The sequence below is a fragment of the Falco cherrug genome, chromosome 13, assembly GCF_023634085.1.
Source record: "Falco cherrug isolate bFalChe1 chromosome 13, bFalChe1.pri, whole genome shotgun sequence".
Lineage (NCBI taxonomy): Eukaryota > Metazoa > Chordata > Aves > Falconiformes > Falconidae > Falco > Falco cherrug.
In genome coordinates, this window is record NC_073709.1 from 4,951,581 (window position 1) to 5,095,759 (window position 144,179).

General features: G+C 38.0%; 2 protein-coding genes and 1 long non-coding RNA gene across 5 annotated transcripts; 1 reads left to right on the forward strand and 2 right to left on the reverse strand.

Annotated features, from left to right (window-relative positions):
* The first annotated feature begins 26,085 nt into the window (after positions 1–26,085).
* On the forward strand, positions 26,086–72,466 carry VRK2 (VRK serine/threonine kinase 2). Of its 3 annotated transcripts, XM_027814572.2 has the most exons (14): positions 26,086–26,325; positions 26,572–26,712; positions 37,153–37,208; positions 37,707–37,776; positions 38,760–38,847; positions 38,985–39,093; positions 40,569–40,661; positions 49,104–49,236; positions 59,313–59,433; positions 61,974–62,032; positions 63,861–64,042; positions 68,087–68,260; positions 68,570–68,746; positions 71,772–72,466. In XM_027814572.2, exons 2-14 carry the CDS (start codon positions 26,577–26,579, stop codon positions 72,012–72,014), a joined length of 1,641 nt encoding a protein of 546 aa, XP_027670373.1. In that variant the 5' UTR covers positions 26,086–26,325; positions 26,572–26,576; the 3' UTR covers positions 72,015–72,466. The 3 variants fall into 3 exon arrangements, with proteins under 3 accessions (XP_027670373.1, XP_027670375.1, XP_027670374.1); XM_027814574.2 differs by lacking the exon at positions 26,572–26,712 and having other exon boundaries at positions 26,092–26,325; XM_027814573.2 differs by lacking the exon at positions 68,087–68,260 and having other exon boundaries at positions 26,193–26,325.
* Positions 61,917–68,621, reverse strand: LOC114017663 (uncharacterized). The gene is made up of 4 exons (XR_008734862.1): positions 68,504–68,621; positions 67,701–67,793; positions 62,414–62,690; positions 61,917–62,071 (listed from the first exon to the last, which is right to left on the reverse strand). It is a non-coding gene; the product is annotated as an uncharacterized LOC114017663 (long non-coding RNA).
* Positions 71,404–102,377, reverse strand: FANCL (FA complementation group L). Its single transcript, XM_055725375.1, has 14 exons — positions 102,226–102,377; positions 99,060–99,118; positions 98,069–98,129; positions 96,973–97,029; positions 95,196–95,293; positions 89,224–89,320; positions 84,397–84,465; positions 76,530–76,680; positions 74,642–74,725; positions 73,984–74,029; positions 73,819–73,900; positions 72,907–73,023; positions 72,530–72,601; positions 71,404–72,111 (listed from the first exon to the last, which is right to left on the reverse strand). Exons 1-14 carry the CDS (start codon positions 102,316–102,318, stop codon positions 72,076–72,078), a joined length of 1,122 nt encoding a protein of 373 aa, XP_055581350.1. The 5' UTR covers positions 102,319–102,377; the 3' UTR covers positions 71,404–72,075.
* Between the last annotated feature and the right edge of the window lie 41,802 nt (positions 102,378–144,179).

A 144,179-nucleotide genomic window follows, 5' to 3' on the forward strand; every position in this document is an offset into this window, starting at 1 on the left:
AACACATTTTATTATTGGGGGTAAATACAGTTAAAATATTTTTGACAAAGAAAGTAAGTTAGGCATATGAATTCTTGCTTTGGAGGACAGGGTAAGTAACGAACAGTGAAGAGAGCAAGGAAGGAAGAGCATTTTAAGAGCAGTGGAGAGCCAGACAGGAAGGTTACAAGACTATGCAAAGAACTTGAGGATACCAAGAAGGAAGAGGATGAGCAACTCATGCTCCTTTTCTCCCCTTTCATGTGTATTTCAGAGGCTCCTCCACATTTGTGTCAGGTCCTGGGGAAACCCTGTTCCTCTTGGAAGAAAGGATGGGTGTCCAAATGCATGCCCTGTCCACATGCAGGGAACGGCATCTTAAATCTGTAAAAACTGCGACATTCAAAAGAAGATACCTGCCACATCTCTGTAGAGGTGGAACAGTGGAACAGGCCAGCCCTCACAGATGACTTGGACAAAGGCACAGGAAAAAGGACACAGAGGTGAGCTAATAAGAAATCATCAGGTTGAAAAAAAAATAATCTTATGACCTTATTTCTAAGGGACATTGGCTTAATGAGACAGAAGAAAGAGCCCGGAAATGGTGACTAGGGAGGCTCTAAATTTCCAGGGAAATTATATAAGACAGACTTACTCACTACTTTTATACCACATATTTAAAATTCCTGTAGTCATCCCATAATAAAAAAAAAAAAAAGCCCAAATGTTGGGCAATGTGTCATATTTGTGATTTCTCTGTTAGTAAGCAGGAATATCTGATTACATAAAACATCTGCTTGCTGATAGTGTTGTAAGGAAAATATGGCATGAGCTGATGACCATACGCTTAGTTACTTCCCTGCAAAAATTTGTTAAGGGGGCTGTCTCAGCTAAGGGCATGTGGTGTCAGCCTTATCAGGAGAAACTAAAGTTGAGCTCTAATGCTGTTTAAGCTCAAAAAGTCTTTAACTCATGCATGGCCCCATGTATATAAAAATGCATGTGTCATTCACAGTCCATGCAATCTGATCCATTTGTTTTTACTGAGAGCTTTGATATTGGCAGTTTGAAAGAGTCATACACAGTTCTGTACCACCAGCTCTTCCTTTTCTACTTTAAGAAGCCTATAAATTTTTTGAGGGGGAATAATGCTACCACCAACAAACAAATGCAGTTTGTACAACCTTATATATGTGGAACAGGACATCTATGTATGTGCTGCTGTTTTAAATTAATCAATAAATGTTCTGAATAGTAGTTCTCTCACTAATCAATGTGGTTTAAAACATCCCCAAACTGTTATTGTAGTCAGGCTGAATTAAGTGAAGCTCCAGGTGAAAAGAGTATGTGAAGAAAAAGTACCTGGATAGGAAATTTCCAAGAAAGCATAAAAAAATGGGTCATTTGGGGTTGCGTTTGAAAAAAAATTAGTCTAAAAAACTCTTGACAGTGGTATTATTTACTGTAAGTATGACTTTTCCTGTCATTGTTTTAGAGAACAAATTTTTTAAATTAGTATATAACCTTTTGGATTTGTTCTAATTAGATTTTTAATATTTCATTCATATTTCCCCTGACATAACACATAACAATCATGCAAAATTCAAGCTTATCAAGCCATAAATACATTCTTTTTACATTTTGTCTTTTTTAAATTCAGTGACTTAACTTTTTTAACCTTTCTTTCATCACTATCACCCACATAAGGCCAGATGATTTCGAAAATCCAAAAGGCATTATATAAATCTTATAAAAAGTGCTCCATGAAGGATGGATAAAACTACATCAACAAGAGGTAGGAAGAGCCTTTTGTAAGGCTGAAATATAAGAAATTTTTGCTCAGTCTCCTGTAAGAATGCTACAGCAGAGCTGCTTGCCCATCTGTTGCTGAAACACATACACTTCCTGGCACCGTATCTAACAGTGTCAGATTCACAAAGGTGCTGGATTAGGGTTTCCTGGGGGTGCTGAGCCAGGAACCTTTTTAGCCAAGACCTAAGCCTTGAGAAGTAAAAAGAGGAAATGCAGTTACAACATATCAAAGTTGCCTAAAAAGACCCCAAGCTATTGCCACCCTTCAGAATGTGCCCAGTGTGCTCTGAAACATGCATTGTCCCCTTCTGATCACATTACAAGGAAGCTGGTTGCTGGTTTTTTAGAGTCCTCTTTGTTGTTTGACATACATACACCTGCTACAGCATTCAGGCATGTGAGTCTGCAGGTACATCTAATTCAATATACACAAGAAGAATGCTTATAGAAGCTGGAGAAACAGCACTGCAGAAGCCTGTCTTGCTAACACAAGCACAAATCATGCCCCTGTAACAGCAGACAGCTAAAACTGTAGATGTCCAGAGCATATTGCCGAATATGCCAGAGGTCAGAACTGCTGCTCCAGGCTGGTGCAAAGGGAGTGAGAAGGGGAAGCAGGTGGCATAAAGACAGTCAATGCAAACCCAAGTGACAGCCAGAAGTGTACCTGACACTCCTGGGTGAGCAGCATGCTGCCTATCATGAAGAAAGTCTTAGCTTCTCATAATTACACACTCTTAATACAGAGTTGAATTCACTATGTAAACCAATAGCTGTATTTACTCCAAGACCAAAGAGATCATGATAGAATTAGATTGAGCAAGGTGGCCCAAGAACTGGAACATAAGGTTCAGTTTCTTCATCAGAAAAGATCATCAGAGCCATGAAAACTGACAGCCATTGCTCTACCCCAGCACCGGGAGCCATACAGGACTGGTACAGAATCAGGACAGAATCAGGTCAAGAAAAATCATCCTACTGCTCCCTATTGCTGCCAGAAAGATAGAGAAGAGAATCTTGCTATTTTTGACAGAAACAACTGCCTTTTGCAGCAGTTTAAGACACCTGGCCTAAACACTCCAGGAGTACTAATTTGCTTTTCAAATCTAGCCAAGGTATACCAATGTCCAGCCACATTCCCAAGAAGTGTAATCGTTAGTGATTTTACAGATAGCAAAAAGATTTTCCCAAAAGAAATAATGTATTAGAAGACTGATGGATTCAGGGACTTCAAAAATACATACCATTTAAATGCAGAAGCTCAACATGGTGAAACAGATCTTTCCAATTATCCTAGCAACACTGCTCATAAAAGCAAGATCTAAATGGTGGGAACGCAGATGAGGCAAGCTACTGTGTAGCCACACAGGTGATACTCTGCGCATTTCTATCAGCATTGATATGATACATAAATATTACTTAAATAGTAGAAATACTGAAGACTATTGTATCTCTTATTTTACCATAACGTAGTTCTCATCAGGCACAACTTCAGTGCAACTGGGTGGCTCTGGGCAGTCTCTGCCAGAAGGGTGAAGGAAGGAAGAATAATAATGGGACAATCAATGGTCAGCCCCTAATGTGATGGCTAAGGAAGTCAGGATACCGACACATTACTGTATAGACACAACAGCTCACAAAGACAGAAGTGTACTAACCATTGAAATCCGTTGCTTTAGGTAACTACCAACAGGTAAAGTTAGTCCCAGTTTTCTCTTTAGAGGTGTTGTGGCTCCATTCTCTGAGATTTTTAAGGGCCATCCTGGGAAGCAAGCATATATAAGAGGTTTCTTGCCTTGTGAGAAAGAACATAAGGACTATATGGTCAGAAAGGGACATGCTTCAGTTTCTTTGTCAGCATGAGGACTGTGCACACTACAGTACAGAATAAAGCTTCTGAAAACTGTGGGAGAAAATGGTTAGTGTAAGCTATTAAGTCTGTAATTTTCTACATGTGCTGAGCAAGTATCTGGTGAAATAGCAGGACTCTTTCCACGGTTACAAGGACTATAAAGCAACCCTCAACAACTGTTTAGATAGGAACCTGTTTTAAATCCTGAAAGCCTGGAATCACTTTATTTAGTAAGCAGTGGGGCAAAAGATGATTTAGACATAGCTTCCTGGTGTGTCTGGAAATACATCTGTATTTCATCATATAATGGAACAAACATGGTGTAGTTCAAACACAGGAATTGGTTATATAGACGATATGTTCATTATACGTACAAATTAGGAAGCTCCTTTGGGAAGATCAGCCTTTTCTGAAGGTCACTGTCAGGTCAGATTTATTCCAAAGCAGCTTCTTTTTACAGAACCTGAAACTAACACTTCTCTTATATGCTCAGTTTTTATTCAGCTCAGTTTTCATTTGTGTCTTGCTTTTTAATTAACAAAAGAGAAGCCCCAAACTCAGGCATACTCATTGCTGTTTTTACATTTAAAACCTTCACTCTGCATTGTCATACCTGGCAAGAGCTGACACTTGCCACTGCTGTCACTTCCATTTCTGCTGCTGATGCAAGGCTCCTAAGCCTGAGCTGTGTGCACTGATTGTGTTTCCCCCACAGCTCTACTCCAGCAACAGGAGTTGCATTTACATCTAGATCTGCGTTTCTGAACAGAAGAGAAGCAACGTAGCTGTCCCTTATCCTCCGCACCCCAGCTGGATCTCACATTGCAATAAAGCGGCATTACAACTGTACAGAAGAACTAATGCTCAGCATGAGAAGGATTTTCTGTGATGAAGTGAAAGAAAGGAGCATGGAGTCATCTAGAAAGGAAGAACTGAGGGGTAATGTGGGGCTTTTCCAAGAAGAGGGGAGTGCAATGGGAAGGGAAAAACAAGGTAAAAAGCAGAGGAATCAATAGGAAGAACAGGGTGAACATGCTAGCAGAATGACAGACAAGGAGGGAAATGACTTTCAGCTCCACATTTATGTGTATACGTACACATCTATTATCTATTTCAGTCTTTGATACTATTCCCTGTGGGGCCTGAGAAAAGGCATGACTTTTTCATGTGGATATGTAAAGTGAAGATAGAGACATTTCCACCCCAAATGAAAGTGGCAGCTCTTTCACCTACTTGAAAGGAAAGACTGCTGCTTCTATAGGCTATACCTATAGTTCTATACCAGAACAACTACTAAAGTTTTTGTGTTAAAGCCAGGCAGTGAAAGTAATCAATGCAAAATCTTAAAATAGTTTATTGTGGAAAGCCAAGCTGAGGAAAAATACACAAAATCCTATCTTTTCTTCTACAAGTAGTTATCCAAAAACTCCAAAGTCTGAAGAGCTTATTCTAGTTAGAAGGCAGAACTGGCAATGGAGCTGAGTATCCCCCTCCAAACAATTCTGTTTATCTGTCAAGAGCATACGAAGCTCTATTTCCCTGAAGATGGCAGGACTCAACAAGAAGCACTTTTTTGCTCAAATTCCAAGACCCCTTCTCAGTCAGTGCCTAAGTCTGTGAGTCTTCCTCCCAGAGATTATTCTGACCCAAACACTTGGCCTTCTTTTTCTTCTCTCTCCTATGTTCAGAAATGCAGATACACACATTCTGTTAGTTCTGCTTGTTAATGTAGTAGGCGTATCAGTCCCTGGAAATACATCGTGGTACTATTTGTCCTCACTTCTGTTTACTTTTAACAGACTGATATTTGGTGTGTCAGATTTAGATCAAAACTTAAACTTTTGCCCCTTCTGAAGCCTTAGATGGTGGGACAATTCCTAGACTCACCACCTGTAGTTGTTCATGATATTAGCCTCCCTCAAAAATGAGCAAATTCTGTAATATCAAAGTTGTATCGCATCAAGGATCTTTTTTATTCTTTCATTGCTGTATCTCATAAAGGTCTAGGTTTCTTGGGGTCTCCTGAGTAAATACACATTTCAGCTATTATTCTAACAGATTGTAAACCCTGTCATTAAAAAGACAAGTTGGAAAACATGAAATCATAGAAAAGCACAGGAGATGAAAAAAACTGACAAAAATTTTACTTAATTACTTCAAGTCAAAGCTAAAACTTTGCAGAGGTGGATATGTGATTTTGAACACTTAAAACTGACAATTCCACAGGTTTAAAAACCAAATTTTTAAGTTACATAGAATTTATATAATGTATTAGAGACTTACAGCTACTTCCCAGCAAAAACAATTCCACACATGTAGAAGCTCTGTCCATGACTGTCAGAAAGCTACAATAATTTTAAACTCTACCTAGCTGAAATGTAAATTTCACCACTTTACCATAAGTCTACAATATAGGTAATAAGTCTTACAACATGGTTCTTTATAGAAGATCTTATTTAAACTAGAAAATATAATAAGATAATTTAATATAGCAAGAAGATGCAGATACCTTCAGCCTATATTCTGTCAGGATTAAAATTCAAAAATCCTAATTTTCAAACCTTCAATTGTGGGTGACTGCCTATCATGTGAAATATTAAGAAGTACTAAAGGGTAAATTGCTTTCAGAAATTAACTTCTCTTTAAAGAAAAACAAAACAAAACAAAACAATCCCCCCCCCCCAAAAAAAAAAAAAACAACCTAAAAACAACAACCAAACCACCAACACCAAAATCACCACCAAAAATTGCCACAGACATAGCCCTTAAAATAAAAATGAAGAGGTTGCTGTAAGTACTTACAGGAACTTAGAAATTCTGTATATTTCCAAATAGGAGAATATCTTTTTATTAGATCACAGATATCTTGTTAACTTTCTAGGTCAAAAAGTTAAATGGTTAAAAAAAGGCTCTTGTATCTAATCACTAAGTGCAAGGTTCTGCCATGTACCTTCAGTGAAATCAGTCAATGGATTGCTCTACAGATGCATGACATACTGCATGCCCAGTGTCTACACCACCATGTAGGGAAGGACAGCAGGAAACTGGCCTGCAAACACCTGCTAAAGCCAGGTGAAAAATACAGAAATTTGGATTCAATTTTAGCTGCCATTAGACAGCTAAATAGATCTACCATCACCACAGCAGTTTCCAGGAATGAAAATTCTGCAATCCTGCAGAGCCTCAAAGGAAAACTGAAGCAGACTGAAAATATACCTATTCCAGGGAAGATAATCCTGTTAAAGAAAATTGTGTCCAAGACTCAATGAGGTTTGTTCTGAACGCATCTGAAGGGCCAAACACTACAAGGTGAAAACACATATTTTATGATGTTTATATATAATGACAGAGGTCTTACTGACAGATTTGCTTGGAAGAATCTCCTGAAAGACTGGGATAAATGTCAAATCAACAAAAATAATTTTGGGGGCCATATTTACAGGAGATAACTGGAGAATAGAGTAGCAACTGGTAAGTACAAAGCAGTCGGTTGAGTCTGGCAATGCAATCTATTAGGAAAACGTGAGAGAGCATAAGGAGCAAATGTTCCCCATAACGTGCCACAATGCTAAAGACTGCCAAATATACTTTAAGCAACATGGCTTCCAAGAAGACTTCTGAATTTCTGTTTATTATGGGTTTTGCATAAATGCTTACCAAAACTTTTCAAACATTCACATTTATATCTGAAGAATTCTAAACATTTGCAGAAAAAAAAAAAAAAAGATATGAAATACATTGAGTGGCTTCTTATCACCTTGACTTAAGTAGGTTCACAAAGATTTTCGTCCAATTATCAGCAAGAAAAAAATGGTATTTTTGGGAAAGGTATCTTATTCACTCTATTGATGAGTCACCACATAATTAATTTACCCTTTTTTTCCTGTGCTGACCTCCAAACAATACTATATTGAAGTCCAGCTGACTTCAAAAATACTAAGCAATGCACTTTAACAAGCTTGCTAGTTGCTACTTTCCTTAGAAGTCCATGTGTTAAAAAACCTCAACCACCACAAAGCAACAAAACTAGACACAGATACAGATGTTTTCTGGGAAAAAAAAAATATCCAAATTCTTATGAATGCTTGTTATACACCTCGGATGGGCATCTGCAAAACAGATGCAAGTTTCATGGAAATCTAAACACTGATAAAGGTGAGTTTTGTTCCCTTTGATACCTCGCACTTCTGCCAAATATCCTTGAATTATGTCATCAGACTCATTGTTGTACCTCACTGAAGCAGAGACCTGAGATTTGTTTGGATTCCATTTAAATCCTAGGAGCAACTTCAATACTGTGATCACACCAGTAAAAGCATGTGCTTATACTTTCAATTGCTTCCCCTTTCAAAGCAGCTAAAGTTCTTAAACAGACTTTTCCCCCCTCCATTTTATGACAGTCCATAGTCTCAAGCTTGGTGCAGACAAAAGACTCACACTTGTAAGTTAGGAGTTTGATGCATAAACTACAAAGCTTTTGCTTTCTTTGCAAAACTGCAAAATCCTCAAATGACCTCGCATATGAACATCATATGTCTCTTGGGACAGTCCATCACACATACTAGCTCATAGCACATTATAAGATAATGAGGGGTTTTTTTCAATAAAAAACCTTGAAAGCATGTTGAATGCCTTAACAGTAACTAGTAAAATAGAGGAATAACACACTGAATTCTTGGACTTTTCAAAACTTTGTCTATGTTTCTGTTTCATTTACTTGTGTTTCTTGACTCATTCAAATGTCAGCATGAAAATCACACTTATAAACACAGCCCCGTAAGCATTTATGGTTTTTACTGTGCATTTTGAAAAAGCTTTTTGATATTTTCATTTTATGACCAATTAATGAAAAATCACTCTGAGCTATAAAGAGGAAATCATGTCAGGTTCTGGCAGAAGTTTTGCATGCATGCTGCGTTTATTACAATGTTTTCACTGTAAAGCTGGAAAGAGAAGGTGCAAATAATATTTTGTTTATCCACTGCACCTTAGAAATACATCTTTGGGAACCTTCAGGAAAATCAATGAAAAATCATTTCAGACGTTGAAAACAAAACTCCTTGAAGTTACAGAAGCCTCCAACATTCCAGCCCTGTAAAAATCCTCAGTCCCCTAGTTTATTTCCCTATTCTTCAGTTCTCTTTTTATAATCTCTTTAAACCTGGAATGTAAAATATCTATTACCATTTTTCCACTTACTACACTTGGACACTCTTTGCCTTCTTTTCTCTGGATTTCACCACATGAATCAGAAGCTGAATGACTATTACTAGAACCATTCTGCTGAGGCTGAGCCCATGTCTGTCAAAATCGTTGTTTGCAACAGTCTTATAAAACTGTTTTGTCCCCAACTACAGAGCTCAATAGGGAGATGGTTTTTATGCTTCCTCTGTTTAGAAATTACCTCTATCTAATCCATAAACCTCCTACTTCTTTCCTTAAATATTTTTTAGAAGAGCTATATTATGTCAGCAATTTTTCTTTTATCAGAAAAAAAAATATCTCTCCTTGCTATAACAACAAAACTTTAAAAATCAAATTATCTTTGAACTTTACCAAATGGCCTTATGCAAAACATCCCAGACTAGTTGATGAAAATAATATAAATCTTTTAACACTTGAACACTTGCTTAATTTTCAGTTAGAAAAGGCAGAACCTGCCTCACAGTGGCATTACAGCAACATTCGGAATCAGCAACATGGTGTCATGTAGGGCAGCATGGCTCAGAAGGATTGAGCACAACTGGAGAAGTGAATTCCTCCGAGGGCTGCAGTGTAGTCCCATGTGAAGCTCATCAGGAATCACAGGCACAGCTGCATTAAGGCTCTTTGCACTAAGCAGTAGGCTGCTCATGACAGCAACTGCTTTCTAAAGATGAACAAAATCACAAGAGCAGGAGGGTTTCCATAGGGCAAGGTGCCTTTTCTGCCAAGGACTGACACCAAATTTTTGCTCAGTGTTACTAAGACCCTCTAGAGAGGCCATTCTCAAAACAGATCAAAGGTGTTCTTGGCAGTTACCAAACATACACTCTTATTTAATCAGGATGCCTGCATAAGAACTCTGAAGAAAATAAAACCTTGCATTAGACAAATACAAAAACATCACAGTATCAAGGAGTCAAGAAATACAGGGTAGTGCCCAGAGAGTGTGTTTGGAATTATCTTACTCTTCTTTTTGCAAAAAATAAGCCTGTAATAGTACAGAAGAACTGGGGACAAGAAATATCTCCCAAGAACTAAAAATGAACCTCACTCCCTTGCGCATTTAGCTATTAAAAAACAGATTTAACAGTCACAGTGAAACTCTGCTATAGAGTCAAGGAACAAAGCACATAAGACCTAGAGAATGACAAGATCACTGATAGCTTGAGGGAAAACTTTGAGAATTTAGAAACAGAAAGAAAGTGTTGTGAAAATTAAGCAATCCCAATTCATCTAATTGTAGGGAACAAATACCTTCTGCAGGGCAGTAAAACAGACTGAACAGATTTCTATTTGGATTACAAAATTATGTTCAAGTACTGAGCACAATTGCTATGAAACCAGAAATAATGCATATATCTGATTAACCATGTGCTATGGCTACATTGTTCAAGTCACTGGATGATGGCATCTATTTTCAAGTTAGGAGCCACTATACAGAGGTAGGGAACAGAGCTTCCTTTTAAAGAAATGGGAGTGGCAACCAGGGTTACAAATATCCAGTGGTTACAAATCCACCTGACAGTGCATATACAGTTGAAAGGTCTAGAAATTTCAGATACAAAGGCTGTGACAGCCACTGCGATCACATGTTCAAATATCAAAAAATATAAAACATCACCCTGTAATTTCCACACCCAACCTAGTTAATGGGGCCAAATCTGTGGCTTGTCATAACTTCATAGGTTGGAAGAGCTGATAGAGATTTACCCTGAAAGATTACTTTTATGGCCTGTAAGCAAGAAATTAATCTCACGAGACACCTGCAAATCTTTCCTCTCTTCCGTACTTCATATTTTGCAGTCAGTACAAAAGGTAAACCAAAATGCTTTCTATACATTTTAAAGTAACCCCAGTTTTGGAAAGCTGAGGTATGGATTTGCTTCCTCTCTCCCAGTCCTGTGACTTGACCATTAACTTCATCTTACCAGTGTTGGCTGGGAGCTTTTGGCTTTATGTCATCAAACCTCTTTAAAATAATCTGGCTGCATACTGCAGAGAAAAATAATGTAATTGTCAGCATGCATTGTGTGTAGCCATACGTTTGAGAACATTCATACTTGGTGACTGGCCATCTTTCCCTCCCTGGAAAAGGAAGGAGGGCCCATGGCAAGGTATGCATATACAGTTGATGCAATGGGAAAATATTCTCCACAGACTATGTTTTAAAATCTGCAGCTACAGAGTTCGTGAAGAAGGCTTAGCAGCAGAGCAGAGGTTTTGAGGCTTGGATTGATGTTGGACTAAAGCTGATAGCAAGGATTCCCTGGAGGCAATCACCTTTTGGTTGTGGTGCTCATTATGTATATGTTCATACCATACTGTACAGTATGTACAGCCCTTTTATAATGTTAGTACACAGTAGGTTCATTTTCTGTATGGGTTACATTTACCTTGGACACATTATTGCTTTTTTACATGCCTTGTGAACAAATTTATAAAGAGCTTCTTTATAGATTTTTCTGCCACCTATTAGAATAGGGAATGTAATTCCATTTTCTTCATGCATATTGTTTCTCTCATTTGGATTCAAGTGCCCTTCACTCCTTCAGAGTAGGGTCAGCTCTTTAACAGAAATAAAAGTGCAAGATTGTATTCCTCTATCTGAACAGGATGCTATCTATATAGTGATACTGCTGCTGGTTTACACATGGCTCTGGTAGTGTTTATAACTGTTTCATAAGAATGCAAATACAATTCAACTTCATAAAGCTACGCTGAATACAATTGTTGTATAGCTAAAGCTACTACTTCCTCCTTACAGTGTTTCATACCACCTCTTCCAGAAATGTAGTCACACTCACACCAAAAACTCTCACCAAACCTGCTAGGATGTCAGCTAGTTTCTATCACCCTTTCCCCAAGAATTAACTCCATCAGGTGCTGAACTGATCCCCATTGACTTAAAGGATACAACAGAAAAGATTTACACACTTACTGTGTGTGTACACAGGCAGTGGGGTAATACGAGGAGAACAGGTGGTGTGGAGTTTTTTCTCTGCTCCAGCTTCACCAAGACAAGAAGAGTGCCATGTGTATGTGGATCTTTTTTCCCAGGTAAGAAGTGATAGGACAAAAGGAAACAGCCTCAAGTTGCACCAGGGGAGTTTTAGATTGGATGTTAGGAAGAAATTTCTTCACCAAAAGGGCTGTCAAGCACTGGAAGAGGCTGCCCAGGGAAGTGGTTGAGTCACCATCCCTGGAGGTATTTAAATGGAGTGTAGATGTGGTGGTTAGGGATATGGTTTAGTGCTGGACTTGGCAGTGCTAAGTTTACGGTTGGACTCTACCTCAAGGGTCTTTTCCAACCTAAATGAGTCTATAATTCTGTTCTACTATCCTATTCTACGTGAACAAGGGGATGGAATAGGATAGATTATTAGAGCTTAATGACCCCTTGATTAATTTGTTGTTGACATTTAGTCAGAAGGGGCAGCAGAACAGAGGAGAGAGCCATAAGCAAATGGAAAGATGTCTCTGGAGATTGTCTAGCATTTGATATGTATGTAAACAAAGTTAGTACATGCTTTCAATGGTTATGCTAAACAGTCATTTTATTATTTATGTAAAAAGTAGTGGCATATGAAGACTAGGATTCTTGGAAGGAAATCTTTTTTCTTTTCCTAAAGACGTGCCTCTGGATTCCTGCAAGCGATATTTATATCCTTAAGGGATTTCACCACATGCCTTCCCGTGACAATCTACTTTCCATAAATCCTCAATCTGATGAGCCACTCAACTATGGTAGGTCACCGTAGTGATATAATGACAATGTCAGGGACAGACACCTATACAAGGCAGTAAGGCATTTTTATCTTATACAAGCAGAAAAATTGTAGTCATCTCAGCTGAATTTCTAGTGACTTCAGTTATGATGGTTTGTTTTGGAGTTGCTTTTATCCTCTTGGTACAATTTCCAAGTGGGGCTTGACACAGCTTGCAAACGGTACACTCAGCACAACAAAGTCTGTGTACTGCTGGAAAGTTCCCCGCACAACTAAAGAATTAAAAGATGGTCTAAACAACAACTGCTTCGCAAACCTGTCTGCCCCAGATTTCAGTAGCAATCTCCTTCCTACCCAAGCCACTACACCCCCAGGCCATTCCAGAATACTGGCTGCAAGATCGATGAGACAAAACCTTGAACATCTGCTCTCTACCTTATGCCCCCAACAAAGGGAGATTCTTGTAATTTACATACCAGTGAGGATGCCATGTGAGTCTCTTGTGATTTATGCATAATGCTGCAAAAATGAGCTCTCCTTTTCTCCCTTTCTGCCAACTTCTTCTACATTCTTATCTAATCTTTGGGAATGCTCCTGCCACTTGGACTCTAACCGAGCAAAACCCTTTCTTTTGAGTACTCAGTTGCTCAAGTTCCCTTGGACCACTGTAGCCTCACACACGGAACAGCTCTGCTCTGTTTCAGTACTACAGAAGGTACAGAGGATCTCAAAGAATTGTCCAGAGCTTCCAGAATTGTGGCCAGAAAGCACAAGAATGGCCGCTGCACAACTACTTACTGCAAAATGAAACTGACCCTGCAAACATGCAACAGTGTCTAAGGAAACATTCAGCTCAGCTTTCTGCTACTCAGCAATTCCATGACAAGGTGGTTTCAGAGTTAATAACTACTTTGCCTTTCTATGAGAGCAAAATTTATAAGTACAAAAAAAACCCCCAGACAGCCAGATGAACAGACTCTCAACATTTAACTGCCTCTGGCATAAAATTCTGTAATCCCTTCATTAGCTACCTCCAGGTTGTTGTTTCTCCAACAAATTTATAACTTTTAATAACTTGAGTCCATTTTCCCCAATGATGCTGAAGTGCAGACATTACAGAAATAAGTTAAATGGTATTTTTAGAGGCTATAGGTATCTCAATATAAAGAGCTATGGACCACTACTGAAACACACATGATATTCATTAATTAAATCATACAATACTTCAAACTGATGTATACAAGATGTATAATACATGCATTGCTAGGTTACCATATATAGACTTGAAGGAGTACTTACGCATATTTTTCTTAAAGGTAGCCAGTAAAAGCTTGTTGGTTTTGGTTGGATAAAATCCTGAATGTGTTCCACTGTGATAGATTTGTTTGGGAACAGGAAAATTTACCCCACATGTTCTTACTGTTCACATAGCATGCACAGATGAGCCTGAGTCATGAATCCAGACATTTTCTATAAGATTCTGTACAAACAAAGCAACAGAAAGATGGCTTATACTACTACAACACATTTTTACCTTGTGATCATAAGCTACATTACAGAGAGTAACCACTTCCACCTCTATTTCTACCATGTTTTCTATGGGAAAGATGCAGTCCTAACAAAGGCCTGTGGATGCCACTGTAGTATACAGCTGTTATTAGTGCAAATGAAAACAATCAGAAAAAAATGTAAATTGTAATAAAACTGTCATACATTCAATAACAAACTATTACAGCTTTCAAATGACAGGAAAGTTCTGGCCCTGAGCAATTTGATCAAATTTCAGAATTGGTCCTGCCTTGTGTGCTGGCATTGGACCAGATGACATCAAAAGGTCCTTTTTGGCCTAAATTCCATGATTTTGTGAAATTATAGTTACCAAAGCAAAATATGAATAGTCTTGAACTTTTACACAATATTAATTTATACCTTCAAACTGTAACTTGTATGTATGGTACAATTAATTCCATGAGTAACCTAAAAGCCTTCATTAGATGCGATGCATCACAAGAATTTATGTATCATCTAAGGAATCAAATCCCCGATAAATTAATACTGTACATTACACCATAATACACAAAGATAAATCAGATATTTCATACAAAATCTTTCTATAACCACAGTCTTTTTATCATCATGAACAACTTGCAGACTCTCCTGTCTAAACATGGTGCTTTAATAGTAATGCTTGAGACCTGGACATGGTTTTGCTTCACCTTTTCTTCTAAACTAAGGATACATTTCCACCTGTGTTTTAGGGTTATACTTCTGAGGCAAAGCTCCTGATTGTCTTCCCTTGTCATGCTTTGGTTCGTGTTACAGAACAGCTGTGGAGTATGAGAACTGACTCATTTGGAGTGAACGAAGCTATGTGAATATACCTAGAAAGGTATTGCCTAGTGAGTTCGAAGATCCTGATGCTGTTAAACTCAGTTGCCTTTTTCAACTCTGCACATCAAAAATTACTAAAAACTAATCCTGTGATATACCTAAAGGGTGAGTAAATATGATCCATATATTACTGATGGTGGGAAGGGAAGCTGAATGTAATAGCCTAGCCAGCTAACAACACAGTATTGGCAGAGCAACTGATAGAGAGCCAGCAGCATCCCGACTTCCTGCTCTCCTCCTTTCTTAGGCATAGAGATGGAATTGAAATGTCAGTAAATGACAACTATTGCAAGCTACTGCTCAGCGGGCCAAAAGTCCTTTTAATGCCCAAGCATGGAAGGAAGAGTTTATAGCTTTTATACAACCTTTGACGCCCTATTTGCAACTTTGAGAGATGACTGCTGTAATTTGTCCTAATGACCATCCCCTGGCTTGCTCACAAATTCACAGTTTCAGTGCTGTCTCCATATAATACCTTAAATATTGGCAATATAGTCTCCATTCAGCAGTTAAAGCAAGTATGGAGTGTACTGTAGTAAAACAAACAGCTGTACCCTACACAGAACAGTTCAGACCTCCAAATGAAATACTGAAATGAATCTCTACAGTGCATCTAGCTTTATTGCACAGAGAGATGAGTCCATGAAGACTATATACACAGAAGCATTATTTTTTGATGGAAGTATAGTACTTAGCTTTTAGAAAAGCATTGCTGACTGGTTTTCCTGTGCTCCACTTGTAAGTACCATGTACCCAGCTGTCCCTTTTACACAGCTTTATGTATCATTCTATGTATTATTTATACTTGGAAAAGGCAGAGCCACACAGGAGTCAGAACTCATTTACGTATCAGTTATGTACTAAGCTATTGATGCTATTGTGTCAAAGGTATTTTTGTTTATTCAGCAGTCTTATGATCCACAGCCAACAAAAATAAATTAAAAAAAATTAAAAATGAAGTTCCAATTAAAAGAAAGTTGTGGTATTTCCTCCAAAATATATTATCGTTCTATATTGATTTAATGGCCTGTTACTTTTAAAGTGACTGCTTTTAAAACAGTTGCACATAGTTGCCTCTATTATTACAAAAGCACTGTCAAGTGCAGAAGTATGGAATTAGTGTAGTTACATTAAAGAAAATTAAGGCAGAATGCCCATCTTCTTAACTTTATGTTCCCTTAATAGACACTCATTCTTCATCTTTTTCCTTTCAAATGTAAGAAAGCTTGAAAAACTTAAACCAGTTTTAGTTTAATAAGAGAAAATAAGAAGCCTGCCACAAAGAAAATGACTGAATTATGCTTAGTTTAGGGGTTCCACTTTTCTCTTTTGCCTCAGGCTTTTGGGACATTAAGGCCATGTTATAAATCCTGGTCAGTGCTTTTTTCTAAAAAGCAGAAATAAGAGTTTATTAGCATCACAGTGGTTGCCTCAATAATGACAAAACAGTTGCTCATTACTGCTCATTAGATTCATATTAGATTCATTTGCAATAGCAATACATCTTCTATTCATACTCGATTGCAAAACAACAGATACGATTTGACACCTGCTGTAGTACAGAATTCATTAGAAAGTAATAATACAAATAGGAATTCAATGGATGGACTTACTCTTCTGTCTCTGATGGGTCTAAAATTTGTCACTTAATGTAGAATTTATATAGGATAAATACAACACCAGGCAATCAGCTACTTCAAATCATGTGTGCTCCAATAAAATATCACACACAGAAGCAGATAAGCAAAGAGCCGACAGACATACGAATAAGCAAATTAACAGTACCATATGCACTACACTGTGTATTCAGTAATATACATTAACTGTTTCTGTTGAGATCCCTAATGTATAAGTGTAGTCACTGATCTTTAAAATCACAGAAAAATGAAAAAAAATACATTTTCATCACAATATTAAGTCAACCAGTAAACGGGTCTGGTTTTGTCTAGAAAACTTCTGGGACAAAGTAAGCCCAGGACTACCTAGTTACTGTTTTAATTTACTTGACTAGTGCTCAACCATTATTGTATCTCTATACTTTAGAAGTGCCAAACTAATAATGGTGCTTACATGGGCTGAAATCTCTCCTCTTTCTAGAAAACCCCATGGGAAAGAAAAAAATTATCTCAAAAATCAGCAGTTCTTTTTTCCTGTGCAAGGGGTGAAAGTATACCGAAGTAATAGGTCTTCAAATCATGAAGTAGAGAAAGAAAAGGACAGGTTGATTCAAAAATCTAGCCCTGCATATCCTAAAATAATTCACATTGTATTACCCTCAGCCTCCCTATTAGCTTTCATGGTATTTCTGATGTTATTTCTCAAGTTACAAAACAAATATCCCCTTTCTGCCTTCTGCCCAGCTCCTAATCCATCTATCAAGTTAATTAATTCCCTACCACTTACTGTTTATGAAAAAGAGTTTGTGTGTTCCTACCCCTTAACACACCTAACATCTGAAAAACTGTATAATTTTGCTTACTCTATCTCTGGAAAGAAATTTCAAATTTCAACTTCTTTTCAAATCTGTTTCTTAAAGGAAATGCTTTCCAGCGGTAGAGGTCCTCTTACAACTCAATTCACAGTCATAACCTAGCTCTGCTTTCCACAGCAGAACTGAATATAATTGTTGGTGTTTGAGTTAACTTCCATGACAACACTTAAGGAACATACATGACAGTAAAGATGAATTCTCAGTGAAAGACTACCAAATATGTATTCTGAATTTCATAATAAAAGTACTTGATCTGACACAATCTAGAAGAAGTCTGAATAAAAGTCAGGCCTGATTAAATCACATAACCAGCCCACGACCATTCTGTGATTCCCCTCTTTCTCCTCCAAAACAGCAGTCTCAAACAGCGTAGCCTAAAATTTTGTATTATGAAAGTCTCTTCTGTTTCTCTTACACCAATACTCCAGTTACCTCAAAACTGTGTATTCATCAGCAAATGGTATTATGAAATTCCTACTTTGTTTTTGTTGCTCATTAAATTAGTAATACTGAATTAAACATGTTCTGAGGTAAAGCCTTAGGAAACCAGTAACAACTTCATCATTTACTATTTCCCCTTTCAGTTTATTGCTCCTTGACCATTTCCCCTTTCAGTTTATTGCTCCTTGACCATTTCTACACTGTCTCACACTTTTTGCGCTTCACATTCTCCAGCTCAATTAATAATTTTGCAGGTGATTCTGCATCATATGCCATCAAAGTCCAAGTGAATTGCTTCCATCACACCTAACTAGCTAATCAGTCATCTTTGCAAAGATAGTTAAGTTAGTGTGGCATGATGCAAAGCAATACTGCGTTTTATTCCATTTTCCATTTATTGTCATGGACCGTTACTATTTTCTCTTTCAAAATTAGTTCTAAAGCTGCAAACAGTTGAAGTCAGGCTACCAGATTTTTAGTTGCCTAAATCACTTTCTTAATTGTAAGTATTTTCTATACAGCAATATGTCATACTAGACATTTATTTTCCTAGCTGTCTGTAAACTGTGGAAGTTGTCACCTTCCCTCTTGACTTGTATCACCTGACAAAACACTCAAAACCTGTATTAAACAGAAATACTGCTCATAAAACACTGTTTATAAAAGGCATGAAAGTATTGCTCTTCTATCTAAATGGGCATTGTTTTCTCAGGAGCTCCAGAAACTATACAGTATTATTTAAAGGTTATTTCAATGCATGATCTCTTATCCCTGTTCTTTATAGAAAAGTCATGAACAATTACTCTATGAGGAATATTTTTAAAACTACGGATCTGCCTTGGTTCAACCAACTATTAGAACAGCAGTTCTAAGCCTGGATTTTCAAGAGTCACTATAAATAAAAAAAAAGTAGAGATGTGGGGGGGAAGTTACACAAGCAGGGCAAAGCCTCGCTTGAACAAGCATTAGCTTGTTATGCTTTTAGAAATCAGCTGTTAGGAAAATCACTAGCATGATTACTGGAGAAATCAGAGCCCCAGATACTGAATCCAACACCATCAAATTATCCCATCAGTCTCCTTTCACAGCTGTGATTCTGCTCACGGAATTGACTGCACGGCAATGGGTAGCAGAGCACTATCAGGCAAGGGCAGTGCCTTGGTTTCCTGGACATGCTGGAAAACCAACACATCACTATCTTATTAGATGTGTTATACAATCTCTTTGCCACTTCACCACTGTTTTGAATTACTCCCCCCCCCCCCCCAAAAAAAAAAAAATTATAACAAAAAGCCAAAGCACAACAAATTGAAAGCAGCCTGAAGAGTCATAAAAATCAACAGCTTCCCAATTTCTCCAGGAAAAGAAGGCATTGGCACCCTGCCTCTTTCCTTCTCAATGGGGTCTAAGAAATAACAATGCAAATATATTAATATTGCATGGTCAGGGCTACTTTCTATTAATATGCCATTAATATAATGACCTTTGCACTACATTTAAAGATCATGAAGATCAATATTTATTCTGAGGTTGGGGGGGGGGGGGAAATCAATCTTGCACTAAAATGAGTCACATTTAATAGATTCTATCATCATAATTAAGTTTATACATAAAAAGTAGCATTGATATGTGAATAATGAATGCTGTGACAGGTGAGTTTCCCTTCTCAAACACCTTTATGGATAATCTCAAAAATGGAAAGACTTAAATGATTATATGTATCTTCTCCCTGAATGCTTTTGCCAATTTCCTCTTTGTTTCTCTAAACCTTATCACATATACCGTTCTTTAGGGAAAAAAGTCACTGTTGCATGCAAACCAAGAACACTGGTGTGCTCCTGCAATTTCTTCATTTCCATTCCTAGATACCCTTTGTAGAGACCTCATGTCTAAGTAATAACCACCACAAAAGCTTAGCAGCCTTCCTCCTGCTTTTTGGACTAACATTTCTTTACTTTTATGCCTAAGGTAACATGTACAAGAGTACCAGTGGAGGCAAACTACTTATTTTCTTTGCAAGGCCACAATATCTTTAACTTCATGCAAAATTTGTGTGATCCATGTGTGTTTGGTTTTAGAGGAGAGAAGCTTGAAGAAAAAGCTTGAAACAATGACAGAACAAAGAACATACATTTGAGCTGTCTATACTATATGGGAAAACAGTTCTAATATGTCACATGTCCTATGATAAGGTAGTGCTAATGTTCACCATCAGATAATAGCCATGGCAATAATACATACACAGCAACTCTCACCTGAGAATCTCAGTGCCTTAAAACAAGCCACCCAAACTGCTTCACATGGATAAAATGGAAGAAATATGAAATTATTTGTATAAGGTCAGTTAGTAGCAGAGCCAGGACTAGGATTTCAGGAATTACTCCCATAAAGAAAAACATTCCTGATCCCCTTCTCTGCTCTAACCACTACATATACTGCTCTCCCTGTAAATACAATCCATTCCTACAACAACAATAAGCTTACATTATATCTTTGCACATTTCTGAAAGTGAATAAACATGGATAAGAAAACACTTTTTTCTTCAGTGCTCACAAACAATTGCTTTCTAAAGATGTGAGAAATAAAACGACATACAATACGTAAGGAACACATGTGGGATCTGACTGTCTTTTCAGTTGTAGCGATAGGAACTGGGAGTAAGATCTCATCCCAACAGCCATTAAAATGATGTGAGAGTGGGAACAGATTTGGTGAGAGGATTCCTAACCCTTACTGGACAGACAGTTTCTGTAGCTCATTCAAAAACCAGACATCACTTCTTCCTGGTTTCAGGGCTTTTGTTGCCAGACAGTTTGACCTCATTGTATTAATACCCTATTCTGGTTAATTCAGGATGTAGAACTGGTTATGGATTTCCATGGCCTTGGTAGCAAAGTGAATATTAAAGGGAGACTGTGTAGACAAGTTACAGAGGCCGAAGTAGCCCCTTGTAGAAGTATGGGAGTCATTCATTCATTCAGGCTACTTGGCATTATAGCAAATGTCACCTATCACCATTGTCATCTCCTGTACTTTAACAGAGCTTTCCAAATAATTTGTTTGCAGTACTATATTTAAGATGAAAGTTCCAAGATCTCAGATTTTTTTGTATTTTCTTTAAAAAGAGAGCTAATGTCTTGCCTGCCTTTTAAAAGTCTCAGCTGTTTTCTTCTGCTCTGTTTAACACAAAAGCCTTTAATACTTCGAACTTATTGTGAGATGCAAAATACAAGAACTGTCTACATGGAAAACCTTAATCAGTCAGGAAGTTTGTAAATGATGTCTTTGTGCCATCCATATTGAGTGTCCATTACTCCTGGACATAGCACATTAACTGACTCATTAGCTATTTCAAACCATATGGACTTAGGTTTGGGTGGGTTGCTCTGATAATATCCTGAGGTGAGCTTCCTAATTATTGTAATTATGTGATCTCAATCATGGGGCCAGTCACACAAAATAGAGTCAAGAGTCTTTAAAATGGGTGTCAGTGCACCTAGACAATGACTGAGTTGAGCAACATGCCCTCTGGATGTTGGGGATCCCTTGATACTGCAAAAAGTAATTACTTGAAAAGTTCCAAGAAACTGACAGCAAGCACGGTGACAACTGAGTAAGCACAGCAAGCGCATGGGGCTCTGCAAAGATGCATGAATACGAATAGATTTCTCAGCAGAAACCAGGAAGCAGTCTGAAACTTGATGCTTTGTTGTCAATGGTCTTAAATACAGAGATGTTACATCTCTAGGGTAAATTTAGCCATGATATTTTAAGCAAAAAGGAGATCTGGAGTAGGAGGGGGGAGTTAAATGTGGAAGCGCTAAAATGTCAGTGTTAAATACCACAAAGGCATCACAATGCAACCGTAAGAAAAGCTACAAGTTGCTCACCTACTATAGCAAATTTAAGAGGCTTTATGTATGTGATACTGCAAGATTCATATAATTGACTAAAATCTTTAATACTCAAGCTTATGTTTGAGCAAGAAGGATTGAAATAAATAGAAAACAGACCAAGTGTTTAATGTACAGTGCTTTAAAACAAAGACAGAAAAAAATACTACCTCAAGACAGAAATAAAAATGGTTTGCTTTATTATTAAACACTTAAAGAAAATGCTCACTCCCTGAGAATCTCATTACACTTTTAAAATGCAATCCATGACAACACAGCATAGCTTTTTTGTATCATCTAAAATTTGTTCTAGAAAGAGGATTAGGAGTAAGGTACTGCTTCTGATCCACAAATCAGGATAAAACTTCCAAAGCTTGTACTTTACAGGTTCACTTCCAACTTTTGGAGTTCCTCTTGGGCACCTACATGTCCCAAAAGACAGGTATTAAATAGCACTAGACACCTTAACACATAGCTAAATAACAGAACCATACATTCAAAAGTTACTTGGATATGTAAGTTTATACCACTATGTAAAATAGTGGTGTGTATATATATATATATATTTATATATAAAACCCACTCATATCTTCACCCCCAAACCAGATCACTATATTTACCTTCCAGAAGAACCTGCCCAGGATAACCAGAACCAAGGAAACCCTAAAAAAGTATAGCACCGCCATTCTATTTTTCAGTAATACAATAGCAAACATACCTGTACCAACTCTGCAGAGAAACTCTGATTTCCTCACATGCTGTGTGTCAATAAGTATATATGAAGCAAAACAAATGAATAAACCCCTGAAGATAACCAGGAGCACTAAAACAAACATCCAAACAGAGTTTCTTCCATCACTTCCAATATATAATTCTGACTAATGAGAAAATGCCCACCTGAACTGCATGAGGGATAGATTCTTCATGAGAAGGCCCTGTGGCATGGCCTTCAGTTGCTTGCAGCACTGTGCCATTAGGAATTAAAATCAGTGATTTGGTAGCATTTTCAGTTGTATCCTGGCAGGATTTGTATATTTATATATATACACATCTTTCTCCTATAAGAATTCTTGAATTTGGCAGGAATTGTGGCTATATCACCACAAAGGAAAATTGCTTCCATCATAACTAGGATTTCCTGAAAAAAATGAAACAACCCATCAGACAACAAACAAAAACCCCCACCTTATATCTATAATTATTTTGTCCATTCATCCCCCTTACATCTTATCCCCAAAATGTCAATTTGAAGCAAATGTGGAGAGGCAATGGAGGTTTTATCCTGACTAAATGAAGCTCATGTTTCCTGGGAGGGTTGAAAACTGGCTGAGGATAAGCGCGGGGGGGGGGGGGGGGGGGGGGGGAGGGGCGGGGAAGAGGTCAAAAACCACCTTTGTCTCTAGTTCAGCCCACCAGGAAAAGAAGTTTCCCACCCACACAACACAGGCCTGTGCTATTTATAGGGCCAAAGGCCTTAGTATGAAGTCTTAATCTGACGAGAGTTTTTCTCATGTAAAGTCTTTGGTTCTGCTTGATTTTTAAAGACATTTATGTGCTAGTATTTTTTTGTACTGTCTAAAACAGAATTGTATGAAAAAATTGCTAGTGACATTTGCATAAGTTTTTTTGTCGTTTATTAATAAAGTTCTGGATTTAAATGACAAATGAACTCATTTTTCAGGAGTAGCTTAGTATGTACAGGGAAATTCTTTTCTTAGTAAACTTTTTGTTTGAGTTTATTATATTTATAATTTGTATTATATATAATTATATTATATAATTTATATTATTAATCTCTATTACATTGTTCCTGTGCATTTGGGTTTGAGTTTTTTTTTTAATTCATGTAACAAATAATAAAAACTTTAAAATTTTTAACTTTGTCACGAACAAACCCACAACTGTTTCTGGTGACTTGTAGGGTATATATATGTAATGAACTTTTTTACATTGTATGGTGATGTTGAAAGAACTGCATGATATTAAAGATGGCTAAGACTTCAGGTACTTTTCTATTTGGATGGATTCTATAAACTTGCAACTTTTTTTCCTTGAGTAGTATAAGGAATTTTTTTGTTTATTTTGAAATATGAATTTTAATTTGAAAGCTGAAGACCTTAAACCTTGGTTACTTATGTAGGTAAATGTGTTGTATGAGCTCAAAGGGATGTTTTGTATCCTGACATAAGTTTTCAAAACCAGTAACAGATTTGTATTATGCTACTGTATTAATAAACAATTATATAGACCTCTGTGTATATCTTTCTACTTTTAGTTTTACTATTAGCTTATAATGACTTTTTTTTTGAAATAGCCTTTTCTGATGACTTCATTGTCCCTCAGAACTGCATGAACTTATGTTCTTTTTGTGATCTTATACTAGCTGATGAATAAAAACCACTAAGTTCAAAACAACTTATATTTCTAAACTGTAAAGTTTTGCATTGTACCCTGACCTTTCATAAATCAGTGTATTCTGCTAATTGCCTGATGTTACAGAGTTCTCAATGGTTTTGTGGGAACAAAAGGGAAATCAACTCCATTTCTTATGTACTTAAAATAAAAATAGGAATATCTAATCAGTTTTAGGTTTTTTAGGAACATGTATATTTCTACTAACTCATATTTAATGTGTTCTTTTCTCCACATGATTTCTACAAATTTTGAGTCTTAATTTATGGGGGTTCCTCCTGGTTGTAAAAAAAAAAATTAAAAAAAATAAGCAAGCCTTAAACTATGTAACAATGTAGGTTATGTTTAGCAGTCTAGCATATAATGCTATCAGTAATATTTGCTAAATGTTTAGAAGACAGATGCAAATTCCTCTGATTTGCTTCACTCTCTTATCCTAATATACTTTTGTGAGCAGGGAAAGGTAGTTCAGAAGCAGTAAGCCCTCTAATACATGCTTTTGTTTCAGTTTAGTTATGTGAATACCTCTTTGCAACAGCCGAGCAAAAAAGCCTTCTCCTTAAACAGAGGCTGGTTCTCTGATTCCCAGGCAACTATTTGAAGATAACTTTCTTCTGAAATGATCTTTCACCATGTCAGAATAGTGGCTCTCATCCCAAGTAACAAATAATCTCAAGAGCATTGTACAAATGGTCTCTGTGAATAGAGGTGCTAGCTCTTTCCAGTTGAAGCAGTGCTGGGCATCGGCTGTTTTTGAACAAAATCCCCCATTCTCAACACCATGCTTCCACTGCCTATTTTAACAGTTGTTGCAAAGGAGGGAAGCCCTATGAAATGCTTTATGGCAATCTTGAATTTACTTGCTTTATGGCTGATCTTTCTATTGGCAATTCTTTAGCTGGCCCTTTCAGTAAGGATGAAACCATAAAGCCTCCAAGACTGATGAAACAGAAAGGGTTGTTAAGGCCTACTCTACTGATAGCAATATACATTTTGCAGTTATAATTTGTGTTACTATTTCTAAGGTCACTTGCAAATTATTTAGTTGCAGAAGATGGTCTGGATTTTGGTTATTCTCAAACCTCTTTTTTTTTGGTAAAGGATTTATAGTCATTGCTTGGAAGACATGGTAGTCCCCAGTGAGGTCCCTAATAAAGCAGATCTTGCAGAAGATGGTGGCTTGTGATCAGGGGTATGCCCTGTGAATTTGGGGAATTAAAAAAAAAATCTCATTGTGTCCTTCATTACCCACTGACAAGCTCATGGTGGTGATGGGGCTGATCTACCCTTCGGTCAGCTTCATCTGCCCTCTACCTGCAATGGCTGACCAGCCTGTGAGGTGGCTGTTACCTCTTTTCACTCTCCTGTGGGGCTCCTGATGGCTCGCAGCATTCCTGGTAGCATGAGCTTCTGTTGCCTCACCTGCGGTGAACACATGAGGTGTCTCTTGCTGTTCTGGATGAGTAGCTATCCATAGAAGTGATCCTCAACCTATGCCAGGAAGATTCTGAGGTAAAAAAAGGCTTCTGAGTGGTTGCACCATGACAGTTCTGTGACTTCATTACAGCTTCTGTGTTCTCCCTGCACCCCAAAAGTTCTGTAAGGTATTTTTTTTTTTATCCCAGCCGGCAAACAGTCTGATCAACTACTTCTATATGCACCAAAGCGCTTGAAGAGGGGGGAGTAATTCCTCGCTTGCGAAGTGCCACTTTGAAAGAGTGCGAGGCGCGACGGCTCAGGCTCTCACCGAATCTCTCCGCTCCCCCTGAAGCCGAGCGCCGGCGCCTCACGAGGGAGCCATGAGGGAGCGCTGCGCGAGCGGCCGGCGGGCTCGGGGAGGCGGGAAACCGCGCGCGCCACCGCCGCGCGCCGCCTGGCTGAGGGGAGCCGGCCCGCCGAGGGAGTCCCGCCCCGCCGGCGGCCAGGCGGGGCCGGCAGAGCCCGCGTCCCCAGCGGGGCCGGCCCGGCCGTTCCCCTCCCCGGGGTTTCCTGCGGGAGCACGGCAGCCTGCCGGCTGTGCCTGTTGCGGCCGGGCGCTCGCCGCCTGGGCCTGGCCTACGGGAAGTTGCCGGCAGGGAAGTTTGCGGCCGGCGGCGAGGGGAGGCGGCCGTGGCCCTGCGGAGGTGGGTGTCGGGGGAGCGGGCGGCCGTCCCGACCGCGGCCCATTGCTGTCCGGTCCCGTCGGCCGCTGGAAAAGGAGGCCGCTGCGGACGAGCCGCCCCGGCCTTCCACCCGGCCGCTGTCCTGAGGGAGGCCGCGGAGAGCTTGGGCCCTGCTCGGTGCCTGTTAGGCAAAGGACATCGAGGGATATTGCTTTTTTCTGACGAAAGTCAACTTTTGTCTTTAATTTTTTTTTTTCCCTTCTCAAGCCGCGATGCCGCCTAGGGGTCGCGGCAGAGGCAAGCTGCCAGTTCCTCTCCCAAGAGACATGATCCTGAAAGACACCGAAGGAAAAGTCTGGAGGCTGGGCAGTCAAATCGGCCAGGGAGGATTTGGCTTGATCTATTTAGGTAAAATACTGGTGGTAATGAAGAGGGTGACTTGTAATTGTCTTTGTACCGTTTTGACATTAATAAGACAGAATAGGTTTGAGAAGTTACTGTTGTTTACATGCTGGTGGTCATCTGTAAAGTGTGGTTTTCTGATGTTTGCAGCACCCTGGTAGATGGCCTTGTTGTTGAAAGCGTTGCTGGTGGTGCAGCGTGTTCTTTAGAGGGTGTCCAGACCGGTTTGCTGGCTCCGAGTACACTTTTCTATGGAGCTTGGATGGTGTAGGCAAGGTGCTGCTGCTGTCAAAGACCACCAAAGAGCACTGCCAGGCAATGCTCTTAAAAGTAATGGTGATGCTTTCGTTAGCCGCTGCTTTGGACTTATGCCAGTCATGTGCTCTGGAGTGCTCTTTGGATTTCCATTTATTGGAAATGTTATCTTTTGGACAATACTAAATCAGTTTTCATCCAAGAAATGTTAACAGTAACAATAGTTAGCTGGGTGTTGCCTCTGAATTAAAAACTTTCACCAGTGCTGGAAATGCTTTTCGTTGTTTGCTCTAGCCTAGATGTGTTTCTGTGCTTTCTTCTGAAAAAAGCTGCTGCAGTTCACTTATAAGGACTGAATAGTTCTGAAAGACTTGTAAAGCATTCTAGGTCACTGGAGAGGATATAATGTATGTTACTGTTGCTGGTCTTTGTGAAAGAGCAATCCTGTTTTCAAGGCAATACTATTGAGTTTAGGGTTTGGGTTTTTTTGCATGGCAAACATATACAGGCAACTAGTCCACAGCGACTGTTAGGGACTAAATTGAGCTTGTATTAAGACAGCAGTAAAGAATTATCCAGAAGCAGTTTAGTATATCCTCCCAGGACCCAGACATGATTTTTTTAAGTTAGAGGTATGTTAACTCTCTGTTTGGAGAATTAATGTTTAAAACTTGATAAGCAAGTGACTCCTATACATAAATTTACTTCCTTTTATGCATAAATCAGCTGTACCTTCTTTTTTTAAGCTTTTACTATTTGTTTGTGTTTCTGCCATGGAAAACAGTTTTTGTGATTATTTCCCACTCTTGATTTTTTTCAGTTGATCTCTTAATGATGTTTCATTCATATTGAGTGAATTGTTGGAAAATAATCTGTTAATATACTCTTATACAGCATGAGCTTTCCACTTAGTGTGATCTCCAGATTTTTATGAGACAAGTTTTTATTAGAACAGATATCATATGTCATGCACCTTCTTAGTCCTGTCTTTAATAACTCCTTTCAAATACACAGAGCTGTGCTAGATTCAGTGTGGTTTCATGTGACTGAAGGAGTTGTCCATCAGTGTCAAACTGTAGCATCAGGCACCTACTGTATAAAGAAAAGGTGCTTTTTCTATTGAAGGGTTAGTATGTTTGCTCTTTTCGTATTTGCAGACATAAATGTAGCACTTGTGTGCTACTGGTCTCTTGGTGACAGATATACTGTGATTTTTGTTACATCTGTCTGGCTATCTCATGGTGCTTGTCTGCTTTCAGCTGTTCAGGAACATTTTCTATTGCACTGAAGTGTTCTTCCTCTCCCTCTTCTTTTCCTCCTCATGTCCATTATGGTTAATCACAAAGAACTGAATGGCAACTAAAGACTCATATTTTATTTCATGGTGTGATAGTCCCATATGTGGTCAGATGTTGCTTCTCTGAAGTGGTTGCCCAGTTGTACTGTTCTTCCAGCAGTTAATGTGTGGCTGTAAACTACAGGAGGGTGGACAGTCTTGCTTGTGCACCTGGTCTTAATTTGTATGTAAACTTCAGGTTTCAGTGGAGAAATTTGCGGGGTGGGGGATGGTGTAAACTGGCACTTTGTTCCACTGAATGCCTGGGTAAATGAAGCAAAAAGATTTCAGTGACAACCTAAATGCCACTGCTTCTGCTTTTCCGAAAAGTAAACACAAGTCACTGAAAAACCTGGAGAAAACTAAGGCTGTGTATGTTTACAAGTAGTTTGGTGTAATTAGTAAATGGCAACAGTTGGTAGATATGGCCCTACATCTACCCTTTATTTAAATTGAGGGTTTGTTTTACTTTGAGCTAGATTTGGTGTGGTCTGCTGCGCTGAATTTCCTCACCAAGTATGTGGTTTGAGGCTTGGTGAAGGAACTAATTTCAATCCTTATGTTGCTGTTAGTAGTTTGGAGTGCATCTGATAGGTTCCTGTAGTGGAGTTTCTGGTTTGATTTCTTCTGGAATTCACACAGTTCACACATGACGAACTGCTCTGCAGACTGAACCAGTGGGGATGATAGGCGCTTCAACTGCGGTTTATAGAGGAGTCAAATGCTAGCGTACTTTCAGTATATTTACATTCTTTTTAATTTTGATATATCTGATTGCTTATTATGACCTTGTGTAGTGTTGCTGAATCACTCAGAATACAGCTTTATCATTTTCTGTTTTACTCGGATACACCGGACCTTGCGGGTGGTATAGCACCTGGGATTGAGTCAGTTTCATGCAGATTTGATTAGTTTTCTGCCTGATCACGCAGACCACTGAGGTGATTTCATATATTGTGTTTGTTGCAGTTTAGCTCCCATCGAACTGAGGTGGAAAGCAGTCAGCGTATTAGTTGAGATTAAGAATACAGTCTTGGACCCTTGGTATTACTATTCTGTGGTTTTTTGTAAGTGACAGCATGGCTGAAGAAATACACCTGCCACTTTCATAATTGTATTTGTGTTTAATCTTTTTCAAGAGGGGTGGTGAATGTTACACATAGCACTGAACTGAAGGCTTAGTTGCCCTTGTAGCTCATCCTACAAGTAAAAGAGGAAACAGGCAAGATTTAACTCTTAAGTATTGACACTGACTGAAGTTTCCTTGTTTTATCTACCTCTTTATCTCTGATATGTGTTTATATTATGTAAAGTATACCATTTAGTAGCTTTTTTGGGGTTTGGTCCTACAAGAGTTCAGCTGTCTTTGAAAGTCAAGGGGAGTAAATTAAATGAGAAACCTTGAGAGTAAGATATGGATCCGTGGTGCTGAGAGGCATCTTCTTTCTTTGTGCTGTTTAGGCTAGTTTTTAGTGCATATACAGCAAGATGTGAGAGGATCACTAAACTTTCAGTGAGAAACTAACCCAGAAAGAGAGTGGAGACAGGTTTGACTGCCCGCCAGATATGAACAGCACAGCCCTTTTATAAAAGTAAAGGTTAACTTTACCGGCTATATCTTTTAATAAGTATTTTTACAGTAGCAGTGTAAAGATTTTGATGTGCGTTGTTATAGCTTAATTTCCCATTAAGGGTAGTCCATACTCCATTAATCTGTAACAACGTTCTTGAGAAATTTTACAGTATCTCTGCAAAATATATTTACAAGGGATGCATTCTGTGGAAAGTTCTGTTCACTAAATCAAACTGCTGAGAGCCATTTACTGATCCTGAGTCCTGGGATGCAAATAGTCTCTAAAGGTGCAGGGCCTCTAAACTTCTCATTATGTACATGAAAGTTACCACTACCTATAAGTTCTGTTCTGCCTCACAAACATTTTCCGTGGTTTTGTGATTAGTCTGTCTTCTTCCCATCTGTGACATCTTGTCTATTTCTTTGTTGATTTGTTCCTTCCCTTGGATTCCCTTTGCATTTTAATCTTGACCAGAGCAAATCCAGCAGCAGGCAGCTTACAAATACTGATTCCTGTCAATGGTCCTGAAGAGGAGAGCTTCCTCTGCTGCCAGAAGCAATAGAAACTATCTAGAGATGTTCTCTCAAGTGTTGTCTTTGTCATAGTGAGGGCAAGATGGATCATAAGTGAGAATCAACCATGCCATTGTATGTTAGAAGTTTTGTTTTATTTTATTTTTGTTACTGGTGCTGATTTGCTGTCAGGCACTTCAGATGGAACTGTTATCCCTTTGGTAAGGGGGAGCAGAATGGACAGCAACTGAGGAAGAACATGGCATATTGGTGGTCTCATGACTAGTTTGTAGCCCTGTGGAGAACAATGGCAGTACGTTGGAAAATTGAGTTGAAGAGGTAGCTACTGAGAGCCTTACAATCTCTCATTTATCTTCCTGATCACAGTCAGTAATTAACACCAGTTTTTTTATAAATCATTCTCTAGTCCTGCTGCAAGCACTCTATTAATCCACAATTTGGACTTGAAATTTAAATGTAGAAAGGTCACGCAATGTTTTGCTAAGATTCCACTGTCACAGTCAAGTCTGCTGTACACAGCACTATCTACTTGCAGGCTTCTTCCTTGTGGAAACTGGTGTTTCTGCAAAATATTTGAGGTTTTGTATTTATATACACACATATTTGTTAGATGGCGTCTTTTAAAGTAGAACTTATTACGCTAAATGTATTTTAATTGTGTTATGCATGGGTATTGTATTGGAACTTTGGAAGTGATAGGTGAAAACTAAGAATTGTGAAACTTTTTCATAGCTGGCTTTGCAGCATGTGTTTATATGTTGCCATTTGCTATTTTTGCATGCATTATTACAATATGGGAAGCACGTATTGGTAAAGTCATAATCAAATGCAAAGAATATCTGCTTGTGTAGTAAACTGTTATTAAATGGTTGAATATTGTCTGTTAATACTAGCAGCTCAGGGAGGTCTGCTGCTGGTGGAGGTAGGGAAAAGTTCTGGTTGTGGCCCTTACTGATTCTGAGCTTGGACCATAGTATACTCTGCCGTTGATATTCTGAGTCCTGGTGTTCTGTGAACCAGGCTGAGGTGTGAAACAAAGTATCTTTCTGTTTTCAGAAAGAGTAATATCTGTGGATAATTTGTATAGCTGTCAACAAAGGTATACACCTGTAAAGGAAGACAACTGTTGATGAAAGCACGTTCAGTGGTCATACTGTTCATTCCTTGGTTTGTGTTAGGAAGCTGGCTTTAGCAATTGGTTCTAGAGAAACGAAGTACTCGTAACAGTTGGTTAAATTAACTTCACTGAAAATATTTACTGTAGTGTAGCAACCTAATTAAAAATGCAGTAAAAATTATACCAAAAGATACATGTTCAGCATGATTTTTAGAAACTCAAAGGAAAGAAGAATATTAATAGCAAACCCCTGTAAATAATAGCACTAGCAAGTAGCTGTCTGATTAAGGCTGGATTTTTTCTTAACCTTCAGATGTTAAAATGCTTTTCAGCAAAGGTCTCATTGTACCTGCAGGTGTGAACTTCAGTGTGAAAATAAATTTGTTGGCAGAGAAACACTACTTCAGGAAAGAGTATTTTTAAGTAGTTACAAATATTAAACTGTATAAATATAGACATAGCAAGCAGATTACCTAATTTTTCACCCTGTCTATAGGCAAACTAAATAAAAAATTTAGCTTGATTTTGCTACTTGGTGGTTATTAAGGGCTGGCTGCATGGTACAAGATCAGCCTGCACCATCTGTTAAAGAGGAGATATTCTTTATCTTTATCTAGTTCTTGCTGATTACTGCTTCCTCTTGAAATCTTCCCTATTTCTTCTTTTTGTGGTCCCCTCTAGGCTAGAAGTCTTAACTTTGAAAGCATAACTCATTTTTACACAGTAGACTAAAGCCTGTTACAAAGTCTGCAGAGATCATTACTATTACACTGTAGTGTTCTGCCACATAATGTGTTGGGTGGTTGGGGTTTTTTTCCCATGCTTACGGACTTGTGATTTGGGAGCCGTTGTTGTGCTTTTGATTCATCTAACTTGTGAGAGTTCTGGTCAGGGACTGAGACCGTGCCATGCTAAATAAAACTAGAAAGTCAAAAGAGCAGGCTTGATTTTTATTTTTTTTGTTTTGCAGTGAGGGGATGTATTTCTGAGCAGTGTTATACGGTAATAAGGAAGAGCTTTGGACAAAAGATAGGGTACCTGTTGCCTTATAGAGGGCACCCCCTTCAGCCGTCTTTGGCACCTGTACCCTACTGAAACTGGCATAGTATCTTCTGAGTGGGCACCACATCAGACTAGCAGATGGCTTGGAGCAGAATCTTGCCAGAAAACAGTTTGTGCATGAAGTTTTAAATATTAGAGGCCTGGACTTCCATCTGAGAGTGCTGTAAGAGCAGACCATGCATAGCTTTTCTGCCTGGGGTTAAAGGATGTGTAGTACCTATTCCAGCTTAGAGTAATTAACTTTGAAAGTCAAACAGTGGCTTCCATTGCTGTGGAATACAAAACTTTGGCTCTAGTGAATCAAGATCAAGGTTTCATAGAAAGATGAGTAAGAAACATAATGAAACTTCCTACCAGTACTTAATGTCATTAACTTGGAGGCATTTGCAGTTATCTACAAAACAGTTTAGCAGTTAAGCACAATTTTCAACCAAAACCAGTTTAGTTAGGTATTATGGAAGATGGTTTCACAAGCATGGTACAGAGGGCTATGTGTTTGTAATTTGTATAATAACACCATACGTTCATGAAGCTACCTGGAAGAAGAACCTAGAAGAAGAAAACTATTCATAAAGACTGCGCAGAAAAGTCTGTCCAGGAAATGCTGATGTGCCCTGATAGTAACAACATGAGCGGAGAAGCAGGTCGTCCTTAGGCTATTTTAGAATTGAACTGTAAACACCCTCCAAGTGCTGAATGTTTGGGTTCTTGGGAAATATTGGATATTGCGAAGCAATGTGCTTTGTTCACCTTTAAATATTTGCCTTAGTACCCTCTGTACGTAGAAAAAAATTGAAGCTGTGTGTTAAATAGCAGATGCTACTTTTTTTTTATTTATTTGTGCGCATTTTGCTTTGAGTAACTATATTCCTGTAATTTGGATCTTTTTTTATTGTTAGATGCTCTGAGCAACACTCGCCTCTGTTTTTTAGCCATTGAATTTAACAGCTCCTGGCTTGACTTAAATGGGTTCAGAACTTTTCCAGCTTTTTTTATAGGTACTGGTAACTTGGAAGTGTGGTATTTTTGAGGTTAGTTTTTATTTCTGAAAAAAACCCTAAGCTGACAGTGTTACTCTTCAGGATTAGTTAACCAATGAAAAAAAGCAAAACTAAAATACCAGCAACCCAAGAACTTCTGAAAATAATTTTATTCATGTTTCCCAAACAAATATATCCTGAAAATATCCAGCAGTAGCAAAGACACCAGCTGTGGACAGGAGCAGGGATGTTTTTTCCAAACTGCCAAATCAATGTTGTTTTCTTTTCCACTGTGTAAACTTTGTCAACAAAACTGGTTCTGTGAGAGCCATTGAAAATATTTCACCATATTCCAAATGTGACTGCCACAAATTAACTGCTAAAACTACAACAAGCACGTTTGAACTGGCAAATAGAATTGGCACGTTTCTTTGTCAGACTGCATGCAATTGTGCTGTGTGGTTGTAGGAAATCGCAGTTCATCTAGAAACACCCTTTTGTTACTGTGTCTTATTAACATTTAGAAAGCTACATTAATTAAGGTTGTGGCACTCAGCAACAAAACAGATGAAATTCACGATTAAAGTGGATGATAAGACCATAACTACTGTGCCTGGGTGAAACTAGGGAATTCTGGACATGGGATAATTTGAGGTAAGTTATTTGCTCTGTTGGATAGGCACAACAGTTGGAAATTCTGGCAAAGAATGTGAATCTTACTGCACTGCTTTATTTCAGAGTGTGTTTTAAATGTGTATGCTTTTCACTAGCATGGTAGCTGCAATTGTGGGATGAAGGGGAGGAAGGGAAGATAGAGCTGTGGCTTTTGCAAATGTTTTGTGAGACTCATCTTGGCATGAGATAGAAACAGTCACAGCCCCTTACACAGCTTCATCTTGTGCCAGTGTTCCCAGTTAACAATTATGCAGACAATGGTTTTGATTGTGTGCATACATCAACACCCCTCCCCCCAAATGTAAGGAGATTGTGCATCTCTAGTTGAGAAAAGCAACATAAACTGTAAACTGGGAACTCTCACACTTGTTATGCTATTTTAAGATACCCTTTGCAAACATAATCTGGCCATATAGAGTACCAGGAGCACTATGTGTGTACTTATATGCCATCAGAGACCTCCTGCCTATCAGCATTGCTCTCCTGCAGAGTCTCTGCTTACTGTCCTACAGTCTAGCATTTAACTGATTGTAATATTATAAATAGCCATGTGCTACCACACAGAACGAGGCTAGCACATGGCTAATTACAAGTATACAGTAATTAACTATGAGCTAAACTCGCAGGAGAGTATGTGGTGGTGGTCTATGAGGTATGTAATCAGACTGTTTGTTAAACCTTGGGAGCCTTTCCAGTCTGTTAAGTAACTATACATAGTAATGAGACAATTTTTAAAAAACCATTTATGTTTATTTATGGACAAAAAATAGTCTGTCTTTTTCTGAGCTGCAGCTGAAGTATTGCTGCCTGATATATGAATGGTTAATTAAAATGATGTAACAGTAGGTACACATGCAACTTCTGCTTATCGGTATGAGAATAATTTTCTAGGCGTTGTCTGTGTAAGAAGTTTAGTGTTATTTATTGTGAATATTATCCCTTGTTTCATGTATGTGTGGTAAAAACAGTAATACCATTTCTCCTCTTGGAGATTTGAATGTCAGGTTACTCGTTTTGTGGAGAGTCTGTTTCTGTATCTTGTTAAGCTTTATCTGACTTTTCTCCCTTTTCACATTGTAACAGTTGCCTGATAGTTTTGGTTTTATTTTTCTTCAGGATGTGTTTTCAGTGTGACTCCAAAACGCATCCACACCGGCATAGTGTAAGAACCATGGGGGTTAGGCCCTTTTGCTGGGTTACCTCCCGTTAATTGCTCTTCTTCATTACCCTGACAGCTGTTACTGTCTGTTCCAGATTACCGTGTATGAGGCCTCTCTTTATAAAATGTCAAGATGTCTACAGGGAAGTTAGATCAGACTCTTTCAAATACATTTAAATATGATACTTCTCCATACTGATCAAACCTTTTTAAAATAACTTGGTATTGAAATACATTTTCTGATACACAGGTTCTTTTCTGATCTGTGTCAGTAAGGGAGCACGTCTAATTCTGTTAGGGTAATGTGACGTTGTTGAATATGATGAAAACACATGGGATATGTTCCTTTAAACTAGTGTCTTCAACTATTAACACATAGTCTACATGTGGCAGAGAAAGAAAAAGACTTAAGCACCTGTGTCTTAATTCCCAGTTTGGTACAATAATATGGTAAGAGCAAAGTTTACCAAACTTTCCTTACTGGTTGTACTGTAGTTTTAAATTGTATTCTGAATGTGGCTGCTGCTCATTAGAGTCTATGGATAGTTCACACCTTCCAGAGCTATTGTTTTAGGATACATTAATTTTATCTTAATGTGTTATTAGCACAGAAACATTCACATAGGGAAATGTCAGGCAGAAGGCAGTGGGGACCCTGCAAGTCTTTGGGGTGTGTATGCTGCCAGATTCAACCCAGATCCCAAATAGAATTGAAGGACGATGGCAGCTGAAGGAGTCTCTTCGTTGTAAAAATATTTTTATGCCTTTACCATCAAAAAATGTAGGCTTGGATGGTTTGATTAGATCCAAGTTTCCTTGATTTTTATTATGTGGATAAAAGTAGTCTATTTTTGTCTGTGCTGATAGTTGAAGTGTTTCACACCTGGACTGTTGTTGGTATTTGATCATTATAAGAAGTTTGAAAGGGACACTTATTTCCTAGGAACTGTATTCTTTTTAGCTTTTTTCAGTGATGATTCTAAAAGATGATTTAGTCTCATTAAATTTTAATCCCAGCGTAGCTCCATGTAGCTTCAGTAGTATCAGAGAGAACTGATAGTTCTCTCAGGGTCAGAAGAAAATAGGATTGCATTGTCTGTGCAGAGAGGTTCTGTCTCCTGGGCTGTAATTGGCACATGTGGTCAATTATTGTTTTGAAATCTCTACTTGCACTAAGCACAATCCCTCATCTCCGCTTTAGGCACGTGGTGGCTGTGCTATCCCCTAACTTAGGCCAGTGTCTAAATAATGTCAGAATAGAGATCAAGGTTCTGGGGCCAAATTAGTTTGTAATAGAGGAAAGCAGACAGTCCTGTCTAGAGGCATAATGTAGGTCATAACTTTTAAGTGGTGTCTTTGTCACGACAGTGGATTGACAGCAACCAAATACAGAGGTTATCCAATTGACTGGAAAGACTTTAACATAGTCTGCTATAATGGAATACCTCATTGTGGTGCAAACGTGCAATGGGGACATCCTGCTTACTCCTTAATTAGCATTGACAGAGTTCTGAAAATGTGGGTTAAAACTGCTTCTGTACTTGTTGATTGAAACTTCTGTTTGTGTGTAGTGTTTTCATTTTGTTTTCCTGTGAACTTGGCAAAACTCTGACCTTTAAAAAACAAGAATTCAGACAAAATGTTGTGTATCTCTGTCATGTATTTTTTTTGGTCACTTTATGCAGTGTTATCTTGGTCTTTGCAATTACATTTTGTTGCATATGGCTTGATCCCCATCTCTTTCTCTTTTTGCAGCTTCCCCTCAAACTCATGTTCCTGTAGAAGATGATGCAGCGCATGTAGTTAAAGTGGTAATGTGTAATCTCATTTCTAAATTGTTAACTTGTATGCAGTTCTTTCTCTTAATTATCTATCCTTATTTTGAGCCTTGGGTCTGTATTGCAGGCTTGTGGCTTTTGGTTTTTTCCCTATTTTTGATATCTTGATACAGTTTCCCTCTAGGGAGTACATTTGGCATTTCCATGACACGCAGTATTTTCTTGACTTGATTCTTTCCTTTCCTTGATTACTGCCCTCAGCAGTTTGGTAAGGAAAATCAGACTGTGAACTTAAACATACATGATCTACAATTTTTCTGAAAATAGTATCTTAAATAATTCCTGAAAGAATCTGTGTCGTTTAGAAAAGTTGTTTGGCAACACATTTTCATTTTTACCTACTTATTAAAATTACATTTCAGATGTCATGATATATGGGGGGTGGGGAAAAAATGTCTCATACAATTTTCCTTAGAAACTGTTGTGTTTCTAATGCATTTAATGATACTAAGTTTATTTATTTCTCAACAGGAGTATCTTGAAAACGGCCCCTTATTTTCCGAACTGAAATTTTACCAGAGGGCTGCAAAACAAGAGCATAGTAAGTAATATACCAGTTCTGATTCAGGGAGATTTAAGAACAAGTTTGGGTTTAACTACTGCTAATAAAAACTGTTGCTTTAGAGCTTGATAGCTGACTCATTTCATGTACACTGAACGAGTCCTGGTTGGTGCTGTAGTATATTTAGATTGCTATAGGTTTCTTTGCTTGTCCTTTCTGATCAGAAGGGAGAACAGAAGCATGCCAGATTTGTTACATGCACACTTCAGAGTGCACAACAATGAAAGGGCTCCAGAGAGAGGCCAGCCTTAGAACAGAGGTACTGCATGGACTAATTGGTGACAGTATTTCTGCTAGTAACTGTTTCCATGTGCAGAGCCAAAAGTGTGTAATCAACACAGGACTTAATAGTAATCAAGGCACTTGATTCTGTAGACACTTAAGCATGGGTGTGATTTATTCATGGTAATTTCAGATGGCTTATATTGCTGGTAGACTTGAGCGCTTTTGATGGCTTGAAGCATTCTGTCTCAAATAAAGTAGAGCTTCTAAAACAGGGGTCCTCAAACTACGGTCTGGGGGCCTCAATCCGGCCCCCGGTATTTACAGACCCCCCCCGCCCCCCCCAGTGGTTGAGAGGGGAAACCAAGCAGCCACAGATGGCTGCCTGCCACTTCATCCACGCACGCGGCCCCCTGTTTAAAAAGTTTGAGGACCCCTGTTCTAAAGGAATTATTTCTTCAGCTATTGATAATTTCTTACCTGCCTTCTAAGGGAACAAAGTGCTACATCGCTAGAACAAAACACTGCTGCTTGATTTGCAGAATGCCAAGAACTCTATTCTAAAGTTACAATCTGAATTGTTTGCTAGACAAACTGCCAAACAGGTCTTATTTGTTTCATTGTTTCATTCAAAGTCTTGGCTTGATATCTGAAACAAAGCCAACAAAAAACCTCCACACCAAACCTGAAATTCTTTAGCTACCTTTAAACCAATGTTATCTTTTTCTTATCGTTAACAGTAAGAAAATGGATGAATCTCAAGAAAATAAGATGTTTAGGAATTCCAGTGTTTTGGGGATCAGGCTTGGCTGAGTACAAGGGGAAAAGGTACTAAGATTAATTGTAATTAAGCCTCAAATTGATTGAAGATCCATTTTTCAACAAAATGGAGATAAGTCCTTTCAATTTGACACAAACTTTCAGTCTTGTCTTAAAGGATTCATCCCTCATATATTTCCTGGTAGCTATAGATTCATGGTCATGGAGAGACTAGGAGAAGACCTTCAAAGAATCTTTGAAGATTGTGGAAGCAGATTTAAGAAGGAGACTGTTCTGCAACTTGGGGCACGAATGGTATGTACAGAGAGAGAGAGGAGATTGCTATGTCTCAAACTTGCCGAGTTAAACTAGAAAATTACCTTTCTAATATAGTTCCTTTAGATAGCTCTTGAGTTCTTGAGTTTAGAATTAAACATATGAATGCTATGGGGTTTTTTTTGTTTGTGGGTTTTTGGTGTGTTTTTTTTTTTTTTTTTTTTTTTTTTTGTTACATCAGATGAGTATTAAGTAGAAAACCAAGACCACCCCTGCAGACTGGAAGATGGTGGGCTCAAGCCAATTTTTTTTCTAATAGGTAAAAACATAAACCATACACTTAAAAATGTGTCTAGACTGAGATGTGTAAGCCTATTCTCATATACTTCAACTTGTATTGATTTTTACTTCTTTCCCCACTGTCTGAAGGGTATTGTATTAGACATCCATATTTGTCAAAGTTCACAATTGCATGCCTGAATGCAAAATTTTCAGTGTGTTTGCTGAGTGCACTGGTTGTACAGACCAGGATTAGGCTACTCTGAAACTATCTGGTTTGTTTTCAAGTGTGTGTAGACTGGCACATAACAGAAGACTGTATATGTGCTCCTCTGTAGTATCATTTGTGTTGTGAAAAACTGCTGTTACTGAGCAGAGGTGCACAGCAAATGGAGTAGAGACAATGGTCATAAGTTGCAGGAAGAGGAACTCTGAGTATAAAGGAAAAATTTTTGCAGAGTACCTTAGCACTCGAACATGCTTCTCAGAGGCTGTGAAACATGCATCCTTGGGGAGTTCTAAAACCTGACCATTCAATATATTGTACAACGTGATCTAACTTACATTAGTCCTGCTTGAAGCAGGGGGTTTAGACTGGACACCTCCAAAGTTTCCTTTTAATGTAAATATTAATAATTAAAAAAAAGTGAAGGTCTTTTGTATTCACATAATTGACAGACTTGTAAGCGTGTTCATACACTCCAAAAGCCAGGATTAGATTGTCCTTTTTATGAATTGCTGAGTGCAACCGTGTTTTTTAGTAAGTTAGAGCTCTAGTAACTCAGTAAGGAGCTGAAGAAGGAGGATGATGCAAGGGGTTGGTGATATGAAATGCAGGTCATATAATAACTGGCAGGATCAAATGTATTATAAATCAGGGCTGATTGAGTATGTTCTTTGTAAGAGCTTGGTGTTCTCAGCATTTCCTCTAGCATAAAGTACTAGTTTCGTTCTTGCTTTGTGACCTTAGAAGCTGATACTCGCAGGCAGTTACACAGAGATAACTCATGGCAATGTATGGCTTGTTTATGATTTCCCATCAGCTATGTGCCTGGTGGGAACAGACCCTGTGGACAGAATGAGTAATCCTAGTGCTCTAACTCCAAACAAATTTGTCAGCTCAGTCTGTGTAGCCCTTGATTTCACTGTATAAGTGAGAAATATTTGGTGGTAGGGTTAGGAGCAGAGTGGAGGAGATGATGATGTTTTCTTTACTGTTCTAAATCCTTTCCTAGTTGGATACTTTGGAATATATACATGAAAATGAGTATGTTCATGGTGACATTAAAGCAGCAAATCTACTTTTGGGCTACACCAATCCACACGAGGTAAGCATGTTTACAACTTTTCTACACTGTTACTCTAATGTGTTTATAACTGTTTAATTGTTTTAAGTTATTTATATTCTGCATTAATAAAGGGTAAACTAATCAAGAGGCTAAGTTGGAGGACATAATTGCTGTTCTAGGTTATGCCAGTTTAAGTGTATCAGTAGAGTTTAAGGATGTGGCCTGTTGTATTTTTATTCTTGGGGAGTTCTGGCTTTCAAAGGTAGTAATGAATTGTGTTTCCATGCCACTAACTCTTACGTCCTGCTCGTTGTAGGGGATATAACAGGTAAGTAGGATTAAGGTTGCTGCTCTCTAACACTCTAAAGCCTAAAACTAGCCTTGAAATGGAGGTGTTTTGGTGAAACATTTTGAAATAAACCTTTTGATTCTGTCACGCTTCACATACTCTAATGATGTCTTTTTTCTTCAGTTGATAAAATCTAAGTATGCTTTTTTCTTGAAAAAAAAAATTAGAAAAAAAGGACATCTTTAACTTCACTTAACTATAATTAGCTCTAAGCAGTACTTCTTTTCTTCAATTTTTGTTTTTCTGCTGCAGTGATGAAGAAACAGGTCTTGCAAAACAGCTCACTGCCATTGGAAGTTGAACTGTTGAACTATATTTGCTTTTTTACAAGTTTCAAGTTAAATGGTTGAGTCGAATATGAACTAGAACACATAGTTTAAAAACTATTATGGCTGTTTAAAACAACGACGGTTTTAGACAGTGGTAGCAGCCAGTACATAATCTCAGTTTATGGTGTTTACCAGCCTGCTGAATCCAAAGAGGGAAGCTGTTTACAGGCAAAATGATATGCTACCCAAACCCCTTAACATAACTCAAATGACTGTTTTTGTCTTGGCTATTGTGTATTTTTATGACAGCAAGATATGCTGCTGTTTTTCACATTGAAATCATTTTGGAAGTGTCCATTTACAGTAATCATAAAATTTTAAGACATGTAGCTGACTTTGATCAGCTGCTTTTGAACTAGCCAGACTGTAGGGTGGTTTTCTGTTTTGTTTTTCATGTTGTCTGCATGAAGATCATGCTATACTAGTATTTGGTTTTCGTGAGTAGTAAATTCATTGCCAGATTAAAAATAAGGTGAGTTACTGGACAGAGGCTTTAGGTGGAAATATAATTTAAATTATATTTATTAAATAAAAGAAATCAATAGATATTCCATTGTATCCAGTAGCTAGGAGCTACTTACAAAGGAAGTACAAACAAATATGTACGAAGTGTATGTTACTGTTGAGAGGTTTTGTGTAGAATTTTCTTTCAGCAAAATTCCTTCTCCACTGAAAGTATTCTATAAAACTTTTTTAAAAGTTCACATTCTAATTCTGAAGAGCTAACAGAAGAGAATGTCTAATATTTGTAAGGTATGAATTAAACTTTCATTTCTCTATTATGCTTAAGAATACTTAGAGCTGATCAGATAAACTTCCTGGTCACGGACCTCAGAAATTCTGCAAGTGGCCACAGGTCTGCTGATTTCAGTGAAGCTGTGATAACTATACCATACCAGTCTACAATCACGTAGACAGTGGTGATTATTTCTAAATATATTTTAAAGGTAATGTGTACTATATTTAGGTTACGCAGCAGGGTAGATGGCTTAGTGGGACTGTTTCTGGCTCAATAAAAAAACATTTTCTGGACACAGGTTGCACAATATCTTGAAACATGTATGCTTTGTGTCTTTTGGGGCATGAAAAGAAAGGATAATCTTACCAACACCACAGCTAAAACTTCTAAATTGGCGGATCTACATATGCCACTAATTCCCCTGGAATTGTTGCCTCTGATGTGCCATCTGCCCTTATACTTCAATAAATGTTCTTTACCTGGCTTAGGAGCAGTACTAGACAATATTCGTGCTTAGATTCAGGTATTCAGAACTGTAAATGTGTACTTGCACAGACAATTTTGCATTTATCATGTCTTAGCTATTTGCATGTGCCATCAATTTGCATGTAATTTTGCCGTGAAAGTTGCTTCTTCCTATTCCAAATGTGTCCAGTTCCTATGTAAGGCTTGGTGATGCTGCAACAGCCTTTTCTACAAATCAGGCTGTCTTTATAACATGCTGGTGAGCTGAAAGTATTATGTATTTACCAGAACGGTATTTTGGGAAGCTGTGGAGCATTACCACTGACTAAATATTTAGACCATAATATGGAATATTCTGTCCTGTATCCTCTAAACTGTTGTTGGAGATGCTGTATTTTAATTTGACAATCTTCTAGTAAGCTTAAACACTTTAGATAAAACCTCAGACACTGTTATTGCTACCAAATGCCTGTGAGGTGTTTTGTCCAGCCTTCTCTCTCTGCTGAAATGGTGGATGGCTAGATTGCCTTGCTCTTGTTTTTTGTTAAATCAACGGACAAGGAGGTAAAGTGATCCAACTAATCTCATAAATAGGGAGTGAGAGCATCTAGCCAGTGGCAAACTCAGGCTCAGGAATGCAAGCTGAGAGACCTGTAGCTCCACTGGGAGTTGGCATAATAAAGCTGTCTGACCTAACGATTTCTGTGGTGAGGTTTTTTTAAGAATTTGATGCTAGTGGGTTCTTGTTCTTTAGGATCTATGATTTTAAGAGAAAATAAATAAGAAATGTTCTTTTTAAAGAAACCCATTGCGAATCTCTTAAAAACTATATATAGGTATATGTTCAAAATATATTTCCATATTATGTTTTGGTGAAGAGACATAAGCGTTTGTACCTTTATACTCAACTTTACTTCTTTTTTTGTCATTTAATGGCTGTTCATGTATACTCTTATGTGTAAATTTGTGGCTGACTTCCTGCAGTTTCAAAAAAGATCATTTTTCTATCTTAGACTTTCTGCTGCTACTCTCTGCCTTCTGTAAATTAACCTGGTAAATTCACACAACAGCCAATAAATATCGTAGTCCCCTTTTTGAAAGAACATGTGAAATCCATACTGCTATCCCCTACCTTCTGTGGCAAGGCAGAGAAACAAATAAAGTAAAGGTCCTGTCACTCTGTGACCTTCAAATGATGTTTAGAAATGGTTAGAAGATCAGAATCAACTGACCTCAAAGAGCAGCTTGCTGCAGATCTATTCAATAGAAGGGAGCGAGGCCATTCAGTGAGTTACAGGTCAAAAGATCAATTCTCTAGTCAATATGTTTCTGAACATGGGCCCAGCACAATGACTGACAGAATAGGAGTGATGTACTGAGGGAAGTACATAGCCCATGAATCTCGGAGAGGCCTGAAAGAAAACTTGAAGTGATCATACCTATAAATTACAGAACAAGTGAAGCACTGTATTGCAGCAAGTTAAAGATAATTTGGTGCATAGTAGCAACTGTATGATAAAGCAGAAGAAACATTATTGATACAGACTCTAAAAAAGAAATTCAAATCCATTAAACCCTTTTAAATTGTGTTACTATTAAAAGAGGCAAGCGGTCATCAGACAAAAGCTTAAAATCAGAGTTTTTAATAAATGAAATGAGGCTTGGAAGAATGCCTCTTCAAAACAATTACTTTGTAGTATTTTCTTTTTCCCCCATGGAATATATGGGCAGACATGCTGCAATATTGCAGACTCAAGTCTGCACCAGAAGTGGACGATTTGGGTTTTTAAGCTGTAGATTTTCATTGCATTTGCACTTCAGTTCTGATTTAGATTTTAAGTGTTCCTTAGAAAAGGTAGTCATAGAATAAAACTCAGACTTGATTATCATAGATAGCCCTGACTGTGAAAAGGAAAAAATAAGAATACAAAAATGTTTCAAATTGTTACATTTTTAAGACCAGCTTTCAGTGGACCAGTATAGAAGATACAAAGCTCACACACTGATCATGTGGGAAAAACATGCATGAAAAAAATTCCAACTTTAAGCCATTTTTAATTGCGAGGTGAATCATTGTGATTCCTGCTCATTAGTCCTGTATGACAGATTAGCTAAAGAGCAGATGAATCTAGAGAAGTGAAAATCTTTTCTGTTCTCCTTTGCATGTTTTTAGGAAGGATGCAGCATGCAGAGATACTATACAGAAACAGTTGAGTTTTAACTTACGGATGCTGCCTAGCCCCTTGATGTGAGATGTAACTTCTCAATCAGATGGCCTTAGTTTTCTTTCATCAGTCCTACTGCTCTGTGTGGATAGAACTGTTTACACTGGTTTAATTTCTTCCTGTAGTAATGGCCCAAATACCTTGGGGTTCAATTGGTTCCAGCATTGGGACTTGCCACCAAAGTCACACAAGATTTCTTCCTCTCTGTCCTTTGTTTTAACCTGCTTTCCTTCTACCTTGGCTTCTATTTTGTGAAAGATGCTATTTTTGTCCCAAACACTACATTTTGGACTTCGTATCCCAAGATGGACTTCAGTTTACCTTTAGCCTTTTCTAAGTGTAGTGTCCAGCTGAAGTTGACAGCACTATGGCCATTAGCAACCAATCTGCCTCTTATTAGAAGGTGTCTACTTATTTATCGTGCATTACATAAGCCTAGTAACAGAACCACTGGAAAGAAAATGTACAAAGAAAATCACTGTATTGTTACCCTTTCAGCGATAACTCCTGCTATGTGTACTTCGAGATAAAGAAAATACTGTGAGAATCCAAAGTGCCAGGCTTACAACTTCCCAGATCAGTGCACTTATATATTATAATGTATTACAGGTTGTAAGAATTTTATATGTTTAGCAGATATTTAGCATTTCAGATACAAAGCACAGCGAGGGAGGCTTGCACAGAAAGGACAAGGACTGCTGAATCTACAGCTGGTTGATTGTGCACATAATTATTTGCGCCTGTGTGGCTGTTGGGTTGAATAAGATGGGCACATTCATGTTTGCATGAAATTAAGTGTGAAGGCAAGAAATCTGGCTCCTAATCTATAACAAAATCTATTAATAACTCACTGTGCTAAGAACTGCTTAGTCGGACAGGGGTGTGTAAAAAAAGAGAAAACGAGCAAAAACAAGTGTTAAGTAGGTGTGTGGAAAGGGATGTACAATGTAACACAGCTAAACCCAGCTGTTTTAGGCTTGCCTTGCCCTTGCACCTTCATCATCCATGTTACCATTTCTTTTTTCAAGTGTCTTTGTTTATCTTGCTCCGGGTGTGTTTTGTTCTCTTTTTGTTCTTATTTGTTTTGTTGTTCCAAAAAAAAAGCATGCAGATGAAAAATATTTATGGTATGGAAAAACAGACTAATGCTGACTTAATTTTTTTCAATATTCTTTAATATTCATCTTCTTTCCCCTCCCTATACCCTTAAAAAACGTGCAACCACCTACCTACAAATTCATTAACTACCCCTACCCACTGGTTCTGAGCAAATTTGGAAGGGCATACTATGTTACATTATCAAAAAGTGACAATTAGCTATAAAGAACTATATATCTTTTTAATGATGAAAGGGTTATAATGAGAATTGATGAAATGAAATTAATGGTAATTTAAAATAATGTAGTCATTCTGATAATGATTGTGACAAGGTTGTAATAGTGCATTGCTGCTTTTGTACAAGCTGAAGGGGATTGACTTTTGTTGGTAGCCAAGAGGCTTTTCTTTGGGAGGCTACCATCAGTTGCATGTTTGTGGAAAAAATTTGATGCAAAAGTTGTGGAAATGATAAATGGCACAGCCAGAAGTAAGCTGAACAGTGACACTCATGACCAACTTTGGGAGCAAACTGTGGTGCAGTCATAGATGTTATTACAATTGCATGTAAGTGGCTTTAAGAAGTGGTTGATTCTTGGTTTACAGGTCTTGCCACCATCAGTCAAGGCAGGATAACCTAAAGCTACCTCTTGCTTTTAAAAGTTTTTTTTCAGTATAAATTTAAAACTGCTCTGCTGATACTACTACAGAAAGTATTTTAAGCAAATCTGTTGCTTAACAATGGATTAAGAGTACCTAGTTACTATGATTCATCTGCAGGATAACTGGTAACTTTTTTACATAGTTCAAGTTTGACTAGCAAATATTTGTAGCTACTTTCTAGATATCCTGTTGTTAATATAGTTTGAAAGACCCCCAAGGCTGGGCTGCCATATGGGAGTGTCTATCACATTAGCTAGCGTTCCCAGCCCAGGCAGAACCAGAGAGCTGGCAGAGAAGCTTTTGTTGTATTGTTTTTTCTAACAGTTAAAAACCTCATTTTAATATAAGGCATAGCCTCAATTTTTAAAGGTTGAAATCCGCTCTGATTTTCGTCTTACTCTGGTCAACTGTATGTCAGAAATCTATAGTCAAGCAAAATCCAAAATGCACCACTTAGCATGGGAAGAATACACCTTCTAGCCTGCTCTGTCCTTCCCAGCCCACAAAGGATGCAGAAGACTTGAAAACTTGGTATTAGGGTAGTTCAACTTAGTTCTATCACACTGACTGTGGGCTCAATTAGGACAGGTACCAGAGCATCAGGAATACATTGGAGAACAGATGCAGGAGAAAATCAAATCAGTCAACCCAACAAAGTTTTTGCCTCGTTCCAGATTTTCTAAATGTGCCTACAGTCTTTAATCTTGTCTCACAGTTTGTATAGTCTGTCAGGTGAAAAACCTCATCGGTAATCTTAAAAGCCATCACCCTGCAGGAAGTGAGGGCTGCATCCCAGCTTACACGCTCCAAATAAGCACAGATCCTGCAGCAGAAACAGTAAAACCAAGAGACCAGCCATCCCAGGATTTGAAGCTGCCTGGAGCACAAACAGGAATCAGTAGTTCAACAGAATGTGCTACAAAATAATGCGTTAAATTTTCTTGAGGATTTTTTGTTTGTTTCCTCTACCAGGAGTGACATAATTAAATTACAAGTAAGTGCCAGCAGAGTTTATGTTAGACTTTTATAAGATAAGCTGTTTTTTAGTGACAGGAGACAAAACTAAGGTTTGAATAAGAAGAAGTTTTTCTTTTTAATATAGTATGATGTAGCTTTTGTCCCAGAGATCAGTTCCTTTGGCAATATAGGAGCAATCTGTAGCTTTTTCTTTGTTTTCTTTTTAAAGTGGAAGTACCATACTTGGATATTTATAAAAAAAAAGGCCAATTACCTGATGTGAGAACTGGTCAATGTAAGGGGCAAAGGCCAGGCTGAAGTGAGAAAATAACCTGTGGGATATTGTGGAATGGACAGAGTGATTAGATTCCACTGCTTTCAACAAGTTACTGCTCGTCGGCTGCAATGCAGTAATTGACCATGTGAATGTAGTAAGTCTACCCCTGTTGGAGGGTAGAACGTGTTAATCTGAACTTCATGGAGTGGACTTGTGCCCTTAATCTAAATTATGTGGGTGGCAGAACTGACACGGATGCAGTACTGCATGCACTGTCTATAGAGAAGTAGAGGGGTAGGAGCCAGATTGCATGTTCAGGTTTGTCTTGACAGGAAGCAGAAGAACAGAAAGTAAAATTCAGCTGTCCTGAGCTGTTCTGTTTTCAGTTTCAAAATACCATAAAAGTTTGCAAGACTAAGTTTTAAAGTCACTTAATACTTTTGCAGTTAAGTCCCAAGATTATGCAAGTGCGTATTCCAGATATGTCATTCAGAACTGTGGTTCTTTAGGTAGCTATACTGAAGCATCTTGGGGAAAGAAAAAAAAAATCACCTGTGCCAGGATGGAAGGGTAAATGTGGCAGAATGCATGAGCTTGCTGCTCAAGTAGGGACCCAATTTTTTTCTCTTACACTGATTTAGCTCCATGCTTCAGAGTAACTGAGAGTGAAATCTGGCTCTGTGCCTTTTCAAAATGTTTTGTAAATTCAGGAGTGATTTCCTAAGATTGCTTTCTGGGTGGGGAGGAGGTAATTTATTTTGCTTTGCTTTATCTTACACTTTATGTTTAAATAGTCATTGCCAGTGTGAAGTTACTGACTGACATTCAAAACAATGAGACTATAGTTAGGCTAATGCCCAGCAGCCCTGTGGGCATGGTCCCTGTTAGCGCTAGAGCTCTGTGTCCAGTCTTGCTGCAAGCTGCTGCCTCTCACTTCCTCTGGTTGGCTTTTGAGTTGCACTGCTGTTATGAAATTGCACAGTCTCAGCCGATGGAAAATTTGAACAGAGGTGTGTATGTGCCTGTTTAAGTAAGTAGGGGAAGGGGTCCCAAAAGCAACGTGAGGATACATAAAAGGCATATTGCAGTTTATGATGTCTAGGGTGCCCACCTGGAGAGGAGAGAGCTTAGGAACAAAATAAAAAGACTGAAATTCTCCTCAACTCTGAAATAAGGTAAGAGTATAGTAGTGGAAGGATTTAAATGGGGAGGGCAGCTGTTATAGCCCCCAGTTGTACATATTTTATCCTGAGGCACCATTTGGTTTAATAAAATTTAGATCTAAGGCTGTCCTTAACCCATCAGTTTCTTAAGACTTAATTATAAAGGTTATACTTTCAAAGGACAAAAGCATTATTCATTTGTCTGTTCATGTCTTCCAGGTTTATCTTGCAGATTATGGACTTTCCTACAGATATTGTCCCAATGGGAACCACAAACAGTATCAGGAAAATCCTAGGAAGGGCCATAATGGGACAATAGAGTTTACCAGCGTAGATGCCCACAAGGGAGTAGGTAGGTTTCTTTTTTGGTTTTTTTTTTTTTTTTTTTTTATTTCAGAGGAGTGATTACAGAATGAGTAATCAGGCTGTGTGAGCTGATGTATACAATAGTAGTAGTCTTGGGTATTGCTCAGGGTTGATCAGACCCTTGTGTGATGACCTCTTCTTGTACCTGGGAATGCTTCTCCGGGGCTGGTGGGGGAAGGGGGCCAGCTTGATTAAAACTGAAAGGCTGCTGCATGTATGGTGCTGGAAGGTGGACCCTAAGAAGAGCTTGCCATTAAACTTAATTGGTTCGTGTTGGGAGTAGTGGTTTGTGTTTGCTATACTCTGTAGAGGCAGAGGCAATATTTACTAATGTTGCATTGTCAAGGAAAAATGTTTTGAGTCTGCACTGTCCTTTAGGGAGAGCTGTGCCTGAGTGTCACCATCTGTGTTATGAGAGGATATTTCAAGATGACATTCCTTCTGCAAGGAGAAAAACCTTTTTGGAAGCCATAAAGTGTTAACTTTTTGAAATCTTTTTTCCAGTAACCTTTCATATATCTTACTTATTTAAACTCACTTTGATGGTATTGGAAACACATTTGCAGGTAAATTACATACATAGTCCTTTTATTGGATATTGATTGTACTGCCTTGCATTCCAAGGCAGACTTAATTCAACAATTCCCTAATTAGTTAAAGTCATAACCTATGTCTTGTATTCATTTACCATTAATTAAACCTTAGCTGTTTATTACACTGCAGTTCAAATCCAATAGCAGACCCATAGAGCCATGGAAAAGGGAATGGGAGGTCAATATTGAAAATATATGGTGCAAAGTCCCACTGATGGCTGCATTGTTCACAATCAATATGGTCAATGCAACACAACTTTCTTAGTTGCTATGTCAGCAAGACTAAAAGTCAATTCTAATGTTATGCTAGTGAAAAAAATGGTGATTATTGAAAAACTTCGACTCTTGCTATGAAACAGTGTTTTTGTTAACTTTTCTTTCCCGTATTCCCCCCTCTCTCCCCCCCACCAAGATCTTCTAAAACAAAAGGAATGGTTTTCTGCTGCCAGCTTTGATAGTATCATAGTGTCACAAGCGATAACTGTGGAAATTTGTGCTTGTTAATAGCTGCTGAACTGTTACCTTAAACTAATACTTTCTAATGAGTTTTAGTTGGCACAAACAACTGTATATTATTGCTTTTTCTATTAAAAGGACCATTGACCATGTAATGTAGAGGGTCTTGATAATTTGCCGGCGCTGTTAAAACCTGCAGTCGTTTAACTTTGGTCATTAGGAAAAATGAAATAAGACTGTCAAGTATTTGCTACTAAGACAATTGCACAATTTCACCTGCTAAAAAATATTCTGTGGTGAAGAGGGCATCTGTTTCAGACTCTTCTAGCCCTCCCAAGCATACAGTGTGTTTTCTGGAGATCTGGCTGGCTGCTTTCCCTGGTAGCGTGAGCAATGTGGCTGTGTACTAGTGTTTGATGTGGATGGTGTTTGAAGAACAGGTAGAAGCTGGAGTATTTGCGATTTGACAGTTGGATAGTTACAGCAGCTTGTTTCTCGTGGGCAGGTATCTGTTGATGGGCATGTGATTACAGGACAGATAATTCCTTTTATTTGAAAGTCTAGGGAAATATTTCAACTTTCAACATTGTGCAAAAGGTGTGCACAATGCAAGTGTTAATTAAGTTGTTGTCTTCTGCAATCTGTGGGATAGATCACCCGGTCAAGTAGCTAAAGCCATGACAGAATGGGCGAAAAGCAGAGGACTCCAGAAAACAAAATATTCAGAAGGATAGCTTGGGTGAGCTTACCCCCATCTTACACTAGAAAATTTTTTGCTTGTTAGTAGCTGCAAACAGAAAATCCATGGATTTTTCTGATGCTTCTGCTGGAAAAGCCTGCAGAACACGATGTGGTATCTGGTATGTTGCAGACAATCCAAGCTATTCACATTGAATGCCTCAGCTCTGACTTTGTAACAGCCTGAATCCACTAAGGTCAAGTCACCAGTGTTTCCCATTTGCAGCAGGTCTCTCAGCATCCCAGGGAAAACATGCATCTGCAGCGACTTCTGTTGGAGATTGCACAGGTCTGGATGGCAGAACACAGTGACTGGTTTCCCTCATCTCATCTCTTGTGAGATTTAGATTTGTGGAGATGTTTCGGGATACTGAAAGACTTCCAACAGCTGGAGCAAAGGGCTGCTTTGCTCAACAATCTCTGTGCTCCCAACTCGTGATTGAGTCTCGGCACAATCCCATGTACCAAGTGAGGTGGGGTGTGCTTACAAAAAGTGTTTGAAGACTAGCTTCACTGTTGGCAAATAAAAGCTGCATAGACAGCATTCATTCCGGTAGAGTATTTTTTTATTTAAATACTCTTGGAATATAGTTCTAATTGTTAAATGTTATTTTATATAAATGAGGTCCTTTCCAGAGGTCATTTCCTGAATATACATGGCAACATAAATATCTCCAATCTCAGAAACCTTGACTATACCAGTCACTGTATTGAGCTAGACAAATGAGAACATTTTGACTTGCTCATAAAGGAGCTGCCTCAATATATACACCTATTGGAGGTACATGCTGAAACTTACAACAAAATTACAAATTTGTTGCTTTCAAAAGTGGCTCTTGGCAATACTTGAAGCTGATAACCCCCTTGCATAAAGCCAATCAAATGCAACCGCTTCCCATTAATTTAAATCAACACTGGTGTTTCCCTAGTTGAATCGAGAGTTTAACCCAGCTGCATGCCTATTTATTCCCCAAGCTATCTATGGAGTTCATCAGGTGTAGAGATTATGCAGTCCACAGAGATCCAGAAAGTTTCCTACTAGCGGCCACTGTGTGGTGACACTTCTGGGTGGTTGAATTAGTCCATATTCTTCTGACAGCTGATAAGGGCTGAGTTGAGTGTGCCGTTTCTGTGGCAGCTGATGACGAATCACTGCCTTCAAACAACGTACTTTAGCATGTGCCAGTGTATGCTGGTGGTGCTGGTGGCTTTGACCTTGTGCTGGAACTGAAAAGGAATTATCCCTGTGCTGGAAAATGATGGGAGCAGCTCCCTTGCCTCATGCCTCAGCATTTTGTGTTGGTTCTGGCTTTAGTTTTGTGTGGCTCACCTGTGCTCTGCCCAGCGCATGTGGGCCCCACAGGCTGGCTCTTCTGTGCTGTAGTGCTGCCTGGAGGCTTCCAGACTTGTCGGGTGTCTGCAAGTATTCATCACAACCAGACAGTTACATCCCCTGTCTGTGTCTTGGGTTCACTTTGAACCAAGTTGATACCCGAGTTGGCCTTTGCCACGTGATCTGACCCACACCATCAGCTTTTCTGTATGTGGTGGCTGGATCTCACTGCAACCAGCATGTGGGGTTTTTAAATTTAAAACCTTTCTATCTTGCAGCAAATTTCATGTAGCACAGCTGCACTGTTAGTTTTAGTGTAGTATTTGAGTGTATTCATTGTATTCATTTTTAAAGACCATACTGTATAAACAGTATTACATTTTTGTTTGTTGATTGATAATTAAAGAGAATTATATCTGCACCCAGTGTACATTTAAAAAATTGTTACATAGTTAGTGTTAAAAAGTAATATTTGGATCAATGTCTCCTATGGATTTTTGTAGATTTTCTACTCACTGAGGCATGCAGTCAATACCTAATTTCTCTGGAGATATACTGCGCTTAACATATTGAGTTTTTTTTAAATACTCCAGTCCTGTGCATTGAGTGCATAAGACCAGTTTTAATTTGCTATCATTGATGAACATAAGAATATGAACTGTCTATGTTGAATTCCCTCCAGCATATATTTGTGTTTGCCATCGATTTCAAGATGACTCTCCTCTTCCTTTTAACGATGGTTCACAGTAACTATTAGCAGTTTTGCCATCTCTCGCATTGGATAGAGGGCCTACCAAAATCCTTGCAGGTCTTCTATTTACATCTAGAATAGTAAAGGCTGCTTAAGACAGCGGTGGGACTTCTGACAGCCTTAAAGAGAAGTAGAATATCTGATGATGCTTGCCTCCTACTGGTTGTCACTTTTTGGTAGCTGGTGAATATGTTTTGTCTGAGCTGGTTTCATCAAGCAAAAGAGTGTGTGCCTGTTTTCATTTTCAGTATTAGGGGAAGGCAGTTCCAGCTATGTTTGATGTCTTTTTTTCAGCCAGTTCTTTGTGCCCCTCACACTGGGTCATTGCAACATGTGCTCCTGGAGGTCCAGCCAAATGCTTGTACACTGTTTGTACAGGGCAATGCAGGCATTGGGCTGATTGTAGGGAAGGCTCTGCAGTTCTTGTTCTTATTTTCCCCACTGGTCTGACAAAACTGTTGCAGTTTGATATTAAGAACATAGCTCGATGCTTGTCCGTTTTTCTTTTTCTTTTATATGCGGGAGTTGACTAGAATATACACGGAGTTCCTTTTGTGAGGAAGGATGTGCAAGAATACAAACACCAATGCCTGGAAACACGCCCTTTCTAAGCCTGCATGGCTTCCAGAGAACAGAGCTCTAAATGGCTCTGGATCAAGAGGTTTATTTGGCATCTGTCCATGTATAGTTAGGATTCAGAGGGAGCCTGCTGGATTTTTTTGTTGGTCAAATGAATTATTGATTTGCTGTAGTTTGGTATGTCTTTCCCAAAGACTGTGTGCAGGACAAACTGTAAATCCTAAAAATAAAAGGAAAATATAACTGGTCTGGCAAAAAATGGGTGGAACTTTGCAGTGTAAAATAAATAAAAAGATATTTTCGTTTCTGAGTGTTTGATTAGAAATATGCGCCCAGCAGAAGATGGAGCAGGAGGTCATTGTAAGTGAAAGAAGAGGGGCTTTTGTGAAGATAAGATTGAACAGGTTCCTATAACCACCTCTGTAAGCTTATTGGGTCCTGCCAAGAATGTCCAGAAGTGGCAAAATAAGATGATGAGCCTCACAACTTTCTAGCAGAACTGATGAGTGTGGCTGGGAATTGGCTGTTTAATTTTGGCTGTTGTTGTTCTCTACGCCATGAGTTCAAAAAGTTAGTGAATCTCACAGCTGCTTGTCAGCCCCTACCTGTCAGCCCCTTACCTCTGTGATTTTTTTTCTGCCACACAGATGTGAAAGAAGAGTAAAACTTCCTGTCCCCACTCTCCTGCCACACGTTCTCCTCGCTGCAAGCTTGGAACATTTTACTTCCAACCAGGTATCTGCACCTCTTGCCACCACTATTTTATCTCCCACTCAGATCTTGTGGTGAAGTTCCCTTGCATCTTCTAAACTTCCCACTGCATAAACGTCTCCCCACCAAATCAGGACCCCAGCCCTCTTCCTTTCAGCACATCCCATTCCACCATCCTGATGATTATTCATTCTCTCTTCATGTTTAGAGGAGAATCCTGCAGCTGGCTGTACTCTTCGATTATGGCTGCAGCAGAGCAAGTGGGGAAACAGGGAGGCTCTGCAGTTACACCCTGCTGGTCCGTGGGTGCATGTAACTGCTTGTTTGCAGGCTGCTGTGCACGTGCCTGCACCCGCACATTAGGCGGTTGTGATTGTCCAGGAAAGCTCTGCTGTTGTGAAGAGGTTTGAGGATCACAGTTTGGGAACTTCTGGCCTTTAAGACCTGCTGGCTCACTGTGTGCTTGTGAGTTTGGCTGCATCAGGACAGCAGCAGTAGCGTTGCTGTTTTTGTGGGCTTTGAAACGAGTTATCCAGCTGCTGTGCTGGGACTGCATCCCATGACTGACAAGAGCCGTGCTGATGTTTGGGCTGGTTGCCAGCTTTGATGCTGCCTTTGAGAGGGTGCGAGTCCTCAGGACTGTGAGGCCAGTATTGTCAGCACGGCACCTCTGTGACTGCCCAAGGCGAGGTCAGTGCTGGAGAGTGACAGTTGTATCCCCCCTGGGAACAACTGCGGGAACTTCTGCCAGTGCTGCAGTATGTTTCGTGCCGAGCAGCTGTATGAGCAGTTGAGTATAGCTGTAAGGTCCAAGTTTAGAAGAGAGCCCATAGCTGGCACCGGACAAGTGGCTTGTCGCCATGTCCCAGACTGAGTTCTCTGGAAGAGCTGTAGTACAGTTGTGGTGAGACCGTGTTTGCACTGGGTTTTTCCTTCCAGCGTTCTGTGGTGGTGGTTATTGTCAGTGAGTACGTCAGCAACATGCCAAGCTAATGGTGCAGAACTGTGTGTGAGGGGAGGGGAGGTTGTTCCTGGCCCCTGCTGACAGTTGCCCTGCCTGAGACTGGATAACTCTGTACAGAATGGCCTCCAAGCATTAACATTCATTGTAAATGTAACTCTATTTGTCTAACCTTTTCCCCGTAGCCACCCGCTCTATTCAGTTAGTCGCTATCCTGCTGCGGTGAACTCTCAGACTGACCAGTATCTTGGGGAAGCAATGCTTCATTAGCAGCCTTTTTTTTTTGTCTTTTCCTTTCCCCTGCCTTTAATAGAGGCACTGATTTTTGACAAGTCTTGTATTTGCCTGTTTTTTTTATCATCTCAATCTTGAACTAAGAAGTTCTATCACTTTTAGTTCATCTATTAAAACATTGTGATGATATATTTTTAACATAATTATATTTCTCCATGGTCATGTTAACACTCCTTTCCTTTATGGGCTTTTGGATTAATGACTGTGGTATGAGTTATATTTGTTTGTGAATTAACATTAATTTGTATGCTGTAATGCCAGTGAGAATTGGAGGTTCTACTGCATGTAGATGCAATATGAGCAACTAAAATGATCCTTTTAATGAAAAGCTTCCAATCTAAAGAAACACTAATGGTGAAATTATAATGTAACAGTGCTAATTAAAAATAATAGAAGAACATTTCATATGTCACTCGTTAGTCTCCTAGATCTTTGCAAAGGCTTGAGAAAGTTAGCTTAACAAGGGCCATAAAGGAAAACTCCCATTTTTACATGAGTTTCAGATGAGTTCCTGGGAGCGGTGTAGTTTTGAGAGCATATTGTGGCCAGTGTGATGTCATTTATGATCTATTTTGAAATAGTAATCTGAATATAAATTAGGGCTCAGATAGCTGCCAAATCCAGTATACAGTGATACATAATGTATTTTCTTCTCAGAGTGAATTGCTTCAGTTATGTTGTTCTGAGTTATCGTTGAATCCTGTGCCTGCGTGTTGAGTATATGGTTGTGGTGTATATAAAACTTGTTGTGGCCTGACTGATTTCATTGACAGGTTGTTAATTCATTAACTTCAGTGGAGTCGTTCCTGATTTATCTTGGCAGGACTGAGGACAGAATCAGGCCTTAAATCTTCAAATTAAAAAATGAAACTATAAAAATACTGTGAAATAAAATGTCACCAACATGTTCTCATTAAATAGTATTTCATCTGAGACTAAGATAATAATAAAAAAAAATCCTGGTGAATAGAAACGCAGAACCCAAATATCTATTACAGAAAAAAAAAAAAAGTTTTTAGTCTACAGAGAAGTAAAGAGAATTTGATTTAAATAAGTACTATTTTGAATGTATGCTCTTGTAGCAGTGACAAGTTATCAAGCAGAATTGTTTTATTTTTTCATGGCTATCACATTTAAAATGAAGCCAGATTGACTTCTCTCAGTTGATGTTTATCAAGAATTCTTGTAAACGTCAATTGTATTAGCAGATTTATTTTTACAAGTAAACATATAGCAGAAACTTATGTATTGGTGCTTTCTTTGGGGTGAAAATTAATTATTCCATTGTTCATAGATAATATTAATTCATTAAAGATTAGTTAGTTGAATACTTTTTTAATAAGAATGTAAATGATTTAGGTTAGCATCTCTAATACAAAGCTGGCAAAAGAGCAGACAGAAAGTATAGGCTAGTACAGTCAAATAATCAAACGCTGACATTTTCATGTGGTTCTATGAAAAACACATGTAAATGTCTTTATGTAGTAACGCTTGCAGTGACCTGGGAGATAAAGTGATATGGGAGTTTACCATCTCTCTGTAAAACATTTCCCCTTTTATTTTTTAGTGATGTATGGCTTCGTTACATGTACTTTTTATTTTTTTTTTTTTTTTATTCCCTAGCTGACTACTTGTTACAGTAAAGTCTTACTTGCACCTATCTCCCTATTTTTGAAGGCATTGCTCTAGTATTAGTCAGGAAATGGCTGGAAGATATCTGCATGTGTGTGAGAGGGTAATTAGTGATGGTCAAACTGTTAACTGCAAAGTAAACTCTACTCTCTGGGGGGACAGTTTTGTCAGAAAATGAGTTGTCCTAGGTGAGCTTCTGAAATCTGTTTGACTTAGCATAGTTTACAGATTCATATCAATTAGTCCCTCAGTGGAAAAAAGTGGTCCATTGTTATTTTGACAATTTTTCTCAGAATGCCACTTTCTGTAGCCCATCTTACACAAGCAGGTGCCAGAAAAGCATTGTGTGAAAACTGGAGGATCTGCAATCAAAAGTGCTGAATTATATGGTTATAATCTGGAATTGCCAGAATGGAAAAAAGGAGTTGAGAACACATGTGTATGAATGGAGTTGTTCCACAGTTAACAGGAGATTTATGGCTGAAGAAATCACTACAGAACAGCAAGTGGTAGAGATTGTGTTTTTATTTTAACATGAGAGCCAAGTCTTGCATTAGGACGTTGCTGAATCTAGTGCAGAAAATAAATGACACCCAAGGGATAGTGTAGCATTCTGTTAGATTGGAGGGCCTTCAATAATCCCGTAGTCTAATAGCAGTTAAGATAAAGAATGTATAAGAACTAATCTTCTGCTTTTACAATAATGTGTGTACGGTAACAAGAAACAGTTATGATGTGTTGGCACCGTAGCTTTTAGCAGATGACTTTTTAAATTAAAAGATAAGTTTGCTGAGTGACTTCCTGGAATTTATTTAATGAAGGCCCATAAAATATGATATCTGTTTACAGCTGAATTAACAGCACTACGCTCAACTACTACTCTTTATGCTAGACAAAAAGTACAAAACCTGCAATCTTCTTTCCTTTCTGGAAAGTGCAAAATCATTTTGGAAAAGCATAAATTCAACTTCTACATCTGCCCATCTTTAATCATGATTGACAATTTCTGTTTCTGCAGATTCCATGTGATCTTGACTTGCAAACTATAGGCTGCAAGTCAAAAGCATATGAAGAAGTATTGCAGCAGTCCTGCTTGTTCAGTTTTTTCAAGTTTGGTTTCCTCTGAAGAGCAGCAAGCCATAGCAGCTCTCTTAGTATTGCGCTTTTTTCCCCTCTTTCTTTTGGAACAGTCAATCTATAGATGAACTTCAGTTTCCTGGTTTTCTCCATATATGAAGTTTGGAGATGGGGTTAATTTTTGATGGAGTTATATCTATTGTATTTGTATTCTGTTGCTGGTATATCTGTTTGAGGTACACAGAGTGAGAGTAAATCTGTGAAATAACTTCCTTTCTGGAAGCAGTAGTGGTAAGTTTACACAGGACTTGCTAAACGGCAAGTGTATTTTAGCTTGTGCTACGACTCTCTAAACAAACAGTTTGTGGTACCGCTAAGCAGATGGTTTTGGTGTATAAATGTACACTAGATGGCAGTTTTGTCATATCTTCCAAGTTCAAATAGCTCTGTAGGAGAACAGGAAAGGCCATCAGTGTTTAGTCTGCACTCACAGGGTCCCTGCATGACCAATGTGGACCCCATGGACTTCCTGGAACATGTGTTAGCAATTTAGCAGCAGACATTTATTTCTTTGTTTTACTGCTTGGCTCTTTGAGAAAGTGTTGGTACTCAGTTATGGGCTGTCTGGATCATGTCAGAGGCCATGGGGATCAAGTCCATGTGACAGGCCAGACTGAGGAAGGATGAAGTTGGAGGAGGTGAGGAAACTGACCCTTACTTCAACAGTAACAAGTCACTGCCTGTCTGTGGACTGTGGCCAAATGCCGGGGCGTTTTAGGTCTAATACAGCTGAATAAACAAAACACTTTGCCCATTTGGCTTTTTCATATTTCATCAACACTAGTTCAATCAAAGTCTTTTCTATTTCCTAAGAAGAGGTTCTTATTCTTCATCTTTTTCTTTTTTTTCTCTTCCCCACTCCCTCCCCCCATTTTAGCCCCATCCAGACGAGGTGACCTTGAAATCCTTGGCTACTGCATGCTGCAATGGTTATGTGGGAAGCTGCCCTGGGAACAGAACCTGAAGGACCCTGAGGCTGTCCAGGCTGCGAAAACAAAGTAAAAAATATGACACCACACACATGTACACCTCTGCACATGTATACCACCCTAGAACCCTGCAACGTCCTCATCACTTTACAAAACAGGTCTGAAAATGACAGCTTCACATGCTGTAGAATAGCATCTTTTGAGAAAACTAAAACAATTTTCCTTAATTAACAGGGATGTTAGAAGCGGTTTAAAATGTGACCTCTTATGTGCATGTATACCTTCTTCCACATGTTTATGTATGTACTGCTGTACAGAGATGATAAATTCAAACGCACAGTACACACATTTTTGTGCTGTGTATTTTTTAAACTTTCTTTTTTCTTAAAGAAAACATTTGTGAATAAGTGCAGGCCTTACTGCACATACATAAGGTTGCTCTGTGTGTCCATTAAACTTCATGGGGGCTTTGTAGAGACTATAGTGCAAATATCTCTTGAAAGTTTTTCCACACGTGCATTCAATTTATTTAACTTTCTGTATGATCCTATTTTTCAGATGTTTTTCTGTAGGTTTTTAATGTTATATAAGCCTACTGCCATTACAAACAATTAAATACCAAAATATTAAGGAACTTGATTAAAATCTTTCCTTTTTCCCAGCATGACTCATTAAGAGCTTACTAAAGCAACAGAGTGTATTAGTGTTTTCTTTCTCTGCTTTCACAGTTGGGACTTGAGAGAGTTAATTGCATGTGGTACAGTGTAGCCTGTAGAAGCCTATACAGAAGAGTAGTTACCCATAAATGTAACATCACAATTGGAGAAGGCAGCAAACTTTTAAGTAGGGCAAGTCACAACAGAGGTACACAATAGGGATACCTGATCCGCAGAAATCAATCTGCAAATGCAGTGTGGCATCGGCTCTCAACAGAGAAAAAGGTTAGCCTGCAGACTGTGGATAATACAGATTGCATCTGTAAATGTTGACATCGTATGTTATGTTTAATATTTCTCCTTTAGAAGTTCTGATCATTACACAACCCCCTGCAAGGTAACACTTATACAATTCAATGTTAAATCAATTTAATCAATCAAGCTGCTTCACTAATTCTTCTCTTGTGGTTAACCCTTAGATTGCTAGCATTTTCAGGATGCCGAGCAAACAGATGCTTCAAGGAAATGCACAGAAAATGATACAGATTCCATTTATCAGAAATATCCTATTAGTCTAAGGAATTACGTTCTTGATATTGGGTAACTCGCTCAGGTCACCCCCTTTTATTTATCTTAATTTTCAGTGCCTATACTGTTTTCAAAGGCCAGAAATAGACATCTGCATATATGTGTGTATCCAGTTGCTTGTAAGTTAGTAAGTATGTTAAGCAGCAGAGCTGAATCGCTTGTGAGTGTGCCAGTCCTTGGCTGCAGCCTGTGATGGTGAGGAAGAAGGAGCTGGCCCCGGAAGGTGGGGTGCAGCTGGAAGGCAGCAGCTGGAGCAGAAACTCCAACCCTCATCCTCTCATCTCTTCACTACCAGCTTATAGCCTTTCATGCCCAGTAATGCTGGGGCAATGAGGCAACTCTGCCAAAGCTCTGGCCACTGGTAAGGGGATGCTGAAGGACTGCTGGTATGTTTTAATTTTGAAATGTTTGTGCCATGCCATAACTGGAGGAGAGACTCCATCAGAATTGGAATTGAAGATAGATTACAGGAATGTTTATGTGTATATGTTTCATTTCCCTTATTTCTGATACTAAACAACAAATCACTGAATTGAAGGTTATTCGTTTGCGTACCCTAACTTTATGCATTTGAGAACATATCCTATTACTGGTGGAGCTTTATGGGTCCTTTAAACAAAAAAACCAAAAAATTGATTCTTTAACAATATTAACAGCTAGACTGAACTAATGGATTTCACTTACTCAGGGCAAGGGGGCTTGTGCAGCTGCAGGTTCCTACAGGTGCTAGGAAATCATCCTGGTTCATGCCTGCATGAAGATCAGAGCCGGCCTTACTTCATCTGATTTTAGGGTGTCATCAGTTCTGAGCTCCAGCGTCCTTTGGTATTTATGTGTCTGGATAGACAGAAAGTACACCTGTGGCCCCTGCCTTTCAGTTTATGAAGTGCATGGGACTTTAGGTCATTTAACCTCCCTCTCCCCTTTTGATCCTGCTGTGCCTGCTTGTAATTTTGACAGCCATCACCCAGCTGCCCGTGAGCTACATGGCAAAAAGAACCTGATGCTAAGCTACTAGTAGGCAGGCCAGAACTGCTTCATAAATTCCGAAATACAAATATTAATCATTAAGCTGAAATCAGAACAAGCCATTTCATTTCAAAGGATTTTTCTTTTTTTTTGCAAAGAAAAACTTAAAGTGCAGTCTTAGCTGAAAGCCTGGTCTTGGTGCAATTGGCAGTCTCCAAAGAGTTAAAAATGTAGCTGGTAAGAAAAGATTTTGTTTTAAAAGCAGTCCTGTGAATCATTAGCTATCCCGGAGGTCCACTCCCTTTGGAATTGAGACTTGCTGTCTTCCTAAATCCCAGTTGAAGAATCACCTGCTCCAAAACCACATTAAATTGTTGCACTCTCATGTTTTTTCAGACTTATGGATGAGCTCCCAGATTCAGTGATGGAATGGGATTCTTCTGGAAGCAGCTGTAGTAAGTGTACTTGCACTATGTAACGCATAGCTGTTCAGCCTGTTAACAAAAAATACTTAATGTCTCACTCTGTTTGGGGAAGCAGAAGATAAGTAAAAGTAACACAAATTTAACAAAGTCGTTAAGAATTAAATGCAACTGCTAAGTTTTGCACCTTAAGGCAGATGCCTTCACCGGGCCTGAGTCCATGCAGTGTGATGGGGCTCAGGTCTAAGGGCAAACTATAGTGTGCAAACAGAAGTCATCTTTGAATTAACCCCTTGAAGTCAAGCCTGTGTGAAAATACAGTGGATAATACCCTTATGCATACCTATCCCACAGAATAATTCAATCTGCAATATCTGCATTTAGCTGATAATGCAGTAGTTCTGTAATACTCACCATTAGGTGATACGTCACGCTCGTTAATTCAGGGTGCGATTTAATTGAACTAATATTTCTGACTTCAGTGGAACTGGATCAGGCCCTTCATGTACAAGCTTATTATATTTTCATCACTTTTAGCTCAAAGGCTTGTTTGCTGCAAGGGCAGAAAGTAAACTTCTGGATGCTGTCGGATGCTGGTCACTCTGTAATAAATGATTCTTGATGCTCACCGATACAGGATACTCGGGATACTTCATGCTTTTATTGCAGGAACTCTTTTTCTGCTGCTTTCCTGCATTATCCCGTAAACAAGCACTAAGTAGATGAAACGGACATTGAGGGCTAAATTTCCAACCCTGGTGTGTGGTAGCATAAAAATCTTGATCGGTCTCATCTGTGATGTATACCACATAGTGACATAAGGGATCTTAGCCGTATGTAATCCAAGGTGTTAGGAAGCAGTGCCTATCTTAGCAACAGAAGTGGCTGTTAGTATGGCAACAGTAGGCAACTGCCTACAAGAGGTTTAGTGCTTAGTATTCGGACTTTAAAAAAGCAAATGAATGGACGGTTTGTCTTGTCATATGTATTTTTCTTCACCGAAATACAAAAGTAAGCCAGGGAAAACACCAAACTTCCTTCAAAGGTCAGTATCTATTTCTGATTTATTCACTTATTTTCATAGCATTTAGGTATTGGAATTATTGGAATGCATTATGTATTACATAGAATATATTCGTGATGTGTATACATATTTAATAAATATTTACTCCTGGGATTTTACCAGATGCTAATCTGGTGTAGTACTCCAGTTTTAGGATGCACTTGGGTCTTCAACTGAAAAGTTTTATCCCCCTCATATGTTTTTCCTAACAGCATTATTTCTGCCCATTCAGTGGTTTCCCTGCTTCTAGAACCAATGAATAATGATAGCAAAATAATACTGCTCTTAAGACTGGTTTAGGATGCAATCTCAAAACCAGTATTTGCCCAAGTATTACAGGTGAAAAAGAAAAAAAAAAAAAGATGCTTTTTCCCAAAGCATTGAAAATATAACATCTGTGCAGATTAAAATAGTGTTGTTGAGAGTAGTTAGTATTTAAAGGGGTATTATGATCTGTCAAATAGAAAATACTTCTGTCTTGCACAGAGCTATCAGTATTTGTTGATAAAGTATTTTGATTAATTTTTATACTTAGCTAGCTTTTGGTACTGCACGAATTAGTGCATGTCTGTAATGAGAGACAGCACTTAAGGGTTTGCTTGTTTATCCAAGTCAATCTTTTCCTTTTCTCATCTCAAAAGGACAAGATATTGTCAGTTCTGTGTTTTGAGTGTGTCTTCAGCTGAAATTGTGTCATCTCGTCTGGCAATGTTGTATTGGCATCCATTTTGGAATTAAATTCTTTCTGAAGTTCTAGGTCTACACCAAGTGAAATTTGCATTAAAATATGCTCTACAGGTGAAGTATCCAAGTTTTTGGCATGTGTGTGTGGCTTAGCTTATGATGAGAAGCCAAAGTATCAAGTGCTCAAGAAAATCCTGCTGGATGGACTGGAGTCAAGTGGAACTCGCTACGATGGCCCTCTGGAATTTTCCGCTGCAGCGTGCACACGAAACCACCGTGCTGCCAAAACGTCAAAAGTAAGACAGACAGTTCTGATTTTATTTCTGACATCTTCTGCTTGGTTGTTGCCTTTTCTTTTGTAGAAGAGGAAATAGTTTTAGATCTCAAAATGAGACTGACACAGCAGTTCTTTTGCCTTAAATACACCATGTTTGTTAATTCCTGTTTCCCCTGCCTTTGCAAAAAAGTGGGATGTCAACCCTTAAGGAGGAAGAACTGTCATGAGTCCTTTTGACCTACAGCCTCTCACTTCAAAGTGGTAGGTCTGAGGAGAATGATTTACTTTCAGGAATAATGGGGAAGTCAAGGACTTTGTTCACTAACATCTTGAAGACGAGCCTGAATGCCAGGTTTTTCCTTCGTTCCAGATTAAAAGCAAAGTTACCTTTATTAGTGAAAGCATTTAATTCATTTTCTCGCTTTCAAACTGTTCTTTGTCATTTGCCTTTATACTCCTGCAGCCACTAATGTGGAGGAGTTGTTATTCTGGGATTTATCAGTGTTACTGGCACACGGTGCTATGTGATGCGCTAACACAGAATTTTAAAAGTGACAGCGATCGTGTTGTATTTTCCTATTTCACTTTTAAGTCTGAAACTATACAGCTAATAAACCCATGTTTTGATAAGTGGAGATTGAGGCAGTTAGCAGTCTTACTGGACTCGCTGTGAAATGTCAGTCCTCCCACAGCTCTGCCTCGAAACTCCCCGTATGCAAAAGCCCCGTTTCTGTCCCTGGTGCCTGTGCAATAAGGCAGGGTCAGGGTACCATTCATTTTTAATATTTCTGGTGAACTTTGGACCATCGTAAGTGTACGTGAGCCAAGAATGCAGGATGCAAACTAATGTGACTGATAGGCTGCTAGATGAATGGTGATTCAAGTATCAGTGCACAGATGGTTCTGATTTGCTGAGTTTTGTAGCTGCTGCAACTGAAGACATAAAATATCCTTCTAGTCATAAATTAGCTCTTTGGAAGCAAAACCTTGGCACCAGAGCTTTACAACCTTCAATTAGTAGGGAAAGAAGTATTTGAATGACTGTGGTATTGACATCTGTAGGCCTGCATAGTAATCATTCCTAATAGAAGAGAATATCTGTTTGAGGGGGTTTTGCATGGCTAATTAACCACCAGTGAGAATATGTAATTTTTTCATGATCTCCTGATTGTCACCTTTCTCTCATGATACAATTACATTTTATTGTAGCAAGTGCCTCACAAACCAATTGTCAGCACTATTTACGTATTATGGAAGGCAGAACAAAAGTTCATGTTTAATAAAAAGGCGCTGGGTTTTGATCTTGGTAATTACAGATACTTATTTTAGCAATTTTATTGACTTTACTGTTTTTATCACACTTTTTTCTTCTAACCAGCCCAAAAGCTATTTCAGTGACAGTACTTATTTTGCTATGATGGTGACCGCTTTTTCCTCACTAATTTGAACAGCTTTTTTTAACTTTGTACTGTTTTCTGAACTGAATTGAAATACGAGTTAGCTGTTAACTCATCTCCAGCTGATCTTGTTGGATCTCTGGTTGACAAGAGTCTTTGATTTCTTAGACTCAGATACTGAATAGTAAATCTATTTTCTTCTTCTTCTTGCCTGGCCTAAGACTTGACAGTATACTGGCATAAAAGATGATCCTGACCTTCCAAGCTGTAAAAGCTGCTGTAGCACTTGCTATTTGCAAGTGCACAACCCCACTGAAAAATCCATGAATGAGGAGTGTCAGTTATCGCCACTCTCGTGCCGTAGGACTAAGCAGAATTGGTTTTGATGGCCAAGAACAAGATCAGAGAGAGAGAGAGCATGTCTGCATATTACTAAATCTTGGCACCTGTCATCACTTTTTCAGAGAAATTTTTAGCGTTGAGTGTCTTGCTTCTTGAACAGTAAGAATACGAGCACTGCTCCCATGATCACCTATTTTTTACTTATGTTTCTTCAGCCAGTTCTGCTGCTTATGCGCACACGTTCCCTGTAATAATCGCTGCAAAACAGCTGCAGAAAGGAAATTTCTAGGGTTATTCAAAGGAGTTAAGGAGTACTTAAATAGAAGTAGAGAGAGCAGGTAATGGAACTTTCTGTAAATGTACTGCTATTTTCAGAAAATCTGATTTTTCAGCCCGTGGTTAGCAGCTGTGGAGGACATTCAAGGCCCGGTGCACTTTGGTGTTACAGTCCTGACAAAGTGTTCGATGACAGACAGGCACTTCCCACTGCATCTCTTCACGGCACTGTCAGTAGTTATCCTAGGTCTGGATCTTTTCATCTCTGTATTCCCTTTCCACCTCTCCTTTTATTCACCAAACACTCCTCCCATTAAAGAGGCAACCTGAGAATAGTGGGAGCCACTACACACAAGCCACTGTCTCCTCACTTCTTGCTTATAAGCAGAATCTGACTCCACGTGACCTGTTTGATTCCACCTGTACCAGTTTGGTACACAGGAAAGAGGGGGGTTTGGGTTAATTCCTTTCTGAATTAACTACTTCTGAACTACTACTGAAGACCAGTGGACACCCGTAAGTACCAGCCAGGGGCTCCTGTAACGCTAGCTCCTTGAAGCTTCGTGATGTGAAGAGGAATTGCTACGGAATGTGAATTTGAAGATGTGGGTCCCTGCATAGTACTAATCTTGCAATGACATAAAAAGCGTAACAGTGGCTTTGAATTGAACATCCTGGTTCTTTGTTTCAATTCCACAACTAACAGAGGTGATAAAATATTGTGTTGATTCTCAAATTTGCTCACCCCAGTTTTTAGCACTGGATAACTATTTTCAGCTTTTTCACCTACACTACAGCCAAAGTGCTAGTGGTAGGGCCAAGTGAAGTATGGCGAGGCTAGCTGATGACTTGCTAGGCTTTGTAGATTTTATATTAAATAATTACATCACTGTAGTTTTTTCATCGTATGGAGTATGGTAATTGTTAGGCATAAAAGTAAGTATTTTCACAAGTGCTGCTAAGTCCGGTTTTGAAAGCGATGCAGTCAGTTAAGGCACGCGTATGTTGTGCAGATGGCAGAGTTCGCTGCGTGGCGCTGTGCGGTGCTGTGGTGCAGAGAAAACAGCTCGGGCCCCCGCACTGGGGTAAGCACTGAGCCTCCCCTGTGCAGCTCCACTTCTCGGGGCTCTCGAGAGTGTTACGTCCTGAGGCAGACTGACTGAAACTACTTGGCGTTGCTGTTCAGAACAGATACACCTTTACCTTTCCAAGCATTAGTAATTTTCACAGAACTTAACTATGGATTACATTCTTAAAAGGTGTTTTGGTTTAAACAATGTACGAAGTGCCTCCTGGCAATTTCAGCGGTATTTAGTTTGTGCAGTTTCTATCTCCTGTATTTAATTTGCAGTATAAAAAAGCAGCCCATTATTTCTTTTTTAGCTGCTATATTCAGATGCAGCTGCTGCGTAGAGGACCATATGCAAACATTACAGTTACAGAGTTATTAGTGTGCCAGAAGTACCAAAGGCATGTGGCATAGAGCCTGTGTTTGGGCTACATTTGTCTTCCAAGTTACAAAAGCCAAACCCAGACATCATTTGATACGTAGTGCTTGGAGCAGCGCTGAAAAAAACTTGCATTAACTCATGCAACTACTCCCCGTGTATTGCCTGTTTACCTTTTAGAAGACTGTAAAAGAATATAAGCCTTAACACTTACATTAGACTACCAGAGTCACAAGACTCGGTGATTATCTTCCTTGAGAGTTTGGCATTTGACTCGGTCCAGTGATACAAAATGCACTCGGCTCTACTTGTAATGAAACGAACAGTGACTTACTGGCATCGTTCCCGCTACAGGTTATTAGTGAACGTTTTGAAATGTATAACTGAAGTTAATTTTATAGGATACTTCCCAAATACAGCACAGCTCTAACTTTGTACTGTTTGAAGATGACATTTATTAATAATTAAAATGCTGAAAACAATTCTTTTGAGAAACATAAAAGCTTACTCTCATTCTCTGCTCTCTGTACTGGAGATGGAACATTTTTCTTTTTGAAATACTTTTTTTAACTAACAAAATTGCTCATTGTACATCAACAGGTTTGCATACCAAAGCCTATGCCAAAACCAGTTCAGCAGAAGCAAAAGGCGGCAGAAGGTGAAGAATACATCTGTCACAACAACGCCTGTACCAGGGCCACAGGCAAACAACTCCAAGATGAAGAAAAGCCAAGTAAATTAAACAGGATGCTTCCCCACACAGAGCCTCAGCAGGTGAGGGCCGGGCACTGCAGGAACGCATGGCACCTCCTGGGAGTTTGCTCTCTTAGCTCACCGTCTGCCTTTTGAAAAAAGCAAACACTACCTCACAAACTCCAAAGCTGGCATGTGCTTACAGGCTCCTATTACTCCAAACATAAAACTCTACGAGTTTCTTGTAAGGGCAGGGAGCAAGTGCAAAGAGGGCACTGCCCTTTCCTGCCTCAGACCTGACAGGCCCACCTATCGCGACGGTACCTGTGATTATCTTGAACGTTACTGGTTTCTCTGCAGCATCCCAGCTTACTGTCTCTCCATTAACAGGTTCACTTCCCGAAGCCTTCACCGAAACCGCTGCAACAGAAGCCAAGCAAGGTGGAAGAGGAAGGACACACCTGCCTCAGCAGGCCCCACACTCGGGTAACCCGCCGGCAGCTCCAGCCACAAGAGAAGCCCGTTGACTTTTACACTGCGGTTCAGGAGCCCGACCGCCCACAAAAGGTGAGGCTGGTGTTACATGAGAAGAGTCCTGGCACCCTCTGAAAGCATCAGCTTTCCCAAAAAGAAGTCTTTAAAATAAAACAAAGCCTGAACTAAGTGTATGCAGACTAGATGCTTGCCTGCTCATGGTCTTAGCAAACCAGCACTTCAGGTTCTTTACGGTTTAGCAGTAAAGCCCTGCGTTTTGAGTACGGCACTGGTGGGCAGATCAGTGTTGGGAAATGACAACTCCCTTTGTGGACCCCACTGTTTTCCTGGTAGAAACTTAACTTCAGTAGTTTCCTTTTCTACATAGTGGGAAATAGCACTCTTTAATTATAAAGTTCTTAAATTCTCACCTTTTAATCTGAGGATTTCAATAGTTAAATCATTTCAAATATTATTGGTAATTTACTGCATAAAAGGGTTGAATGAATGTATTCAGTCTTACTCTTCAACTGTACATTAAAAAATTGATGAAAAAATTAATCAAGGTTTTAGTAAAAATAATGCAGAATAAAATACATCTTAGTAATCACTCTGTGCTCCTTTTCTGTGGAGTTTTAAGTGTGTTTCAACAAAGAGATTCTACCGTTTTTCTTTCATATAAAAAAATAACTCTGTAAATGAGGACAATTTCTAATAAACACAAAAACGCAACTTTAAAGACAGCTTTATAATTAATCCAAAATTCTTTGATTCAAGCAGTCTGCTGATCACTGCCTGGAGACTCCGGTACAAGCTAGGAGAGTAAAGCAGAAAAAGCACAGCTGTACCTGAGAGCATCAGGCAGTAAAGTGGTGAGCAGAACAATTTTTGGTGATGTTTGGCTGACGGCAAGGTAGACAGCTTCTGATGCGTCTCGGGAGTCCTCAGTGACTCTAAGTAGCAAATGCAGCTTTGCAACATGAAGATATTCCAGCACCACTTCCTAGTCCTCAAATGTAAAATTTAAAATATATTAGCAAAAAAACCCCCCACAAACCACTGAACAGTAAATCACCTCCTTCCTGTGTATTTTGTGTAAAAGCAACTGCAGTCCTAAGAAAGAAGTAGCTATGGAAAGAGAGCCACATTTAGGTTTCCAACATGATGGGGGGGGGGGGGGGGGGGGGGGAGGGGAGGAATCATGCTGGAGTAACTTCCCCTGTTCACGTGAACAGCAAGTGCACAGGGTGGAGTATAGATCTTGACACCAGAGAGTAACTTGGGGATCTGTGTTTACTTCCTTTTTGGAGGAGGAAAGGAAAATTACATTTTTATAAAACAGGGACCAATTACCGGTCTGGTATTTAGATTATATTTGTGTTTTCATTTGGTCTCTTTAAAGAAAGAGCTGCTATTCCAATATGATTATTCTGCATAGCTGCAGCACTGTTAGTTTGGTGGAGTATCCTGTGTTAACAGGGGAGAGCTAAAACAGGTGTCAGATAACATTTAAGATATTCAAACGAGAAACCAGAGAAGGAAAAAAGGCAGGATTGTATTCGTTCCATTTTGCAGACTTCCTCTCACTCCCTTTCACATAATTTAGGAGACTGGTAAAGGAAAGCTGTATATTTTAGAAATTATTATTATATGTATTTATATATATACACACACAAACTATAACTTGGAAATTTTAGAGCACTAAGGTTATGAAAATTCGGGAGGATTCTTCAGGCACAAAAGCGGGGAAAAACCCCAGCGGTTTGGGGGGGAACTGGAGTGGTGTGAGACTGCCACGCGTTCTCCCGAGCGCGGTTCCAAGCACTGTGGTTAGGCAGCTGCCTGGAGCAGTTAACTGTGGTCACCTCCCCGTCACCTGGCCGGGATGGCCACCCTGTTGTTGTTAACAGAAGAGGCCGTTAAGGGTCTGAATACAGAACTAGGAGGGAAGGTTCTTGCTCCTTGGTTTGTCTTTTGGGGAAGTAAATTCAGAAAAAACATCAATTGGCTGGGACAATGAATGAACGAGCGGGCTGGCCCAGTGAGATGCTCCTGGAAAGCAGTTACACTTCAGGTATAAATTAAAAGGAGAAACATTTTTATGCTGAAAGGGGAACACCTGGCTGATGGGAGCAGGATGTGTGTGAGAGACAGGACAGCTAATAAACTGGGAAGAGAGAAAGAAGTAACATCTAGAAAATAATATCGAAACAACAAAAAGCAGAGAAGAAAACCCTCTGAGCTGCCTTTGTGGCGGACAGAACAGCACCTTTCTATCAGATGGGGCCCATATGTAATCAAGAGCAAAGAAACAGGTATGCCTGTCACTAATTTGAAAGAGGAATAAAACAGGAAGACAGACAAGGAACTACAATTTAGGTTATTAGTTTTCTCCAAGAAAACGATACTACTAGGGTTGAAATTGAGTGGGACATACTGTAAAGCTAACAGCCTGTGAATGGGGGCACAGAAAGGAAGCCAAAAGTGACATTTTTTTCTAAGAGACAGTGGAAAATACGGTCAAGCCCTGAATATATGAGAAACAGATTGGCAGTGTTTGGGGATTCCTTTCAGAGATGGAGACCAGCAAGGTAAGGTGAGGATGACAGTGCTGCTGGAGCCCTACACCCGCCCCCTCCAGCCACAACAAACCCCGGCTACTAGCACATTGCTGCTGTCTGTGATCAATCACGGTGAAATGCAAAAACTTGTACAAACTAAAATGGCAAATCAAACTCCAGAGTAATGTCTAGGGTTTCCAGGCTGAAACTTTACTGGCAAGAACACATAAAGACTTCTAAAATTAACATTTTTTGAAACAAGTTATAGAAGAATTTCAGCTGTTGACTTCAGCAATGAAGAGTATGTCTCTTTAGGTGTTTAATCATACCTAATGTTATACACTTACTGTATACAATATACTTATACCTGCTTATCCCAGAGAGGGAGAGGTATGTACACACACACATGCCAGAGCTAAGACTTGGTAAGTTTTGTATTGCTTTCTCTCTAGGATAACTTAAATACCTAGATGTCATCTCTGATATCTCTGTTTTTCCAATTCACATCTTAGTTATTCAATATTAAGTTCATTATTACTATTTTTTTTCCCCTGCAGAAAGACGCTGCAAGAGAACCACCACCATTCAACCCCCCAGGAACATTCTTAGAACCCCAAAAGAAACAAGATCAACCCTTAGCTACAGATCATCCAGGATCATTAGAAGAAACCAGTTCTGACATCATCCGTCCTTCTCTCGCTCTCCTATTTAGGCTTGCATTTACTGATGAAACATACCACTACAGTATAGCTATACTTGTACTTCTGCCACTAATACTACTTTCCTTGTATTTGCTTTGATGTCACTGTGTCCACGCCTTCAGTGTAAGTGCAGCGGTGTTCCCAGCACGCAGGTTTTTTCTCAGAGTTTCTTCGTTGAAGATTTCAGTGTCAGGGGCTTGAAAAAGATTATTATTTTTTTTGTAAACAAGACTGTCAATACCTATCTCTTACAGGCAAGTTCTCTTAAATTTCCCAGATGTGTAGTGCATACATAAGCATTGAGTAAGCTATTTGTACAAGGCAGTTTTGTATTACAAATGTTTGGATTCATTTTTATTTTTTTTTAACTGGACCTTTGCTACAATATTAAAAAAGTATAATTTAGTTACATGGACACCAGTACGTGGATAACTGGCATGCAGCCATCTTTACACTGTTTCAGAAAACTTTAGTTAAATACTGATGCATTAAATGCATGGGAATTTAAAGTCTTCCTCTTTTTAATTCCAACATTTAAAGGGAAGATAGTAGCCTCAAATTCTGTTTTTTTTTTAAAAAAAACTGTTACAATCATTGTCGCTGGCTTTCCTTACCTTGTTACAATACGGGCATTCACCAAAGATGACGTTAAAACTCTGCCTGCTTGAAGGAAGACCTTGTAGCCACTGGAATAGAAGGAAGTGGATTAAAATTCACATTCATTTCGTATTGAATTTAAGAACAATCTGTTCTCCCAGGTGGTTTTCAAAAGATCAACATCTGGCAGTGGCGTGGGTCACATCAGTCTGTGTACACACAGAGGGAGGTGGGTTCCCTTCCACTGCGAGCTTCTGTGTGAATTGGGGTCAGAAGACAAGAGGAAGCACAGTGACTGCTGCAGCACCCTTAAAGGATTTTGCTTCATCTGCAATTTAAGCGGGCAACGCTGATTTTCTGGAAAAACCAAAGTTGGCCCTGCTAATGACTTTACCTCAAACAGGCAAGCCTGGTGAAAGGGTTGTCCACATCGGGGATCATCACACACTTGATCGGGAGCGCTGCCGTTGAGGCGATAGGCGTAGCAGATTCCACAGTCCTTAGCAAAATCCTTAAAACACAACACGGTTTAGCTTACAGCGCGGCAGGGCTGGTAGCACAGAAACCACGTTCAACTATTTGTCTTTGCTTTTGCATTTTTTGTTACTTGGAGTTACTAAATATTTTTGCCTTCAATATATATGTTTATGCCATTATGGCATAAAGAGTGAGATTAGTTGCCAGATGTTCCAGGCTTTACACTCTGTTATATTTTATCCTCTCACCAAATTGCATCTGGTTTGACAAGCATTTTCATGCTCTTGGGCCCCATTGTTTCCTTTTTATTAAACACAATGATTTGTCATTACAGTTGGACATTAGACGCAAGACCTCCGTCAGATATTAATTTAAAAATTTCACAAGTGAAAGCGAAGCTAGTAATCCAGTGTTACAGCATTGTCAAAAATTAATTCCGAGTTTGTTTGAAATGCATCAGTATTTGGATGGCCTCTTGTCCCCTCTAAGCAGCTCTACCTAATTAGAACTTAAGTCATCAACATCCATAACAGAATGTTTGGATTTTCCACATCTCATTAGCTACTCTGGAACTTCCTCCTTCCCTTTTAATAGTGAAGCCTGTTATTAATCGCCTTACTGCTATGAAGGCCACAGGAAAGTGTGCACCTCTAATCAAAGGTTAACAAGCTCTGACAATTGTTGCTTGAAGTTCAGAAGTCCCTATGACAATATATTAATCCAATTACCTCTCTTCCAAGTCTCTTATTTCTGCTGGCAGTTATAAAGCGACCATTTAAGTTTTACGTATTCAGAAATAAGGACTGATCATTAACAAAAAGCAACTTACACTTTTTTCTAACGCAGCACGAGGTGGAAAATCAATTTCCAAGAGGTCTTTCAAATTCTGTAATAAACTGATTTCTGGATCCCTGCAGATGGGAGAGAGGGAGAAAAAAAGTCAACACTGGGAACGGCAAATACCGTTTCAGTTTCAGGCCTGTAGGATGCTTACCATAAGTGTATATTGCCGTTCAGCTTAACTCTCAAAGGGTTAACCACTGCAAACAAAGTACATCAATAATTACATCATCCTTAGGATCCTCCCCACCCAATTCAACCTCTCAGATTTCAGCACTCAAGGAGGAGGCATGGGCTGGGAGTTCTTAATTATTTAAAGTACTTAAGTCAGTGACTGCTCTTGGTTTTTAGCTGTGAGGAGTTCATTACGCTAATATTTAAAATATTATTCTGTTGAAGAGTGATCGTAGTTACCTTAAAAAACTGGTAAGAAGCTGTAGAACATGGAGTAAAAAATATTTCCACCTGCTATTAGGACATATGTAGTAAATTCTTATTTTTTCAAAAGAAAATTACATAAAAATATAAACACGATTGGGTTACCATCTGTAGGACACAGGGTTCCCTCTAAACTATGCTAGGAAAGCACTGGAAAATAGCATCACTCAGACAGGGAAACAGCATGCTATGGATTTAGGTTGTTAAACCCCCAGCATCTACTGTGTAAAACTCTCCTACACATGTATTCAGCCGAATTCCTGGCTCTGCCTAAGTGAAGTGTACCCCAGGAGCTGACAGCGCTGACACCAGCACACGCTCACCACAGCTCAGATTCTAGAAGAGAAACAAACGGTGCATGTCTGCTGCCTTACCGTGATCTGCTCCAAGAAAATAACACTCAGGGAACATGTTTGGATGCCGAGGATCTACCTCTACGTTCACCGAGACATTGTTCCCTACAACAAGAAAGCAACTAAGCCACAGGGGAAGCTTTTTGTCGCACTCAGTTATTTGAGAACGGAAGCATCAACCTTTTTTTACAAGCACTTTTAAATTGGTTAATCGAGGCTGGTTTTCATTATGATAAATAATAAAAAGTTGGTAGGTACCCAAATAAATTGTACAAAGTATCAGTATAGATTAAATACTCAAATTTCAATGGACTGTAATTACAAATAGCAACTGATTTAAAAAACCTGCCAGTCTTGAGTTTCCTTTTAGACTAGTCTTAACCTTAACACTTATTTCTGAACAATCAAACTCAAGCTAGATGATGTAATCCATTTGAAATCCTAGCAAAATTTTAAAGGTAGTAGAGATCAATTGTTACTAATTCCTCATTGCCTTTTGCAGTCAAAAAGAGAAGCATAAAGACAATATTAAGATGTCAAAGTCCCCTCCACAGCATGCTCCTGGACTGAGCGAGCAGTGGCATTATTCTTGAAATAGCAAATAATTTCCTTCTGCAAAGCATCCCATCATCCCCCTAAAGTCTGCCCTTCATCAGGGGTAAACAGCTCAAAACTGCTCTGGATGTACGTTAAAAACCTGGCAGCAAAACCAGGCGATACCCAACACTTTTTGTAATTAAGAGGTACGTTAGGCTTTCCCTCCTCGAAGAAACTGGAATGAATGAAATCAAAGTTTTGTCATAACCGAAGATTGTCTGTGACCGACAACAAAGGGCTCAAAGCCCAGGGCTGCCCTCCCCTGAACTAATGTGAGGCGCTTTTTGAGGCTTTTCTTTCCTTTTCATTGGCCTGTGTCAAAGTGCAGCAGGACCAAGACAAAGCCATCCTGACTGCAGACACACACACAAAAGCAGCGTTGTCCAACCCACGGCATTTTAGCCAGTTGCTGAACCTTTTCTGTCCTGTCCCTCCCTCCACCCCAGCCAAGGGGGCAGAGGGAGCAGCCTCAGCACCACCAGCTCCTTTCCTGCCTCCCTCTGCAGGTGATCAGCCCTTCCGCAGGTTTTGGGGACAACTGCTCTGCTTTGGTCCCCTGCACATTTGCCCACTTCTGCAATTACGCTGTTGGTATTTAGGATTTAAGCTACAAATCAGAACTCCTCTCTCAAAGATAACAGTTCCCCGCATTTCTGACCTCTGACAGGGGCAAGCTGCTCCTTTACCATTACAAGACTCCTCACCCTACATATATTAAGACCTTAAAATGCCAGACGTCAGCGTATGAATTAGGTACTTTTTCAGACGGTTAACACTGTAAGCCTCTAATTTCCTCTCTTCTCTTAATTTCTCTGTCCTTTCCACCTGCCTCTTTTAACCCCCTTTTCTTCTCACTTTTGACTGTACTCTAACATTCCTTTCACTCTTCCAGGACCGGATCAATCTAAAGCAATACTCTGTTAAAAAATCCGGAATTTGTGAAGGAGATAAGTGCTTCATCTAAGCTGAGTTCTTACAAATACTGATCTCTCTAGAGTTACTATGCAAGTCCTCATGACAGTCACATGTTCAGAAATACACAAAAACTGCCTGCAGCAACTTCAATTTTCTGGAACACCACAAAGTTGTAACTGATTTTCTAAACAGGCTGAGTATTCTGAGGATACACAAAATATACGCAAAAAAAATAAAATAAATACACGAAGTAAGAGAGTTGCGTCTTGTTGGTTTTCAGTGCTACCTTTCGTTTTCCTAACTGCAACAAGCACCATCTGATTAGATAAGCAAAGCTGTTTTAGCACCCTTGGTTCTGCTTCTCAAATCCACGGTGTTCCTTCAAATCTCTTCATACCTATTGCGATTCTTCTTTTTGTAGCGCTCCGGGTGGGATTTTCTGGCTCAAGCACCCATGTCTTCTCATCAATTTCATCCATGGCATCCCAGAATTCTTTCAGCGATTCTAATGCCACCAGGAATTGATTATAAATGTCTACTAAGGAGTTCTAAGAAAAGAAGAAGTTTAAACAAATTTCATATAGTTTCCACCTACAGACACACAGAATATTTAAAAAACAAACTAGGTGATACAATGTGATATAGGCAGCGTTAAAATCTAGTATCCGATTGCATCACAGTAGCTTAAAACATTGAACCTCAGGGGTTTTCCACTGAAGCAACCCAACGAGAGAATAGCTACACGCAGAGTACAAATAAGTACTCTTAATCCTGATAGTTCTAACATGTTGTGATATACGTACATCATACCTGCGTTTGATGGTGTTTTATATACTCCTTTTCAGAAAACTTCCCTGAAAACTGGTAACAATTATTAACCTGCATTGTAACTTGTAACAACTACTGTAAAATGAAAGGAAAAATCATTTATCTACTATCAAACTTCTAACATTTTAAGATTTTGTCTCTACTTTGGCTGAGCCCCACGGCAGTGGCACCAAATACAAATACACAGAAATATCCACATAACTAAAGTAGCTTATTTATTTTTTAACAACTCTAAAGAAAGATAGCCTACCACATGCCATAATTATCTCAAAATTGAGCAGTATAAAAACAGGTACTTAACATTAGATTTCAAACCATGCAAATACCGCAAGAGAAGGAGAAGCCATCTAATAATCAGAGGATTACACTCAAGGGATTTCAGTATTTGAGAGTGGATTAGATGGAATCAGAAAAAATCTTTCATTATACAGGACAACATACAGAACAGCAACGCAAAAGAAGTCTTTTTAAAATCATCTGTGAGCACAAAATAAGTTACTAGTTCTACAGGGAAAGACTAGTTCAAGTAGAGAAAAGAGTCAGCAGTCAAGTTAAAGCCCTTCCACATGCAGATGTCCAGAGGGTACAAAACACAAATGTAGGGAACCAAAAGAAAATGGAGAATGCACGAAAAGGAGAGAGGCCAGTTCTGTCTGGAGTAGCGCCCCACAGGGGCTTTGGGCCTGACCCAAGAGGGAATCGGTGGAGGAACTGGGAAGTGTCATGAACAGCCAAGTAGGAGAATACGGAGCAGTCAGAACAGGGCTTCGTGGGGAGGAGTGATCTATGGCAGGAAAAAAGTGAAGGTGTGAAGAAACCACAAAGGCGGCAGCGAAGGGAGACCAAAGGGGGCCGGGGGAGAAGAGTTTTGGAGACTTTCTCATAACTTGCTTGCTCAAATTGTTCAGCAACAGGAAACTCACGAGTGGAAGAAGAGGAATCATTTGGGAGCACCAAAGGGTACTCTGAAATCATTTCCGCAGAACACAACTGAATAATTAAATGCATGAGTCAAAAGCAGGACAGACAGGAGAGAACTAACCAGACTTCAGTTCGGATAAAGAGATTGTGAAGTACGCTTTGAAAAACAAAGAAAGATGTAACACGGGCCAGGTTTCAGGTATCTTTTGGCCCAGGAACAAGTTCTTGGGATCGAAAAGAAAAACCTTCCTTAAGAAGGTTCACTTCTTCAAGAGGCATTTTTCTGTAAATAACACGAAATACATGTGGAATGGTTTCCTCTAATGTTTAGTAATTATGTTCCTTCCTCCTCACCTGGACAAAAAGAAGCAAATTACATTAACATTCTCAGATGAAGAAACATGATTTTTACATGTAATAAGTTTTTACATTTTACGCATACGTATTTTAGAAAGAAACAGTGTAGCTCAGAAATAAAATGCTACCTTTTCCCCGCTGTTATTAGATTATATTAAAGTAGGAAAGCACTTAAGCAGAAAAGTGTGAATACTGCCAATCTCAAAATGTAACGCTTATTATCTTTAAAAGCATTTTGTTACTTTCATAATACCTGAAGTGATATAATAGTGTCAGTCACTTAACCACATCTTAGAGTATAATATCTTCATCTTAAGTACTATTATTTCCAGTATTTTAATAATTTCCACACAGTCCTGAAATGTGATCTTTTGTGCTCTGATGACACTTAAATTAATAGCATAATTTTCTGGTACTTGCAACAGTTGCTTTCCATTTTGATTTTTTACATTTTTCTATATCACATACAGATAAATCCTCTAATAATCATTTTTATCTTTATCTTCCGGGAATTCAAAGGGTTTCACTAGAAAAAAGAAACATCAAGGGATTATAACCCACAGATAAGTTTTAAAATCCAATTAATTTTAATACTAATTGTAATTTTTCAATGATGTTCCTTAAAAAGGTAGTTAAATCTTTTTTTTTTTTAAACGTACTGTTCATTTGATCTTATTTGCATGCTTCACTGATGTTGCCAGCTGTCTCCTGCTATATACATAAATGCATCTCTAGCTATTTACATACACCGCATGCTTGTCATGCAAACCATGGAAACTATAACATCCCTTTTTATTTTAATAACCAACTAATTTTTGGTCATTGCCCAACACTTCTCTAAAAGACTGCCGTCATGCTTTTTTTGTTTGTCTACGCTACACCCAGATAGTTGCTAACAATGTCAAACAGCACAAACTCTTTGTTTCTTGATCACTTTGGTACAAATGCGTTAGAATTTGCATGAAATATGCCAATGATTCTTTGGAAAAGAAGATGTTCGTAGTCCTGGATCTTATCGCTGGCTGCCTTGACTCTAAACAGCACTTGCAAAACCAAACCGGTTACTCCATCCTCTGTATCCGTTAGGTTTCCATGCTCATCAGAAAAAAACCACACATTATAAAACCAAAGACCACTGTGTCCATTTAATCCTTCACAACAACCTAAAACAAAATGAAGGTGTTTTTAACATATAATATGAACCTTGCATTTTATTTCCGACTACTGAAGACCGCGACATCAGCTGCCCATACGAGTAGTAACGAGGTAAGGAAATGCTAGGACTAGAGTAGTCACAGCACTTTAACGCGGGGGTTTTGAGCTGGGAACCACAGTCTTTTCTAACTTGATCTTGTGCAGGAGGCAGCAGGGAGGGCGCGGTCCGACCTGAAACACTGCGCATGATTCTGACCAGACCTCCTCAAGCAGACCAACCACAGCTGCGACAGAAGCTTCTAAGATGAGGAATGGGGAGTCTACCATTAGACAAGGCCAAAAAACTTTTACTGGTTTAGACTAGCAAAGCAGTGTAAGAGGAGATGTGATTCTTAACTACTATTATCTACACTACAGCAGCCGTAGGAGATTAGACCTAGAGCTCAGGCTCGTTAAAGGACCCATCAAATCTGAGTTCCTACGAAGTCAGCAGTTGGAGCTCACTTGCTGTCCCTTACAGCCTGAGGTCCGAGAACACCTGACACTGCCCGGTCACCTCACTACTTGCAAGTGGGAGCTTGGTAAGTTTTTGACAGAGCTACGCTGCATGATTTAATGATCCCATTCCCTTCAGCTCTCTATAATGACCACCACCGCAACTGAGCAGCCCAAAAATATTATTGAGCTTATCATCAAAATATATTTTCAGAATAGATGGCCTCACTCTGAGTTTTCATATGGAAAAACAAGAGAAAATGTTAGTTTGGGATACTCAGCTTGCGATCCTTTCATCTGGCTAGAGGACTGTTTTCATCAGAGCATCACCTCCTGTGACCATAGTTAAAGCTTTAAACACTAAACATTTCTCCAGATCTTTCAGATTTCAAGTTGTGAGTGTAGAAAACAGACTACTTAGGAATGACTTGTGAAAGTCACTGTAAGTGACTTCTGGCACTGTTCTCTCTCTCAACAAAGCATATATTCAGCCTCAAAGTCCTAGTTGTTCAAGGCTCTACGTGGCAAACACCTGACATACACTGATACAAGCTATACCAACAGTCTCCTTTGGACTGAACAGCAAGGAAATGTTAATTTGCAGGGCATGATTCTGTGATCTTAACTTCCGAAACAGGTGTGTGTAGAGACTGGGTTAAATTGGTTATTTTACAGGAAACAGACATGACAGACATGTAAACATATCAACTTCGGTGATTCTCCGGAAGTTTTAGAAAACTTTGACCCGAACATTACCTTTGTGCTACCAGACTATGTATCCTCCATTCATTTCAACACTGGTAGGAGATGAAGCACACACTTCAGTCTGTGAAAATCAGATATTCTGGACCTACCCATTTCCTAGTGGCACATACCTTCTCTTCTACCAGGAAAGACTCTCGTGTAGTTTTGCAACTTGTGTTTCCATTTCTATCCTCCACACCCTCATCTCTGTCTCATCACTGGTAGCTCCTCAGGCCAATTCTTCCCCCCTTTTTTTTTTTACTTTATTCTAGTTCAAACACTTTCCCCGATTTCAGCCCTATTACCCATACACTCTTTCCTTCAATTAAAGATATAAGAAGGAATGGAAAAAAAAAGTCACTCTACTCCTGGTTCTTATTTCTAGAGCCATAGAGGCTGGGAAGAATGAAGTCCTAAGTCTGTCGGTGCCTGCCATAAAATCCATGAAACCTTCCAGTTACTTTGAAGAAGTGCTACATGCCTATATTGCTGTTCTGCCAAATTTCAAACACCTGCCCTAAATCCTGGATGAACTAAATATTAATTGAACAGTAGTAAGAAAGTTCTAATTAAGGTAAATACAGCACAACTGATGAAAGATCAGGTTTTTTTCCTTTAAAAAAAAACCAAAGAATTTGCTTAACCCAACTTAACACAACTGAAAAGCATCCTAATGGAAAAGGTACAGCAGCCTAAATTCTAGGTGCAGTTATGTGCTTGCCCTTTATGAATTTGTAGACAGAACACAATTTAATAAAGCGTATAGTTGTTAAGATGGAAAATGGATCACCTGTATCACCTAAATAATTTATGATTCTTTAGATTTGTTTAGAAACTGTTTATTTGTCATGAAGAGTACTCTAACAATTCTCCCCCTCCTTAGCACAAATCAAACTGAGACACAACACTCTGAAATCTTTATAAAGTGTCTTGTCAACCACCTCCATTTTTTGTATTTATAGATGCATATAAAGCTGGTGTCTGTGAAGCTCTAAGAAAAAGCACAATTATGATGCATTTTATTGTGTTTTCATCAAAATAACTAAAGAATAATCTCATTCATACCACTGTATCTTCTAAATCTTGTACTACTGTTTCATTGTTGGCTGGCTGCATGACCTCATTAGTCATTAATTTCCACTCTCATGACCTTCATGTAGCCAACCAGGTGGGCAGTGGTCAGCACAGAAACAATACCCTGATGCGAGGGCAGCAGAATAGATGCACTGAAACGACAGAACTATACTTACAGTGTATGCTAAAATGTGGAGACAGCACATTTATCTGGTTATTTAGAAAAAGAATATAACCGAAATAAGTAGATGTTCTTGCACTTGTCATTGAGAAGCACTCTGCATTTATTTGGCACTTGTAACAGTAGCAGCAGCAGCAGCAGCATTGCCCTTGGTGCTGATTTCTTACTACTCTAAAATGTCTCCTCTGAGCCAGAATACACTGGCTGTTGCTGATCATGCTGTGAGACACCTGCACTGGCTACTAGGCTTGTCATGACGCACAAAACCCTACCATCTTCAGCTTGACATTGTGCAAGTTATAATTATTCATCCAAATGAATATGTCAGAGCAGCAGCAGCAGACCTCTCATCAGAGCAAAAGAAAAATACATCAAAACATTATCAACCCAGCAGGAAGACAGGGACCATAAGGAAAATTACCCATTTTTAATATGGATGCCATAAAGCCATGTCTATTATTATACCGGGGGGGGTGGGGGGGGAAGGGGGGGAACCAACACAACAGCCCAACAACCCCTCAAGTTTAAAGTCCATGAGCACTGAAATAGGCAACAGCACACACATGGGGGTGGGGGAAATAAAAAAAATACAATCACCTGAAATCTATTCATATTTTCTTGCATAGGATTTTATATTCTAATAGTGCAACTGTGCACATTTAGTTAAGCCTTGTCAGTTTCTACACTAAAAATGACCAGCAAATATTAAAATTCAAGACCTGTCAGTATGAAAACTTCATGTTATTTTACTAGAAAATAGGTACAGCATGTTCTTTTTCCCTTTTATGAACCAAAATTTTCAACCACTTTAGGACCTGCTAAATTCCGCTACCAGTGGTGCTTCAGCATGATCGAAGCTTAACCCCTATTTTACCACGGCATGAAGGCTGCTCACTGCAGTGCTTTCCATGCATTTTCATAATAAACACAATTTGCAGAATCACTACACACAGTTTTACCCAGAAGTGTTAGGTTCATGTCACCCACACAGATAAGGTCCATTTTCAAAAAAGACTGTACAACTAAAGCATTTCTGTGAGCACAACACACAAGTTGCTGGTATTTGGTTCAGTATTACAGCTAGAATTAGTATCACATGATTTCAAAACAAGGTTTTCCGTTACAACCAAATGTCTATTGTTCATGTTTTCAAACAGTCCATAGGTAATTCTAAATGTAAAAATGTTTTAAGAATGTCATATTTTTAATAGTAATTTTTTAACTTGGTTGTAGTGTCAATATTAATAAATTCGCTCCCATCTTTAACTTGTCAAAGGCAGCTGATTCACAGCATGTTTTTCAAGAACGTTTTATTAAAACATAAGTCTAGCTAGTAGCTATAAAATTACTAACAGTAAACACAGAAAAGCAATGACTGTCAAGGATATTTGAAATGTTGTTAATTTGAGGCAACAGAAATTGCAAGGCTGTAAAATTAAGAAAATACTATTAAAATTATGCATAAAGTTTGAGGTTAGAAACAGTACTTGAAATCCTGACTGTAGTATATGGAAACCAGTTAATTTAAGGGAGAAACAGTATCTGTTCAAATTGTTCCAAACCATACCAGAGGATCAAAACTGAAAATTTCATGTGATACTAAATATATTTTTCATTTCCAGTGGTCCATTCTTGCAGTTATTTCCTCATGATCTCATATTATAGGATCTAGGGTGACACACAGAACCCTGAGCTTTGCAGTCAAAATCATGCGTCTGTCTTAAAATCCTTCTGCTGCAACCTTTCAGCCACGTTCCCTATGTAAATTTAGTATCGCAAAGACAGGCTTTATTGATGGGTAGAAATCCTCGCGAGAGTTAGAATTATGAAATGCAATCATTTATGTAAAATCTATTTTCCTGAATTAAATGAAATTAAACATCAACTATTTTCTAGAGACAATTCAAATTAACTTACATCTAAGTGGTCACATTTAAATCCATTTAATCAAGTACACATGCTCTATTAAGGAAAAAAAAAAGATACATGAAATAATGCAAGAGACTGAAAAAAAGACAACGGCTCTTAGTTCTTTCTATTAACAATACCAGTTAAACTAGAAAATCAGAATTACATTCTTTCCTGTTGTTCTTTTAATTGTAACCACAGAAGTTTTGTTATGAAAACTATACATGATAACCATCTAGGGGAGACCTCTTTTTTTTTTTGTGTCTGTCAACTTTAGAGAGTGCTTCTTTTCTGTTAGATAATCATTTCTCATGCATTTATTTTCCCAATATAATTCTAAAAGATATTTCAGCTGTATGAACAGCTTAAGAAAAAAACAGCCAGTATGACTGCAAAGCATACAACACGCAAAGTCTATCTATATGTGAAGGAAAATATTTAAAACTTCATCATAACGTTTACTTAAGCACGTGTAACAGTAAAATGCACAGAGGGGAAAAAAGTTGGAGTTAATAAATAGAAGTCCAACCCCTCATTACCACCTTCGTATTGCACAGGTATCTCTAGTTATTAAAAAAAGATGTATAGTACAGCAGTTTACCTGTGGCATCCAAGAAATAGCAAACTGAACAGGAAAATCCACAAGGCAATCCGGTGGTTCTGATGGATACTGAGAAAAAGAAAGGAAATACAGTTTTTCTTTTCTTTTTATTTTTTTTAAATAATTTGAAATCAGACCAATACTCAGCTGCCAAATTTGATAACGAAATACGAGCACTTCAAGCATCTTGAGAACTTGGCTCTTAGAGGAAACACTATGTAAAGCATTTTCATAAATAGTTATGAATGTTAATTATCATTTAAAGAAGAAATCTACTGTAAAGAGTTCTTATATATCAAATTTTAGTAAAGGCAAGAAAATCAGTTTTCTGTGTTCAGTGTTAACAAAGACACATTAAAAAAGAACTTAAGACAAAAAACCAACAAATATTTTAAAACTATTTCTCCTCAGTTACCTGTACTGAATAGGAAAGTTTAAAAACTATTAAAAACAAAAAAAATTCCAATAAACCCTTCATGAGTCAAGAACTAATTTTCATTTAAACCAGACTATTTGCTCTGATTGGCAACATTTTTTTGTTTTTTGAAAGAGGAAGTAATCAAAGTACATAACTATTTAGAAAGAGATGAATGAACACACGCGCAAAATTAAAACAACTCCCTGCCCCGAATGAAAAGGTACCAACAAGGAAAAGAAAAAACCAGCTGTATTAAGGAAACTGAAGTTATAAAAGTTTGAGAACTCAAAAGATAACCACTGACTATTCATTACACTTGTAAATCTTTTGCTGTTTAGCACCCAATATGAGATCTGTGGAAAAAAACTGTATTTTCTGAAAAATAAAGTAGAAACGGAAAGAAACATCTAATTACAAATGAACTGTATGTTTTTTAAGAGCACCTATCCAAAATTTTATTCACCTGAGAATCTGCCTCCTTTAGTCCTATGCAACCTTTCAAATTCTAACAGTGATGTACACAGCAGTTATAGAAATTATATTATTATTGTATCAACTGCCAACACAAGAAAATGTTACACACAGTCTTATTTGGGGAGACATACAAAAAAAAGTCCCAGCTTCCTCACAGAATTAAAAAGAGCTATAGACAAAGTAGAAGTTTAGCTGTGCTGCTTCCCATAACCATTCTCCATCCAATGTAAACCTCTAGACACAGAAGACACAGACACTGTCCCTACCTATCAAATGTCTGTCAACCAATTGATAAGAATTTTTGAAATGTGTCTTTATTTATGTAAAATGTAATTCTACAGTAATTAGTTTCAAATTGTTCTCTATGGCAAAGAGCAAAAAAGAGATACAGCTTCCCTAGCGTACCCATTCTTCATTGCTCTGATTTTAATAATGATCTAGTGGATTAATGGATTTCACATAAATTTGTTTCAACTTGCCTTTTAATTTGCTTTCATTTGTGGTTTCTGTAGGTATCCAATTTCTGAAGGCAACTCCTACAACTTGAGTATCTTGTGCTTCACCATTTTATCAATTTGGTGGAAGACAAGTAACAGTGACAGACCAAGAGAAGGGAAGCAACTAATTTGGACAGGAGGCATTTACAACTTACAAATGTACATCCACAAAAGCTGTTATGATTTCTTTTATTATAGTGTTACTGTTCGTGTACTGTAGGCATTGTAGTGCTATTGGTTTTGTATTGTAAGTATTATTTTTCATTAAATACTTCAATGCTTGCATAGACGCAAACCTGTTTTCAGTGTATAAAAGTATGCCTAGAACAAACTAAGTCAGAACAATTTTTCCATAGGACTGGTTTTAGGACTACCTCATTTAAATCCCAACAGCACTAGCCAATTATATGTTTACTTTCTTGGTAAGTAAATTCATTTTATGCAGCCTTTTGTAGAATGCCTTGGAATAAGTGCTTGCAAACAGATTCTACTAACTTTGTATTACTTAACCCCCATCCCCACCCCCAAACCAAAAAACCTACAGCACTTTTCCCCTTCATTTTTAGTCAAATTTTCTTTAGACCCCAGTATTGTACTGTGCACCAGATAATTGCCAAGAACTATGCAACAATGATTCTATACATATGTACGTAATGTTTTTAGACCTTGCGCAGTGAAATCCTATACAAATAAAAGGTGAGTGATTCCCCAGGAGACAGTATTTTAAAACACTATTCCAGAGCATATCAATGATATCACGTGTTATTAGTTACATTCAAATGTATATGCAATACATTATCCTATTATTTAGAACAATTTAAGCAAGCATTAAATGAAATATTTGTATCTTTGCGCATGCAGCTATCTTTACCTAGAAAAAATATTTTCATAACCCTTGCCAAATCATTCAGATAATAGCACCTTGATTACTACTACATGGCATGCAAATTCTTGCAGTGGCCTATTTGAATTCTTGGGATCTGAAATGACAAGCACCCAACCCATTTCACATGCAATACAAAATGAAATCTGATAAATGAAACCCATTGTGTTTGTTATACTTGCAAAGATGCATGCTTTGTTTTCAGAAAACTTCTCTAGTTGTTTGTTTAAACAAAGAACGGATAAAGATCTCTGGACCAGGCATTTTCAACCAAATAAACTGGAAAACTATTTCACAAAATTTAATGTGAGCATTGAACAATGTATCCTTTTATGAAGTTTAAACTTTATCATTTACCAAAGTCAAAACTGTGTAGCACGTGATTTGGCTAACAAACCTAACTATGCCTTAACTAGTTTCAGTTCTTCCAGGTTTAAATTGATCACCCCAAGTTTCCTAGACACTTCACAAATGCCGTTTAGAGACACCCAGTGTTTTGAAAGGACAGTTCCTAACACAAAGCACATTAAGACAAGGATAACAAGCGGAAACATTCGACAACATTGACAGCATTAAGGAAAAGTCCTCAAAATACACACAAAACTTTAAGAATGATAGCAGAGGAACATTTAGGGGATTATCTGAATACACATGATAATCTCATGAAAAAGAATTTCCCAAATCAATTGTTGAAGAGTTTCTTCCCAAAAACATTTTTGGCAGCCTTATGTAGAGCATTCATGAGGACAAGGCTGAACAAAGCCATCCGCTAGAATACAGGTAAGAGCCAGCAGTATGTTGGGGAGGAGGTTTAGCTCACATACTAACCTTAATCACAGAAACAGCATAACAAAGGTAAACTTTTATTAAAGCAGGTTATCAAAAGAAATGCCTTCAAAAAATACTTCAGCAAAGTCTTTTCAAATGTATTAGATACATACATATGAAGAAAAATCAAATCCACATGTCACTAAAACAATGTTTCACATATAATTTTTTTCTTGTGGCAAGTATAAATGCACACATGGTTTAAAAAGGACAAGCAATTGATCCTTCATCATTAAAATCACTTGGGAAAAAAAATAAAATTGATGATTACTTGTTACAACAGACAAGTTGGATAATCTAGTCCGTTTATTATGCTATATCTTTACTTGTTAGACAGTGCTTTCTTCTGCTATTAGGAGTCTCACCTTCAGATATTTTATAAAGAAAATACACTAGTTTTAAAAAGAACCAAACCCAATAAGCTCGATTCCCCTTTTAGAACAATGAAAAGTTAAGGCCTAACCAGAAACAGCCAATGCATAAGTGTAATAGGGTTTGACCATGGCAGCTGCTTGGTAAAAATGGATATTGCACTTAATATTTTTTTTTCTGCACTTTTATACTTCCAAATAGTTACAATACTTCAGTCACCACGAAAATCCAGAAAAAAATACTTAGGGGCAAGAGGCTGCACTTAATTTTCAGTGTCATGCTAAGTACAGGATAGCAGCCTCCTTATAAACAATTTTTTCCATCGATGTATTTAGTAATGGACTGACTAGCAAATTAATTATGCATTCATTACTCTGTGCATGTAGGATAGCATTATTCTTTTTTAAAATCTACTGTAGCAACCTCAATTCCCAAACAGCACTTTTTCCACAAGCTCTTTTTTGGCACCTAAGGTAAAATCAGTTTGTCTGATGTAAAACTAAAAAACTCCCAGTATTTACAGGAATGTACGATGTCTGTAAAGGTGAAACTTATTCTTACAACACCGTGCCGACTCCTCATCTCTTAAAGATTATTATTCCAGAGCCTCGACCAAGGATAGTCCCAAACAACATTTAGACACCTTCAGATCCACTTTTCCCCACTAGACTGATTTTCTGAAAACAACAGCTATTACCATACAATTGTCACCACACAGCCTGGACATTTCATAGTTTCTCAAGAGATTTATGCCTTGAAATGAGAAATTCTATGAAGAAATACCACCATTCGAGTTCAGTTCTAAGTATGAGGCAGAATTATAATTTTTCTCCTTCTGCACATGCCATGGATTCGCTTTGCAAGCACTGTCAAAACCACCCAATTATTTAGACTAAAAAGAATTTTTTTTTAACATAAGGAACTCACTTCTGTAGTCAGTCTTTCAAAAATCTTTCTATCTATAACTTTAACAGTAAGACTTGTTAAAGAAGTAACTCAACATCCTCTAATTCTTGTTATATGCATAGTCACTGGCGAGAGCAATAATAAATGAAACATCTCCCAGATGGCTTTGTTTGTAATCTAGTAAAATAACTGCAATATCATAAAGTGTTTTTCATGTGATGCAGTATTGTATGAAAAGATTCTTACAGATAGCCATAATGTAATATTAATTTTAAATATATAGGTTTCAAACTTTAACTTAAAAAACATATCTCAAAAAAACAACCCCACAATTATCTTGCAGAACAGACATACTAACAAACAAACCAACTCTCTAAAATCTTTATGAATTAAGAAAAATCCATTTATTTCAAGGAAGCCTTAAGGTATTTTCTCCCACATTAATTCACCTTTGCATTTAACTTCAGAGTGATGAGATGCTGTCGCCCACAAGAATCTTCAGCTTTTAGCTTGATTGTGGCAAGCCCAGTATCCACATACACGACTCTGGAAGAGGAAGAGAAAACTTTTAACAGCATTGTAAGAAGTACAGTTTGAAACATCTGCAATACTCTTATTAGTCTGTTACAAATATTAATCAGAGAAAGTCCTATATGCCAACCATTTCTGCTGTTCTAGATTTACTGCTGTTAATACACCAGTCTACTGCTTAATGCAGTCATATATCTTTGGGTTATTTACAATGTGTGTCAAGGCTCACGCTGTGGTCAGTGAGCACTGTGTTTCAGTTTTCCATCACTGGAACCTTTGACACACACAGCATGTTCCTGTCAGCCTCTACTTATGTACACATTAAACTTCCTGTCAAATCTTTGATCCATTTCTGCAGTTTCTTACTGTATGAGACTTTTATGCTCTTGATTTGCTTTTCTCTTCAATGAAGTTCTCTTTTATTATCAATACTAATATCATGGAAAATTCAGTGGATATTGGTTCATATTCTGAAATTGATTTTCTGCAGAAAATAGTACCCAAACTAGTACAAAATGAGTTATTTATGATGATTTGCCTTCGTTTCATGACATTTTTACACAGCATACACGCACCCAAGCAAGTAACAAGTACATACTAAATGCAAATAAGTTTTAATACTTCTGACATAATCACTGACTCTTTGCTTAAGATGTCACTGATTTGTGCTTCCCACAACAATGAAGATGAATACAATTGTAAAATACATTGTTCTATAGAAATATGTTCTGCTGAGTAGCTTCAACAACTGCCAAAAAAGTTCAGACTTCTCCATATATTTACCAGTAAGCTGGGTATGAGAAAATTTTGGCATTTTTACAATGTCATTCTTGTGCAAAAATAAAAAGCAGTCCAAGATCATTGTACAACTTATCACCTAGGCTGATGGAAAGACCTATCAGAATTCAAAGAAGGCATCTGCTTGCTGTCCAAAATAACAATTCTATTTTTTTTAAAGCATTGCATATCAGCCCAGCCACTCTCAAGCCAGCACGCTAGGAAAAATGGTTATCTTTCAACTTCAGTCTTGAGGTGCCAGAAAGGTGTACAGATTATTTCAGTTTAAATGCTAACATTTTTGCAGTTCTTTACACTATATTGGATGGTAGGGAACAAGATTAAAATATTGTTTTTATTTCTTAGATAGCAATAGATGTACATATCTTAAAATTTATTTCTGAAATCATTAAGGGTCAAGTCCTTTTACAATTCATTTAACAACCCGATAGCCTCTAAAATAAACATATACACATGCGCATGCCCATTTATATATTTAAAATGTAAGTATATGCACACCATTATATTAAAAATATAGTGACGATACAATTATATCCCATCATATTTGTAAAGAACCTTCACACTCAGTATTATTGACAGCATAAATTGGACAAACTTTTTTTTTAAAAAAATAAGCATTTGGAAAAACTACTAATTTGGAAAAACTACTAATAAGGAAAACCTGCTTAATTACATAGAGAGGGATACATGATTAAATAATTTTCAAGTTCTGTCTGTTACTCAATTTTAAACATTTTTAGTTTTAGAATCTTTACAACATCTTTCCAAAGCAGTTTAAAATGCAATTTGCACTGAGCTTGGAGACAACAGAAAAAAAACTATAAAAAACCGTAGATCATCAACTGCTACAAAACACCACTACAATCCAGACCAACCTGGAGATTCTTATGACTTTTATTTAATTTTGACTTCAACAAGTATTCAAGCTAGGCAACACAATACCTTTGAAGTATTAAAAAATGCATACTTGAGAGGTTTTCTAGTAAAATGTTCTCTTCCCTTTCAAGCTTTTTCACAAACAGAACACCAAGGAATAAGGAATTCCTCAGACAAGGGGCATACAGGGCTGAAGAATGCCCAGAATGAAAATTCACAGCTAGCCTTCCCTCTTCTCTACAGAATGTAAAAACAGTAAGCTGCCTCCAGGAATGAGGGAGGATCCAATTTTTCATTTAGGATAGAACAAAGGAACTCAGTAGCTTCATGGCTACCAGTTCTTAACATCACTCTTATCTTTCTTTGGATAAGAAGAGATGGAACAGTCAGTTCCACAGGACTGAAGAAAGTTGGACAATACTGTAAAAGTTGCATGAGCTTCTTCATAAACCTGTATAATCAAATAAGGAATTGTTTTCATAGGTGGTATTTCAGTTATATAAACCTTTATTCCTCTGTAGGCTCCAACATCTTATCACACAGAAAAAAATGGAATGACCATCAAGATGGAAAGCTTCAGTTAAACCTCTGAAGTACCGTAATTCAGCATAACACACAAATGATTGAGAGCACATGACAAGGCAGGATTCCCTTGGAAATGGAGAAGGCAAGAGAAGATGCTTTCTATGAAAAACTTTGCAAGTATCAAGCAGAAACGCATTGAGACTTGAGAGATCATGACACACCACGGACTTCAGAGATACTACCAACCTTTATGAATCCACATGAGGCTGGTAAGAGCCCTACAAATGTTTTATAGTCAATAATTTACATTCCCAAGACACTGCAATTGAATCAACTCGTCAGATTATGAGATAATATTAGAAGAGCCTTTCCTATAGCTTAATACTATACATGTACTATCTCCCACCTCAGCTGATTAGATTTGAGCTGGTTCCATGTTCTTAAAATGAAGGAAGTATCCTCCTTTGAACTGCTCAGCCATTAGTACAGCACTGTGTTGGAAATTCAGTACAATTTTTAACTTGTTGAACTGCGACTTCTGTGTACAAGTATTTGAATATGAAAGCATATGCACCCTCTCCCACACGTAAATTAGGTCAAAGAATCAAGTCTTCTGTATCATGGAGAAAGTGATTATATCTAATCGCAGCAGCCTGACCATTTGCAATCCTCATTACTGTTTGTACTTTCAGTGCTTTAGGAGAGGTACAAGATCATTGCAGATAACGTCTGCAGTTTGCTTCTAAGAAACTTCACATATTCCTTAGATAAAAGCCATGAGAACACACTAGATTTGTGCCATACCTGAGAGCTGCTTAACTTACTTCAGAGGTAAAGGAACCACAGCCTATTGCTTTGATTCTCTTTCAAACAAAATACCCCCCAGTTCTTCAGTTGGATTTGGATGCAGTCAGCTTCCAGCATGACCAAAACCCACTAGGAAAAAGTAAATCTAGGGTCCACAACAGGCAGTTCTTTTCTAAAAAAATACTGGTAAGTACAGCTGGAGGCTTTTCAAGTTATTGATCCTTACTACTAGTACTAAATACATAGTTTAGTGCTGAAAGACTATACCAGGATGTTTATAACTAACATACAAATATGCATCACCTCCAACTCAAAAACAGTCTATGTGAAGAGGCCTTCTTAGTAGTTCATTATATTGTTAAAAACACACTAAAATTAGAGGTGTAACTTACTAATGTACTTCGAATTGCCACTGTAGGTTATTCTCCGTCCAACTCACAGTAAACCAGATATGATCCCCTATGTACAGCCTAGCCCTTTGATTAACGATTGACTTTGCCAACCAAAAAACCTCTACCAAATATATACCTTATCTGTAACGTATGTCACTCTAGAGGTGCATGTTTACTGAACTACATGACTACACTGGGCAAGAGCACAGCATATGTCATATGTCTATATGAAGACCATCTTTGCCTAGAAACCAGGTCAAATTCTGCTCTAGAAGCACGCTCCCTGATAAAACACTGATGTGCTTTTTAATAAAACCACTGGATGTTTTGTATGCATATCAAGTCAGAAGAACTATCAGTTCTGAGATAAGCTGCTAAATTGCATTCTTAAAGTGTGTTTTTATTAAATTCAGCTACATACTATATTTATATATCAAATTATAAATATAGTACAATTTAAAGATTTATATCTTTAGAATATATTTATTGTATGTCTGTGTCAGTTTTGTTGGTATGGGCTTTTTGAAGGTTTTTGCTTTTGTTGTTGGGGTTTTTTTCCATTTTTGGAGAGCAACCATGATTCAAAGCTTATTTCCCATGTGTTTCAGAAATTTTAACTAATATTCTCAGACTTAAGTCTGAGAAATTTGACTAGAGTCTGTCATCAGCTGACACAACTACATACTTAATAATGGAAATCACTGAAAAAACTTCAGTTGATTTAACAAGGATGTTTTACATCTTTAAATAAAAGTGGGCCTTCAAAGCTAATTCCTACTTAATATTAATCGCGTTATTTATTGACATACAAATCAGGTGAGAACTCAAAACTGGTTTTAAACCCAAGGCTTCTTTATTTCATTTACCAAAATAAACACTCGCTAAAGTTAAGTTACCATCCAAGACTAAGGTAAAAACAGATTTGCCTTGTTGAAAACCACCAACAGACATTTTTTTAACTTTTTTTTTTTTTTAAACTAAAACGTAGCTTCTTATTCAGAACTCTTCAGCATCCTATAAAACCTTTCGTCTTAACCCCTTGAAAGAAGGTACCGTGAGATTGTGAATTATTAAAGACAGCCTTCAAACACATTTCCTTAATTCCTCCCTACACAAAAACAACTACCTTCTTCAACCCCACAGAGATCTCCTGAAGGTTCTAGCAGAAAGGATAGAAATCAGCCCATTCCAGGCTCTCTGCTGGAGGAGTAAAAGACCCCGTATCAGAAAACTTGACAGTGGTGGCACACGTGATGGCAATTAAAGCCTTTCAAGTAAGTCTGCAAAACAGGAAGCTTTACAGGTTCCTGAAAAATTTCTACATGGACCTTGCACACTTGATCACAACTCTCTGTTCCTTCAGGTTTCTATAGGAGGTATGAGAACAACCTTGTTTTCCTCATTAGGAGGGTGAAATTAAATTTGTTCTGTGAGCTCATCTGAGAGTGTACGGGACTATGAATAACAATCCGTTTGCACTCGTTCAAGACTCTAACAAGAAGGTACCGAGAGGCAGCAATGGGTACATTTCTTTCCTCAAAGTTGAGTATCCTTTCCTAACATGCCATTCTTTCCCATGTTATTAAACCACCCATTTTAGTTGGGGTGTAAAGATTCACTTCTAGTTCTCTTTCCCCCAGAAGACCACCTGAACCGTCACTTCTTGTTCCACAGATACTCAATTTATAGCACAGGATATACATGAAACCATGTTCTTGGGTGCACTCAGCCCCCATCCTCAGGTGAGACAAGCTTATACTCTCCTTGTGCAGTAACCAGTATTTTTCCCACTTGGAAATACCCCCCTGCTCTCCCAAACATGCTGTGCTTGCAGGTTTTGGAGACTAAGGAATGCTTTTCAACAGCCCTCATCTCTATTTGAGCCCACTTGGGTCACAAAAAATACACGTAAGTTTCTGCAGGCGTTGCAAAGAGCTGGCTGTTTTGAAATTTTGGATTTACAGCTTTCCAAATCCAAAGATCTACCTTTTCGTGGACTGTGTTATTCCTTTGTCTAAGGAGATCCTTGTGCTATGGAGAGTAAGATAGAACTGTTCTTTAAAAATAATTATTATAGTTCTAAAAACTAATGTATGAACTGTTTTCATGAAAGCATAAAGGTACACTATGATCAACCACAGAATACAGGAATAGTCAAAAAAAGCTGTATGAAGTAGGGAAAAGAAGGAAGAAAACTGAGAACTATAAAAAGCTGTATTAAATATGTTTACTATCCAGCAGTTTATAGGTCAAAGAATTGATTTCTCAGTAGTAGCATCTCACCCTTCAGCTCAGTTATTTGAGACTGAAAATATACCTTCAGTTGATGCAGGTTTGTTGGGTTTTTTATAAGGAAAAAGCAGTAGAGTTTTTAAACCAAAATCAGTTTCTGAACAGGGTAAATTCACAGAACATTTGCTATGTTCAACTCACAAATAAAAAAGAACAGATATTCTGAAGGTAATGTCTGTTAAGAAATAAAATAAACATACTTATTCCAACCCAGCATTTCTAGATGTCTGACAAGACAGGAGTAGTATTCTGGCGGCCGTGGTAGATGCAGGTCTTGCGTGTTCTTTAAAGCAATTTCCTGTTTAAAAGAACATTAAAAACATCATTAAGAAAGATTTCAATATTTTTGCATCTATTTAGTCATGTGATTTTTGCAATTCATTCAAAAATATTAAGCTTATGTAAAATTAACTGTACACTGCATTTGTTTTGTTATAGCCTCCAGTTAAAGCAGACAAAGAAGCTGTTTGCTAAATTACTTCAGAAACTAGTAATGAAAACATCTGCAATTAAAAAAAAACCCACAGATGTTGACAACATAGTCTTCAGATGCAAATATCAAATGTGCATGTTTTTCAGCTAATAAATTTGAAGTCAAGCATCTTGATAGAAAGAACATTTGAAAAGAAGGTTCTATTAAGCCCACAGCTGTCTCCTGGGCTCCACAGCCACAAAAGACATATATGAAATCGCCCATATTATTTTTAAGTAGCTATATACAACTTTATATAGCAATAAAAAAATAAAAATAAAAATAAAAATCAGTTTCTCAGTTTTAACATCATAGGATCCCAGAGAGTAAGTTTTGGCACAGGCAGTCATCAAGTACGTTGTAATGCCTCAAAAACAAATTTTTATCAAAAAGATTGATGCCACAATACAGAGAGAAACAAAACCAAACCATACATCCCACATTTGTGTTATGCTACTGGTTCTTTAAAAGTGTATTTAAGTCAAAATTATGCTTACAGGACAAATAATTAAATAAGTTACATTTACAATAAAATTATTAATAATTTAAAGTATTTTTAACTAAATGAAATAATAAATATAATTAATAAAATCAGTATAACGGTGATCTCTGCCTAGTTCTCCTGCAGCTTCTTCTGTTGCTTTTACTATCTGCACTGAGGATCAATATTTTACTATTTTGAATAAATTATACTTTCATTGCATTCTCATTTTCTGAGTGCTTGCGTATCTAGGCAAATAGACTGGAATAACTACTGTGTCATATTCCAAAATAGCCACATGTAGACATTCTTACTCAGTCCTACTCCAAGTGCCTTTGACTGGTTTAGTGTAATCTGGCTTGGCAAGGATTAAAACAGTACTGAGCAAAGGCATTCCTGGTGTCGAGCAGTACTGCAACATCAGGAGGGTACTTTTTTAATTGTTTTGAAGAATAAATACGGTGTTTGATTTCTAAGTAGGTTACACACAAGTATCCCTCGCCAAGAATGCTCATGAAAAACTGTTTTACTAACAGACAAGAAATTGTCAGTTTCACGTCAACTAAAGACTTTGCTCCTCTTCAATCCCACATCAGAAAAAGCTTTTTAAAAAAGAACAAACAGCAATTTCCAAACTATAAAAAAAGGTTTCTGCATTTACTGATCAAGCTGTCACACAGGTGAAAGCACTTTCAGCAGTCCACTGACTGTATAATCCTTTGTATGACTGCAAGCCATCTGGACAATACCAGGAATTCCAAGAAAATAGTCATAAAGGGGATGGCTCTATACTGAAATCCCTTGCTGGGATTTTAATTTTTCTGTAACACTCCAATTTCCAAAGAGTACAGTCACTTAAAATCCTAAAGGATATTTAGACAATTACACAAACATCACACAGATGAAATCACCTCTTCTCAAACAAAAAATAAATCCATCTATCAAACAGCAAACTGTAAAAAACAAAGTGAAAACCAAAGCTATATGAACATTCCATCTTCCACATATATATTCTGTAACTTACCAAAATAGTTTTCAGCTCCACCATAAAACTGACAAGATCCAGACAACTGTGCAACCTCTGGAGGAAACGCAGTATCAGTTCGTTGTCTTCAACTCATAACTTTCAGCAGTAAACAATTTCAGTCTTTTTTTCTAGTATTGTCAAACCAAGTAAGATAAACGAACCCCAAGCGTATACCACATGTTTAAATATTTCAGTTACAGAACAAGTCTCCAAGAGTACAGGAAACTTTACTGAAAATTAACCATCACCTTTGTCACATCATGTCACACTGCACATTTATATAGTTTAAGAAGACTTTACACTTTATGTATTTACGAAGATATTTACAAAGGCTTTAGTCTTTGCCAATGAGATCAATCACTCAAAAGCATTTCTTAATTGGTTACTTTTTCTTTAGAAACTCTCCTGACCAGTCTGCTTTTAGATGCTGTACATGACTAAGGATCCCTGACTACCTTCAGATGTGGCACGTATTTACATCTCCATTTCCTCAGCTCTGTATTTTTGGTTACTCCCAAGTCACAACCCTTGCTCTACAAAGGGGTGCACAGTCCCCGAGATATGGTGTCTCAGCTAGCACACCTGGCAAAGACTCCACCTTAGAAACAAAACATTCTTCATGACTGCAGGGATGTTGTACACTTGCTCCAAAGTTTCTTCTGGATCGGAAGGTTTAACTTTGATTCTTTGACTGCTGACAACACAGAATGAGCTACTTCTAGCACTAATTAATGTGCATTCTCTTCCTTGCATTATGAACAGCTTGCAAAAAAGTAAATTTAAAAAAGGAAAACCAAAATCTGTTTCTAATTGAAAGATTAAAAGAAAATTCTAGTAATGTGTCAGCAATCATTTATTAAAAACTGTTCCACCTCAATCTTCAAAAAAATAAAGCCTGACTAAAGAGAATTATTTACAAAATTCTATCCATGTCTTTATATTGACCTTCAAATCCTCAAGCATTTCAAAGTAAATCTTAGCTATACAATGAAAGGTGAGTTCTTTAACACTTTTAGAATAGATGCATGAGTATAAGCTTTTCAGAATTACTGTAAGCATACATTTAACGGAAATGGTTTTAGAAGTTGTATACCTGCTTTAAAATATGCTGATATCCACGCAGTATTTTCTTAAGATGCCAGCTACACTCTATCCTAGACAAACAATATTTTGTATAAATTTTAAATTCACAGTGCATGATTTTTAGAAGATCAGTCTGCTACACAACAATATAAGTTTTTCTTCAGAAAAAAAGTAAACAACACTTCAAAGTTTCTTTGATTTTCACATCAGTTATTTAAAACTTCCAAATGTCACTATCCCAGAGCCCATTAAAAATGAAGCATTTACCTACAAAAGCCCATTCTTTGCTGAAAACAACAACATAATTCTTGCAAGCCAGTACGACTTCATAAAATATATCAGTATTTAAAAATTATATCCTGAAAATGTCAGTTACCTATAATGCAGTTTTAAGTATCCAAACCAGAATGTAATAAAGCTATCGAATACCATCTCTGTTCACAGTTCAGAGCAGGCTGGCCTAGGCAGAAGTATAGAATACACAGAATACACCCACACCCACACATATTACTATGATAAACAATCACAGTAATAGGAACAGAGCTTTTAAAGAAAAGTTGGGTAATGCAAATTAATACAAATTAACAGGAAAGAGAAAATGAAGTTAAAAAAAAAAGCTATGCTAACCATCAAGTACGTAATTGCTTAAATTTACAACTTCGCACTGAATTTTCTGTTTCCCAAATGTTGACATATAAATAATCTGATTTAAATTATCATCTTTTTCCAAGTACATTGATTTATATATAAATACAACCAATTAACTAAAACTGGTTTCAAAGTTAATTAACAACAAAATATTTTGATATAGGCAATGTTTATTGTCAGCATTTATTAACACTGATGCTGTACAATTTATTTGCAAGGTTAAGTTTAAATCAGTGAGAATTAATTACCAACACTGATATCAGAAAAAAATCGTATGCATATCCATCATTGCCTTTATCAAAACAAACTTCTGTCACATGGACTCACAAATTGCTTTCATAAACCTATCTTACCTTGCATTTTTCAGTTGAAAATCCATTGGTAACAGTATCCTGATATGGAAGTCTCTACCCTTGAAAATAAATAAACATTTATTTAATAGGAAGGTCAGCAAAGAAAAATACTACACTTGTGGGAATATTCCCCATAAGATCAGCTACTGAAAAAGAAAGTTTGTCCTACAACTTTCAGGATTATTTTTCAGAACTTCTTTATTTAGGAAAAAAAAGCAGCATGAGTGGCAGGTAGAAATAATGCTGAAGTTGAAAGATTCTTGACCTCTAACGTACAGTATTCAGTAAAAACTCCTTAGTGCATCACATTTCATAAAGCAAAAATAACACCTTCTATAAGAAAAAAAACATTATCCAAATCCAGATAAAACCAAGAAATAGAATTTAATCCAAGTCACGCTGAAGTACATTGAAGTCTGTCTTTAATTCAAGTAGAAGTTAAAACAGACTCACAAAACTATTACACTAAAAAGCAACTTGGGCACTGATCCAGAACACATTTCAGCAATGTTTTAGAAACTGTGAACAGAAATGGTCCCAAATAAAACAAATGCACTTTTTTTTTCCTTTTAGTGCAATCCATATGGGGTAGTTCCTAAATGCCACCTACTTGTATTTTCAGTAATTGTCCCAAATTGTGGTCCTTCTACTTTCTTATGGGACTATCAAAATGAAACTGAAATAAAGAAGATTTGCAAGAAGGTATAACTCCTCCCTGAAGTAAAAAGGGCAGCTAACTAATCTCAAAACTTTTACTCCTGACTGTGTTCCAGCTTGGCATACCTCAAATTCTGTCCACAAATTCTGAGATTACTTCAGCAGGAAGTTCAGAACAAAACCCAATTTCCTCCTGTGATTAGGTGACTGATAGGAGTGGATGCTTTATCTCAATTTCAGAAAAGTGTTTAATACTGTCTCCCTTAACATCCTCATAGCCAAACTGAAGAAGGATGAATTAGATAAGCTGACAGAGAGGTGGGCTGGAAACTTGCAGAACTGCTGGGCTGAAAGGGTTGTGATCAGCAGGATGAAGTCCAGCAGGAGGTCCCCGACTACTGGTGCATGCCACGGTCAGTCCTGCGGCCAACACTATCTGACCCTCATTAGCGATCTGGATGACAGGACAGGATGCACCCTCACTCAGTAAGTTGGCAGAGGATACAAAACTCGGAGGAATGGTTGACAGGCTGTGCAATTGTGCCACCATTCAGTGGCTCAACAGGCTGAGGAAATGCGCTGACAGGAACTTGACAAACTTAAAGAAGTGCAAAATCTTGCACCAGGAGAGGTTTTACCCCATGCACCAGCACATGCTGGTGCCTGACCAGCTAGACAGCAGCTCTGCAGAAAAGGATCCAGTGGTCCTCATGGACATGAAGTTCACCCTGAGCCAGCAATGCATCCTTGCAGCAAAGGAGGCCAGCTGCCTCATGTGCTGGATTCCGCAGAACATTTCCAACAGGTCAGGGGGGCTGATCCTTCCCATTTGGTCAGCACTGGTGAGGCACACCTGGAGTGCTGGGTCCACAGTATAAGAAAGGTATGGAAGTGCTGGAGTTAGTCCAGTGAGGAGCTATGAAGCTGACCAAGATCTTGAAGTACCTCTCATACGAGGAGAGACTGAGAGAGCTGGGACTGGTTACCATGGAGAAAAGAAGGCTCATGAGGGATCTTGCCAGTGTGTATAAATACCTGATGGAAAAGAACTAAAGAAAGTGACACACACTGACAGGACAAGAAGCAAAGTTGAAATACAGGCAATTTCACCTAAATGCAATGAAAAAACCTCAGTAACAGTGAGGGTGGTCAAACCTGTAGCAAGCTATCCAAGAGGTTACAGTGTCTCTGTGCTTGGAAATAGTCAAAACCCGACTGGACAAGGTCCTGAGCAACCTGCTCCAGCTGACCCTGCTAGAGGGCCTCCAGAGGTTACTTTCAACCTGTATATGTCTGTGATGCTCACAAGTGACAATAAGATACCTGTTCCAGAGCTGAATATAGCCCATTGTCACGTCAGTTGCTTTCAAATGCCTCCAAAGCTGATGTTTATCATACGCTTAAATTAAGCGCATAACCCCAGACTTAGCTACATTATGGCCTTAGCTCTAATCAAAAAGTCGTATCTGAGAACAGATGCTCACACTCACATCTTAACGTTCCCATAACCTCCAGGATGTGCTCTAACACACACAGCATTTCAAAAGTTGCAGCTATTAAGAGTTATGCAAATATAAATATACACATGCAAATATCTTGTGAAAGTTTAATATGAAAGTCACCCAAAAAACTTTCTGAATTTTGACTGCAAAACTACCTTTTTGAAAAAGCAAGTGTGACACAGCCTGTGTCTTTTGACTTTTACTTAATTTTATAGGAGGAAAATCCCACCGCTATTTCTAAAGGAAAATACACCTCTTGAGAGCTGTTCCTGTAGTCCGTGTGCACATGCATATGTGACGTTTTAACGAACTATGGCTGCAGCATCACTGCACAGTGCCTCTGATGGCAAAGCTGGCTTAAGAGCACCCACTCTCAGCCTGTCAGGTGCTGCTCTTCTCCCTGCACAGCAGTTCACCACATCCTCTGACAGACGGTGCAGCTACTTAAGCTGAAACCTCACAAATACAGTACGTGAAAGGAAAACGCCCACGATTAAGTCATTTGCCTCAACCTGTACCTTAGGACAGGAGTGTACACCGCCCCCCCCCCCCCCAAAAAAAAAAAAAAAAAAAAAAAAGAAAAACCACCAAGAACAAAACCCCACAACAAAACAAAACAAAAAAATCCACCCACATTTGCCAGCAGAACAAATCCAGCCCTCAGGCCACCAGCAAGCCCGCGCCGCCAACAGAAGCGCAATTCCGCGTGCACAAGCAACGCAAAGCCACGGGCCCGCGCCGCGGGCGCCCCCCCCCAGCACCCTCACGGCCGGGGGCGGCACCGCCAGCTGCGGGCCCCGCTACGCCCCCCGCCACCTCCCGCTTCGCAAAGCCGGCGGCTCGCGCGCGGCCGGGAAGCTGCCAGCCCCGTAAGCGGCGAGGCGGGAAGCGCTGCCCCTCACGGACCCGGCCCCGGGGCCGCACGTAAGCGCGGCGGGCTGTGGGGGCGTGCGTGACGGTGACGCGGAGTAACGGCCGCCGGCCAAGTGGCGCAGGGACCCCGATACCTGCGCGGTGACGAAGCCCTCGTAGGCCGTCCCCTGCCGGTTCTGAGGCAGCAGCAGCGGGCAGTGGCGGAGCAAGGCCGCCGAGCCCGCCATGCCGCGTCACTCTTTCCCGCCCGCCCGGCACCGCCGTTCGAATCCGCTGAGGCACCGCCCCCACCCGCGCCGGGCGCACGCGCCTGAGGTGAAGGGAGGGGCGCGCGGGGCGGCCGCGAGGGCGGGAAAGTGCTGGCCGCTGAGGCGGGAAGTTGTGAGGAGAGTCCCGCGGCCGGGAGCCGCTCCTGGAACTCTGAGGAGTACAGCTTCCCGGGAGCGGCACCGCGGGCCAGCCCCAGCGTTTCCTCACCCTTTAGCACGTCCTGAAGGAACAAGCGCTCTTGACTACGAAGAATCGTCGAGCAAGCTTCTTCATATGCAGCCGGCTGCACCAAGCAGACTGCGGTGCCACCCAAGGCAAGAGGTTACTTCTGGCTATATTCACACTTTGCTTTTCTAGGAATCATAGTGTTTCTTTCCATAGCACGTTTAGGGTGATAAAAGCGTTTCCCTTTCAGGCAGGTGTTAGGATAAACATCTTCCTCGTTTTTCTGGGTGGGCTGTCTCAAGGACCTGACAGTCACCATGTTTGGGAAAGCCTGAGAAGAGAGACTTAAAATTTTAGCGTTTATTATGTGTGTTTTGGGAGGCCTTAAGACCTTGCATATCACTAAGGCTGAGCATTCAGCAAAACACAGAAGAGGAAGTTTTTGCCTAAATAGACACATTTGAGAAAGAAAACATGGTTTTACAAAGGGGTAGACAACTTAAGGACATCTAAGAGGTGTGTTGCAGAACTTGGGACTGAATCTTGAGAATCCCTGAGGCTACATTTGTGTTCAATCCCACAATTAGACCTGATTAGCATGCAATATATTGTTGAAATTTGTAGAAGGCCCTATTTACTGGCCAGCTGATAAGCCCTCCACTGTTGGACATGGTATGAATGACTAAAGTAGCTAAATCTTGTCAAATTATCTAGTTACTTACCTCGTGTTATAGAGGAGGTTATTTCTCCCAACATGTTTAATTGTTCGTATCTTTAAACCAGTGCTTCTCACATGGAAGTGAGTACAGAAGGCTCAGCAAAATGTAGAAAAGGCAGTATTAGAGGGACCTCAGCTGCTTCAGGCCAGGAAACTAGGAAGTGGCTGCAAGTTTTTATGGCAGTCAGAGAACCACAGCCTCTGATTGCTTGCAGCAGCTCAATACCTGCAGGACAAGAGAGAATTGAAAGAGAAGCAAAGAAAACAACAAAAATGTTTACACCTGTAGCTAGATCTTGTTCCCTTAGCTTGGGAGACCTGTACATGAGGATAGCATGAGGAGTCTAACGGGGTCTAACCCTTTGCAGTTTTATATTGTTCTAGTGGCTACTAGAAATACAGCTACTATGTGAGGGAATGAACGTGAAGCCTTGTTCGCTCATTTGAGCTAGATGTTGAAGTCTGTTGCATTCTGTGTTCTTTCTGTATACTGCCAGAGTTCCTCTGTCTTCTGTCCAAATTCTGCCAATGGTTTGTCCAAGCATCAGGCGTACAATGCCCCAAGAGTGACTAGAGATGTGAAAGAGTCCAAAGGTTTGCCATTTAAATTCATCACAGTAAGATCTTCAGGAATGAAAATATATCCTCAGTGCTGAATAACATATTTTTTTTACACTTTGCAAGTGTCACTGATGATTTCTAGACAATTATCAATGTACCTGTGAAAGACATGTTCTGGCATTTCAATTCTTTGTGGGAGCGTAGCGTCACTCTTTTTTGCTCCACAGAACTTTGGACAATGAAAGACTCAGTTACCAATTCAAGAAACATTTTCTAAATATATACACAAACAGGTTTTAAATACTACTGTGTTTAACCTGTATGCCCATGGTTTGCTCCCCTAAACCTGTTCATGTGCATTCCAATTTCCGGCATGGCTCACCTTGAGCAATTAATCTAATGCTTCATGGTAAATTGGGTCCTTCATATTATCTATTAATTTCATTTTGATCAAAACTTTTCTTTTCTTGACCTATTTTCCCTCAATAGAAATTACACTAGAAATTACCTTATTGAGTTGTGAAGTATCTCTGTACTTCACCAGTTACAGAGATTCTCTCAATTACATTAAATGCACAACTGAAAACAGGTGGGTTTTTTCCGTCATCTTTTGGCCATGTTTACCTCAAGTCTCTGACAATAAAAGAAATGTCAAGTTACTTTAGTCAACTGCAGTGAAGGAGTAATGGATCTGAATAATGATACTGTAACATCAGAACCCTACAATATTTCAGTACTGTGACCCACAGAATGTTAATCATTATCTTACACTGTATATTCTGCACGCTTTTAAACTTTGTATAAAAATGCAATTACTTGAAACATCATGTTATTTTGATTTGGTACACAAACTTCAGTATCTTTAAAACAGGAAAGTAACAAAATAAAAGCCAGAAAGAGGTTTGGTAGGTGTACTTCTTAAGTTAAAGGAGTCCTGATCTGATCTTTCAGCCACAGGCCACCTTTACTAATTTAATTAAAATCACTGTTTACCAGAAGAATCATAATGGAGTTTGTTATTAATTATTCGTCCATCCAAATATATTTAGCCAGTTAAGCAATCAAAAAAAAAAAAATCATGACTTCGGTGACAAAACAACCATTATGCAAACTAAACACTTGAAAGTGACAATTTCCAGGCTGGATTTTGTTAGTAAAATTATCCCACAAACAGTCGGACAGCAAATACTTTCACAGAAGACAGAAATCACATAAAACTACTCGGTAACCTAAAAAAAAAAAAAAATCATTGAAATAATGTAGATTTCTTAAGAGCTTGATTTTTTTTTTTTTTAAGGTATTAATGAAAGGCAAGAAAATAACTGCATTGTTCTCCAACATCAATATCTCCAACGTAAGAAAATCAATTTAAAACCATGCAAAATTGCTAATACTGTTATTGCTGTCCTCCTTCATAACTCAGTGTCATTTTATTTGTCTCGCTCCTAAGAAGTGACCTTTTCTGTGTGTATCCCTACCTTTTTCTACAAATCCCCTGAGTGACAGAATCTCATCCTAATCCCATTTCCATTTAGATGTTATAGAAAAGCATTGTAGACCTTAGAGGGAGTAAGTAATCATAATGGAAAGATAATAATATGTTTATGAAATCTGGGTTTTGTAATAGCAAATTGAAAAATTACAATAGTACTTAAAGCCATTGAAGGTCAATGTTACTAAGAGTGCAAAGCCATTGATCAAGTGTTTTTTAAACTTTCATAGTTTGTTATTTTTAAAATTTTTAATACAGAACATTTTATTTCTCTCTTTTGAGGTGGTTTCTCATCTACGTAGTGATCACAAAATCTGGTGATAAAAGCAGTAGTTGTTTGTAAGGAAAAACAACACTAGAAAAATATTGAGTATATTTTAGCTGTCTTTTAAGCAGATGTAAAAACACAGAACAACTTCACCGGCCTCTGCAAAATACACCATAGACCACAGTTTAAGAATTCCAGCCCTAATGAATTCTTAAAGGTAAAAGCATGTTAAAGGACTCATAATTAAATATAGGAAAATAATACTTTGGATAGTATGCAGTTGTACCTTTATTTTCTAAAAGTAAATTTGTTTGCTTATGCCTCAAAGCTACACCAGAGGTGTACATACTGAAAACCTGGCAAACTTAAACTAAGGTCCCAGACAAAAGATAACGCTTTAACCTTGTCCTCAGCTAATTAGGGAGCTTCCCTCTTGAGGTTCAGTTTTCCACTGTTTGAAAGCACAGCTCAGACACACCAACAGCTTTTGGGACTAGATAGTGTTACGTGACTAAACCACCACGCTATGGTTATCATCTGAAAGAGGTTTTATTGTACTACTGCTCCCACTCATTGGCTCACTGTTGTTGTGAAGAACCATTGTGCTCTTCCCTTCTCCCTGCTCCTGGCTCTGCAGACCCATCTTCTCACTTATGCCAGCTCTGGTTCCGATCTATCCCCTTGTAAACTGAGCCAGTTTGTTCACTGACCAAAAACTAATTGCTTTTCTGAAGAATTAGTTTTAGGTTGGCCGGTCTTGCTGAAGCTGTGACACAAGCACTGGAGCTGACAAGAAGAAAGCACCAGGAGGGCACGCCCCCCAGCCAAACCACTCTTTTTGGAAACAGCTAGATGTCAGACCAGACACTGGAAGAGCACGCAGATGAGAATCACCACACTTCCCCTTCTACTGCAATCCCCCACACCACAGCCTGTTACTGGCACAGTTTTCATGTATACTCTTTCCTTTGTTTTACCCAAGACATTTTTGCTACAAAATACTTCTAGTGATTTCCATTAAATTGTCTTACACTGTACTTTTATTTCTGGCTATTTGAAAGCCATTTTGCATCATTAACAGTTCACAAACTCAGCTGGAGACTCTGGACATCTCCATTATAATACCTCAGTACCAAGCAGTGCAGCTGTTAACAAAAGTGTCAGAAGCAGCAAATGCATCTGTTCTGATGATTTTTAATGCAATCATTCTTTTGTATTTAAGAACTTTAATATTAGAAAACATATGCTGGTACCAAAACCAAGAACACTGATTGATCTATTAACAGCATAAAATGATTAAGTCAGCATTGGATATTTTAAAATGTCTTGGGTCTAGAGGGCTCTCGAAGCTCATGTTCATCTTTGTACATATAGGCAAAATCTTGGCACTCTTTTTGGCAGATGACCCAGTAAAATGACTGATGTATGAACATTAATGCATTCACATAAATTAACTTCTGCACATAAAAAACACAGAGGCTTTAAGCCCAATTACATCTCCCAGAATTGTACAAATACTCCCTTTGCAGTCAGCGGCAACTCAAGAAGATGAGGCCAATCCATATGTTATATTGATTCTAAAGGCACAAGAGTACGCAGTTAATCCCTTTCAAACCTTGCAGAGCACAAAATCTTGGAGATCTTCCAAGCAGCCAGATGAAAGTTGCCTTTCAGAACCAGGAAATGTATATTGCTAGAGATTCCAAAACATGCTGGGCCAAAATCTGGCACTGCTTTTACCAAAGTGAGACTATTTCAGTGAAGATACGTATATGTACACCCATATAAAATTGATCATTATCTTGCAAGATAGATTGTAATACTAACATCCTCTTTCCTGTTAATTCCTAAGAAAACTGAAGCAAATATCACAGACAAATAAAAATACTGTCTTGTTCCAGCTAGAAGTTGTATAACTCCCAAAACATTTGTCAGATACTTGATGACAATTCACAACTTGAGAAGTTGTGGATGCCCCACCCCTAGAAGTGTTTAAGGCTAGGTTGGACAGAGCTTTGAGCAACATGGTCTGGTGGAAGGTGTCCCTGTCCATGGCAGAGGGGGTTGAAACTAGATGAGCTTTAAGGTCCCTTACAACCAAAACCATTCTGTGATAGCTTTGAGGGTCTTTTGTGCTGCTAATAAGTTTTGCCTGGAGATAATTCAGATATGAGTGATGATTAACAGCATAAATCTTCCCAGGTAGGTTGAAAACCTAAAAAGTTGCAAGTGCACCCATGGTCTGTGCTAGCATGTGAATAGGATCTCCTATATACACAAAATGTGTAGCATCCAGGCCAGTCGTTACAGATGTGGAACTTGAGAAATATCTTTTTGTGAAGTTAAAGGCTTAGCACCTTTAGATGTGTTCGCACTGAATTTTTGTCCATCAGCAAGCCACTGAATCCAAGTATTTTGAACCTATGGTATTTCAGTTGAGTGCTGGCACTGCCTTTTTGTGGCATTCCCTAAATACCGTAGGAATACAAAACCATCTCTCAAGCATAGCTTGGAATCCACAGCCTGACTCCCAGGATCCAGTTCAGAATCTTCAGATTTCACAGTGTAGCTGGATCATGCAAGTAACGCTGAGGTTGAAATGAACTAGGTTACTAAATAAATCTTGTATTTGTATGGTGTTACAGTATATTGTTATGACTAGCTAAGTTCCAACCTTAGTGTCCATTGTAATTCAATATTGTCTAGCAAAATAAAATAAAATGCCTGAATTATCCAAAAGGAGGGAAGTCATTAGACAAAGACATATCACTGAGCATCATTTTCCCTGCATTATCAATTTTTCCTCACCACAGTTTAGAAAAGTTACATAATAAAAGCAAATTTTTAAGCAAAACTAAGTATGTTCTTTTATAAATGTCATGGGGACATAAGCACATAAAACAAGAAGGATCTAAGTTTGTATGCATTTTTACATGATAAAATTACTCCGTATTCCCAGCTTGTTGGGAAGTACAAAGTATACTCACAGCCAATGCTAATCTTTAGAACACTGAGGTCAGAAAGGTGGGTCATTGCTGCACAGTACATTAATAAATGCCTCTACTTAATTCTAACTCTTGAACCACTTAAAAGAGTGGCCTCGAAACTCACAGAAAAAAACAGCCATTATTCATGAATAGCAGGCCATAAATTGGGGCATATCCATTCTTTGTCTTAGAAACAAAGAAGATGAACACTTACTGTTCTGTCTACATTTAAAGTTGCATGTGATCAGTGCCTTAAAAATTCATTGTATCTGCATATGCACCTTATGAAGAAAGCTGGTGTTTCTCTAGATTACTTTTCAAGCCAGTAGATGCAACCCTAGTGATTTTATGCTAAGCAAAAAGTTTACATTCTAGAACTCTATGACATTTAACTTCATAATAGTTTTAAGTAAATGTGTAAGAGGAGCACAGACTATAAAAGTAGAGAATACTGTGCAGAAATTAGAAAGAAAAAAGAAAAATACATAATGTATGATGTAAAAAGAAACAGATAACGAAAATTAAAAGGATTTTACTAGAGAAAAACAATTTCATTTTATTGTAAAGCTCTAAATGAATAAAATAAAGTCTTTGAATGTGAAGATGATTAAAAAGACAAAATCATTAGCTAAAGATATTTACAAGTTTAGACTTTCATTTTGATTGTAATTTTAATTAGCTGGACACTGGGGGGGATGAAAATGAAAGCCTACATCATCTACTTACTCTTTAAATTGCATTCCACCTTAATTTTCTGCTCTTCAGTTCTTAATTTTCTCTATTTTTGTTCTAAGTAATCCGGTTATCAGAATAAAGTGATTTTCTCTCAGCCAGGTTTAACATTCAGTATTTGAGTCTGTGAACCAAAAGTTCACCCCACTGCTTCAATTTTTATTCTTTCAATAGCAGAAACTCTCCAGGAAACTTTTCCAGTCTTTTGTCTGTACAGCAGGGTGCTTTATGTACACATGACAGTTATGTAGCTAATAACAAAGGATTCTATTTTAAAAATAATTATGTTCCATTTACACAGTTTCCCACGGAATTTACTCATAAAATGCAGGATGCACAAAAAGATTAAATGCCATTTTCCTGTTCATTAAAGCCATTTTTCTAAATGTAACTGAGTTATTTGCCTTTTTGTCTTGAAGGAACCACATGCCCAAAAAGTGGTTAGAGTCAGTTTATTCTTAAACAAAAGAACCAATTACAAATGGGCTGTGCCTGCAGTGTACAGTTGACTTGCAGATTTGTACCCCAGTGTCAGGCCATGAACAGATACTCCTTTCATGAGTAACTCTGTTGGTTGAGGATGCTGAAGACACTGTTGACCTGACTGTTCCTTCCATGCCAAAAAATGCTTCTTCAGCTGATCAGTCCGAGTGAGGGAATGTAGTGTATCCTTCTGCTTCTAGAAAAGCCTTCCAGGTTGATATAACTATTTGATGAAGGCAGCTGAGGCAGATTATGTTGCCTTTTCCAGAAGAGCTCTAGAAGCAGAAATCCAGAGCGGAGATGGCTGCTGCAGGTGCATAAGCAAGACAGTCTAGTCATCATGTGAGCATCCTTGCTGTCAGGCCTTATCTGTATGATGGATTCCTCACAGTTTCTGCCTTCCCCTGAACGTGACCTGTTGTCAAGTAACATGGGATTCTTCTGCAAGTTGACTTGCAAGACACCTTTTTGGCCCATGAGGGTGAGCTGTGGAAAGGGCATAAAGGGACTATCAACACATGAGGGTTTTCATCTGCACTGAAAGATGTTCCATGAAAGTGAGCGCGCCTGTATTTCAGCCTTTAACTTAGCCAGGTTAGCTGGTTTGGGCTAAAAGTATGCTGCAACTGATGTTTTCTCTTAAAGGTCAGCAGAAGAGTTAATGTTATCTCAGTAAGTCCCTGCTCCTTTCCAGACAGTTGCTCTTAGGAACAATTCAGTCCTAAGAGATTTCTTATATTTTATTTTTATATGACGTGATTAGTTTTACCTGGCTAAAAAACAGCAAACATAGTTTGATCTTGACAAGATCATTTTATCTCATTGTTTAAAAAGCAATTCATTCACAGACCTTCTTGCCCTGTCTTCCCACTTCAGGAAAGAACACGGATAGGATTCAGTCAGGTCCTTTTTGTAAGACTCTTTCCACCAAGTGTATAAACAATCTTCAGCGAAGCCTACAAATACCTTTCTGTACCTGGAAGTTCTTATATTTTTAGTGTAATTTTAGTTCAGATGAGCACTGTGCTTTTGAAGTGAATCTGTTACTGTTCCGATGTTCTGTGCTTTGATTTGCATCATGATGTGGTATTGAGGCACGTGAACTGAGTTCCTTTTGGTTTAAACTGAAGTGGAAAGTGCTGGAATGCATCTAATGCACTCCAGCTGCAAATGAGCATTCAGTCAACTGAACCAAACTACAGCTTTTTTAAACTAAATAGAAAAAAAAAAAATCGCACGGACATCACACCTTGATTGCCACCTATTTTGCTTTTAACACTCCTACTGCTGTATAAAGAGTGCTAATGCAGACACAACTTTTAAAGACAATCTACTTCAAATTCAGCACCTCCATATTTCTAGTTTTACTTATTCTTTTCTATAGAATTAGATGTTCATCATGTAGTCACCATCTCCCAGCTCATTCTGATAGGTTCAGAACTCTGTTAAAATACAGTTAGTTGTCCGTTCCCTGAGCAGACAAGCCAGTTGTAAATGTTATATTTAAAACTAAAGATCCAATTACGGGACCAATTTATGATCTCAGTTGAGCCAATATAAATCTGATATAGTTCATTGACTTTAACCTGACTGCAGTAGCTTTATTCCAGATTTGCTCAGGTGTAATGAAATTGAATTCAGACAATGGCTCCGATTATTACTTTTTAAAGGACTAACTAGTAATGTAAGTTGCAATACAGAGTACTTCCACCTTTGAAACAAGGCTTCATAATTATCACTTGTGGGTCAAAAGCATATATTCAATCCAGTGTTGCTTCAAGGACTGAAGGGCTTTAAAGATTTTCCTTAAGAACATGAGAGGTAGGCATATCGAGACATGAAGACTTCAGCAACACTGCCTGGAAGTAAGGACTGGTCACGTGGTATAACGTATACCTACATAAATACAAAAAAGATTTTGTTTATCCCAAGTAACTGGTAAGGTTAACTTTCTTTCTGTGGGCATGCTGTAGAAGTATTAAGAATTTTTATGGGTTTCAGTTTACAAGGTTTGGTGGAATTCTCCAGAGGGGAGGTACACTATACAGAATCTGCAAAGGTCACATTTCTGCAGACTTGATTATTTTCAATAACCAGATTGAGAGCAGAGATATTGCCCTGGAGTTTCAGTGCTTCCATCCTGTTCTTTAGGGGCTGTCCACATACGCTGACTTTAGCATTGTCAAGCAATAGCTGTATAGCAAGAACCCAACCCTTCCAAAAGCAATTCAAAGCACTTAAAATTAGGCTTTTGCTCTGTGTTATTCCCTAGGGAAGTTTGTCTATGGGTAACAACTAATGCAGTTTAGTGAGGCAAACCTCCATAGACAAAATCTAGATTTTTTTTTTCCAGTGCATTCACTTATTCCTATAGAAACATAGTAGTTTTCTGGGTGTGTTATAAAACATGTAGTAGAGATTTTTATACAGGTTTCTTGTTTTTTTTTATAAACACATAGGAGGAAAATGCTGTATCATTTTTGTGCACTTTGCAGAATGTGGTTTAAGAAAGCTAAGTAGGTACCTATGACTTCCATAGTGCACACAGCCATTGAATAAGCAAGTATCAGTACTGCATAGTCATTTTTCAAACCAGAACTTAAAGTACGTTTTCAGGTTTTAGGTGAGGATACCCCATCAGATATTTAGCATCCACATCTTCTTTCCTCTGTTTTTTTATAAGCTATTTATCTTCCTGGAATTTCCTTAACAACGGCAGATACCTTAAAGGTTTTTGCTTGGTAGGTTTGGTTTTTTGTTTGGTTTTTTTGGGTTTTTTTTTAACTTTATGCAGTTCAGTTATGTTAGATCTTGCCAATAATTCAATACCAGTTCTATGTTGTCTTTTTCTTTCTTTCTTTTTTTATCCTTATTGGCTTTTTTCAGAGAGTCCAGGGAGTAGTTTGAATTTTGCTGTTACCCAGTACTTTAAAGAACAGCAGAAATCTGTCGAAGAAAAAATATGGCAGTGGAACTCTCTTTTGGGCTTTTACAGTCAGCATAGTCCCCTGTTTTCTGTGATAACTACTTGTGAATTGCTAGGGAAGAAAGGAACAGATACTCTCATAGGTAACTTGCTTAAGTTAAATAGTCCAGTGGAAATAAGTATGACTATTCACCCTCCATATTCAAGAAAGATGGGTCATTTAAAAAATATTTAAGTAAATATTTAACATAAATATTTATTTCAGAGCTGTGCAGATCAGGTATGGTTTTAAGTAGATACTATCCTCAGGGAAGCTTTGATCCAAAATTCCCTGAAATTCATAGCCCACTTTACTGTATGGGGTTTTATTTTCATCAAATTAACAAGGAAGAAGTTAAGTGAATAAACGCTCTACCCAGTTAGTCTGCTGCAAAATAGCTGCAGATAGTTGACTTTTGGAGTCACTGACTAAATTACACTGGAGCAGAGGACTAACTGTAGACAGTAAGTGCTAGAGCCAATAAAGCATCATGGGGACTAAACACAGGCTTAAAACAGAATTCAGGTGTTTAAACTCAAACTACACTGCATACCATACATTAGATATATAGTAGATAAACATGTCTCAATTAACACTAAAAGTAAAATTCTTAATACTGACAAAATTTTCTTACCTGGGAATCAGAGTCTTGCATAACACAATCTAGCACAGCTCTTTCGGCTTCTGAGTTTATGCTAGCCCTGGGTTTAAGCCTGTGTGCTTGAATGCTTGGAGTTAGTTTCAGGTGCAGTAATCACAGAAAAAAAAAACCCAACATGTGCAGAGACATAACTTTTTAAAGAAATAACAAAACTGAAACAGGTTTAGAGAATTATCCATCAAATTACATTTTTAAGAGTGGCTATTAAGATGTTGATGAAAGAATATAAGATGATGAGTCAGGGACACTAAAAGACCAAATGCATGGGTTCTACATGATATTACACTAAGTACTAAGAATTTCACTTTATAACCCAATGTGATTAAATAGCATACTGCTGAAAATGCAGATGTTATACTACTATAGTAAAAAAAAAAAAAAAAAGCGCCTTTTAAAGATGTTTCTAATTAAATCATGAAAGATCACAAAGAGTACAGGGAGGGGCTTTACTAAGACTGCAGTCATATAGAAGGACTAGAATTTGAGGCTGAGCTTTGAAGTTTCCTTTTTCAAACTATATAGCCTTGAAGCCATTGAAAGCTTGAATGATTTTTCTGGTGAAACTGGGTAATGTTTTGTTTATGTTGTATTACTCAGTAATATGTGTGAGCTGTTTGTAAGGAAGAATTATTTTTAAGGAAAATCTGTTTTGAGATTGACCTTGGACTTGCATTTTTAAGGCAGCTAAAGAGAAGGGAATATTCACAGCAGTGAAGATTCCTGCCAGCTATGTAACATTGAAATCTCAATTAAACATGTCTTGAAATGGCAGCGATAGTGATAGGTAGAAAAATTAAAATAATTCACCTATTTTTCAAAACAGAGGTGTTAGCATAAAATAAGGCTTCAGCAAGGACAGCAGGCTTTTTGAAAACAATGTTTTGTATATGGGATTTTTTTATTTTTAAATGATGCTGATTTCTTAGGCATTAGATGAGACTTTTTCTGAACTAAAAGAAGTGTGAGTGCCCTGTTATGTTTTATAGGGCTAGAAGCACATGTGAGTAAATACTAAAATGGTCTATAACACAGTTGAGATTGTGGACCTTGCTTAATCTCAAAATAGTTCCAGTACTTGTAGAATAATGTCTTATGTATTTCAAAGGCTTTACTTCTGCCATTCAACCTACTGTCATTATGTATTGTTTGAAGGAAGTACTTAACCATAAAAAGTTATGGATGAATTAGTTCAGGTACAGGAAGAAGCCCATGAATGTATGTCAGCCCCCCTTCTCTGGGATATTCCATTCACACAGTTAAATCCATTTTTACAGGGTCAAGTCTGGTTCTTTGTCACTGTTTTCTTCTACGTAACCAAATTCTTCCTGGCTGAACAAGAAGTGCATTTCTGTTCAGTCTAATGTTCTTTCTCCTTTATAGAATTAAACATTCTGATTTGGGAGGTGATCTTCACTTCCCAGCAGGTCAGTAGTAATTACTTGATTCCATGGTGTCCACACCCTTCAAAATCTGTGACAAGATACTCTTAAAAATCAGGTGCTGAAGAAATTGTGAAACATACTCATTCTTGCAGACGTCTTCTGAAAAGAGTCAAAGGAACAAATTCTTTATAGAGTTAGACTTGCCAGGCTCCTTGTCTGACATCCCAAACTAAAAGCTCTCTGGCATTTTGAAGTCTAGTTGTGACCTCTTCACCTACTCTTCCAGAAAACTACTTCAGGTTGATTGCTTTATTCAAGTCTTTTCTTATCTCCAAAGTTCTCATAACTTTTTGGTTGTTTTAGTACAGTGACCATACTATTAACCCAGTCAGTACTGTCTGAATGAACTCCAAATGATTGAGCCATCTGGTGCAGTTCAGTTTGTATTCTGTCCCTGAGAGTTAATTGGGTTTTATGTGGCACATCTACTTCAGAAAACACATTGGGGCCTATAGCAATGTGATATATTATAGATTGAATGCATCCCAATCCATTAAAAACTTCATCAGATTTATTACCTGTAGTTTCTACATCCATTTCAGTAGACAAATTTGTTTGATAATATGCATTTGCAGTTGGCTGTTACAGCTAAGCATGTTTCCTCTTCCACTGCTTGTAACTTTAGCCAGTGGCATCTCCTCTGTAGAAGGAACAGTCTGGCTTCATCTCCTTAACATTTTAATTGCTCGCTAATGAATCATATTTAGTACTTTAGTATTTGAGTATTGGATGGCTGTTAGTTTTTCTGCATATGTTTTCCACTTTTACATTTCACACAACCTCCAGAACTACAGCATGTTGCCTTTATTTCTAGTGTGACAAACTATTAGTGAAAGGGTCTGGTTCTGAATGTTTGTATAGAAACAGAATAATTAATTCAAGTTTCTTCATGACCCTCTAAGATTTGCTCTCTGAGTGTATGCCCAGGTATGTAATTTGATTTTGTGAATATTAAGTTTTTGCTGGACATAAAACAGTTTTGCAGAATGGATGCTCTCATGGTATACCTAGTATCCAGCCAAAGCCGTGAATTTTTGAGATGTCACTCTAGATACCATGACTATTTTTAAAAGGCTTAGAGCAGCTTAAGTCGATGGCATTGTGGCTGTAAGCAGAGTTGTGGAAGCACAAATTTTGTGTTCTCTAGACTAACAGTAAAAAATAAGTTTTTTCCTTAAAGCAATGACTTTAATGATAATCTTACGATTCATCAGGGGCTGATTCCTTATTTATGATCTTTAGAGGCTGCAAGTCTTTCCTCATATCTCTTCATCCTGGTGTGATTCCTTTTCTTTGGATTTTTTTTTTTTAATTGTTCAGCCCTGAACTGTGCTTTTATGAGAGAAATAGATTTTTTTACTCAGATACATTTCAGTTATTTTTCTAAAACTTGCTATTTCATTTAGAGGTGGTTTTGTTATCAATCTAAATAGTCACTGGGTTTTTTAGTATCCAAATTATTTGAAAAAATAATCCAGTAAAATAACTACTTCTAGCAAGATAGTCACCATCCAAACAATTAAATGGAAACTGAAATTTATCAATTTTTTAAAAATATTTTACAAATATATTTATATTATACTTAGCTAGCATGTATTTATTTAAAATGTTATTGTAATACTTTTTATTTGTAATGTTACCATTTTTCATTAAGAGAAAAAATCAGTGATCATTCTTACAAACCTCTAGATTTTTTTGATAAAGAGGGAATGACAGTTTAATAATAAAATAAACAAATCTGAAAAGGGTATCATTTTCCTCACAATACTTACAAACTTTCATTAGAAAACCCCCTGAATTAAATAGTCTTGATCCAGTCTTGAATGTTCCATGAGTAGTATTCACATCTAAAACATTCTACACTGTCACAAGTATGTTCAAAATATCTCCAGTGGTTTAAAAAGGAAATGTTTCTGTACCAATAACTTTTTGGTACAGATCAATGTTTATTTGACATTTTTTTCTTAATTGTTCAGTGATTTCCAGCTATTGCTGGTTGCAAAGAAATATACACTAAGTCTTGAAACACTCTGGGTGTATGACATGCAACAGTGTACATGATTTCTCCCCCTTCTGTCTTACTTTTTTACAGTTCTTCCAGGAAAATCTGGGAGTGCTTCAGCTCCTTCTGGGATTGCAAATTCCTTTCATCACGAGGAACACTGGTAAGTTCATTTGCTCTACTTTTGTCAAGATCCCATTTATTTCTGACACTACATAATTAGAACAAGTAGTGGTTAAAAATTCTCCCCAGAACTGATTCACTGCTCCCATTCAAAAGTATAGATCAAGATCATGACAGGCTATGCTCCTCTTACATCTCAGCGTGTACTGATTCTAATGGATCCTCAACAAAATTCTGGAGTTTATACACCTAAAGAAGGCATTTCTCCCACAACATTGTGAGTTTTCCCCTTTTTAAACACAAACCAAAACAGAAATCCCAACCATTTAAGCAGAAATTCAGTGAAAAAATTAAATGTGTTCAACATATGGCATCCCCAAACACCTGATATTTTAAATCTATGGTAAATGTCAAGAATATTTTTACTGCCCTCCCTACATTACCTCGCTTGGATCATTTGTCTTTCAAAGGACTAGTAAACCTTAATTTGCTTTAGCAGCTTTGAATGGATTTTTATTGTTTCTTACCACAGCCTTTCAACTCTAGTAATTTGAAAACTAAATACGAACTACAAAATTCAATCAATCCTGTAGTATTCTTTTAATATCAATTTTTATATAATTAGCCCCCAAACTGTGTTCAATTACTGACAATTATTCTCATGCACTTTGAGGGACAACACTAATTTCACACTTAGCAGCATTTTAAAGGGAAGGTGATTCAAACACTATATAAAAAAGTTCCTCTCTCAAAAGCTATACAGCATTGTTGCAGAATTGATGAGAAAAATAGGATTCCACTGCGGTACAATACCGGAATTCAGGTATTACAAAAACACACATGTATATGTGATTCCATTTGGCAGGTAGTTTGTGTTAGCATTCTTGTAATGCTAACTAGGCCTATTATAAGCTTGGCTGTGTTCTTTTTAAGCCAATAAAATTATGGAAAAATCCACAGAAATTGATGTACCAGATTAAGACTAATGATTAAATTAATATACTCAGGATCTTTTACATCCAGATTCCTTTCTCTTAAGTTGTCTTACAAGTATTAGAAGTGTTCCTCTTAGAACTGTTACAAGGTGCCTTCCCTCATTTTAAAAAAAACTTACGTTTTCTCATCTTTGGCCCATTCATTCTCCCTGTCCCGTAAGAATACAGGCAGAAAGGATTGGTGATGTCATTATGGTACTGTGGTAATGATATACAGCTTCTGTTCCAGTGAGGTCATTGGAACTATCAGTCACTTTGTAGGGACGAATTATTTTTGTTATATCTATTTTCTTGCTGGACTCTCTGATGGATCTTGTGACAAATGGAAATTCTGCTTATTTATGTGCATATTTTTAAAAGGTTGTCAGTAGAGCCCAGGGCATTGACTGGGTACTCTTACTATAGAGTAGGAAAGATCCAAATAAAGAAATAAATCAAATGACACCTTCCTCAAATGAAAGTTACAAAATGGAGCTAACGTATTGATAAGTAGCAGTCTTCAGAAGATCTTCTAAATTATCTAGTGTGTGCTATGAAGTTTAAGCAGAGGAGACAAGGAAGCAGAAGAGTTATTGTCAAAACAGCATGCAGACACTTAAGAACAAAAATAACAACCTTTTGTTGGCAAATGACAGCCAATCTTAGCTCTAGTGTATATCTCAATGATATGAAGGAAAGTTATACGATAAATAAAATTGTATGCATTACTACTTCCCAAGCACACTGAATGATTGAAGAATAAAGACCAGTAACTAAATTCCTCCAAAGGATAGATACCAGGTTTAGTTGAAATGTAGATTTCTTGTAGAGTCCTACAAACACCCTGAAGTATAGTGGTTTTGTTGTTAAGATTTCATTATTTATTGTAGGCTCTAATTTCAAGTGAAATGCTGATATTAACCTCTATAATAATAATTTTAAGGTGAATCAAAGCCTACCTACAGTACTGAGTTTGATAACCAGTTGTGGGTTTTTGCAGTATCTTGAACTGGGTGGTTCATATTTTTTTCGAGAAAGCTGAGCTATATCTTCTTTCCCCTTGATGGCATACCGGTGTCATAAGTCACCAGGAAAAAAGTCAAAACTTTATAAAACTGTAAGAATCTAGTACAGATTATGTCAGTGACTACTTGGGTGACTTGAATGACAAGATGAGAATGTAAAATAAAAGGAAGCCCCAAATCATGCTCAGCCAGCAGCACTGGAAAAAAGAAGACCCAACTTGGGGGAAAAAGCTAACCAAAATGCAATGGAGCCCATTGAGGACATAAGTAAATTATGACTCACAGGCTAAGTAGGATCTACCTTTGGGGAAAGAGAGAAGCTGTGCATGTATAAACCCCATCTTTGAAAGGTATATTAAAATGTAGACTAATCCAAAGCCCACTGAAGGGAATAATATTTTTTTACTGCTGACGTGGGAGGCTTTGGATAATGGTCCTGCAGGTGAAGAAGTAGCCTCAGAAGCTTTTGCAGACTAAGGAAAGGTATGATTTCTGCAGTATTCCACCATTTATATAGGTACAGTATTGAAAACAGTCTCAATGCTGTTAGTAATGTTTAACAATCCACAACTTCACAGCAGCAGTTATCCTCTTTAAAGTGAATAATGTCTGTGAGAATTAGTGGCAAACAAGTATTGATAACAAACCCTGTAATCACTGACAAGAGCTTTTACAATTTATCAGGTAAGTAATACACATTTTAAAATCAGGTTGTTCTAATCTAGCTAATGGCAGTTGTTTTTAGCATTGTAGCTCCAAACTATTACGTGAATAATGTCTTTTAAAAGAATTTAGCTAAACATTTTATGTTTTTATGCAAGAGAGCTCTAAGGATCTTTTTCTATTGGATCACACAGCCATTTTAAAGTTGAAAACCCGAAATAGCAAACGATAAAATTCAGGAAATATAAAAGGTCTGGTTAAAACAGCACAGAATCCCATAGTGAGGACTGAAGTTGTATTGTGAGCTCACCTGCTTTTGTTTACCTATTGCAGTGTTCATGGTATATTTCAAAACAATATGTACAGCAATACCTAGGCACAACATAGTGAGTTAATAATGGAGCTTCAGTCTTAACTGTGAATTCCCTTGCATTAGCTGGTATATTGCTGATATAGATAGGGTTTTGTGGCTTAATACGTAGCAGCACATAGAGTGTCAGCTGGAAATCCATTTCATAGTTGTGGAACAATATACAGAATACAATAAACCCATTCCCACCTTCCCATGCCTTTCTTACGGTAGGAAGCCAACATTTAGAAACCCATAGCAAACAAGCACCTGCTAAGCATAAATCACAAGCATGAACACAGCACTGGACAAGTTCAGAGAGATACGATGGGAGAAAAATTCATGAAAAACCTTAATAGTCATTAGGAAAGCCTAACATTTATTTCACAAACTGACAGGTGGCCAGTGAATTGACTTCAGAACAACCATAAAGAGAGAACTGGTTATTATGCTAGTAAAACTTAAACAGCAGAGCTTTTTAATAAGCTGCACTCTGTTAGAAGTACACTGAGTGAGCCCAAGCAGGAAAAAGCAATAATCACATCTAGCAATAACAAGAGGATCAACTAATATCCATCATAATTTCTCCCTGTTTTGCTTCTCCCTATTAGTATGACATATAGTAGAAGCAGAAGCAGCCTAACAAGATACTGAGCAAAACAGGTGCAGAAACAAAAGCATCTTCCATTTAGAGTCAGCATTTTTCTTCGAAAAAAACTCTTTGTACTGTGCAGGTTGGAGCCTAGGTTGCCCATTGTTTATACCCATTGTGTGATATGTGCACTATTTTATCTCTTCCTGCAGAGTGTGGTTGTGACATACATAACACATGTGCCCATAAAGTTACCCAGAAATGCACTGAAAAGGTTCAATATATGTCATGGCAAGCGTATTTCTTTGTTAATTCCATAAAGACAGTCTGGAGAAGCCAAGTCTCCTACAATTTTTGTGTCCGCAGTGGGGAGAAAACAGCACATTGCATGCTATCATTATCACAGAATTATAGTGTACTGTGTGATACTTTTACTCTTGCCAGAGAATGATAGTGGAAACGGCATTGCCCCATTACTAATGCTTAATGTATGACCAATCAGAAGCTGAAAATCATATGACCAGTGGCAGCTTATGCCATCCCATCAGTTAGTAAATTGGATACAGTTTGTCAGATGGACACAATATCCCTCCACTGTAGGTGGTCTCTGTTTCATTAGGTTTCAGATTGATGGTAGTGAACAATAATCCAAAAGTGTGCAATAGGTACATCAACCTCATTTTTCATTAACAGTGCTTCCCAAACATATTGGAAGCAGGTACAAAACATAGATTTTGTTTGGCTTACTTTGATCCATGCAGAGACTATTGGGTATCTGACTTCGCTGCTGGAGGCTTATGGTTTCGGTTAACAGAACCTGGTACAGCAACTGGATGAGGTGTTTTTGATATAATCTAGTCATTTAGGTATGATGCAGAAATAGTGGGTGGCAAAGCTGCTAATTTTTTTATTATTTTTTTTTACGTAGTAATGAGCAACCAACATTCTGTTTGCATACAAGGCACTGGAGTTACTAGAGCGTCTTTCTAAATTATGTGGTAGATGCAAGAGTGGTAGTGGGGTTTTTTTTATCTTGTATTTCCCAAGAGATTAACAAAAATATTCATGCATTTTTGATGCTTCTAAAAGAAACAAAAAGACTGAAAGTCTTTCCCAGGGTCACTGAAATGACATAGAAACCAGCCAATGGTGTATCTTACATGGTTTTGGTTTATAGGAATATGTTTTACTTCACAATTAAATACATCAAAGTAGTATACTCTGTTGCTCAAATCCTTGTTAATTGAAAAGGCATTTTTAAAGCAGGGGACTTTGGATCCCTGAAAATAATATAATATTTATAAAGATGGCAGAAAACTGATATTAGACACTGCAGTGGATGAGTAACAACTGCTGTCATCAGCACTGATAGGGTACCACATGCTTTCGCTAGCTTTGGTAGTTTTCTTTCTAATTTGTATATTGAAAAAGCATGCAAAGACATTATTAGCAAGTTAAACATGCTTACTTTTAAAAATAAAATCAAAGTGTAGAATATTATGAAGCAAATCACCATCAGTTTTCTCTTATTTACGTTAGTTGTTAATGTTAAGATGAATGGATCTTATTATATAGAAGTATATACTGTTAATCATGTAACATCAAGCTATATATGTAGTCAAAGTAGGCAATGTGGTTTACTCTTTAGATGCATTTCTTATATCAATTTTACAAGAAGCTTCCATCCATAATATTTCATTGTCTCATTCTGAGAAATGTACGTCTAGGTCCTGAAGATTTAAACCTTTGAACAGTATGAACATGAGCACTGTTATGTATGGGGCTGAGGGAGGGGGATGTCTGTGTGTGCATGTATTTCGCATGAATTTATATGGAACATATTGACGCACGGTGTCACATCATGACATTTTTCAACAGCATCTCTTATCATTGTTTAAGAATATCTTTTCACTTTTATGCTTTTCTATAGTTATCTAACATAACTGGGCAACTTTTCTTCTGAAGTTCTAAAACATATGTCCATTGCCCTGGTTTTTCAGCCTTGAGCATATCTCTTTAATAGATCACTTTCAAGATGATGATACATTGATATTCTGCTTTAATTAGTGTCATGAAAGAGAAAAAGCCCTTCAAATGTCGATGGCTTGCAAAAGTTGTTGGAGCATCTTCTTAAAGCAAATCTGAAGGACTGGCCCTCACTTTCTTTTTTTTCTTTCTTTCACATGATCCTATTACAGGAGTTTTTTTGTAAACTGGTGTTATAAACGATTATTTTTAGTTAAGAGAAGCACCAGGAAAGATTAAAAAATTGATACAAAGACATTTTGGTTCTTGATCTTCTTTCTTCTCATCTCAACCTTTAGAAAGTCTTGCTGGAAGAACACAAGGATCAGCAGGAATGTTTCTAACAGATCTTTGAGACCTCCTTGCAGTCAGATCCCAGGGGAGCTAGAACAGTATACCTCTGTGGTTCAAAAACTCTTTGGGCCAGAAAAAGGGGCCTTTATCTGCTGACATTTCAAACATATTCAATCAAATATTGATCTAGAAAATCAGCCACTTTTTCTCTAGTAAAGAAATTAAATTAGTGCTACCTACTGAAGATCTACAAATGGTTCTCCTGAAGATAATGATAGTACCCTAGGCTATTCCTAGGATCAAAAGTTTTTATGGACACCAAACTGATTTAATATTTTCTGTAATGCATGGAGAAAAAAGGGAGAAAGATCTGCTTGCCAATAGTAATGTGCTGGAGATTATCTCATGTGGCGAGTCCTTGCATCAAGGAGCCAGGTAGGTATTTCAAATCCATCTCATCTTTGGAATAAAAGAAACCGAATGTAGCCCATTTCACCTTACACAAAGATTTTCATCACCAGAAACACCTGATACCTCTTATTTAAGTTGGCTGTGGTAGCACATGCTCCTCTAACTCGTAAACATTTCCTGTCTCTGTTGTGTTCTGTTTTCAAGATGTCCCTTATATTGCTTTGGAAGAAGTGAGAAGTCTCTTCTTCATACTCTAAACACTAACGTATCCTAAAACATGTCTAATGTGCAATAATGGCATAAAGATTCCTTTGAAAATATTTTAAGTACCATTGTTGAAACATTTTCGTCATTTGTGTTATCAAAAAAGGGTAGTATCTACAAAAGAGCATAAGGGTTTAATAATTTAATTAGTACTCTATGAATTTACTGGGGAAAAAATAATGAGGCATTAGTATTTATTAAAGCATTTCTTACATTCTCACCCATAAAATCATGTCTTGGAGATTTAACTACACTGAAACAGGAAACTGAATTGTTACTGGCTGAATCAGTAAAGGGTGGATTTTTCACTTCTCTCACTTCTTCACAAGAGAGAGGTGCATAGATTTGATAATGTTTTGAAATTCTAACAGTTTATATTCATTACTGGACCTGTATCATTAGACTAATTTTATGCACAAAGAAGAGACAGTAGGAATAAATTTTGTAAATGTATCGAAGCATCACAGAAGTTAAGTGGTTTGGAAATTCCAAGCTTCACCTGAACTAGTCTCATCTGTTGTTTGGTTTGGTTGGGTTTGGATTCTGTTTGACTTGTTAATTAGCTCCTGTGTTTAAACTGTCTGTTAGTAGGTATAGCTAATATTAAATAATTTTAAACAACAATCATTGAATATTCTCTATACATTTACACAGAATTGTTTAGGTTGGAAGGGGCCTCTGGGATCACCTAGTCCAACCCTCTGGTTCAATCAGGGTCAGTTGGAGCTGATTGCCAAGGACTGTTTCCAGTCAAGTTTTGAGAATCTCCAAAAAGGACTCCACAACCTCTCTGGGCAGCCTGTTCTAGTGTTTGACCATCTTCACAGTAAAAAAGTTTTCTTGTGTCAGACTGAATTTCGTGCTTTTTAAGTTTGGTCCATTGTCTTTTGTCCTGTCAGTGGGCACTACCGAGAAGAGTCTTATGCTGCATTCGCTCTTACCCTAGTCAGGTATTTGTGCACATTGATAAGATCCCCATCAGCCTTCTCTTCTCCAGGCTGCAGTCCCAGTTCTCTTGAGTCTCTCCTCATATGAAGAGATGATCTGAAGTCATCAGACCACCAAAAAATATCAGCTTACGTGTCTTGAAACTGTTTGCATAAAGTAATATACATTTCCAAGGAATTTAGAACCAAAAATATTGAAGTGTGCCATCCTTTCACTAGAATTTTTCTAACAGTGGTCTTGTATACAACAGATAATCCAGCAAATAAGTAGGGACTCCTTCTTGCGAAAGGAATCCTTTGTGTAAAAATGTTTCTAATCTGCATATTGAGCTCTCAGGTGTTCAAAAAGCTCGGAAAATTTAATGCATAGAAAAAAATTCTGTGACGTGGGTTACATGCAGATTATGTAATTACCAGAAAGATATGTTAATCCCATATAACCATGTTCCTGGGAAAAAAATACTATAGACTCCTTTTCAAGGAATTACAGAGCATCAAGCTGTGGAATTAAATATTCATATAATTTTGAGGATTACTTTCCAATTTTAGGGAAGCATCAGTGAAACTTCTGTAGCTTCCAGTCACCTACCTCTACTAAATCCTTAGTAAACTCAATAAACTTTTCCCAAGATATCTCAGGGAGGTCAGCAGTTAATTCCCTCTCTCCTTTGTTATTCATTCCCTTTTTCACCTTCCAAAATATTGTCGGGCTTCAGAAAAGTCCTCTTGTTTCAGACAGTGAAAGGCTCCAGTGTTGCTATTCATTACACTTTCATCATCAGGCAGAGGACACCAGCTAAACAGGTTTCATCATTCAAGGGGAAGACAGGTAGCACTGACATACCTGCCTACAGTCTGGTTACTTTCAGAGTAGTAGCATGGCCCATTCTTTGGTCTTCATTGAACTGATAACTCACTCTCAAGGGACAGAAAACCAAGGAAATCTGCTAGTTAGAAATACAGAGAATTTTTATGTTTGAACTAACAACTGCAAATCCTTCTTTGCAGGAACGAGAAACTTAGCCTCTCAGTACTGGTAATGATTTTGCTTGCCAGACTGTCCTAGGGAGCAATTACGTGTCAGGTGGAGAAACAGGTTGCTTGCTTGCTTCTGAAAATGAAACCTTGCAGGGCTAAAAGAGGCTTCAAGTGTGCTGAGTGTCCTCTTAACATAAATAACAAATATCGGAAGCCACACATTCTGAAGGAATTCAGTTAACCCCTTCAGACAAATATTCTAAATAAAGACACATGTTGAAATGTCCAAAGTTCTCAGAACAATAAACCCTAGAATTAGTATAGTAAAAATACTACTTTTAAATGAACCTGATCTGGTTAACAAAACCTGTTTTTCTGATTTTGTTTATACAACAGGACATTCACATACCAATTTATCTATTAGAACTCATTGGATATGTCATTAAAATGTGGATAAAGGTAAACTGCTTAATCATTTAAGTCTAGCCTTTCAAACCCTCACAAAATTTAAAGAAATTAAGTAGTCACAAAGCTGGGGACTGAAGTAGAAGTTCCATGCCCAAGAAACTTCCATAGCTATCAGTCAAAAAAGATTTCACTTAGTTTTTGTCATTGATCAATCCAACTAGGAGATATCAAAAGGAGGGAGAAGTGAATTCTGTTTTCACCATAGTAGAATTTGACATCCAAGTGTATGCAATTCTGCAGCAGGAGTGGCATAGTTTAATATATTTTTTTAATGAACTGGAAAAAGGGATGAGCACTGAGGTGATAAAATTTGCAGGTGACACAAAATTATTCAGGTTAATCAAGTCCAGAGAGGGTAATAAGAAACTTCAGAAGAAAATAAACAAGTTAGGTGAATGATCAGTCTGATGGCAGATTAAATTCAATGTTGATATATGCAAATTAATGTACTTTACAAGGAATCTTTTTCATCTATTTTTACACCTTAGTGAGTTCTAAATTAATTGTACCAAAGGAAAAGGCCCTAGATAGCATTGTCAAGAGTGCAATGCAGTCTGCCACTTGGCATGCAGCTGTAGTAGAAAGTTTTGGTACAGGAAGGAAGAATAATATAAAAAACTCTTTCATGTCATTAAATCACTTGTCCTCTGTATTTCAAACATTGTGTACAATCCTAGTCACCAACTGCAAACAGAAGTTTTGCAAAATTAGGAGCAGCTCAGTTCTATCTGGCAAGAATGACAGAGGATAACGAGAAAAGAGTGAAACAATTGGCATCACCAGCTTCACAGAAGGGCTACATGGTAGATGTGATAAAAAGCTATGAAATAATGTCTTGATAAGGATGGTTAGGATCTTGTCATGTATAAGAACACTCAGTGAAATTTAAAGCAGAAGACATACTTCTCACACAATGTGGATCTTCTTGCTGTGGGATGTTAGTCTGGCAGAAGTCAAAGAGGGATTGGACATTTATATGAACACAGAGGTCTTAAACTCTGAGGTTTATTTTTTCAGTTTGCTCTTTGCTTTGCAATGACAGCTAATTGCAGGAATTGCTTCTATTATATATAGACTGTTCAATCATAATTTTCCTCAGAGTATTTCTTCAGGATGATAATTCCCCATTAAGATATAGTAATAATAATATAAGTAAATATAATATAATATATATAATAATACATATAATAATAAAATATGTAGTGAGAAAAACAAGGGGAAAATTGAGAAATAGAGTGATAAAGAGGGTAAGAACTACTATGTAAATAGAACCTAAAGGCAGGTAATGTACTTCTAGTATGGGTCAGCTGTGCTTTAATTGTGAGCTAAATTTAGTTGAATTAGTAGACTGCAAATGGGTGACACAGATTGCTAAAGAGCTGTCCTTGAGTTAATTTAGTAGCATACAAGTACATTTGAAAAATGCTTATAGTATTTCTTTAAGGAGAGTTTTCACTAGGTTGTTTAAGGTTGATTGCTATTGAAATTGAATCCACAGAAGCAATTAACAGTAAGCAGGTCTTTACTGTAACCAGTGAAGAAGCTATATACTGTACAGTGTGGTGAGCATGAGGTTTAATAAATAGAAATTCCAAGGGATTTTCACAGGTTTAGTAGAGTGGTGACATATGTTATCATCTTGCTCACCACAGACTGGAATATGATTTTACACTGTCATGTCACATCGGCCTGTGATAACCAGAAGTCATTTATTTCCTAGAGAAAATAGTAACTAGATATGACAACCTGTGTTGCCTCATGGTGAGGTTATGGTAGTATTTACTGATAATGTGAAGTATAACTTGTGTCATCCATTACATTTTTCAGTAGAAATTCAGAGCATTTCTAAGGTAAAAAGAACAGTCCAGTTTTGTTGTGTCTTTCTCTTTTTTGTTCATTATGTAATAAGAACTTCCGTCACTTACATAAAGCTTACATTAAAAATTATACAGAAAGTCTCAAATTTCAAATTAATGTATCTTCAGAGTACAGTAAATAGACTACTTTGTAATTATAAAATTCCTTATTATTTAGCTCAGTTGTTTTGCAGAGGTATGGAGCGAATTATCTGTCTGTCTGTGTCTCTATCTCCACCCGCCCACACCACCCCCTGGGTCTCTTCTGCTTTTCTTTTTCTAGATAGAATATATTAGTTGTATTTTAATGCTGCAGAATCTAAAATGAGACCTCTACTAAACTAAGAATGCATAATTACCATTTTGTTTTTATTTTCCTCAGAAAACATAAATAATTAAACTTGACTTCAAATAAAAAGATGAAGTTAGCCTTCCTACCGTACTGTAATCTTTTTTTTCTTTTATGGTTTGTCTAGCAGAATGGTAATCCTGTACTCTTGCTAAGATATGATGCTAGAAATTATCACGTAAGAGTTCTCTTCATTTTAGTCCTTTTGCAAGATGGATGCAGTGGATGTATACAACACAATTTAAAAGGCTTTTCATCAGGCTTCAGTCTTGATTTCTACTGTAAATTCCACAAGCTACAATAGTTTAATGCAGAAGCGTAGATGTCCATAAAAGCTGGAGGGAATGGTGTATGTTATAATGCTGTTATAAAACTGTCTGTGATATTAACACACACTGTATATTAAATACACAAAACTGTTACAATAACTTGAAGGTTGAGACAAACTCATGAAAACAAATAAATTCTTTAGGACAGTAGGCAAAAGGTTGTTCTTTGCAAAAAGATTTAAATACAGTTGTACAGCAGTCCAAATTAACCCCTCAAAATAAAAATAATTCTCCCACTAGTCATGTAGTCTGTGCACAAAAATCCATGCACAAAACAGACTCTCCAGGGAGGTTCTTCACCTTCCTTTATGTTTAGGCATCCAATGTATATTGGGGGGAAGGCAATCTCCCTATATATGACGAGAGTGAAAAGACCCTCCACAGAGCAGTTCAGAGCAGAAGCCTCATTCAGGTGCTCTGAGGACACGCTCTGGAGGAGCCTTTCTTTCTGCATGGGTTATACAGGAAGCTGTGGGAGACGAGCCTCCTCACTACGACAGTGTTCCCAGTTTACTGTCAAATATCAGGAGGAATGAATACTTCCCTGTTCCCTGCCACATTCATACCACTGGCCCTCCCAGTGTGGCAAATTACGTAAAAACAAAACTGTGAAAACTGCATATAACAATGGAATAAGACACAAATTCATGCTCACATTGTACTTGTATTATTGTAACTCCAGACTAACTCCAGACAAGATAATTTCACTTAGTTTATAAAAGAATTATCTTAAAGTATGTGAAGTGAAAGTACGATCTTCTGTTATCATAGCTGAGAACTGCTTTGTGTGTAGTGGCTCAAGACAAGTAGAGTGGTTGTCCCGTTAACCTGATGGAATTTACACCCTTGCAAATGTTTTGGGTTTTTTAAAGCAGAAACAAACTTGTTATTGGGTTTTTCTTAGGTACCGTGAAGAACCTAAGAAGGAAAGAAATCCAGTTGTTTGGTTTGGTTTGGGGTAGGGTTTTTTAGTTAATTTTGAAAGTTATCTAACAACTTTACTTTTAGTTGTAGTAATACAATACATGGAAAACAACACCATCCACTAAATGATGTAATTGGAATCCAGTATTACAGGGTTTCTATCAATTTAAGATTATTTTTTTTTATTACTTTCACATTTGTCTGAAATGCTGACCAAAAATGATGAAAGCGAGCACTGGAAATTCTGAAAACTAAATGCAATGAAGATATTTGTTGCACAAGCATTAGATAACTATAATGAGGTACCCATTGCACACAAAGCTCCCTTTTAGGTCAACAGAGAAAAATCATAACTGAACTATTTTAGAGTTTACTTCAAGGTGAAACAAACTGAGCCTTAGGCTCCTTTGACTAGATCTGAACTAACTATACCAAGAGAGTCTAGTTGATGTCAGGGCTGTTCTTAGCCAGATGAAGCGCACCCTCAAGTCTGCAAATACAGTGTCAAAAGAAATAAAGGAACAGTGGGAAAATGTGGCCCTTCCAAATTTCCTCAGTCTCCAGAAGCTACTATAGATTTACACCAGCATAAGCAATATAAACTCTTCTCTCATCTGCATTGTAGTTCTGCGCGGTGCCGTTAGGAAAAAATAAGATTAGCTGTGCTGTGCCAGTTGATAATTTCACTCACAGTAGAGAGGAATGCAATATTATAGTATGTGTGAAACCTAACTGTTTTAACAGTGATTTTTCAGGCACACAGTACAGGTCTTTAATGTGCAGCAGTGACACAGACTTAGTTCAGGATAGGACACAGCACTCAAACTTAATTTACTAAATTATGTATCTTTTTTTCTCAATTTATAGCATTACTACCTGAGTGTAAGACTATTTTACATGGCAGGGTCCCTCATTTCTGGCCTAGCATAGTGCCTGGCTTTTAAAATGCCTCCTAAACCCACTCAACATTCATCTTCTCATGGTTTTTTTGTCTCTTGAAACATCAATAGAGTGAAAGTACAGATGTGCTTAGGCAGAATTGCATTGAATTAAAGGTGGCTGCCATTTTAGGTAGTCCCAAGGTCATGAATAGCAAAATAGGAAAATTTCAGCTCTTTACTGTTGGTCAAAACCTTAATATGTTCCATGACCCTACACTAGATTCAACCTATAAAATGAGAGAAGCTTAATAAATCTCTCTGTAATAAGTATTACACATTATGACAAGGAAAACTTAGATCAAGCTTCTCCTTTGAAGTTTTAATGGACACTCCAATTTGATGACAGCAACTCACCTATGCTTGTAATAAGTTCACAAAGCCTGGAGCAGCTCCAGTCATCTTGGACTATAGCTCTGGACGACAATGAACTCAGGCAACTGCAAGCTTCAAAGGGCTTATTCAAATATTCTAGCTCTGGTCTTACCAGGCATTGCAGGCAAACTTTTAAATACATTTCTCTGTATCAAAGAGTATTTCTAGCTTGAGCTGTTCATAATAATTTTGTCCTGTAATAAAATTGCAAAGCCTTCCAGTCTGAAAAGGATTAATCAGATATGCCCTTTTGCTCCACCCTTGTGCAAGCCAGAAGAGAAAGAAGGAGGGAGAAGAAAAAGAGAGAACACAGCAGGGCAAAGAGAAAGGAAAACTGGCTCTTGGTTCTGTATGTTTCTCAACTCCATCAGGTCCCAACTGGGAAGTCCACCCAACCAAAGGTAAAAAGAGTATAGCCATGGAGCGTGACAGCAACAAATAGGCAAACAGTTGCTGTAAGCACACTTTCTTGTGCACTTAACCGTGTCTGCTGGTGGATAATGTTTCAACTCGTCCTGCATGTTCTGTGACAAGGGAAAAATCATTCCGCTGCCAAACCTTTCAGCTGATGTTTCAGACTGATGCAGAAGGGCATCAGGACGCTGTGTAGAAAAAAAAAAAATTTACCTGCTTTTTTTAGGGGCAAAGGTGAAGGGATTGAATGCATCTGCAGCTCTAATGTACCCCAACACAATTCCAAATAATGCTGAATGAGGGAAAAGAGATGTAAACAAATGTTCTCAGACAACGACTGGATGAAATGGATGTTCTTTTCTGTGGAGAAAATTCTTCTAATTAAATGAGATTTATTTTAAAACAGAAATTAAACGTGAGTCTCCTCGCTGACTTCAGTAAGGCTTTGGATGGGAATAAGACATCTGCTTCACAAGCAGATGCATGGTTGGGACCCTAATTGTCTTCAACCTTGGGACCAGTTATATAAACATACTTATTTGGTGCTATTTTAGACACCCTAGTGTACCCTAGGGCCAAAAAAATTTCTTTTACTATCTGATCTGTAAAGTGGACATTATCCTATGTTCATGTTTTGGACAGATTAAATTGACAAAGTAGCAGAAGATGGAAAAGAAATAATTCTAATTAAAATAATTTTTGGTCTTAAGTATAATAAATTATACTGGAAAGAGTTCCTAAAATGCAGCACGCAATATAAATGCACTGTCACTTTGAGATGAGGGTAAATGAGAAAACACCGCAGTGAATGCATAGAGACTGAGCCCATTTGTTATTATGTCCCAAATCTTGCAAAGCTTCACGCATATATTTAACTTTCTGCATTGCAACTCTCTTGATTTCACTGGGACTGCCGACAATGTGTGTACAGACAACCATTTGTATAAATCTCTCTGATAATGAGCATCTAAAGGATCAGAACTGAATTCATTCTCTCTTTGCATAGGAAAGATGAAGCAGAAATAACGCAGTGTTTGTCTAGGCATAGTGTGCTATAACCAGTGTTATGTACCCTGTAGACATGAGTCTCTAGTAATTAAAATTGCTTTAAAAGGCAGGGAAAGTCATTCAACTTCAGTAAGATTAAACGAGGAGAACGTGGTCCTGTAGATTAAAAAAAAAAAAATCAATTATGTAATAAGGATGTAGTTTACCAACAGAAAGCATGAGGCAATCATTTTTTAAAGGCTGTTCTTCCTGTGAAAACACAAGAACCTGCCCTTATCCAGGCATAGGTCTCTTTTTCTTATCCCGTGAGTCAAAGATAACTTTGGTTTCCTCAGCGAGCCTTCTTTCTGGGTGAATGTGGCACCGCATTATCTTGGCCTATATTTTTCATTCCCAGTTTAACAGTTATAAACACCTTTCAACATCAAATAAGAGCAGCAGGGTAATCCAGATAAAAGAAAATTCTTCAACCCTAACAGTGTGACTCAGATTTATATGCCTGTTTCAAATTTCTGTTCCTCATTCCAAGACTTGCAACATTTCACAAGTACCATATAATGTGCTACTTGATTGGCCTTTCCAAGGATACAATGTGCTGCAACACATTGTTCAGGAGTTTTATAGGTATGCATCCCTACCACTTCTGCTATTCATTGAAAAAATATATCATGGGCTTCTCTTTCTGTGCTCTACAATCTTGACGTTTCTTAATATAAGGTTGTCTTCCAAGATGTCAAACGGGTTTTGAATTATTTTGTGGTGTTCTCAGTTAAAACAGTGTCATGTAAATCAATCACATACTCAGTTCTCTGTCAGGGACCTGCAATCTTGAAAGTACAGCCTTCAAATGGAATCAGTACTGTTACTAAATTTCATTGTAGGAGAGCAATGATCAGTCTAGGATTTACTTGTTACTGTCCCAGGTAAAAGCTTTGCTAATAAATTATTACCAGGGTATGAACATTTGAAGGGAGTTTTCACTTGTTTAACCTTGATCCAAACTTTGCCAGTTATCGCTGTTAACCAAGCAAATATCACTTATTATTATTGTCCTGATGGAGCTTTCAGACTGGAGAAGGGCCAAGTGAAATGGTCAAAGCTTAAATGCAGCTTACAAGCCAAAGGGCAGGGCCCCCTGTGAGGTTTCTTGTAGGTTTTTCTCACAACTTAGCTGTTTTCCCAGCAGCCAAATACAAGGTTACACAGCTGCACCGCATCAAAGCTGACTTTGGACATGGAGGAAAGAGGTTGCAGACACTGTTGGTACACGCAGGGCCTTAAGATACTCTACAGGTAAACAAAAGAGGCAGAAGAGAAAGTAGTATTAATCTCATTTTACAGACTGGACACTGAATCCTAGAGTTGAAGGTCTTGATTTAGAAAAATAGCTCTAGCTCACCTTTTAAGCCCGTGCTTAAATCTGTGAGAAGTCAGCGCATAAAACTGCTGTGAATAGGGATGGTATCACACATTTTCTGCAATCGAGGTACAGGTAATTCACCTGAGGTCACAGAAATCGTATGTGGCAGAGGTGAGCGTTAATCTCGTGTCTTCTGAAGTACCAGGTAGTGCTTCAGTAAAGAATCATTGATCTTTTTTCTTTGCTCCATTGAAACAAATTTTTGTTATTTTCTTTATTATCTTATTCACTGCAACTGTTGACCTGAAATTTCACCTAACTATTACTGTAACCATGATATTGCCAGTTTGTGATTGATCCTGTAAGATCTCGTTCACATTACATTCCTTGAGTCCTGCTTTCCCAGGCTTCAGCTTTATGCTTTACGCAGGGTAAAGTAGGTGTAAATCATCATCACTGATTATTTTCTTACTGCTACAAAGTTTCTTTAAAGATTTTATAGAGACCCATGTTTATAAATGATTTCATATGTCCCAGAGTATTAATGTTTATAGCTGGTAGTTAGAACGTCATTTATTAAACATCTTTTGAAACATCACCCATATGTGTTCCCACATGTTAAAGCATACCTACAATGATTTAGTTTTAAAGTAATTTCTATTAATCGTGTAACATTAGTAAAATATTTATAAATGTACTTTAATTTAAAGTGTCACCATTTTATTCTCAAAAATCCATAACTGTTGACAAATTACTCGTGAGGAGTGATGTATTAGAATAATCCACAATTTTGGAGACTTCAAAGCTTCAATGCATAGTTGTTTTTCCTTATCTCGTCAATATATGCAATTTTGCTACTTTCCCCCCTTTCAGATTCATAATGTATTTCCTGTTGTCTCTTTCAATGCCCTCAAATCCTGAGGGGGGCAATCTTGTAATTACATGCATTAACTCTATTATATTGTGGACTTCTGTGATTTGGCACCCACAGAATGAGTAGCTGCTGTGTTCTTAAATGCCAGCTACTCTTTAACTGTAAAGGCACCTACTATTTTATTGGAACTGTTCTTGCTTTATTACTGTAAACAACTTTGATCATAATGATGCCATTTGAAAGAGCTGATCAAGCTGAGAAAAATGACACCACAGTCATAAAGTCACAGTAAATTTTGCTATTAACATTTTATAGTGCATATAAGGAAAGCATTCCAAGTTGCAACTACAGACAAAAGAGAAAATTAATTTTACATAGAAATGTAGATTTAAGCATTAGCAATATACTGGTACAATCATTTGCACCATATTCTTAAGCAGAACAGATGACCCTCTTTGTAGATAAGAAAGCATGCTGGTTGTCATATCTTAGATGAATCTGTGCTTGCTCTGTAGCAAACATGAGAATATATTACAGCCCTTATCCCTGAAACAAAGATAGAATTATTGTGTTATGAAGAAAATACAGAAATGTCATATAAAACAATTTGAAAAGTTATCAGAAAGAAAACACAATTCACAGTAGAGCTCGATAGAAAAGAAAGCCTTAGCTGAAGGCTAAATCGCTTTTTCCAGTGCAACTGATCATCTGACCCCTAGGATAAGCTTGCTTTCTGAGATGTATGCAAAGCATGGAGTTTGCTGACAACTGCTGAAGTGCTATCCTCCTTTGGACAGAATTAAAAAATGGAGTAGACTGGGAAATTTCACTAAAAGTAATTTAGTTTGGGCTTTAAGGTAAAATAAAGTGATTTTGGTACAAGGTACGTTGTAAATTCACCAAGGAACTGCAAGTGACAGATCCAACCAGTGAAGTAACTACTAGCTCTGGTGTAATACAGAGGCAACTGTTTGTAACAGGGTGAAATGAGAGCAAATGGTAGTTGGTATGAAAGATATGCAACTGCTTTAATGTGAATTAATGAAGTTAGACATGCAGGGCTGGAACCTGGCCTTCATTAGGGTAATTTTCCTTTTCTCTAATAGCACAAACATGTCCTCAATCAGCAATAAGTGGTAAGTCTTTGGATGAGTATATCTTGGTATTGCTTCTGGAGAAGAAATGCCAGGGGGAAAGCAACATTACAGAAGCACTTCTAATTCTTTGTGGTTTCCAGCTGCAAGAACAGCCCCTTTTTCATCTTAAGTTGCCCAAAGTTATGCCAGTGATAGCAGTAGTCAATTCCATGCAATGGGAGCTCTTGTCAGCCCCCCTGTCTCACTGTAGCAGTCCGAATGGGAATAAGGGGGGTGCAAGTACCTAGCAGTAGGGAGGTGAAGCAGAGGAGATCCAATTCCAGCAGCTATTGAATCTCCCTTTTTGAAGGGCAGAGAGGGCTGGGAGGAAGGAAGGAGGAACTTCCAGAGATCACTAGGCAATGTTGAAGAAGTCCAGGTTCACAAAGCAGCTTGGGTGGACATCATCTTCCAGAGACAAAAAAAAGAATGGTGCTACCTCTAAGCTGTCTAAGCTGCAAGCATTTTATGTTCCTTTCCACTTGGAGAAAGCAGGGCTGCTAGGAATGGTGAAGCAGAGGGGCTCTGTTACTTCAGAGCAACACTGAGTAACAGTATCGAGCCCTCTGCCGTCTGAGCAGTGCCAGCTATTGGGGGTCACAGTACTGTGACAATACTCAGTAGCTCCTCTGTTTTGGGTGGGGTTTTTTTGTATGTGTGGTTGTAGCAAAAGGATTGCACTTGATCTTGTAGAGCAGCTCTTCATCACTGCTGCTACAGGGACACCTCTTTGCAGGCCACACTGGGATTACAGTACCTTCAATGGAAGTGGAATGAAGTTGCCTTGCTACAACCTCTGACATGGGCTACTTGCCTTACTGACTTCTGAGTACTGTATACTTATTTATAGCTGTGACTTTTCAATTAAAAGGCTAGACTTACACCTGTGTACCTCTATAGGTACACTTCCTTGACATACCCAAGCCCAAGACCTACTAGAAAGTAAGTGTGTTTGGCAAAGTCCAAAATCAGATTTGGAAGCAATGCACATTTAAGAATATTAGAGTAATCTCACCTGAAGAAAGGTTAAAACAAAGAGCATTCAGGTTCAGATCAACATAATGCTTCTTTACAAGGCTACAGCAGAGGTGTTAGATCCTTCCGGGGAGGTACAGCCCTGTCCTCCGGAACAGCCAGAGCTGCTTTGCCTTGAGGGGTGAAGTGGGAGGTGAGTATCCTTATAATGAAAAGCATTGTGCTTGCTAAGCTAATGGCAGTCACACCTTTTTAAGGAGGGCAGCAGGCTTGTCTCTAAAGCCAATGCATGAGATGCAGAATCCTTGTTGAAACTGTTACCTCTTCCTGCCTCCTCTAGGATATAATGTCCTCAAAGGCTATTTCAGTATCAGTCCTTTACAATTCTTTTTGCGTAAGACCAGGAGCAACTGGTTCCAAAAGTTCAAGTAGGCAAATTGCAATGCAACTTTATATTGTGCTTCACTCTCATGAGGTGCTGGCTGGGTACCTAATTGCTACTACATCTTGCTGTTTTACACAGTGTCATCCAGTCTTAAAATTTCTGTGGTTTTTTGTCGTTCTTTTTTTCACCAGTCTTCCACTTATGCTTCTCTTTTTATTTTTTCACATTCTTTTACCTTTAAGTCCTACATTTTTGATAACTTTATTTTTAGATATTTTGTCTATTTTTATGGACTCTTGCATAATAATGCGGAAAGTTCTTTGAAGGTCCACTGTTTTGAGAAGACAGTTTAATTGCTAAGGCCTGGTAAAGGGAAAAGTGCCATTTTAAACAAATACCTGGTAAATTAATAAGCTTCATAAATTACAAAATCTCTGAACACCAGCTGCTGGAATACAGTAACTCTCTGACCTGAACCTATTAAGTGAGTAAGTCTGCTGTACACACCAGTGCTATACATTAAAAATTGCTTATGTAAAAAGAATGCAAGATGTCTTTGTTAGAAGCAGGACTTCTGTCCACCAAGATTCATCCCAGAAACACTGGCTTCTCTGCTATTCTGTAGCTTTCATTTTTCTTAGTATGCAATTTTCTAGAATTGTGCAATTATCGGGAATGTAGCCATTTGGTTCCTATTGGTTATGATACAGGTGAATGTCTACTATGGTGTCTGTGATGCTGTATCTCATGCCATATATATGTTATATAAGTGTATATATGTATATTCTGTTATTTTGTATGCTCTGTCTTCCTGAAGAGTTCCGTTTACTTCATAGAGATAGCTTTGACTATTTCCTAAATCACAAATCAGCAGCTCTTGAATAAGCCTGTTGTCTAACAATTATGAAGTCCTTTTAAATAAATTTGCTATTGTGTTCCTGTAAAACCAGAATACTTTAATGATCAGGAAATCCAGAAACCTCTATAACTGACATCTAGCTCTGTTACCGTAAAATGGTCATAAGTTTAAGGTTGGATACCTGTATCTTTCTATTGTTGAATGCAAATGTTGGTATCTATAGATTTGGGATTCTCCTCTTCCTGATAGCATATACTTCAGCAAGCAAAATAGCTGACAGGCAAGACTGTGAAGAACTTACTATTTACATGGAGTAAGAATTATTTCTTTGAAGACTGACTGATGGCACTCCAAAGAGAACATAGATAAGAGGAAGAGTAACATCAAATTTTGAAACTTCAGATATCTTACATATAGAATAAGAAAAATAAAGCATCAGGGATAAAAAGGGAGGAAAACATTTTTTTTTCTCAATTGGGATCTAGGGGACCTGAAGTCTTGAAGCAGGGAGCTTTACAGTGCCCCACTCCTCTGACATTCAAGTTTGATAAATGGCAGATTGATTATTCAACATCCCAAAAGTCTCCATTCTTTATAAAGAGGAAAGATATACAAAAGTACATACCCTGGTATAAGAAGCATGAGTGTTTCTAAACCAAACCAAACCAAACCAAACCAAACCAAACCAAACCAAACTAAACCCTAAGCCATTCTCTATAAAGCTGTGGTAATATGCACCGATACATGTGGAGAGACCACCTGATTTCTTACTGACACCTTTATTTCTGTAACAGGTTCTTGTTTATTCTTCAGGGCAGAAAGGCTGCATTTTCTCTTGCCTTGAGCTAAATTCTCTAAAACTGCTAGGCAGGAAATATAATATCCAATATCCTACTATTTCTCACTTCATTATACTAATATAGTTTCACATACAATGAGGCAGAAATAATGAAGAAAATATGCTGTAGCAATGAGTCTTTATGTAACTACTTTTTAAATATAGTCTTGTACAGTGCATTTTTCAGGTCCCTTATATGCGATTCTCTGCCTATATATTATAATAGCTTTAATTGTACATTTTAATTTGATATGAAAGCTGTTGGGAAAGAATTTAAAAAACACCATGAGACAATAGCCCTGATTCTCAGCTGTCACTGGAGAACTCTCAGGGCTGCATGAGTGGTGATCAGGGGGTGGAGTGTCTTTCAAGAAGAATCTTGGCCAACACCAATGCCAACAAAATCAGTAGCTTAGGCTGGGGCAAGTATGCATTAAAGGGCCTGAACTTGCACAAGGACTCATCTGAAGGATGAATTCCCAAGTGGAAGTGTTAAAAACGCTGTTCTGAAACTATAGTTGAAATGACGTTCACTTTAGGGCATCCTTGTTGTAAAAGCAGTCTCAATACCAGCATCATTTGCGCCCTATGACAGCCAGAGACTTAAGACTTTTACAACAGAAACCCCTTTAAGGACCTGTATTACTCTCTGCAATATTTTGCTCATATGAATACCTGAAGTTTAGGGCTCTTAGAGGTCAGGAAAACCAGCTGTAAATGTGAAATCCACACTCAGAAAAGGCACTGATTGACATCCCTGGAGGCTGATGACCTCCATTTACCTGTAAATTGATAAAGGATACACAGAGCCTCCAGCCTGACCCAGAGTAACCCCACATGGGGCTGACAGCATTGTTCGTTCTCCATGCCCAGTCAATCCATAGCTATTTGAGACTTGCCAACAAGGATGCTAATCATTATCACTCAGAATGGTAATTTCTGTGGTGTGAACACTTGGGCGATAGGAATTGGACCCAAACCAGAAAACTTCCTTCATGTAGGCCGCTGACAGAGTTGTTACATAGTAACTGCTGTTGGTGTCTTCTAAGGGGCTGAATTCAAACTAAAGACTTACAAGTTTCTAGCATTAATCTTGTAAACTACTTGTTAACACGGTCCGGCTGGTCTTCTTGAATATAGTTTTCAAAAACTATCCTTCCAACTTGGTTGTCATTATTTGTGAGGCTTTCTGGAAGTGCTGATCCATGCATTTAACTTCATCATTCATTTTGTCCATTATATCCCATCTGAAATTGTATCTGTTGCTTATTGATTGATAAATACTGGATATATCTCCTAAGGGCCGAGGGCTCCAAAAGTTTCAAAATGGGATTGGTTGCTGTTATTATTTAAGGAAAATGTATCATTAAAATACACACACATAAATACTGCAGATTAAGAAGTTATATATGAAGAAAATTTTTTTTTTTTTTTTGGTATGAAAACCTTATTCCAAATTTTCAAAACTCTAAGCAAGCTTACAAAACTCTTAAACATTCCATTGGTTTTAAAACATAAAAGCTATTCCACCATTATAAGTAGTCATTGTGTCTGTTTCCCATAAGCTGGATGTAAATACATTTACATAGTTCTTGTATGGAAAACAGTATTATAACTGTGTGGTTTAAGGATGATTTTTTTGCATCATAGTGAAACATTTACATGTTTTAAAGTTGTTTTTCCATTGAGTTTAAGAATTTACTCCCTCAAATTAATCTACCTTGTTTTATTTTCTGCAAAGTTGGCTCCTTTCCCCACAAACAGTTTGTCTTTGAAGCATTGTAATCCTTTTGCTTTTGACATTGTCAGGTCACAGTATTGTAAGAACTTATAATGAAGTCATGTGTCCTGACAATTAAATACACTAAACAAGGCACTTTAGGTTGCATGTGATGACTGTTTGACTCTATTTGATCTTATCAGCCCTATCCGTTGGTAAACAAGTGTGGAGAAGAGAGTTCCAGCCACAGAGGTTGGTTGGTAAGTCACAAACAGGCGAAAGGGATATTCCAGAATAACTGTGCCAGTCCTGCTTTATCTATCTGCATGCTCTTCTGATTGGTTTAAAGCAGAAATTATATTTTCATCCAACACTTCTTTGTGGCAGCATTTTTTGTAGTAAAATGGTATAGTAAAACATGATAGTAAATAACAGTAATAGTAAAACTATATAGTAATAGTAAAATAGTAGATAGTAGTAGTAGAAAAAAAAAGTAATAGTAAAAAACCCTAGATGGTAATAGTAAAATAGTAAAACTAGATAGTAATAGTAAAACTGGATCATAAGATGCAGTGAATGAATTAAAAACAGGGTAAATGGATGACAGAGAAGTCATAAAATGAAAATAGATGCAGAAGCATCTCAGTGGCATCTAATTTTTAATATATTATACAGTAGGAAAAATCGGCAGATTTTACTTGATTTTGCTATGGTCAAAGCATCCCCAGAAAGTAACTTAGAATATCTCACTGATTTTCCAAGGCAGGTAAATTGGTGTACCTCTGTTGGAGAATCTAACCTGTATTACTATAGGACTAGTACAATAGAAGACTGGAATACTGTTTCCTTAAGACTTTGTATCAGGATGTATTCCCCAGTTGTGGAGAAAGTGGAAAAAGGAGAAAAGGCTGTCAAGCGAACTATCAAAAGGAACAAACTAAAACCCAGAATAGGCAGACTAATACTTTAGTAGAGTCCCATGTTCTTCTGACTATCAGTGAATCTCACAAAAGACTTCACAAAATATTGAAAGATAAAACACGAGCACGTTAGCATTAGACAGGTCAGCGTAAGCCATGCCTACATTTAAAATGAAAAGTCTGTCCTCTCTGAAAGATGAAGCTTCATCCTGTCCTGTCTATATTACAAATAAATATATAAATAAATATTCAGTAATTGTCATGCAGCAAGGATGTCACAGAACAGACAAAACTGTCTCTTTCAGTACAGAGGTGGCTTTCCTAGGCTCACGGCAAATGCATATGACAATTTGGGAAATGTAAATAGGATATACCATAGTGGATCACATCAGCGGTCCAATGCCCTGCCTCTGCAGTAAGTGGCCAGGACCAGATGCTTCAGTGGAATTTGCAAGAAAACCCATAATGGACAATTACTGAATAATTTGCTCGTAGGGGAAGTTTCTTCCTAATCCCAGACAGCTAATGATTGGTTTATGCCCTGAAGCATGAGGGTTCATACATCTCCACCCCCGACCATTTTTATCCTATCTAAGGTATCCCTGGGCGCTCTCATTATCCAAATAAGTGTATAATCCTTTTTGAATACTACTAAGCTCTTGGGCATAATGATAGCTTGTTGCAGTGAGTTCAACAGGCTAATTATGCATTGTGTAAAAAAGTATTTCTTTTTATCAGTTTTAAATTTGTTTCTTTTCAATTTAATGGATGTCACTTTGTTCTTACATTATGGGGAAGCGTAAATAGGAGCACCCAATTGACCTTCTCCATACCATTAATTATTTTATATCTCTCTATCATGTCCCCACTTATTAATTTCCTCTTCCAACTGAACAGTTCTCATCTTTTAAATCTCTCTTAATATGGAAGTTCCTCCTTGTCTCCTCCCTTATGTTTCCTAACTTTGGGCTTCTTCTACTTCCACGATGTGTTTTAAGATGGCATGACCAGAAATGAATATTATATTCACGGGAAGTGTAACAACAATGTGTATAATTGCACAGTTACAATATTGTAATTGTTTTCCACCCCATTCTTTATACATTCTCACATTTTGTTTTCTTTTTTAACTTCTACTGCTCATTGATCAGATGTTTAATTGAGCTGCCCACAGTGACCCCCAGGTCTTTTTCCCAAGTTGTTACAGTTAATTTAGAACCTAGCAATGTGCATGAGCAATTCAATCTGTTCCTTCCAATATGTATTTTTGTATTTGTCAATGCTGAATTTGGCTGCCGTTGTGCAGGCTTATTAGGTCTCATTGAACATCATTGCAGTGTTCTGTAGTGCTGAGTAACCTAAATAATTCTTTGCTATCTGGAAAGCTTACCACCCTCCTGAATGCTCTTTTCCAAATGACTGAATTTATTTGACAGTACCGACCATAGGACAGTGCTTCTGGCATGCTACATGTAGTCTGTGGCTGGATATAAGACTACTTTTGATTAAGTATCTGACTAAGACATATGGGTTAGAGTAAATAGAATTTCCAAGAATAAAACATAAAAGGTAAACCTTACCTGAAGTTATACATTAAATTAACTCTGGTTGCCTAATGAGTCCCCATTAGGACACACATCACAACCACAATGAACTTCCACATAATATGCAGTTTTTTGTGCAGGCATAACCATATAATGGGATCTTACGAGCATTACAAAGGGACAGAAGTTTGCTGCAGAGCTGTATGTTAAATAATATTCTGCATTTCAGACTGCAAAAGCCAACGTTGCAGGCTTTCCCTTACCCGTCTGTATTTTGCACTGGTTAGTATGTGCCCACTCTCAGGTGCTGGATGAAGGCAGCCACAACCTGTAGGTTAGCAGGAGAAGGATTCTGTGTCTTAAGATCTTAAATTTATCTTGTGCAACAAAGACCCCAAAAATTTGTCTTTATAGGCACATTTTTTCAGTGTTAATTAATCTGAATAATTAAAAGTACATTCAGTTCTTCAGAGTGACCTAAACTTATGTTAAGCATTGGACAAATTTAAAACAAAAGGAAGTTTATACAAGTAAACCAGAGGCTTAAGCTCTCAATTACAAATTTGTACTGACAGTTCAAGCAGAGTACCCAAAACATTACTTGAAAAGCAGTTTTCTTTTGACATGTGTAAGAAGTGTCTTTGGAGAGCTGGTTTGGTTTTTTTTTTTGCATATGTACTGTTTTTCCAGAGGAAATCATGGTAATTGCAATAGTAAAGCTTGCATTTATTTGTGGCCTCTTGCAATCCACTCACCATCAGGTTTTCCTGTTTTGCAGTGGTTTTATGCATCTCCAGCCTATTAACATTTTTTAGAAAAGCCACACGTGGCACAATAATACCTCTTCAAACATGATGTTGATTTGAGGGGTCATCATGTCACACTGTTGTTCATCTCTCATTTTCATGAGCACCACATTGATACAAAATCTTAGCGTGCCTGTATACTTTTAGTTGTGATGATACAAGAGCTGAGGGAGACAGTGAGCTTTAGCACACAGCTTTATCCACTTTGGGATATTCTTGCTTCCTAGCATCTACTTCCCTCTGGGATTTGAAGCTCTTCTGTATCCTCTGGAAGCTAATTTTTTTACCTTCTCCAAGAAACACCTTTTTCCCCATTTCCTTGAAACATCTAGATGCTGGAAATGCTTTAGGTGAAGAGCAGGTAAACAGAAATCTCTTCTGAGAACAGCACTACTCCCACTGTACACATCAGCCTACAGAGTGCAGGTATGCAGTAGGAGCTTTCTATTACTTTCACCAGGCCATGGAACAGGTCATCATAAATCTCGTCTCCCCATTCTACGAAAATACATTGTCCCTGCAGCACACCTGAACTCCACTGACCCTGGCACAGACCAGCTCTCAAATGTTGGACTTCTGTGCAGATGCCAAACTAAATGGACTGAGTACATATTGCTT

What these genes read in the sequence shown, in the direction of transcription:
- FANCL (XM_055725375.1), bottom strand. Translation starts at nt 102,318, where the DNA reads ATGGCGGGCTCGGCGGCCTTGCTCCGCCACTGCCCGCTGCTGCTGCCT. An exon ending in TTTCAACTGAAAAATGCAAG is followed by an intron (nt 98,130 to 99,059) that starts GTAAGATAGGTT and finishes TTGTTTGTCTAG; the next exon opens with GATAGAGTGTAGCTGGCATC. An exon ending in GTGCTGCGTTAGAAAAAAGT is followed by an intron (nt 73,024 to 73,818) that starts GTAAGTTGCTTT and finishes TTGTGTTTTAAG; the next exon opens with GATTTTGCTAAGGACTGTGG.
- VRK2 (XM_027814572.2), top strand. Translation starts at nt 26,577, where the DNA reads ATGCCGCCTAGGGGTCGCGGCAGAGGCAAGCTGCCAGTTCCTCTCCCA. An exon ending in ATTTGGCTTGATCTATTTAG is followed by an intron (nt 26,713 to 37,152) that starts GTAAAATACTGG and finishes CTCTTTTTGCAG; the next exon opens with CTTCCCCTCAAACTCATGTT. An exon ending in TTCTTCTGGAAGCAGCTGTA is followed by an intron (nt 62,033 to 63,860) that starts GTAAGTGTACTT and finishes TATGCTCTACAG; the next exon opens with GTGAAGTATCCAAGTTTTTG.